Genomic DNA, 118749 nt, shown 5'->3' on the forward strand with positions numbered 1-118749 from the left:
TGATTTGAGCGCCCCTGTAATATGACCAATGAAAAAGCAACTATTTTATTGTCGCTGCTGAACAAATTAATCCTAGGATAAAACATACGGAACACATATTATGAACTAAACTCTACCTGCTTGATGAATCTAGGGGGAGGGGGGGGGGTAAATGTGTTTTTCAACTGGTATCGGGAGGGAGGCTTTATTTCAGCTCTTTCTTTCTTTCCATTGGTAAAGAACATTCACTAGGACTGCTAATTTAATTCAATCCATAACCAATCGCTCCGGTATCATCTGGATTGGGTAGCAGCAACTCATTTCTTGTGGGTTTTTTTATATTCTTTTTCTCTCTGCTGTTCTTTTTTCCGTTTTTATTTTCTTTAGTTCTTGAATTTCTTATTTTCTTCTTTAAAACATGAAATAGTCCTATATTTTTTTCTTTTTTTTTGCTAAGTCTTTTATTTAGAAAAGACATCACGATTAATTTTCTTCTCTTCTTTGAATCAAAAGTCGCATCTCTTTTTTTCCTTAGTTTCTCTAGGCTAATTAGGTTTCATTCGGTTTATTATATCCCTCAATCTTTAACTGTCATTATCTAATGGGATCCTATCTAATGTGATACGTACTGAAACCAAAAATATTTTCATTTCAGACCCTATAAACCTTGATTTAAAAGTGTTGGATATTCCAGTCAACGCGGCAGCTACAGCTTTGAAAGATTTTTTTAAACGTTTTCCCCTGATTCTCACCCCAGAATTAATGACGGAACTGGAAGACGTTGCCCTGAAATCTGATAGGAGCTGCAGACTTGTAGCGATACGAAGTTTACTCCAAAAATTCTCTCCTATCACATTTGGAGTTCTCAAATTCATCTTCCAGCATTTAGTTAGGTAAGTCAAAAGAATTTCACCCTAATAACTTGTACATTTAACAATTTAGTCGTTAAGTCACTAATATACAGTAAGTATATAATAACTAGCACATTTATCAATTTAGTCGCTAACTCACTAGTACACGGTACTAGTACATATTCCAGTCTCGAAGGGATTTACAAGTTTTGTCAAAAGATAAGTAATTGAAAGAACATTTCACTCCCTTAAGAGGTATTCAATCCAGACCAGATGGCATGAACGTTCATTGACAAGCCTACTTATTCCAAACTCAGAAACTGGCCCCACATCCATCGACGGCAAGCAACTCGGAACACGACACGATCTAAAATCAGAGAAGGAGAGGAACTTACTTAAGAACAAGTCGTTCCAACAGCTGCAAAACAGCGGTAAATGCTTTGTGAATGACATGTTCGCACTCAAGGCCGTATGCAAGAGAGGGTTAAGGGGACTTGACCCCCTCCGTCGAAAAAAAATCCTTTTTTAAATTTCCTTCGCCCAGAAAAAAGTGTTGGATGCGACCCTGTTCACGATAATCAGCATTGCCTCCAAACTCTAAACTTGGATGAATACAAAAAGGTGGAGACAAAGGCTAAATACGGAATTGATCACTTGCCAAGTTTTTCCGAGTATCCTTTTAACATTTGAAAAAAAAATTGAAGGGATTTAGCCTTCTGAACCAAAGGATTTTTAAATACTTGTCTCGATTTTGAAACACTAAAGACGAGCAGCAGCTTCATGACTTGACCATGACTTGATACCCACTTAATTGGACTATCTGTCTTGGCTTTTCCTACAATTAGCCAAGACTTGACTTGCCCACGACTATTCCACTTTTAATTCAAAAATCAACTAGTTTTTTATTTAAAATTTTAACTCTTTTTTTTCATTTTAGGGTGGCTGAAAACTCGCGTGTAAATAATATGGACTCAAAAAACATTGCCATTTGTTGGTGGCCGACACTGTTGCCATTTGAATTCAGTGATATGACTCGGTTTGAGTGCATGCGACCGCATATGGAAGAAATTGTTCAAGCAATGATTGATCAATATCCGTTCCTATTCCTTAATAAAGACGAGGTGCTTATGGTGTAAAGTGGAAAATTTAATGTCGCTTGTGCTCAGGCACGTACGCGGGATTCTTCGGAGTGGGGGGGAGGGGTGTATTTTTGTTTGTTTTTTTAAACAAAAGTCCTAAATGCATCAAAAATTTGTTCATATGCATTTTTGTTACGTTTTTACGAGGCGGGCAATTTTTTTTTGGGGGGGGAGGAGGGCAAACCTTGTAACTCCCCCTTGATATGGGCATGGGGGTGTGGTAGAAGAAGAGCAGTAAAAGGAAAAAAAGTTTATTTGACATCCTGAATAACAACTGTCCAGAAAATTTGGGAAAACAAAGTATTTTGGGGGGCGGATGTCAGGCCACATACTCCTCCCACCCTGCTGAAGTCCCTGCTTTGGTTCTAACTCTATTTATTAAGTGATTTTTTAACTTGTTTCATACCTCCGCAAGCCTGTTGTGAAGTATTGTGTTTATGCTTTAGACTAAATTGTTTACTCTTTAGTTTATTTCGCCTGTCCTTTGCCAAAACTTAGTATCCGCTTTTTTCCTAATTTTCTGAAAAAACTTTAAATGATTATTCGTTTTAACGCAGAAACGGATAAGTTTTTGCCGACATTAATTGATGACAGAATTTTGTCGTTAGGTTTTTTTTTTTGTTTTTTTTGTTCCAGCCAGTAGTTTCTGGTAATTCTAGTATATCAGTAATAAGGCGAGGCTGTCGAATGCCGGTGATTCCTCTTTTTACCCATTTAGATGCTAGGTTGTACCCTAGAAATTAGTACAAATAGAAAAATTCTAACTATGCCCTTGAACTTGCCGTGTTGAGATTAGATCCATCGTCCATCGTTAAGTGAAAATCTTTTTTTTTTTTTTTTTTTTTTTTTTTTTTTTTTTTTTTTTTTTTTTTTTTTTTTTTTTTTTTTTTTTGTAGATGCTAGGTTTTGCTAAAAGACAGTTGAATTCTCATCCGTTATTATTTTTATGTTGCTTTACACGGAGTGACAGAATTAAATCCATCCAGTTTCAGCACTACAATGGCTTTAAGAGCTAAAGTACTCTTTTTAGAATGAGGGGATAGCAAATAATTAATTCTGATTAATAAAGGTATTAAAAAGTATTTGTAAAAAACTGACTAATCGTGTATGCCTTCACTTAATTATTTAATTAGTTAAAACTTTGTTTATTTAGGAAATATATTTACCAAATCATGGGAGTGAATTGTTAAGAATATTAAGTTTGTGTTGGCCTCAGGTGGCTTGGTGCTGCGGTGAGTTATTATAAGCAGTAGTAATTGGAATTTAAAAACACGAGATGCATTGGGTGTGCACAAAGCACCCAACCTGGATTAAAACATGGAAAAATTCATAGCAAAACCTTTCTCTCTAAGCCGATTTTACGTCGTCAAAATGTATTGCGTGGAAGGGTTTGATGACTTTTAAACAAAAATGGTGAAATATCTAAAATTGCTTGAAAAAATTCAAGTGCTGAGTTTAGAACCCCCTTAGTCCTCGCCTTCTCCCTATATGCTTATGTCAAACCTCTCGTCTACCCTGTTAATACCTTAATATAATTTTGAATTAAAATAAATAAAATATGTTAATAATGCCTTAAAAATAATTTTTGTAAAAACTTAGTTAATTGATTTTATCAAGTGTTATTCAAATTTGCATGGTAAGCTTAGTACAAAAACTTGTATGACCACTGAAGGGGTGAAACCTGAAAAAGACGGAACTTGTCTATATACTCAATCTCGTGTCTTGGTAATCAAAACTAAACAAAGCAATCGGTTGTCTCACTTAATCATGTTTGTCTTGTCACCAACTTAAAATCATTCTCAGGTTAATCATTCAGGTTATCATCAAGTAATCAGGTAGTTTCAGGTAATCAGGTAGTTTCAGATAATCAGGTAGTTATCATCAGGTAATCAGGTAATTCAGGTAATCATTCATTCAGGTTAATCATTAAGCAACTTAATCCTTCTCAGGCAGCTTAAAATCATTCTCAGGTGGGGTCTAGCTTTAATAAAGTAATAAGGTTGATTAGGCTATATTTGGAAGAAAAGGAAGAAGAAAAACCGAACGTTTCACCTGGATGAGAAGAAGGCCTCAAAGCTGAAAAGGGAAAGAATTTCAAACGCGAAAAGGAAAGAACCTAAAATAAAATAAAGAATCAAACCGATCTATCCAGTAACTTTTCCACGTAAAAATCTGGGAAGTGGAATGTGGAATTAAAAATTTTATACCTATTAATACGGCCGGGATGTTCCCTCTTGGAGGAGGACAGTTGGAATGCAAGGAGGAAACCATGCTACTAGAGTATGAGTTTTCAAATTATTTTCTTCGACCTCTGTCAAAGACATTGACTTTAATCTGTCAATCTAGCCTGTATTCATTAATACGCTCGTGTAAAGGAATAAGAAAAAGAAAATCCCCGCTCCTCCAAGACCGTATTAATGTTTTTGCGTGGACTGAAATTAGAGACCCTTGCACACAAACACTTGAGAAAACTCTCCAGAGTGGAATTATCCGTGGAGAAAGGGTTTCAGAAAGAGGAGAAAAAATTTTCTTGAGGGAGAATTGTGCCCAGGGAGCTTTTTCAAATTTAGGGGTCGGGGGTAAGATGGGTTCATGTTTGGATAGTCAAGCGGTATGGGCTGTATAATATTTTTTTCAAATTATTGGGGGGCAACTACCTCCCCCCCCCCAAACGACGCCCCTATATATATATATATATATATATATATATATATATATATATATATATATATATATATATATATATATATATATATATATATATATATATATATATATATATATATATTTATATATATATATATATGTATACATATATATATATATATATATATGTATACACATATATATATATATATATATATATATATATATATATATATATATATATATATACATATATATATATATATATATATATATATATATATATATATATATATATATATATATATATATATATATATATATATATATATATATATATATATATATATATGTGTGTGTGTGTGTGTGTGTGTATGTATCTATATATATAATGCTGTGGACTGGTAGGGGATCAGCCTTTAGCTAACCGTATATATATATATATATATATATATATATATATATATATATATATATATATATATATATATATATATATATATATACATATATATATATATATATATATATATATATATATATATATATATATATATATATATATATATATATATATGTGTGTGTGTGTGTATATGTATCTATATATATAATGCTGTGGACTGGTAGGGGATCAGCCTTTAGCTAACCGTTCTTAGGATTTACTTCATTGTTTAAGTTAGACCCGCTACAGTATTGGAAACCTTCCAGTACTTCGACCTGAGCTATACTCCCCACTGAATGGGCTAAACATGGATACGTTTTAAAGATAAGCTGATTTCAAGAAACTAGCTTGTGGTTATTAGATTTTTAGTAAAGAAATATACACTAGTCCCTAAAATTTAACGCGAAAATACAGAAAAATAAACGTTAATACGTTAAAAAGTAAACGTCATCCAAGTAAACTTTCTTTTCTACGCTACAAAAATTCAAAATAACTCAAAACGATACACCTATGAAATATTGAAATATGATTTGAAAAGTCAAAATGTAAATTCAAAAGTAATTATCAAATTGGTTAGGTCACTGATATTAATTTCGGTAGTAAGAAATGTAGATTTTTGTAAAGCTTATATTTTCAACTATTGTAATCTTTTAATGATTGTTAAATAATTATTTATTTTGAAACTGTTATTGTTATTTAATTATCTTTTAATTATTGTAATCTCTTTTGGCATACCTCATCTCTTTTTCAATAACTAATTGTGACCATTGAAAAATGATATAATTCGACACTTTGGTCAACTGACCTTGAAACTTTTTTTTACGACGTTTGTTGCCATGGAAAACATTAAATTAAAAATCAGAAGCCAGACAAAAATGTTTAATAAAAAACTAATGAAACGGAGGATGTGTATGAAAAATATCTTGTGTTTTTATGTTTGCGTGTTATATTTGCTTACTATTGATATTATGAATTGATAAAATTGTATAATATTGTATAATGTAACAAAGTAAGTTAATCGATTGAAACCTCAGTAATTGAAGCCTAAGAAAGGATAGGGCAGATGGGTAAATGGAGAAAACAGACCTAGTAGATTATAGTGGCTATGGAACGCACAGGAAATGTATAGGACAGCGAAATGAAAAGCAAAAAATTCCGATGATATGTAATGTTTGTAATTATTGTATAATACTGATACTATGTAAATCAAAAATGGCCTTCTATCAAGGCTAAACCAAGAATGGGGTTTAGAGGTTTAAACGAATCCTTAAGAAATGTTTGTCTGACTCGTAAGAACATAACAAACGTACATATAAGCAAATTTTTAATGCGTTTTTTTTAGTATGTAGGCCACAATTTTTATGTCAAGAGAAAGGGCTTAATTGAATATCACATGTACACGGCCAAATTCACTTTACTAAAAGTTACGACTGGATCATTTGCTACCTTCTTTTGAAACTTAATATCCATATCTGTTACTCACAAATATCAGATATTAATTTTAATACTATATTAATTTTAATTTGATATTAATACTACATTGTTGTAGTATTAACACTTTTCGTTCCTAGGTTACAAGTGAAATGGTGTACCTTGTTTAAACTGGAAGAATATTAATGATAATATAACAATGGTGTTAATAATAATAATGTAATAGTAATGAATTTCAATATGCGTGATTGATAGTGAAAAGTTGTCTAAGAACACTAACCAAGTAGTATCATAATTCTGGCTCGGTGAGTCAACAGATCTGAAACTAATGAATCCAAGTATATGAGTGTCTTTGTTCTATCGTTGGGTGGTATTGTTTCAACCTAAGACGGCAATTTTGCTCCCATTGGTTCTCCGATGTTTGGTTTTAATAATGTGCTGAATTTATTTTCTAATTTTTTCTTGTTTTTTTTTTATTACTATTGAAGAATAGGTTGAAAAGTTTCAGAAACTCGAAAAATTGGGATTTTTTTTGTTTTTAAACAATCTTAGATCATTCTCTAAAAAGATTTTTAACTTATTTTAACCTTGGCTGAAACTAATAAAGGCAGTGATAGAAGTATCTTTTCCTTTTGATGCTAACCATAGCTGCAGACTTGATACATAATTTGTTTTTCATATGGAAAATAAATAAAAAATCCTTAAAAAACATTTTATGATCTGAAATCAGTTCTATGATCTGAAATTAATGAAGACGATGATGTAAGTGTCAGGTTTCTTTTACGGTTCAACTTATGGCCGTAAGGCTCTACCAAAGTCGCATTATTGACTGAAATGTAACATATGTTAATAAACATGAATTATATATAAACGTTACTTATGTAAACACATAACATATAAACATAAATCTTGACATATCTTTAATTTTTTCAGTGATAATAATACTACTGTTTTTATTATAAAACTAAAGATATTAATATTAAATTACATAATTAAACTTTAAATATCAAATTATATAAGACTATATAATGATATTAAATTATTATATTATATGAGTATTATATTATTAAACTATAAAATATTATTAAATTATATTAATATTAAGTATATAAAATTAAAGGTTTTAATACAATGATCACAAAGCAATATTAAAAATTCTATCTTTATAAAATAAAATTGTGTTTGGGAAATTCCCCATGGTTGTCATAGTTTTGTTTTATTATTATTGATGCACAGATCGAAATTTTTATAGCCAAATGATGATTGACTATTGTATAATCTCTGACTTCATATAAAATTCGGTATTTTCCTGCTTTATAAACCCGAAGAAATAGTTGACCCACTTTTTAAAAGATGTAACTATTTTTCTCTCTTGAAGGAATAACGGGTTTGGATTGAGAAACTATGTCATATAAATAAATAAAATAAAAGCGCACTTTTTGACACTGAAATATAAGACATGATTCTCTCTCTTTTTCTCTTAGGCGCTACAGCACATATTATTAATTATTAATAATATCGTTATTACGAAGTTTAATTATTGATAAAGTTATCAATAAATTGTTGTTATTAATGTTATTTTGAGAATGTTCTATAGCAGTGTCCAAGATTTATTTTACTAACTTGGAGAAAGCGATATACTATTTCAAGACTAGTAGGGGTCCACGTCCCTAGGGGAAACCAGACCCATAAGGTAGGAGAATAACAATAAATATATCTTGGGGTGCGGAGTCTAAACAATTTCACTAAAGAGTTAAATTATCATATTTTTATTGGCTCTTTTTGTCCCAATATTTCAGGGGTATCCTCAACTTAGCTTAATGTATGTGTTATATCTTAGTTCTGGGGTGAGGTAAGTTCTGTAACTAATTTAGATAAAAAAAACAAGTTTTTTGAAATGAAAGTAAGGAGCGACATTAAACTTTAAAATGAACAGAAATTACTCCTTATATGAAAGGGGCTTTTCCTCCTCGACACCCCGCTCTTTACGCTAATGTTTTTTAACGTTTTAAAAAGTAGAGTTGCGAGAAAGAGTCAAACTTTAGCGCAAGGAGCGGGGTGTCGAGGAGGAAAAGCCCCTTTCATATAAGGAGTAATTTCTGTTCGTTTTAAAGTTTAATGTCGCTCCTTACTTTCATTTCAAAAAACTTGTTTTTTTTATTTAATTTCTGAAAGTTTTGAATTAATGCATGTCTGATTTTGGCTCTCCGTACATAAATTATTAAAATGAAATTTGCTATTAATTCTTTTTTGGCTAAATGGCTTTCTCTTAGTTTTGATCAGACGATTTTAAGAAATAAGGGGTGGGGAAGGAGGCCTAGTTGCCCTCCAATTTTTTCGGTTACTTATAAAGGCAACTAGAACTTTTAATTTTTAACGAACGTTTTCATTAGTAAAAAATATACGTAACTTAAGAATTAACTTACGTAACAAACTTTTATATTCTTATATTTTTGATTATATATATGAGGGAGTATGTCCCCTCGTTAATACCTCGCTCTCCACACTAAATCTTAAGTTTTGTCCCAATTCTTTAAGAATGACCCCTGAATCAGAAAGGCCGTAGAATAAATAGTTGAAATTACTAAAAAAAAATTAGCATAAAGAGCGAAGTATTTATCTCCTTCTAAATACCTGCTCTTTATGCTAATGTATTTTTAGAACCCCTCATATGCTTAATAATCTCTGTTCGTTTTAAGTTTTAATGTTTCTCCTTACTTTCAATTGTAAAACTTTTTCATGTTTATATTTTCATTGTTTTTTTTTAATAGTAATGCTAGAAAATCCTTCGCCCTTTTCATTGAATTTCTCTTCCCCCATGAAATATTCCTCCAAGGACAGATCCTCCCATATAGCCCCCTCCCCTGAACCCCACACCCAAACAAAAAAATCTCCCTGAAAACGTCGGTACACTTCCCAATAACCATTACTGTATGTAAACATTGGTCAAAGTTAGTAACTTGCAGCCCCCCCTCCAGGGACTGTGGGGGGTAAGTCATCCCCATTGACACAGTTATTATGGCTTTCGACTATGCGGAACAAAATGGCTATCTCAAAATTTTGATCCGTTGACTTTGGGAAAAAATGAGCATGGGAGGGGGCCTAGGTACCCTCCAATTTTTTCGGTCACTTAAAAAGGGCACTAGAACTTTTCATTTCCGTTAGAATGAGCCCTCTTGCAACACTCTAGGACCACTTGGTCGATACGATGACCCCTGGGGAAAAGAAAAAAAAACAAACAAATAAACACGCACCCGTGATTAGTCTTCTGGCAAAAAATACGAAATCCCACATTTTTGTAGATTGGACCTTGAAATTTTTTCTATAGGGTTCTCTGATACGCTGAATGCGATGGTGGGGTTTTATTACGATCCTATGACTTTTAGGGGGTGTTTCCCCCTATTTTTCAAAATAAGGCAAATTTTCTTCGGCAAATTTTCTGATGACAAAGACTAAATTTGATAAAACTTATATATTTGAAATCAGCATAAAAATCCGAGTCTTTTGGTATATCTTTTAGCATCGAAATTCCGTTTTTTAGAATTTCGTTTACTATTGAGCCGGGTCGCTCCTTACTACAGTTCGTTACCACGAACTGTTTGATTTGTATTATGGGAGAAGAATGGATTTTTTTCTTCACTTGCAGAATTTTTTCATTTGAAAAAACTTGGATTTTTCAGTTTTCTAGCTAAAAATTCGTCTTTAATCCTATGGATTTATTATATAAGTCATGAATAGTAGTAATGAAAATGGATGATTTATTGGAAATAATAGGTATTGGTAGGAAATAATTGCCGCGCTGTTAGAAAAATCTGATTATTCTCTGATCATGGAGGGGATTTTTTCTTCTTAAAAGAGGTGCTTGTAAAGCTTGTCAAGTATGAAAATAATTATTAATATTTTATTAAAACAAATGCTCGCAAACTAATGCTTTGGAGATTTTTTTCCTGTTTTTATCTCAAGTCAACTATATAATGTCCCATGAGATATAAAAAGAAATGAATTGAGAAATAGTTGTGTTTGGCGTTTCTTATAAATAGCTTATATGCTGTTTTGTGATTAGTGTTGATTTATCAGAAGTTTCTTTCTTGTTTTGTAAGCTATTTGATAGAATTTAATTTAGCTTTTAATTTTAATTGTGTGACATTGAATGCATAGGCAATTTTTTGATTGTGTATTATATTTATCTTGTATATCCATCTTGCTTTAGTTGATATTTTAGTAATGTGGCGATTTCGTTTTGTCACAAATAAAATCATTCGCTCAATTTATTCATTTATTTCTATTTCATGAAGATACCTAGTACAACCACTGAAGCTTGCGTGAAGTTAATTTTAAAACACCAAAGACCTCCTAATAGAAATATTTTTATTCCCTGGATCATCTTATATTTATTTCATAATAGCACACCATATAGTAAAACCATTGAACCTTGCGTGAAGTTAGTTTTAAAACACCAAAAACGTCAAAATACAAAATTTTATTCCTTGGGTCATCTTATAGTTATTCCATTATAGTACACTATATGATGTACTATAGTACAACATTGAAGCTTGTGTGAAGTTAATTTTAAAACACGAAAGACAAAAAATAAAATATTTTTATTCCCTGGATCATCTTATATTTATTTCATAATAGCACACCATATAGTACAACCATTGAACCTTGCGTGAAGTTAGTTTTAAAACACCAAAAACGTCAAAATACAAAATTTTATTCCTTGGGTCATCTTATAGTTATTCCATTATAGTACACTATATGATGTACTATAGTACAACATTGAAGCTTGTGTGAAGTTAATTTTAAAACACGAAAGACAAAAAATAAAATATTTTTATTCCCTGGATCATCTTATATTTATTTCATAATAGCACACCATATAGTACAACCATTGAACCTTGCGTGAAGTTAGTTTTAAAACACCAAAAACGTCAAAATAAAAAAATTTTATTCGTTGGGTCATCTTATAGTTATTCCATAATAGTACACTATATGATGTACTATAGTACAACATTGAAGCTTGTGTGAAGTTAATTTTAAAACACGAAAGACAAAAAATAAAATATTTTTATTCCCTGGATCATCTTATATTTATTTCATAATAGCACACCATATAGTACAACCATTGAACCTTGTGTGAAGTTAGTTTTAAAACACGAAAGACAAAAAATAAAATATTTTTATTCCCTGGATCATCTTTTATTTATTTCATAATAGCACACCATATAGTAAAACCATTGAACCTTGCGTGAAGTTAGTTTTAAAACACCAAAAACGTCAAAATACAAAATTTTATTCCTTGGGTCATCTTATAGTTATTCCATTATAGTACACTATATGATGTACTATAGTACAACATTGAAGCTTGTGTTAAGTTAATTTTAAAACACGAAAGACAAAAAAAAAAATATTTTTATTCCCTGGATCATCTTATATTTATTTCATAATAGCACACCATATAGTAAAACCATTGAACCTTGCGTGAAGTTAGTTTTAAAACACCAAAAACGTCAAAATACAAAATTTTATTCCTTGGGTCATCTTATATTTATTCCATAATAGTACACTATATGATGTACTATAGTACAACATTGAAGCTTGTGTGAAGTTAATTTTAAAACACGAAAGACAAAAAATAAAATATTTTTATTCCCTGGATCATCTTATATTTATTTCATAATAGCACACCATATAGTAAAACCATTGAACCTTGCGTGAAGTTAGTTTTAAAACACCAAAAACGTCAAAATACAAAATTTTATTCCTTGGGTCATCTTATAGTTATTCCATAATAGTACACTATATGATGTACTATAGTACAACATTGAAGCTTGTGTGAAGTTAATTTTAAAACACGAAAGACAAAAAATAAAATATTTTTATTCCCTGGATCATCTTATATTTATTTCATAATAGCACACCATATAGTAAAACCATTGAACCTTGCGTGAAGTTAGTTTTAAAACACCAAAAACGTCAAAATACAAAATTTTATTCGTTGGGTCATCTTATAGTTATTCCATAATAGTACACTATATGATGTACTATAGTACAACATTGAAGCTTGTGTGAAGTTAATTTTAAAACACGAAAGACAAAAAATAAAATATTTTTATTCCCTGGATCATCTTATATTTATTTCATAATAGCACACCATATAGTAAAACCATTGAACCTTGCGTGAAGTTAGTTTTAAAACACCAAAAACGTCAAAATACAAAATTTTATTCCTTGGGTCATCTTATAGTTATTCCATAATAGTACACTATATGATGTACTATAGTACAACATTGAAGCTTGTGTGAAGTTAATTTTAAAACACGAAAGACAAAAAAAAAATATTTTTATTCCCTGGATCATCTTATATTTATTTCATAATAGCACACCATATAGTACAACCATTGAACCTTGTGTGAAGTTAGTTTTAAAACACCAAAAACGTCAAAATACAAAATTTTATTCCTTGGGTCATCTTATAGTTATTCCATTATAGTACACTATATGATGTACTATAGTACAACATTGAAGCTTGTGTGAAGTTAATTTTAAAACACGAAAGACAAAAAAAAAATATTTTTATTCCCTGGATCATCTTATATTTATTTCATAATAGCACACCATATAGTACAACCATTGAACCTTGTGTGAAGTTAGTTTTAAAACACCAAAAACGTCAAAATACAAAATTTTATTCCTTGGGTCATCTTATAGTTATTCCATTATAGTACACTATATGATGTACTATAGTACAACCATTGAAGCTTGTGTGAAGTTAATTTTAAAACACGAAAGACAAAAAATAAAATATTTTTATTCCCTGGATCATCTTATATTTATTTCATAATAGCACACCATATAGTACAACCATTGAACCTTGTGTGAAGTTAGTTTTAAAACACCAAAAACGTCAAAATACAAAATTTTATTCCTTGGGTCATCTTATAGTTATTCCATTATAGTACACTATATGATGTACTATAGTACAACCATTGAAGCTTGTGTGAAGTTAATTTTAAAACACGAAAGACAAAAAATAAAATATTTTTATTCCCTGGATCATCTTATATTTATTTCATAATAGCACACCATATAGTACAACCATTGAACCTTGTGTGAAGTTAGTTTTAAAACACCAAAAACGTCAAAATACAAAATTTTATTCCTTGGGTCATCTTATAGTTATTCCATTATAGTACACTATATGATGTACTATAGTACAACCATTGAAGCTTGTGTGAAGTTAATTTTAAAACACGAAAGACAAAAAATAAAATATTTTTATTCCCTGGATCATCTTATATTTATTTCATAATAGCACACCATATAGTACAACCATTGAACCTTGTGTGAAGTTAGTTTTAAAACACCAAAAACGTCAAAATACAAAATTTTATTCCTTGGGTCATCTTATAGTTATTCCATTATAGTACACTATATGATGTACTATAGTACAACATTGAAGCTTGTGTGAAGTTAATTTTAAAACACGAAAGACAAAAAATAAAATATTTTTATTCCCTGGATCATCTTATATTTATTTCATAATAGCACACCATATAGTACAACCATTGAACCTTGCGTGAAGTTAGTTTTAAAACACCAAAAACGTCAAAATAAAAAAATTTTATTCGTTGGGTCATCTTATAGTTATTCCATAATAGTACACTATATGATGTACTATAGTACAACATTGAAGCTTGTGTGAAGTTAATTTTAAAACACGAAAGACAAAAAATAAAATATTTTTATTCCCTGGATCATCTTATATTTATTTCATAATAGCACACCATATAGTACAACCATTGAACCTTGTGTGAAGTTAGTTTTAAAACACGAAAGACAAAAAATAAAATATTTTTATTCCCTGGATCATCTTTTATTTATTTCATAATAGCACACCATATAGTAAAACCATTGAACCTTGCGTGAAGTTAGTTTTAAAACACCAAAAACGTCAAAATACAAAATTTTATTCCTTGGGTCATCTTATAGTTATTCCATTATAGTACACTATATGATGTACTATAGTACAACATTGAAGCTTGTGTTAAGTTAATTTTAAAACACGAAAGACAAAAAAAAAAATATTTTTATTCCCTGGATCATCTTATATTTATTTCATAATAGCACACCATATAGTAAAACCATTGAACCTTGCGTGAAGTTAGTTTTAAAACACCAAAAACGTCAAAATACAAAATTTTATTCCTTGGGTCATCTTATATTTATTCCATAATAGTACACTATATGATGTACTATAGTACAACATTGAAGCTTGTGTGAAGTTAATTTTAAAACACGAAAGACAAAAAATAAAATATTTTTATTCCCTGGATCATCTTATATTTATTTCATAATAGCACACCATATAGTAAAACCATTGAACCTTGCGTGAAGTTAGTTTTAAAACACTAAAAACGTCAAAATACAAAATTTTATTCCTTGGGTCATCTTATAGTTATTCCATAATAGTACACTATATGATGTACTATAGTACAACATTGAAGCTTGTGTGAAGTTAATTTTAAAACACGAAAGACAAAAAATAAAATATTTTTATTCCCTGGATCATCTTATATTTATTTCATAATAGCACACCATATAGTACAACCATTGAACCTTGTGTGAAGTTAGTTTTAAAACACGAAAGACAAAAAATAAAATATTTTTATTCCCTGGATCATCTTTTATTTATTTCATAATAGCACACCATATAGTAAAACCATTGAACCTTGCGTGAAGTTAGTTTTAAAACACCAAAAACGTCAAAATACAAAATTTTATTCCTTGGGTCATCTTATAGTTATTCCATTATAGTACACTATATGATGTACTATAGTACAACATTGAAGCTTGTGTTAAGTTAATTTTAAAACACGAAAGACAAAAAAAAAAATATTTTTATTCCCTGGATCATCTTATATTTATTTCATAATAGCACACCATATAGTAAAACCATTGAACCTTGCGTGAAGTTAGTTTTAAAACACCAAAAACGTCAAAATACAAAATTTTATTCCTTGGGTCATCTTATATTTATTCCATAATAGTACACTATATGATGTACTATAGTACAACATTGAAGCTTGTGTGAAGTTAATTTTAAAACACGAAAGACAAAAAATAAAATATTTTTATTCCCTGGATCATCTTATATTTATTTCATAATAGCACACCATATAGTAAAACCATTGAACCTTGCGTGAAGTTAGTTTTAAAACACCAAAAACGTCAAAATACAAAATTTTATTCCTTGGGTCATCTTATAGTTATTCCATAATAGTACACTATATGATGTACTATAGTACAACATTGAAGCTTGTGTGAAGTTAATTTTAAAACACGAAAGACAAAAAATAAAATATTTTTATTCCCTGGATCATCTTATATTTATTTCATAATAGCACACCATATAGTAAAACCATTGAACCTTGCGTGAAGTTAGTTTTAAAACACCAAAAACGTCAAAATACAAAATTTTATTCGTTGGGTCATCTTATAGTTATTCCATAATAGTACACTATATGATGTACTATAGTACAACATTGAAGCTTGTGTGAAGTTAATTTTAAAACACGAAAGACAAAAAATAAAATATTTTTATTCCCTGGATCATCTTATATTTATTTCATAATAGCACACCATATAGTAAAACCATTGAACCTTGCGTGAAGTTAGTTTTAAAACACCAAAAACGTCAAAATACAAAATTTTATTCCTTGGGTCATCTTATAGTTATTCCATAATAGTACACTATATGATGTACTATAGTACAACATTTAAGCTTGTGTGAAGTTAATTTTAAAACACGAAAGACAAAAAATAAAATATTTTTATTCCCTGGATCATCTTATATTTATTTCATAATATCACACCATATAGTACAACCATTGAACCTTGTGTGAAGTTAGTTTTAAAACACCAAAAACGTCAAAATACAAAATTTTATTCCTTGGGTCATCTTATAGTTATTCCATTATAGTACACTATATGATGTACTATAGTACAACATTGAAGCTTGTGTGAAGTTAATTTTAAAACACGAAAGACAAAAAATAAAATATTTTTATTCCCTGGATCATCTTATATTTATTTCATAATAGCACACCATATAGTACAACCATTGAACCTTGTGTGAAGTTAGTTTTAAAACACCAAAAACGTCAAAATACAAAATTTTATTCCTTGGGTCATCTTATAGTTATTCCATTATGGTACACTATATGATGTACTATAGTACAACATTGAAGCTTGTGTGAAGTTAATTTTAAAACACGAAAGACAAAAAATAAAATATTTTTATTCCCTGGATCATCTTATATTTATTTCATAATAGCACACCATATAGTACAACCATTGAACCTTGTGTGAAGTTAGTTTTAAAACACCAAAAACGTCAAAATACAAAATTTTATTCCTTGGGTCATCTTATAGTTATTCCATTATAGTACACTATATGATGTACTATAGTACAACATTGAAGCTTGTGTGAAGTTAATTTTAAAACACGAAAGACAAAAAATAAAATATTTTTATTCCCTGGATCATCTTATATTTATTTCATAATAGCACACCATATAGTACAACCATTGAACCTTGCGTGAAGTTAGTTTTAAAACACCAAAAACGTCAAAATACAAAATTTTATTCCTTGGGTCATCTTATAGTTATTCCATAATAGTACACTATATGATGTACTATAGTACAACATTGAAGCTTGTGTGAAGTTAATTTTAAAACACGAAAGACAAAAAATAAAATATTTTTATTCCCTGGATCATCTTATATTTATTTCATAATAGCACACCATATAGTACAACCATTGAACCTTGTGTGAAGTTAGTTTTAAAACACCAAAAACGTCAAAATACAAAATTTTATTCCTTGGGTCATCTTATAGTTATTCCATTATAGTACACTATATGATGTACTATAGTACAACATTGAAGCTTGTGTGAAGTTAATTTTAAAACACGAAAGACAAAAAATAAAATATTTTTATTCCCTGGATCATCTTATATTTATTTCATAATAGCACACCATATAGTACAACCATTGAACCTTGTGTGAAGTTAGTTTTAAAACACCAAAAACGTCAAAATACAAAATTTTATTCCTTGGGTCATCTTATAGTTATTCCATTATAGTACACTATATGATGTACTATAGTACAACATTGAAGCTTGTGTGAAGTTAATTTTAAAACACGAAAGACAAAAAAAAAATATTTTTATTCCCTGGATCATCTTATATTTATTTCATAATAGCACACCATATAGTACAACCATTGAACCTTGTGTGAAGTTAGTTTTAAAACACCAAAAACGTCAAAATACAAAATTTTATTCCTTGGGTCATCTTATAGTTATTCCATTATAGTACACTATATGATGTACTATAGTACAACCATTGAAGCTTGTGTGAAGTTAATTTTAAAACACGAAAGACAAAAAATAAAATATTTTTATTCCCTGGATCATCTTATATTTATTTCATAATAGCACACCATATAGTACAACCATTGAACCTTGTGTGAAGTTAGTTTTAAAACACGAAAGACAAAAAATAAAATATTTTTATTCCCTGGATCATCTTATATTTATTTCATAATAGCACACCATATAGTACAACCATTGAACCTTGTGTGAAGTTAGTTTTAAAACACGAAAGACAAAAAATAAAATATTTTTATTCCCTGGATCATCTTATATTTATTTCATAATAGCACACCATATAGTAAAACCATTGAACCTTGCGTTAGTTTTAAAACACCAAAAACGTCAAAATACAAAATTTTATTCCTTGGGTCATCTTATATTTATTCCATTATAGTACACTATATGATGTACTATAGTACAACCATTGAAGCTTGTGTGAAGTTAATTTTAAAACACGAAAGACAAAAAATAAAATATTTTTATTCCCTGGATCATCTTATATTTATTTCATAATAGCACACCATATAGTACAACCATTGAACCTTGTGTGAAGTTAGTTTTAAAACACGAAAGACAAAAAATAAAATATTTTTATTCCCTGGATCATCTTATATTTATTTCATAATAGCACACCATATAGTACAACCATTGAACCTTGTGTGAAGTTAGTTTTAAAACACCAAAAACGTCAAAATACAAAATTTTATTCCTTGGGTCATCTTATAGTTATTCCATTATAGTACACTATATGATGTACTATAGTACAACATTGAAGCTTGTGTGAAGTTAATTTTAAAACACGAAAGACAAAAAATAAAATATTTTTATTCCCTGGATCATCTTATATTTATTTCATAATAGCACACCATATAGTACAACCATTGAACCTTGTGTGAAGTTAGTTTTAAAACACCAAAAACGTCAAAATACAAAATTTTATTCCTTGGGTCATCTTATAGTTATTCCATTATAGTACACTATATGATGTACTATAGTACAACATTGAAGCTTGTGTGAAGTTAATTTTAAAACACGAAAGACAAAAAATAAAATATTTTTATTCCCTGGATCATCTTATATTTATTTCATAATAGCACACCATATAGTACAACCATTGAACCTTGTGTGAAGTTAGTTTTAAAACACCAAAAACGTCAAAATACAAAATTTTATTCCTTGGGTAATCTTATAGTTATTCCATTATAGTACACTATATGATGTACTATAGTACAACATTGAAGCTTGTGTGAAGTTAATTTTAAAACACGAAAGACAAAAAATAAAATATTTTTATTCCCTGGATCATCTTATATTTATTTCATAATAGCACACCATATAGTACAACCATTGAACCTTGCGTGAAGTTAGTTTTAAAACACCAAAAACGTCAAAATAAAAAAAATTTATTCGTTGGGTCATCTTATAGTTATTCCATTATAGTACACTATATGATGTACTATAGTACAACATTGAAGCTTGTGTGAAGTTAATTTTAAAACACGAAAGACAAAAAATAAAATATTTTTATTCCCTGGATCATCTTATATTTATTTCATAATAGCACACCATATAGTACAACCATTGAACCTTGCGTGAAGTTAGTTTTAAAACACCAAAAACGTCAAAATACAAAATTTTATTCCTTGGGTCATCTTATAGTTATTCCATAATAGTACACTATATGATGTACTATAGTACAACATTGAAGCTTGTGTGAAGTTAATTTTAAAACACGAAAGACAAAAAATAAAATATTTTTATTCCCTGGATCATCTTATATTTATTTCATAATAGCACACCATATAGTACAACCATTGAACCTTGTGTGAAGTTAGTTTTAAAACACCAAAAACGTCAAAATACAAAATTTTATTCCTTGGGTCATCTTATAGTTATTCCATTATAGTACACTATATGATGTACTATAGTACAACATTGAAGCTTGTGTGAAGTTAATTTTAAAACACGAAAGACAAAAAATAAAATATTTTTATTCCCTGGATCATCTTATATTTATTTCATAATAGCACACCATATAGTACAACCATTGAACCTTGTGTGAAGTTAGTTTTAAAACACCAAAAACGTCAAAATACAAAATTTTATTCCTTGGGTCATCTTATAGTTATTCCATTATAGTACACTATATGATGTACTATAGTACAACATTGAAGCTTGTGTGAAGTTAATTTTAAAACACGAAAGACAAAAAATAAAATATTTTTATTCCCTGGATCATCTTATATTTATTTCATAATAGCACACCATATAGTACAACCATTGAACCTTGCGTGAAGTTAGTTTTAAAACACCAAAAACGTCAAAATAAAAAAATTTTATTCGTTGGGTCATCTTATAGTTATTCCATTATAGTACACTATATGATGTACTATAGTACAACATTGAAGCTTGTGTGAAGTTAATTTTAAAACACGAAAGACAAAAAATAAAATATTTGTATTCCCTGGATCATCTTATATTTATTTCATAATAGCACACCATATAGTACAACCATTGAACCTTGCGTGAAGTTAGTTTTAAAACACCAAAAACGTCAAAATACAAAATTTTATTCCTTGGGTCATCTTATAGTTATTCCATAATAGTACACTATATGATGTTCTATAGTACAACATTGAAGCTCGTGTGAAGTTAATTTTAAAACACGAAAGACAAAAAATTAAATATTTTTATTCCCTGGATCATCTTATATTTATTTCATAATAGCACACCATATAGTACAACCATTGAACCTTGTGTGAAGTTAGTTTTAAAACACGAAAGACAAAAAATAAAATATTTTTATTCCCTGGATCATCTTATATTTATTTCATAATAGCACACCATATAGTACAACCATTGAACCTTGTGTGAAGTTAGTTTTAAAACACGAAAGACAAAAAATAAAATATATTTATTCCCTGGATCATCTTATATTTATTTCATAATAGCACACCATATAGTAAAACCATTGAACCTTGCGTGAAGTTAGTTTTAAAACACCAAAAACGTCAAAATACAAAATTTTATTCCTTGGGTCATCTTATATTTATTCCATTATAGTACACTATATGATGTACTATAGTACAACCATTGAAGCTTGTGTGAAGTTAATTTTAAAACACGAAAGACAAAAAATAAAATATTTTTATTCCCTGGATCATCTTATATTTATTTCATAATAGCACACCATATAGTACAACCATTGAACCTTGTGTGAAGTTAGTTTTAAAACACGAAAGACAAAAAATAAAATATTTTTATTCCCTGGATCATCTTATATTTATTTCATAATAGCACACCATATAGTACAACCATTGAACCTTGTGTGAAGTTAGTTTTAAAACACGAAAGACAAAAAATAAAATATTTTTATTCCCTGGATCATCTTATATTTATTTCATAATAGCACACCATATAGTAAAACCATTGAACCTTGTGTGAAGTTAGTTTTAAAACACGAAAGACAAAAAATAAAATATTTTTATTCCCTGGATCATCTTATATTTATTTCATAATAGCACACCATATAGTACAACCATTGAACCTTGTGTGAAGTTAGTTTTAAAACACGAAAGACAAAAAATAAAATATTTTTATTCCCTGGATCATCTTATATTTATTTCATAATAGCACACCATATAGTACAACCATTGAACCTTGTGTGAAGTTAGTTTTAAAACACGAAAGACAAAAAATAAAATATTTTTATTCCCTGGATCATCTTATATTTATTTCATAATAGCACACCATATAGTAAAACCATTGAACCTTGCGTGAAGTTAGTTTTAAAACACCAAAAACGTCAAAATACAAAATTTTATTCCTTGGGTCATCTTATAGTTATTCCATAATAGTACACTATATGATGTTCTATAGTACAACATTGAAGCTCGTGTGAAGTTAATTTTAAAACACGAAAGACAAAAAATAAAATATTTTTATTCCCTGGATCATCTTATATTTATTTCATAATAGCACACCATATAGTACAACCATTGAACCTTGTGTGAAGTTAGTTTTAAAACACGAAAGACAAAAAATAAAATATTTTTATTCCCTGGATCATCTTATATTTATTTCATAATATAAAATAAATTTATTTTTCCTAATAAAAATAAATTTATTCCCTGAATCATAATATATTTATGCATACCCGAAAACCGCGATTTTGTAATATTTTTGTTAGTGTTGCCACATTGAACCGTGAAATAAATAAAAAAAAAAACAATTTGTTAAATTCGACAGCACTTTTCGTCCGTTAAATTTAAGCATTAACCATCTATTGACTTTCTAAGACAGATACATTTAAAATCATGAAAAGAAAAGCTATATCTTCTTAAGCTGTTTGATACCGTATGTTTTTAGCTTATTTTTTGCAATTTTTCATCATTTTCTCTTTTTTTTTAATCAATGTCCGTTAACACCAAAAACTGCATTACTGCACATGGCGGTCTTTTTTATTCTTGTTTAATGATTTTAAATGTTTAAATGATTTTAAATGATTTTATGTTTAATGATTATGTTTAATGATGTATTATATGTTATATAATATATATGTATTATATGATGTATAATATGTTATGTTTAATGATTTTAAATTAATTTTTTCATATGATTTTAATGATTTAATGGTTTAATGATTTTTTTTAGACCATTGTCTTAAGACCATACAAAATTGTTTTTTAAGATTTTTTTTTGTATGGTTTTGTCAGTTTCCTCTTCACCAGTTCAAACAATAAGTTTTAATTGTCACCGTGCTTGGTATTTTAGGCAAGTTTTATAGGCTTAATCGGTTATCCTAAACCGTAACACTTGATCTGTATAGTCACTGTTTTGGAGTCAGATGGATCATGATGTTTCCAACCCTCTTTGTCAGTTGATGACGTTTGAAAAATTAAAGGACTTCCTTAATTTTTCCCTGCTTTAAAATAGAAGATGTTCCATGCGTTTTATGCAGTTTTCCAACGGGTCTTCCAACGCAGTTTTCCGTATCGTATAAATAACAGCTTACTAGGGAAAACCTTTTTATTTGACAGCGAACCATAAAAATATCTTTGGGTATCCCGGTCACATACACAGTGACCCTCCTCAGCGATGACCAATATAGTACAGCTAGAATATCGACATTTATACACAATTTTGTTTCTATATTGTTTAATGCTCTTATTTTCTCCAAAGCATTTACAATCACAAATGTTTTTGATTTCCTAGTTTCCAGGCCATTGTCTTGATTCTTACGACTTATTTATGCAGTCCATTTTAAATGCCCTGGATTTTTGTTACTCAGCCTTGGATCATAAGGCAAAGTATCAATAACATACTTCTGGCAAAAATCAAACATCAGTTGCACAACGAAACTGCGGATCTTCAACGCTCTAGTCGGCTCTGTGATGCTTCACGGAGCTGAGACATGGCAAGCACCAGCTGCAACCCTCAAGAAAATTGACGTAATTCATGCGAAGAGCCTGAGGAGGATTGAGGGCCTACGATGGTCCGACTTCTTCAGCAATGAGAAGCTTCTGCAGCTCACAAAGTAGTATTAGTTTTCGACTCAAGCAGCCGAGCGAACCTTACGGTGGTTCGGGCATCTGCTTTGAATGCCACCACATCTACCCGCAAAGATGATCTACGACTTCGACCCTATCGAGGTTGTTTGGAATAGACCTCGCGGCGGACCGAAGAAACGTTGGTCCGTCAGCCTGTCCGAGTTCTTGACAAGGGCAAACATCAGACAGGGCGAAGAGCAAATACTCGCCATGGACCAAAGTGGATGGAGGAGGCAGATGTCACTCTCTACGGTTAGAAGTGCCCGGCTGGAGACTTAAATCAAGTAAGTCAAGTCCCCAGTTATGTCTAAGAATTCCTTAGAAATATCCTGAAACTTTTTTCTTCTTGAAATAGTCACGGCAACCAGATTCTCTATCGTCAGGAAAATCTTGACTAATCAGCAACGGATAGGACGACGTAGGATCAGCATTGATGTTAGTATAATTCTCAAAATTCTCCATCGTCAGAAAAATTTTGACAAATCGACAACGGATAGGTTGATGAAGGATCAGCATCGATGCTTGTATAATTTTCCAAATTCTCCATCGTCAGGAAAATTTTGACGAACCGACAACTTATAGTGTGACAAAGGATCAGCATCGATGTTAGTATAATTCTCCAAATACTCCATCATCAGGAAAATTTTGACAAATCGAAAACGGATAGGACGATGAAGGATCAGCATAGATGTTAGTACAATTCTGTAATTTCTCCATCGTCAGGAAAATTTTGACGAACTGACAACAGATAGGCTGACGAAGAATCAGAATCTATGTTAGTATAATTTTCCAAATTCTACATTGTCAGGAGAATTTTTGACGAATCGGCGAAGGATCAGTATCGATGTTAGTATAATTCTCCAAATTCTCCATCGTCAGGAAAATTACGACGAGTTGACAACGGATAGGACGATGAAGGATCAGCATTTATGTTAGTTAATTCTCCAAATTCTCCATCATGGTCCTCCAAATTCTCCATCGCCAGAAAAATTTTGACGAATTGACAACAAATAGGACAACGGAGGCATCAGCGTCGATATTACTATAATTCTCTAAATTCTCCATCGTTAGGAAAATTCTGACGAAACAACAACGGATAGGACGACGCAAGATCAACACAATAATTTTAACGGATCGACAACGGACACACGACGGAGGATCAGCATCGATGTTAGTATAATTCTCTTTCGTCAGGAAAATTTTTGACGAATAGGCGAAGGATCAGTATCGATGTTAGTGTAATTCTCCAAATTCTCCATCGTCAGGAAAATTTTGACTTGTTGACAACGGATAGGACGATGAAGGATCAGCATTTATGTTAGTTAATTCTCCAAATTCTCCATCGTAGCTCTCCAAATTCTCCATCGCCAGAAAAATTTTGACGAATTGACAACAAATAGGACAACGGAGGCATCAGCGTCGATATTACTATAATTCTCTAAATTCTCCATCTTTAGGAAAATTCTGACGATACAACAACGGATAGCACGACGCAAGATCAACACAATAATTTAACGGATCGACAACGGACACACGACGGAGGATCAGCATCGATGTTAGTATAATTCTCTTTCGTCAGGAAAATTTTAAAGAATCGACAACGGATAGGACGACAAAGGATCAGCATCGATGTTAGTACAATTCTCCAAAATCTCCATCGTCAGTAGAATTGCAAACGGATAGGACGGCGAAGGATCAGCATTGATGTTAGTATAATTCTCCAAATTCTCTGTTGCCAGAAAAATTTTGACGAATCTTTAACGGATAGGACGACGGAGGATCAGCGTCGATGTTACTATAATTCGCTAAATTCTCCATAATCAGGAAAATTCTGACGAATTGACAACAGGTAGGGCGACGCAAGATCAACATCGATGTTAGTATAATTTCCAAATTCTTCATCGTCACGAAAATTTTAACAGATCGACAAAGGACAGGACGACGGAGGATCAGCATCGATGTTAGTATGATTCTCTATCATTAGGAAAATTTGAACGAATCGACAACGGATAGGACGACGGAGGATCAGCATCGATGTTAGTATGATTCTCTATCATTAAGAAAATTGTAACGAATCGACAACGGATAGGACGACGAAGGATCTGTATCGATTTTAGTATAATTCTCTAGTTTCTCCATCGTCAGGAAAATTTTGACGAACTGACAACGAATAGGCTGACGAAGAATCAGGATTGATCTTAGTATAATTCTCCAAATTCTCCATCGTCAGGAAAATTTTTGACTGATCGGCAACAGATAGGACGGCAAAGGATCAGTATCGACGTTAGCATCATTCTCCAAATTCTCCGTCGTCAGGAAAATTTTGACGAATCAACAACGGATAAGACGATGAAGGATCAGCATTGATGTTAGTATAATTCTCGAAATTCTCCATCGTAATACTCCAAATTCTCTATTGCCAGTAAAATTTTTACGAATATATAACGGATAGGACGATGGAAGATCAGCGTCGGTGTTATAATAATTCTCCAAATTCTCTATCGTCAGGACAATGTTGACAAATAGACAACGGATAGAACGACGCAAGATCAAAATTGATGTTATTATAATTTTCCAAGTTCTCCATCTTCAGCACCATCCGACGACGGAGGATCAACATCGATGTTACTATAATTCCTTATCGTCAGGAAAATTTTAACGAATCGACAACGGATAGGACGATGAAGAATCAGCATCGATGTTAGTATAATTCACTAAATATTCCAACGTCAGGAAAATTTTGACAAATCGAAAACGGAAAGGACGACGAAGGATCATTATCGACTTTAGGATAATTCTCCAATTTCTCCATCTTCAGGAAGATTTTAACGCATCAACGACGGATAGGACGACGAAGGGTCAGCATCGATGTTAGTGTATTTCTTCAAATTTTCCATTGTCAGGAAAATTTTGACGAATCGACGACGGATAGGACGACGAAGGATCGTTATCGATGTTAGCATAATTCTCCAAATCCTTGCTTAATTTTTATTTTTTGAAAAAGGGATATATAAATTGTATACTCAATAAAACTTGTCATTTTTTACTGAGTTATTTTATTTAATAAACAATCTATTATTATTTATTTTACTTCAACCTTCCTTTAATTCTCTTTTTGAATGCTTCATCTAGATCTTTTTCAAGTATATTTATTCTATTATTTTTGAGATTGTCTAAACTTTCAGATAACTAAAGAAATCTTCGAGTATACCAATAATGTTGAAAAATTAACCGCATCTGCACCATTTTTTGGGATTTGCAATATTTCTAACTCTTATATTTTCTGCATTATTATCTTCTTTTGTTATTTTAAAGTATTTTTAACTAATATTCCTTTGCCATCAACTCTAGTCAATATGTTGTGAGGTGATTGACAAATTGTAGTATACCTGTTAATATCTTCACTTAATTTTAGGTTTTTTATGGTTAGATCTTTACTAGTTTCTTGTTTGAAATCGCTTAACGTCGAAAAATTAACTGTATCTGCAATATTTTCTGGGTTTGTAACTTTTTCAATTCTTATATTTTCAACATTTGTATCTTATTTTGTTATTTCTAAATTTTTTGTTAACGAATAATCTTTCACCATCGATTCTAGTCAATATGTTATCAGGTGACTGATAAATTTCAGTTAATCTATTAATATCTTCACTTAGATACTGATTTGTAAGAACTTGTTGGTTAGCAACTTCACCCTTGAAATCGTTTAAAATAATTTTCACATTTTATAAAGTAACAGCATCGTTTTCTGATTTTCGCAAGACAGTTGGAAAATAATTAGAATGAATATTTCGGCCCTAAGTCCAAGGACCGTCCTTAGCAAAACGTAAATATATAAGAAGAAAACTTGTGTTAACATTACACAAGTAATATTGATCACAAATAATATTGATTACGTCTTTTCTAACTTTTCTATCCCCTCACCTGACATGTGGATTCAGAGCATACCTCAAGAGATCATCTTGGACTTATGTTTAATGTTCCTTTTAGTCGCGATGTGAAATCAAAAAGGCCCGATTATACAGAGAGACGCCAGTGGAAAAAGATTAACCACAGTTTGTACCAAACGACGTGTGACGAAATTTTGGACAAAATAAAAGTCTCGTTCCACCTTCTTGTCCGTGGGTGTGATGACAAGATTGCACTCAATACATACTGCGCTGAAATTACTCCCGCGCTAAAACTTACTGAGTCTCCAGCCGTGCCTATTGCAGTTATTAGGAAAGGTAGAAGGAAAAGAGAATGGAGTGACCATCCTTACGTGAAATTAAATAAAAAAAAACTAGTTTTTTTTAACTGAAAGTAAGGAGCGACATTAAAACTTAAAATGAACAGAAATTACTTCGTATATGAAAAGGGCTGCTTCCTCATCAACGCCCCGCTCTTTACGCTAAAGTTTGACTCTTTCTCTCAACTCTACTTCTTAAAACAGTAAAAGACTTTAGCGTAAAGAGCGGAGCGTTGATGAGGAAGCAGCCCCTTTCATATATGAAGTAATTTCTAGTTTCTCAGGCTCGTAGCTTTTGATGGGTAAGACTAAACTTGATGGAACTTATATATACAAAATCAGTATTAAAATGTGATTCTTTTGATGTGCGATTGTATTGGTATCAAAATTCCATTTATTAGAGTTTTGGTTACTATTGAGCCGGGTCGCTCCTTACTACAGTTTGTTACCACGAACTGCTTGACATGTCAAATGGAGGTCTATGATATGGTGTTCTGTGTGGCGCGACTTCGGCAAGCCGTGGACCGGTACTCTCTTAAACCTCTTTCGTAAAACAAAAGAGAATATAAGCATGTGTGGATGAGCTGAAAATGAAGGAGACAGAAACTGCTTCAGAAGAGGCTATCCGTGACCTGCAAAATGTATGGAAGAAGTTCAAAAGTAGTAAAGTGCAGTCCAAGCCATGTGTCATGATACCTGAGGAACAGTGGTTAAAACATTCCATGAAGGTCTGCGGGTAAAAAGCTACTCCCTTGGAAAAGGAATATGATGAATCGCTTAAATCGCCTCTTGATTCACTGTTGAAAAAGAGAAATTATTTTTTGATATCTGCGAATAGTGTTTTGAGGGCTGTTTGCCAGTTAAAGGTTAACAAGGCTCTAGGTGTTGATAGTGCAAGTGGTGATCAGTTGCGCAATGGTTCACCGATTTTGCTCCAAGAAAGGCAACTACTTTTTCAGATCTGTATAGATAGTGCCCCCGTCCCCAAATCGTTTTGTTCCGGGAGTCGTTACAAAGATCCTGAAGAAATGAAAAACGTGAATGAGTGTGGAGGCTACCGACCGATTACTGTCTCAAGTACGTTGAGCAAGGTGCTGGAAAAATTAGTCCTTCGCGATGTTATATCGAAGTGTGTGATATACTACAGGCAGTTTGGGTTCCGGAAACATCTCAGCTGTGCTTTCGCCCATAGACTTCTAAAGCGCATTCTTGCCGAGGCTGATTCACTTGGGTTATCCGTACAAATATGTAGTATTGATATTTCCATTGCATTTGATTCAGTAATCCAGTCTGCTGCATTCCATGTCTTGCTAGATGCCTGTGCAAACGCTCATATAGTAGATATGTTATTATTTTGGTACTTTAATAAGTGAACTGTTTGGTACTTTAATAAGTGGGTACTTTAAAAGTGAAACTTGGCATTGAAAACTTAGTGAGCCAGTTAAACTAAGGAGAGGAATTCGACAAGGTTTCATCTTAAGTCTTTAATTATTTAACACGTTGACTCCTAAGGTTACAAAACAGATTTCTGGCAGGCTAAGCTTTGATACTTGTGATTTGAGTCTAATGAGCTATGCTGATGATTTACTTATGTTGAGTTTCTCATTGAGTGTACTGTAGGATGATTTAGATAAGCTTGTATCTGGTTATTGGTTTTATAAGCGTTATTGGTCTGCAAGTTAATGGCCAGAAAACTGAATTTCTGGTTTTTAGCTCTGCAAAACGAGAGGCACCAGCACCAACTTTATTCGTAGATGGCGCTGTTATTGCACCGTCTTCTTCGCTCAAATATTTAGGTCTTTTGTTCGGCCAAGATAAGAAAACTACAAGAACTCTTTGCCTCTATACCCTTGTGTCTAATCTGTGAGTGAGCTATGCTAAACTAGCCCCACTGAAGTATTCTTACAATCGGAAAGTTCTGGAGAGACTGCACAGAGAAGTAACATTACCTCATGTCCTTTTCCTTTCCCCGCTTTGGGAATGGTTCACAGAAACAGAGAGGCTGAAAGTTAAGTCCGCGTTATGTAGATATTTGGAGTTTTTGATACGCATATTGTTTTTCGATAAAAACTCATTTCTTTTGAATAATTATCAAATTCCAGATCCTATGAAGCTCTGGCAGAACTGGAAATAAATGCTAGAAAAGGTACCCTTCAGCAACTTTATGATTTAATGCCATTGCACGTCATATACGAGCCATTAAAGTATACAATGAATGTAATCTAATCGTTTAATCTTAAAGTATTGTTTTTCGTCTTTTTCCTTTTTCTTTTTTTTTCGTTATACTCAGCCATGTTGTTGTTTAGATAATGGGCTAAAATATACTATCTATCTATCTATATATCTATTTTACGACAAGATATAACCGATATAACTAAAATGAAATTTTTTTTTAAGAAAAGAGTCCTAACATCCTTTCTTCAGCGAAGTTCAACCAGGATTGACAAATAAATTGTGAAGAAAAGAGGCATTGAAAAGAGGCTCTTTTATTTCAATTTTCATTGAAATAAAAGAGAATGTTTAAAACGTTCTGAGTGCTAATCTTGATTTTTTAGCTGCTGATCTCATTGGTCTATTTGTGAGAGGTTCTGTCTGAATATCTGTTGGTTTTTATAGTATTTTGTATGATCGTTTTTAATTAAATTTGTGCATAGAGCATTTAGTGAAATTCGCCCAAGTCCCTATTTAAGGAAAACTTAGTATTTATCTTAAGTCTGATTTCAATTACTTCTTTAACTACTTGCTTTATGCCTAGGTCTTTACTAATACGGGTGGAGTTTTTAAAAAGTATTTTGTGGCTAGGATTTCTTGAAAACTTGGCTGCTTAGAGCAGAATCAAAAGAAACAGAAATACTTAATTAACTGGAATTTAATTTACTTAGTAACTAAGTAAGTTTAGGGTACGATCGACGAGAGATTACGACAGCTCTTTTAACTTGTGGGGGTTGGTTTGATTTAAAATGTAGATACTATTGTTTTGCGTTGTTTTCTGTAAATAGTAAAATTGAGTTTATCTGAGGTACAAATAATAGTCACATCTAGGAATTTCTAAGTCAGATATATGAGAAATATATAAAAAAAAGTATAAATGCAAGTCTAAAACATGTGAAATCAAATGGTTATAAATGCTGCTCCAAGTCTATAATGTTTAACCACATCATTAAACCCCTCTTACTTTCCGCACTACATTCTCCAAAACTTTCAAAATACAAACCATCTTTTTTTTAGAATTCCAAGGCACCATTTAACCAAATAACGTGTCTCTACTCAAATTGTTTCTGACGCGTCTTTCGTTTTTTTCTTTGGATTTTGTCTTCGGTTTCACTAGGGAAATTTTGGTGAAGAAAGCCAAAGGTTATTAAAGGATTAAAAATTATTTCGCATTCACGAAATTTGTTCAATAAAATTATTTACTAATTATTTGCTAATCGAACATTCCCTGTGTCCCCGTCGTCATTTATATTCCCAGTATCCCGGTCATGATTTGTGTCCCAGTGTCCCAGTTCGTAATTTCTCTTTGAGCGTCCCAGTCGTCATTTATATTCCCTGTGTCCCGGTGTCCCGGTCGTCATTTGTGTCCCGGTGTCCCGGTCTGTAATTTACCTTTGAGTGTCCCAGTCGTCATTTATATCTCCCGGTCGTTATTTGTGCCCCAGTGTCCCAGTCTGTAATTTCTCTTTGAGTGTACTGGTCGTCATTTATGTTCCCTGTGTCCCGGTTTTTAGTTTTCTTTTTCTCCTTTATTTTTCAGTTTTTTTCCTTTTTTTAGTTTCCTTTTCCTTTTCAGTTTTTAGTTTTTTAGTTTTTTTATTAGTTTTTTTCTTTTTTGTTTTTTTTTGTAGTTTTTACCTTTTTTTAGTTTTTTTTAGTTTTTTCTTTTTTAGTTTTTAGTTTTTTACCTTTTTTTTAGTTTTTTTAGTTTTTTAGCTTTTTTAGTTTTTTTAGTATTTTCTTTTTAGTTTTTTTTGTAGTTTTTACCTTTTTTAGGTTTTTTCTTCTTTTTTATTGATGCTAAAGCCAAGGTTCGAACCTGGAACCTCTCGGACCTGGAACCTGGAACATAACGCTTTACCAACTCAGCTACTTCGGCACGCTTTCTTTTCTTACTTTCTCTATCAGCCGCAAGTTTTTGGCATAGACTCTTTGAGCAGCTTCCTCGGCTGTTGCCACTGTGGTTCTTCAGTCATTTTACAATTAAACGTTTTTCTGTCCACGATCTTCTTACAATTAAAAATTTGTCTTTGAACGATTTTCTTAAATACCTTTAATGACGTCATCGTCATAACAAACATGACGACAACTAACTTCATGACGACATGACGACATAATGACATGACGTCACTCGACAGACATAACCCACAAACAACTTATTTTATATATATATATATATATATATATATATATATATATATATATATATATATATATATATATATATATATATATATATATATATATATATATATATATATATATATATAAAAATATAATATAATAAAACTCCCATTTCACAAATTCATCAAACTCTTATTTCACAATACCTGTTTTGATCATGAAGCTAATAGTGGGAAATTGAAAATATGTTGTAAATTCAATTGAAAATGGGGTAAATTGAAAGGGTGATCAAGGTGGGGCCTACAACCCGTGTTTACATTGTGAAAAAGTATAAAAATGAGACCAAACTTTGATTTCCATGGACTTGTTTTCAGGTTGAATGTTGGGATGGAAATGTTCAAAATCTTTAACATTTGATGTTAAAATGACGTAAATGGACTAAAAATGATGTCAATTTATTGGGTAATCTAGGTGATCCAGAATCGGCATTTACTATACAAATAATATTAGAGTGAATATATTTAAAAAAATATTTGACAGACTTTGTATGAAATACATAGTCTGACTTGCAACTAGAATTTGAACATAAAAAAACGAAAAATCTGGTTACATGTATGATTATTTCCTATACAGTCACAAAATGGAATGTCAAAGCCTGACGCTGACTTAAATAAAAATTACTATGAATCGAAATTTAGGTACATAGTATTTCGTTTTTTATCTTCATTTCCTCTTCATTTTTTGAATGGCTTTAAATTGTCTCCTTTTCTGCTCTCCTACATAATCGTTTATGGTTATTCCCCAACAATTCTCTATTATAATTTCAGTGCGCTGAAACAATCTACACAAAATACACAATCCCATTCTAAACACAAATTAGTCTGATTACATCACTCCAGTAAGAACCTGATTATTATCCAGCACAGCTGGACAAACTAAATACTGTTTCTCGTTACATAACGACCTAAAGTAATTCACCGAAGTTTCATATTTAACGGAAAGTTGAATTGAATGTTATCCCTTTTCCTGTCCTTTCTCTCATGCTTCTATTAAACTTGTCCTTTTAAAAAAAGTTCTTCCATGCGATACTTTTCATTCTGATTTCTTCTTGCGCTTTCTACTGTTTTTTTTATATTCCTTATTATATTATTCCTCCTTTTTCTCTTTGCTTTTACTTCTGCTGTCATTTACGAAGAACCACACTCTGGCTAAACACCCTTTTCTTTGCTCATTTTGTTGTTTTAGTTTCTTCTTCCTTTATATAAATCTTTTTCATCCTTTCCTTTTTGCCCACAGCCATTAAAGCATTCTCATTTTTTTTCTCTGGACGAGAGGACTTCTTTTTTGGAATTTCATTTGGTCTTCTTTTTTTCAGGGTTTTTTATTCAAATTATTTAGTTCTCTTTTTTTTATCCGTCTTGAGACTTTAAAGGAGAATTTTGAAATAATTCCTCAAAAATATTTATTACGATTCAAATAGTTTGTAATTTGTTAAAATTGTAGTTTAGCCGCAAAATCTGTCGCCGTCACTTTCCCCTAAGTTTTCTGAAAGTTTTCAGCGCACTGGTATACAATATTCCTTTAGAAGAAAGAGAAGAAAATTAAATCAATTTAAAAATGGTAGCTAGGCTATGTTAATTATATTTTTATTTAGCCTAATGCTAAGGCTTAGATTATTAGAGAATGTGCTATTCTATATTTCTTTTGGTTTAATGTGTAATTTTGTTGCTTTGCAGCATAGTTTCCAGTTTAGAGCACTTAGAAATGCTAATTCTAGAAGAACATCCATTTCTAGTTGACCCTCCTCCTCCATGGGACAAACTGAAAACGTGTAAAGTGGGCAGAGTTTTGAAGCCAAGGGAAAATTTGGGGTTGTACAATATAAATGAAATTATACTTTAAATACTAATTTGAGTCATCACTGGTAATTTTTGTATAGCAGGAAGTCAAAAGATAATGAAAAAACTCATGCTTCCATTAATGCTAATATCCAAGATGGCTCACTTCCTCTTTTGAGTTTGAAATAGTCAGCTGTTTTGAAGAATTGCAATAGCCTGCTAGCTATTGTAACATTGGCCTGTGACAAAATTTGAACCCACAAATCAGATCAATTAGTTAAATATTACAAAAGGTGGACAGTACAATGTCTGATTTGGCTTACAGGTAACATTGCCTATAGAGCAAAGAGTATTAGTCCATGAGCCCTGCAGGCAGCAGAGTGAGGTCTAAATTCTACAATTATTAAATAAATATAGAATACAGACCTTGCCCCACTGCCCATAGGGCTCATGGACTAATACACTTCACTCTATAGGTAATGATACCTGTAAGCAAGCCCACTATGTGTTTTTAGTTTGCCCCATGGACAAGGAGGATCAACTAAAAATGGATATACTTATATAATTAGCATTTCCAAGTGCTATAGTATGCTTTGCATTGTATAACTATGCTTTGCAGCATAGTTTCCAGTTTGGACAGCTTGTTATAAAAATAAACAGTTATGGCCTTTTGCCAGTAAAGAAAACTTTCAGGAATGAACCCATTCTTTGTAATAGCCTTTAGGCTACCACGGGAAAGTAGAAATTGATGAATATTTAAGCTTAAATTTTGGATTTCATTGGTTCAAGTCTTGGTAAAATTATACTTTAGCTACTTTTGGCTATCTTAGAAAGAGGCTAGGTTATAAAAATTAAGCTTTCAGGGATGGGTCACAGACTAAAGTATGTCCTGAGAAAATATTTTGAAGTAACTACTTCTACTCCTTTCCCCTCTGGAGCATCCTGACCTTTGATGACCTGTAAAAATCATTGTGTTATAAAAGTATAGCCTAAATAAATCATCTGCTTAAATACAGTTAAAAAACAAACAAACTGTTTTCAGCTTCACAACTATTCTCAAACCATGATGTCTGATTTTTCATGTTTCAAAGATCTGCAAGTACATTTTTGTTTTATTAAATATACAAATACTTTAAACTTGCAACTACCAGGTGTTCTTGATACATTTCTGAAGTGTCTTCTTGTCAACACAATGCATCTTGATTTAGTTTAAACTATAATTACCTTAATTAATTACTTCAATTTGAACTTCTGAGCAATAAGGTCCAATGGACCTGTGTTGCTCCATGAGTTATGATGGCTAGTGCCTATTACTGACCTGGACCATGCCAGCAGTATTTCCAGTTCCTGCATGACCACTCATTATCCAGTGACTTCTTGAAAGTTGTTGACTTTCAAGTCAGCAGTTGGTGAAGTTGCTGATATTGTTGACTCAGAGAGGGGATTCCAGTCATTGACAACTCTTTCACAGAAGAAGTTTTGATGCATTCTTCTGTTCATGTGGCATTTAGAAAGTTTCTTTAAATGTCCTCTTGTATTGGATTGGTAGGATTTATTCAGGTTAAGGAGACTAGATGTGTCATTGGAGAGTTTGTGGGTAAGCAGCATGTCACCTTGTCTGCAGTGGTATGCCAGTGTAGACAGTTTGAGTTTTTTTTTAGTCTTTTGTTGTTGGGGAGGTCTTTCAGCCCATTTATAATCTTGGTGGCATGCTTCTGCACACCCTCAAGGAGTTTTGTGTTGCCTTTGAATTGGGGAGCAGCTATGCAGTTTCCAAAGTAAAGTTTGGGTCTTATGATGGCCTTATAAAGTTTAAGAAAGGCTTTGGGGGATCTGCTATAATATATCTCTTGAGTAGGCCAAGTCCTGTGTTAGATTTGGAAACCTTATTGCTTGTGTGGGAATGATACTTGAGCTGATTATCAACAAGTACACCTAAGTCCCTTTCTTCATTATGGGTTTGAAGATCAATCCTTGTTTGCTTGTCAGGATCCCACATTGAGTACACTACATTTTCATTCTTTGGTCTAAAGTGCAAGATGCAGCATTTGCTGATGTTGAATGACAGTAGCCACTCATCAGCCAACTCATTGATATGGTTGAGATTGGCTTGGAGGCTTGTGCTGTGTGCTGCACCAAAGCTTAGAATCATCAACATATAGTGTGGTATTGTTGCTGACCCTGGTGACTAAGTCATTGATGTAAATCAAGAAGATGGTTGGGCTAAGGATTGTACCTTGTGGGACACCAATGATGAATTCACAAGGTTTGGAGTATATCTTCTGACCACCTGATCCAAACAGTCTGACTGTTTGTGTACATTTAGTGAGAAAACACATGAGCCAATTGACTGGAGCCTACAGGCCTGCACAGAGAAGCTTTATGAAGAGCCTTCTGTGGGGGACCTTATCAAATGCTTTGGCTAGATCAAGGAGAATCAGGTCAATAGGTATACCAGTGTTGAGGAGCTTGGTGATGATGTTATGAGTTTCAAGTAGATTGGTTTCCACCAACTTGTTGCAATGGAATCCATGTTGGTTATTGGAAACTATCATGTGGGTTGTTAGATGGTTGTGGATTGCATCATTCACAATCCTCTCAAGAAGCTTGGCAACAGCAGATGTTAGGCTGATTGGTCTGTAGTTCCCTGCTCTGGATTTATCCCCTTTCTTGAAAATGGGAGCCACATGTGTCTCTTTCCAATCAGATGGGATAGTGCTGGAGTCAAGCAAAGACTGGAAGATGTTTGTAAGGGGTGCAGCAATGATGCTTGCAACTTATTTCAGTGACCTTGGATGGATGTTGTCTGGTCCAGCAGATTTGTTGGCATCAAGGTTTGAAAGTGGCTTTAGTATGGCAGCTTTGTTTATGATAATTTCGGTCAATTGACTGGTGGTGTTGGATAGAGGTGCTGGTGGTAGTTGGCCATTGGATTGGATATAAAGATGGAGGCAAACTGTTGGATGAGCAGCTCTGCAATTTCTCTTAGATTGATTGCTTCACTATTGTCTTGCCTTGCCATACATTTGATGTTGCAGCAGTTATGATCTTTGCTTGAGATGTAGTTCCAGAGTTTTTTGGGGTTATTTTTGCAGTCGTCTGTGAGTTTGGACTCAAATTCCAGGTGCAATTGCTTAGTCAGTTGGCACGGTTTGTTACATGCAGTAGCAAACTTAGCATCGTTAGCTTTGTCCCCCTACCTTTTGTACTTCTTCCAATAGTGGTGTTTTTGGTTCCTCTCTTTCCTGATTTCCCTGGTCATGTATGGTTGGGTTTTAGGTTTTGGGATTGTCTCAACTGATGTGTGCTGTTTCTCTGCATTGAAAAGAAAGGTTTTGAAGATGTTATAAAAATAAAAGGGAAATAGAACCTATTGCCCTTGCCTTTGCCTTGCTTTATGACCCTTGCCTTGAATGCTAGGGGAGGTTGTCATCCTCAAATACATAATTTCTGGACCTTTCAACTATGTTGAACAAAATTGCTATCTCAAAATTTCAATTGGATGTGTTTTGGGGAATGGTGGGTGTGGGAGGGGGTAAGTTGCCCTCCAATCACTTTCAACTATTTAAAAGGGCACTAGCCATTTCAATTTCCAATTGAATGAGCCCTTTTCAGAGTTTCTAAAACAAGTCCTTTGATTCAAAGTGCCCTGGTCTAAAAAAAAAAACAAAACATTGTGTCACATGTTGCTGTTCACTTAGGCAGCTCTATTGTGCTGCCTATGATAGACAAAACTGAGTTTTAGGGTTTGAGAGACTCTACCCTTAAGTATAGGATTAAGGATTAAAGTCAGTTATGTATTAAAGCTTGGGGTGGATACACTACTATAGACAATTAGGATATGTGTATTACTGACTCACTATGCATTTGTTCCCAAGTCCAACAAATGAACAATAAAATTGTGAAACTTCTGTTAGAGAATCAAGAGCTATGAAATTGATATCTGATTGTTTGAATTAGTGGACCATATAATTAGTATAATTAATTTTTCTACATAAATCAAACATACAAATCAACATTATAAAACAACATATAAACATAATATAAATTTATAAATTTATTAATTTATAGTTAATTTATGAAAATTTATAAATATAAAAATTTATAAATATAAAAATTATAAACATACAAAAATAAACAATACAAAACAACAAGTAAAACACTAATCATTTAATGGTGTAATTGGTTAACCATATAGTAAAATAATTAGTGAACTGTTTGAATTTTAAAGCCATATAGTTCTTAGAAAATTAAGAACTCTGCTTTACTGTTTTTGGTGGTAGCAGGTACCAAACTAAGAAAAGAAATGTTTGTAAACAGTCAGCAAAAATAAGCTGAAAACATCTGGCACCAAACAGCTTTAAAAGATGTAGGTGCCCTTTTAAGGTGTTGTTGTATTTTGGAATCAACTGATTGTTGTATTTGATTTTTTCTTGTTGGCCAAAGGTTTTTTGGTAAATTGAACTACTGTAATTAGATTTTTTTTTTTTATATATTTTCACATATCAATATGAAAATATTGACAAAAATGCAATACTATACTAAAAACTTCATAATTTAAAAAAACAAAAATATCAAAGAAAATTAGTTCCCAGGTATGAATCAGCCTAAGATGGATTATGTTGGAATCAACTGATTGTTGCATTTGAATTTTTTATCGGCAAAAGGTTTTTAGGCAAATTGAACTACTGTAATTAGATTTGTTTGTTTGTTTTCACATATCCATATGACAACGCTTACAAAAATGCAATACTATACTAACAACTTCATAATTTTGAAAAACCAAAAATATCAAAGAAAATTAGTTCCCAGGTATTAATCAACCTAAGATGGGTCCAGTGAACCTAAAAATGTTTCTGTTTTGATGTCCATGGCAGTTTAAGCGTTGCTTGAAATTATTTAAAAATTATTGAAATTATTTAATAAATTATTTATAGTGATATTTCATAAAAAGAGTAGAATTATAGTGAAAAGTTTCAAATAACTACTACTGCTACTAACAACTCTCTGCAGCACCAAGACGCCTGAGACCAACACAGCTACGCACGCTCCTTTTCCACACCAATATATTCAAAGCTTTCTTCTTCACACCCTACCACATAGTTTCCACTTCCCATAATCTTTTCTTACAACATCCCCCGCACCCAATATGGGGATGATCTGCTTTTCGTTTCATACTAAATGATTGGCTGACAAGGAAAATCTTTGGCAATTTGTCATCCTTCATCTGAAGAACATGTCATAGCCATCTGGACCCTTCTCTCATTATAGCCCTAGAAAGCAGGATTGAAGCACTTTTTTTTTTTTTACAGCTCACTGTTTGAGATACAGTCAGTCAGGTACCCAAAGGGATATGTTGGCAATTTCTCTGGAAAATCATTTATCAAATCCTCCTGTTTCTATTTCCTCCACGCTTTAAAACCATACTTAATCATCATCATCATTATGGCTTCCAACATTCTAATCTTGGTTTCTTCCAAAGTTTTTTCCACTTTAAAAAACACCCTGGGCGTTGGCTTTTCTATCTTTAACATTTTCACTTGCCCTACCGTCTTTACTAATAATACTACCTAGCTAAGTGAAACTGTCCATTTGATTGGTCTTCTTATTATTCAACATAACATCTTCACCATCACTTGTTTGTAGCCTTAACGACTAAGTCTTCTTAATATTAATTTTTAAACCTGTCCTTCTGTTCTAACTCTAAGAACTCTAAAAATTCATTCATTTTGCTAAGTTTTCATACAAGATTCTTAAATCATCAGCATATTCTGAGTCAATGAGAGTTTTAATTCCCCATTTGATTCCGTTTTCTCCCATTGCCTTTGATGTGCTCCTTAGGATTTTTTTTTGTATTTAAAAATATTTTGCAAAAAAAAATAGGCTACCATTTAAAAAATTAATGGTAAAAACTATTTGTACAGACTATTAAAATGAATGTCTTTAACCCATGCCTATATTTTTTTATCCTTGTCTGACTTTATTATCCTTTGTATCCATGTAATACATAATATATATATATGTATATATAAAAATAAGCATATGAACAAATAAATATCTAATGCTCATTTCTTTCTGTGTCGCAATAGACTGGTATTCAATTAAATCAAATGGATGATAAATAAGGTATTCTCTGAGCCCTACTAATGTTTATTATTTATATATTAGTCAGTTAAATTTGATATTCTACCTGAGCGCCAGTCCAAGATAGACACAATGATGAAACAAGAAGAGCATGGACTAGAAGAACAACTATATTGCATCTGCAGATCAAGTGATATTTCGAAGTTTATGATGTAAGTCATGTAGTTATTCTTTTTTTCAGTTCGTTTTCCAAACAGAAGTTTTTTATAGATATTTATAGAGGCACATTAAACCTAAGATGAGAAGATATCAAGCCATATGGTAATTTGAACTTCGTTTTTCAAAAAAGGAGTTTTTAGAGATGTGTATAGAGCCATATTAAAACCTAAGATGAGCAGAAGTCAAGATGTAGGATAATTTGTAATTAAACGAACGAAATCATAAAGAATATTCACGGCAAATGTCAAAACTACATACACTGCTACAGATGAATCCTGAAGTATTGATTGAGTAGTATATCAATTTTTGTAGAATATTTTTCTATGCTTTCATTACACCAAAATAAGAGCAAAACAAACCAAAAACAAAATTAGACTCAAATATGAAAAGCATATTTATGATATGTTTATAATATGATATCATAGATATGAAAAATGTATTATTTGTTCAAAGTGATAATCCAATCATATTGCTCTAGTATTGCTAGTCTATTGCTAGTCTGTTGCGCTACTATTGCTCAGTTACCTTTTCACCGTTACTGAGAAAGGGTCATCATATTTTAGTTTTATGTTTTGTTTTAAGGTTTGTTTAATTATATATTTTTTTCAGTTTATTCTGCACTGAGGACGGTCAAGCGGAGGTCTCCACCGAAATATTTGCATAATTTTCAATTTTTTTCACCGGGCCGTTTATTGTCCTTGTTCTTCTTTTCTTTGCAATTTTTTTTTCATGATTAGCCAGTGTGGTGTCAGAAATAATATATATATATATATATATATATATATATATATATATATATATATATATATATATATATATGGAAATATAATTAAATTGACGTGATTGATTATAATTATACTTAATATAATTAACTTAATATAATAAGGGTTAAAATGATGATAATTAATTATCTTTTTTTCTACAAGAAGTTCAATGGCTTCTTAACTTACTACTACTGCTGCTACCATCAGCTCACTGCAGCACAAATCCGCCTGAGTCCACTACAGCTGTACTAGCTCCTTATCCATCCTAATTTATTCAAAGCTTCACTCTTTCTTTCCTTCCAATTTCTTTAAAATGTTTTCAATAAGAACCTTATATGCCTCCCAGGGCATAACTTACAACCCTTGCCCTAAGGACTTTGAGGACATCTCTAGAATTTCCTCCACTCTATTTTGACTTGAACTATTTTTTGTTTGGCCCCAGATGGATCCAGGTTGCTGTGGTAGCTAGCAACCCTGTAAGAGAGATCACGGCTTGTAGTAAAAATAATATAGCTCATAACTCCTAAAACTAGAGTCAGATCAAAAAAGGGAGTACACTATTAGAACCGCTTTGTAACGAAAAAGAACAGTTTTGGCAATCTGCCATCCTTCATTGGCAAGACGGGTTGTACTCAGCTAAACCTTTCTCTCATTATAGCTAAAGGAAGTGGGCTATGATGTAAAAAGTAGTAAGTAAGACTGTACTAGACCCTTAAGGTCCAAACCAGTGGTGCTGATCTCTGTTTCGTGGCCCTTCAGCCAGAAAGTGCAATGGGGGGCTGGGGGCCAACCATCCTGTGCTTTCACACACCCTTCCTGCTTGATGTAGGCTATACCACATTTTGTCGTGGAGCTTGTTGCTTGATATGATTAGTCAAAACGGTACCCAAAACTATGTGTAGACAATTCCTCTGAAAAAAATTATTCTAAGCTTCACTCTTTCCTCTCTCAGAAGAAGTTTAGATTTTCTTTAAGTCCTACCTTAACACACCCCCCGTTCCATTTGGAGACGAACTACTTTTCGTTTGGCAACAGATGCATGGCCAAAAAGAACAGTCTTTGGCAATTGGTGATCCTTCCTCTACAAGACGCGTCGTAGCTATGTCAGCCTTCCTCTCATTGTAGCCTGAGAAAGGGGGATAAAACCACATTTTTTTCTTCGACTTGTTGTTTGACCTTTGGTCAGTCAAATAGATGTGTAGGAAACTCCTTTAACAAAAAGCATTCAACAAATTTTTCTTCTGTTCTTCTGAAGGGCTCACGTTTAAAAACCATACTTGACCACTGTGATCACCACAGCTTCCAGTATTCCAGTCTTGGTTTGCAGACTTCTCTTGATATTCTTCCAAACTATTTTCAACTGTGAAAAAAACCAGGTTCTCGGCTATTTCTTGTTACATCTTCTCTGCTTCCACCATCTTTACTAATATTACTACCCAGGTAAGGAAAGCTATCCATTTGATAGATGTTTTCGTTACGTAGCATCGCCTTTTTACCATTATTTAATCCTTGTGTAAGTAACTTAGTCTTCCTCTTAAACCTATTCTTACTTCCTGAACTCTGAGAACCTTTAAAATTTAGTTCGTTTTACTAATATTTTACCTAGCAGACTCACTTGCTCTTTACGCTAAAGTTTTTTAAAACTCTAAAAAAAGCTTCTTATTGTTCTAATTAAACGAGCATAGTATTTTAGGAGTCGTTCTTAAAGAATTGGGACATAATTCAAACTTTAGCGTAAAGAGCGAGATGTTTTGAAGGAGTAACCCTCCTTGTATACTTAATAATTTCTGTTCGCTTTAAGTTGTAATGTTGCTCCTTACTTTCAGTTGAAAAAACTTGTTTTTTAAATTTAATTTCTGATGGTTTTTTAGATAATTCCAGTAAATCTGGTAATATACTCCAGAGTCTGGTAGAAATCAGGAAATATGGTAATATTTTTAAAGTACGCTCAATCGTACTGATCTTTGCTAGGTAAAATTTTGTGGACTGACTTTGAATTTACATTTTCTTGTTCAATATTCTATAATAAGAGGTTATAATCTGCTTTCAAATTAGACTACTATAAAAGGGATTTAATTTGTAATCCCAATCATTCATGTTTATATTTTTACCCTTATCGGTAATTTTTTTCTATTTCTATGATTTTAAATCTTATGATTAAACACTCTATAAAGTTCAATGAAGCTGTCAAATATTTTGTTTGATTAAATTTGTGATGTGAGAAATCATTAAATAATCTACAACATTTGGATATTCCTCACAACTCTACTATAGCTGAGTTGATTGTAAATCACCTTTTATTTTTATACCCAAGGGGTATAATTATTATTATTATATTATGAGATAGAGACAGGTGAGAGCAACTCTACAACAGTTGAGTCTCTGGAACAGTTAAATCTACACATTTCTCCAGCAGCTTACCTGAATATGAATCACCTTTTATTTTTATACCCAAGGGGTATAATTATTATTATTATATTATGAGATAGAGACAGGTGAGAGCAACTCTACAACATCTACAACATCTACAACTCTACAACAGTTGAGTCTCTGGAACAGTTAAATCTACACATTTCTCCAGCAGCTTACCTGAATATGAATCACCTTTTATTTTTATACCCAAAGGGGTATAATTATTATTATTATATTATGAGATAGAGACAGGTGAGAGCAACTCTACAACATCTACAACATCTACAACTCTACAACAGTTGAGTCTCTGGAACAGTTAAATCTACACATTTCTCCAGCAGCTTACCTGAATATGAATCACCTTTTATTTTACATTCTAGGTGGGTTATATTCTGACATGAAGAGATATTTGATTTTCCGCAACTCCCATCATCTGAGTTGAATATAACTCAACTTATCCTTACTAGTTACAGGGAATTTATTGTGGTTTGTAGATAGCTGAGATGAATATAATTCTGCTGCAGCTGAACTGAATTTAATTCAACTTTTATTCTTAATCTCTTGGGGAATTGCCCCTCCCCCCTTAGGTTTTGAAAAACACCTTTTTTGGTTTTTCCATTGAAAAAAATCAAAGAGAAAAAATGCCCCTCCCATAGATTTTGAAAAAAATCCTTTCTTTTTGTATCTTTTTCCTCATAAATTTTGAAAAGTCCTTTATTTTGTAACTTTACAAAAAAAATCCTCCTCCTCATTTTTGTTTATTAGTGCCCTCTTTGGCAATTGTATTTCTTTCATGAGTAAAGGCAACTATTGACCAGATCATTTAGTTCTTTTTGATGAGGCAACTTTAATCAAACAGTTCGTGGTAATGAACTGTAGTAAGGAGCGACCCGGCTCAATAGTAACCAAAACTCTAAAAAACGCAATTTTGATACCAATAGTTACATCAAAAGAATTTGGAATTTTTTATTTTTTTGCCAGCAGACAAATCACGGATGCGTGTTTATTTGTTTGTTTGTTTGTTTTTTCTTTTTCCCAGGGGTGATTGTATCGACCCAGTGGTCCTAGAACTTTGCGAGAGAGCTCATTCGAACGGAAATGAAAAGTTCTAGTGTCCTTTTTAAGTGACTAAAAAATAGGAGGGCACCTAGGCCCCCTCCCACACTCATTTTTTCCCAAAGTAGTCGGATCAAAATTCTGATATAGCCATTTTATTCAGCAAAGTCGAAAAACCTTATAACTGTGTCTTTGGGGACGACTTACTCCCCCACAGTCCCCGTGGGAGGGGCTGCAAGTTGCAAATTTTGACCAATGTTTGCATAATTATTAATGATTATTGGGGAATGTAGAGACGTTTTCAGGGGTATTTTTTGGTTGGGAGGGGGGGGGGGTTGAGAAGAGGGGGCTATGTGGGGGAAATTCCATGGAGGAATTTGTCATGAGGGAAGAAGATTTCCATAAAGAGGGCGCAGCATTTTCTAGAATTATTTAAAAAAAACAATGAGAAAATAAATATGAAATTTTTTCAACTGGAAGTTTGGAGTAGCATTAAAAGTTAAAACGAACAGAAAATATTACGCATATAAGGGGTTCACCTCCTCCTAATACCTCACTCTTTACGCTAAAGGATTTTTAGTAATTCCAACTATTTATTCTACCGCCTATGTGATTCAGGGGACAAAATTTAAGCTTTAATGCAAAGAGTTATTGACGAGGTATTGACGAGTGGGCGAACCTTCTCATATACATAATAAAAACATACGAACATAGAAGTTTGTTACGTAAGCTAATTCGTAAGTTACGTATATCTTTTACTAATGAAAACGTTCGTAAAAACTAAAAGTTCTAGGTGCCTTTTTAAGTATCCAAAAAATTGGAGAGCAACTGGGCCTCCTTCCCCTCCTTTTTTCGCAAAATCATACGATCAAAACTATGGGAAAGCCATTTAGCCAAATAAATAAATAGGCAAATTTCGCTTTAATTATTCATCTGCGGAGAGCCGAAATCAAAACATGGATTAACTAGAAAACGTTCAGAAATTAAATAAAAAAAACATTCAGAAATTAAATTTAATAAAAACAAGTGTTTTTTTAACTGAAAGTAAGGAGCGACATTAAAACTTAAAACGAACAGAAATTACTCCGTATATGAAAGGGGCTTTTCCTCCTCGACACCCCGCTCTTTACGCTAAAGTTTTTATTGTTTTAAAAAGTAGTGTTGCGAGAAAGAATCAAACTTTAGCGCAAGGAGTGGGGTGTCGAGGAGGAAAAGTCCCTTTCATATAAGGAGTAATTTCTGTTCGTTTTAAGTTTTAATGTCGCTCCTTACTTTCAGTTAAAAAAACTTGTTTTTTTTATTTAATAATATCTAAAGCAAATGGCTTACCACAATCTTTTAGGGAGACAAATGAAATAAAAAAAAAATACACAAATAGAGACTATGCTTTAAATAGAGATATAAACACAGTTTTGAATAACTTAATACTAAAAGATTCAAATTACATTGACCCTACATTGGGTCAGTAGGCAAGCTAAGTCAATTGCTAAGCAGCTAAGTCAATTCTTACCCAATTTAATTGGTGAATGGTCTTTTATTTATTCTGGCTTGTTATTTTTTGATTTATTTAATTCGGTGTTTCCTCTGCTCTGTTCGAATGTACTTGAAAAATTTAGTTTTTCTTTTATTTTCCGAGCACTGAAGATGGCTTGGTGGAGGCCCTTACCGCTTCTTCTATTTTTCTATTCTTTCCGTCTCACTGACTTAAATAACCCTTGTTTTTCTCAGTTATTTAAGTATATTATTCATTTATTGTTTTTTATGGCACTTGGTATTAACCAAGTGACATATAGCAATCGCAAATTCTGTCGGTCGGTCTGTTGGTCCCGGTTTTGCTACTTTAGGCACTTCCAGGTAAGCTAGGACGATGAAATTTGGCATGCGTATCAGGGACCGGACCAGATTAAATTAGAAATAGTCGTTTTCCTGATTTGACCATCTGGGGGTGGAGTGGGGGGCCGGTTCACTCGGACAAAATAGAAAAAATGAAGTATTTTTTTAACTTACGAACAGTTGATCAGATCTTAATGAAGTTTGATGTTTGGAAGGATATCGTGTCTCAGAGCTGTTATTTTAAATCCTGATCGGTTCTGGTGACATCAGGGGGAGTTGGAAGGGGGAACCTAAAATCTTGAAAAACACTTAGAGTGGAGAGATCGGGATGAAACTTTTTGGGAAAAATAAGCACAAGTCCCAGATACATGATTGACATAACCGGAACGGATCCGCTCTCTTTGAGGTAGTTGGGGGGCGGGGGTTAACTGAAAAATTAGAAAAATGAGGTATTTTTAACTTACGAACGGGTGATCGGATTTCAATGAAATTTGATATTTAGAAGGATATCGTGTTTCAAAGCCCTTATTTTAAATCCCTACCGGATCTGGTGACATTTGGGGGAGTTTGGGGGGGGGAACCTAAAATCATGGAAAAATTAGAAAATTTGAGGTATTTTTTAACTTAAGAACGGGTGACCGGATCTTAATAAAATTTGATATTTAGAAGGAATTCATGTCTCAGAGCTCTTTTATCAAATCCCGACCAGAACTGTTGACATTGGGAGGAGTTGGAGGGGGAAATCTTGGAAAACGCTTGTAGTGGAGGAATCGGGATGACGCTTGATGGATAGAATAAGAAAATGTCCTTCATAAGTGATTGAGAACCGTCATGGATTCGCTCTCTTTGGGGGAGTTGGGGGGAGGGGCTCAGTGATTTGGTGAGTTTGGTGCTTCTGGACGTGCTAGGACGATGAAAATTGGTAGGCGTGTCAGGGAGCTGCACAAATTGACTTGATAAAGTCCCAGATTCGACCATCTGGGGGGCTAAAGGGAGAGGAAAAATTAGAAAAAATGAGGTATTTATAACTTACGAGTGGGTGATCGGATCTTAATGAATTTTGATACTTAGAAGGACATCGTGACTCAGAGCTCTTATTTTAAATCCTGAAGCATTAAGCCTCAGATTTTTCTTTTAAATCAATCTATTGATTCTCAGAATTTGTTAGAGCTCATACCATATGAGCTCTTGGCTCTTAGCTCTTCTTGCCTCATTACAAGTGTTAATGAGCTCTTAGCTCTTGTTCTTCTTTGTCATATGTGTTATTTTCCACACAATTTATTGTGTAGAAGGGTGAGGGGACAAATTTGACAAAGCTACTAAAATTATTTTTAGAATGTTGCAAGGAAAATCTTCAAATTTTAAGCGAGTCTGAAGCACCCCCTTCCCAATCCTACCTACCTCCCTGCATGAGAGACATGTTAATTTTTGGCATCGTTTCAGAGGATGCGATCGTTGCGAAGAATGGTATCATGGCGACTGCATTGACATTGGAGAAGAAGAATCAAGATACATTAAGAAATTCTACTGTCCAGTAAGTTATTTATCTATTATTTATTTCTTATATATTATATATTGTTATTTATTTATTTTATTATGTTTATATATCTATGTATAGTTTTTTAATTTAGTTCAGTAAGTATACTTAATGCATTGTTTTTATCAATAAATGTTTCGTGAAGGAGGGGGGGGGGTGTAAAAACTCGTAAAAGTATATTTAAAGATTGATTCGTTCTTTGGGGTTGGGAGGGGGCGTTTGTGCTTTAATAAAAGTGGAATCCATTCTCTCCATCTCTGCTGGTAAGGTGGGAATGTGTGCAAGTGATCATCTTTTTTTCTCGATAAAGGAAAAACACGTTCCAACTAAAGGGGAACTAAGAACCCAAGTCCCTCCTATTCAGCTGGAATACTACCTTTGTGCTAAACGTGTAAATACTTATCAGAGCCTAATATTTCCAGTTTTTCATTCCCAATCCTTTAACCTTTGTGCGGTTATATTAGGTCTATATAGTCGCTCACCGGTTCTGGCTATTAGGGTAGACGGGTCATTTCTTCTGTTAGGAGTTAAAGTGGGAAACTTTTTGTCTCCTGTTTTTAATTAAATAAAAAAAACAAGCTTTTTAAATGAAAGTAATGAGCGACATTAAAACTTAAATCGAACATAAATTACTCCGTATATGAAAGGGGCTTTTCCTTCTCAACGCCCCGCTCTTTACGCTAAAGTTTCACTCTTTCTCTTAACTCTACATTTTAAAACAGTAAAAAAAGTGTGTGATTCTATGACTTTTAGGGGGTGTTTCCCTCTATTTTCGAAAATAACGCAAATTTTCTCAGGCTCGTAGCTTTTGATGGCTAAAACTAAACTTGATGAAACTTATATATTTAAAATCAGCTTTAAAATGCGATTCTTTTAATGTAGCTATTGGTACCAAAATTCCAGTTTTTAGACTTTTGGTTACTATTGAGCCGGGTCGCTCCTTACTACAATTCGTTACCACGAACTGTTTGATTTCTCCAGATGAAATACTAGAATATTTTGCCTGTTTTATCGAGCTGGCGTTCTCAGCGCACATTAAAAGAAAGAAGAGAATTATAGCAGAATGAAACTAAAAACAACGCGAATTAAAAATGGTAAAACAAATGAAAAAAGATGTAAACAGAAAATGAAAAGAAAAATTAAAATCAAGTCTAAAAAAACACATATACAGTAGATTTCTTTTCTGTTTAATAATGGAATTAACTTCAAATAAGCAAACATCAATGTAGAATTGAGTTACTCCTGTCAAATCCATAACGAAGCATAGTTTTTCTTATGTCGATATAGGCGCGTAGGCTTCGGAGGAATTTTGTTTTCGGTGGAGGTGGGGGTGGCAATCATAAAATAAAACAAATTTTGGTTCATCATTTCATTAAGAAGTGACCAGAAACTTCGGAAATTTAGGATATAAGCTGGAGGGGGGGGGGGGGAGGATCAGACAAAATCAGACAAAAAATATATTTTTTTATATTTTTGTCTCTTTTTTTGATGTTTTGATCAAACACTAAAAAAATACCCACAGCTTTCCATTCTAATTTATTTTTTGAAATTTAATATTCTATTAGATATTTGAATCGAAAGCTAAAAAAGAAAATCTAAAACTTCACAATCAGATTTTTTAAAATTTAATCTTTTCTTTTAATATTTTAGTCAAAAGCTATAAAACATAAGTTTACTTTTTATGCTATTTTATTATTTTTGAATATTTTTTTCAGCCATGTCAGAGGCGAGACCCTAGTCTTGAAATCAGGTATAAGCAATCTAAACTGGACAAAGTAGAAGCCGCCAAAGAAAAGGACAAAAGAAAGAGAATAGATGAAGATAGGTCAAAGCGAGTGAAGGAAAAGGAAAGGGAAAGAGAGAGACATAGGGAGAAAGAAAAACAAAGAGAGCGCGAAAAGCAAAGAGACCGTGAAAGACGGAGGGAAGAGGAGAGACGGCAAGAAAGAGAACGTCAAAAGGAAAAAGAGCGGCAAAAAGAAAGAGAAAGACAGAGAGAAAAAGAAAAGGGTTTGTAATTTTCAATTATAGAAAAAAAACTAATCAGTTGATATAGAAAGCTACATCATAACGTGAAAATATTTTTGAGCCAAGAAAAGACAGAAATAAGGTAGCTTCACCCTTTCAATCTAATCACCATAAAATGTGATTCTTCAATGTCAAAGAAATCACTGGAGATTAAATTTTTTCTTTTATGCTAATCGCCCTAAGGGAAAGACAATACTATGTCTTTTAAATGAGAACCCCCCCCCACCCTTCAGGGTCATTTTTTTTATCCTAAGCATTAATAATGACGAAGACCACACTGCCTTTCCATAATACAACCACAGAAGAGAGAATAATGAGGGTTTCTTTCCCAAGACAGTGAACCAACAAAACCTATTTGAATATTTCGGCCCTATGTCTAAGGGCCGTCTTCAGCAAAGAAAATAATAAACAATAAATCACTTACAATAAAAGCTCTCGGCTAAAAATCCATTTTTCTTTAAAAATAGCCTTGACATCATTACTTCTTAACGAAAAGCTGAGTCTTGGCTGAACTTTTCGTTAAGAAGTAATGATGCCATGGCTATTTAAAAAAAAATGGATTTTTAGCCGAGAGCTTTTATTGTAAGTGTTTTATTGTTTATTATTCTCTCTTCTGTGGTTGTATCCTAAGCATTAGTTAAGACAATTTAAGATTTATTAAAATCGAAAGCACGTCAGTACGATTACATACTAGCCTAAACTCATAAGTATCTCCCACTAAAATAACTTCGCGTTTTCTAATTTATTCACCACGAAGTGTGGACTTTCATAAAGTCTTTTTCGTTTATGTTCATCTGTCCTAAGCGAAAGACAAGGACGGTGATACCCCCCCCCCTTTCAAGACTGGGAGATGGCCTGACCAGATTTGTTATCGTCAGCGATTGGTAAAAATACTTCAAAATTTAGTGAAATAGAAAGTAAGTCGGTAAAACACCTACTTGCCTAAAACTGCAGGTAACAGTTACTAAGACAACTTTACGCTTTCCAATACGCTTCACCGTGAAGTATAACCCATTAAAACGTTGTTTTTTCGATGTTCACCTACCCAAAGGGAAAGACAATGACATATGTTTTAAGTAGTGGGGCAGACGTCCCCCTTCACGAGTAAAGGTAAAGGGTACGGCACTAGACCCTTGAAGTCCCAACTGGAGGTGCGGATCTTCGTTTTGAGGCCCTTCAGTCAGGAAGTGCAATGGGGGGCTGGGAGCCAGCCATCCTGTACTTTCGTATTCTGTACCTATACCCTTCTTGCTTACCTTTTCCAGATTCTCCAGGTATCCATTAAGAACTGGGTCGACTCTGGCTGAGCTTACAGATTCGCCCCACTGATCCTCGTCCTAAATTAGATAACGGGTCACACCCGAAATCGAACCCCCAACCCTCGGACAAGGGATTCCAAACCCAGCGTGCCAACCACTCGGCTAAAACAGCGGCCCTTCACGAGTCACTGGGGATGACCGAGGTGGCATTTGTCCAGGAAGTGTTAAAAACATGGAGTCTGCGTAGAAAAAATTCAGTCTTTTCGTGAAAACTTCCTCGTCCTCAATTAAATAACGGGTCACACCCAAAATCGAACCCCCAACGTGAAAACTTCCGGGGAAATCTTTAAGGCGCACTGAAATTGGACATTTGCTGTCTCACTTGCGCTTTATGTGCTACGTTTTCACGCGTAAAGGGTAAAAATCACCCACTATCCTAAAACCACAAGTAGCATCTGCTAAATGTAAACTTAAAAGACACAATGGTATTAGATAAGATAAGATAATATTTATTTTCAAAAGACTATCACAAGCTCTATAGAGCCGAATTCGCTTTAAAAAAAAAGTCAAATCAGTACATTAAGTCAAACACTTAAAATTAAAAAGAAATTAAAAAGCAAAATCATCAAAGATAAAGGGCAAATCAGTATACTTAACAATTAAATTACAAAAACATTGCAGTAAATCAAAAATAAAAACGGCAATAGAGGAAAAGGGGAATTTGGCAAGTACATAATCACGAATTATTAAGGTGTTCCAGAATAAAGGGGATAAAACTTTTACGAAACCTCTCTGTAACAGCATGGATCGGAGAGTCAGTCGGGATTGGTAAGGAGGCTGACCGGGGGAGTCGGAGTCTAATGGTATTGTGTAATGGGATCTAATGGGGTATTCAGTCAAAGGTGTTTTCTAGACGCGTTTGGGGCATCTATCTGATGATGACAAAGAGACATCTGTGGCCATCACGGTGCTATTTGGCCAAATAACAACCCTATGAACTATGACCTGTCTGAAATCTGCAAAGACTTAAGTTTTGTCTGATAAAGGTTTTTGGAAAATTTTGCTAAGCTCAGTTTCGGTTTAGATGACAGAAAAAGTGTAGATGGCAATCATCCCTCAAATGGTAATTGACGAGAAGCCATAGTAATATAATAATATATTTCAACCCTCTGAAGAAAACATGAATGCATACAAATGTGTGTTTTTGCAAAACACGAATTTACTTAGAGGAGTGTAAAAAAAAAAAATATGAAAGCACTCACAAAAAGATCTTGAAAAATAGAAAGTCAACTACCTAGACGCTATTAAACGACACAGTTCGGCGGTTGCTGTCGACAGTTTTGTTACGCTTTCGGAGTCTGTCCACAACCAGGATGTGGAAATATCAGATGTTGCCAATGTTGGCACAGCCAATGTCGTGCCAATATTGATTTTTACCTTAGGCTGCTGAGATGAACCCTAAACAAGAAACCCGGTTGTCGAAGAGAAGACTTAGGGGACGATCTCATCAAGATCGTATCTTAGACTCTTAAATCCTTCTGTGCCTTCGGAGGGGTTTAGGACATCCAAGAAGAGTCGTGATTCATCTCTCATTGCTGTTGCTGCCCAGACATCTTCCCAATCGGGTTGGATGGAGGCATTGAGATTTGTGAGGTCAGCCCGGTTGCTGCGTCGTTGGTTGTTTTTGGGGCATCCTCTTCTGGTACCACGTGGCTGCCACTGAAGGACGACCTTTGGTAGCCAAGCATCGGGTACGCGGACCACATCACCGAGGTATCTCGACTTCCTATGTTTGATCATTTCGGTTATCAGGGGCTGAGACGTCTTCTGTCGTACGGTAGTGTCCGTTACTTTTTATGGCACTTGGTATTAACCAAGTGACATATAGCAATCGCAAATTCTGTCGGCCTGTCTGTCGGTCCCGGTTTTGCTACTTTAGGCACTTCCAGATGCCTAATACATGCATGAAATTTGGCAGACGTATCAGGGACTGGACCAGATTAAATTAGAAGTAGTCGTTTTCCCGATTTGACCATCTGGGGGGGGGGGGGGGAGTGGGGGGCCCGTTAATTCGGAAAAAATAGAAAAATTGAAGTATTTTTAACTTACGAATGGTTGATCAGATCTAAATGAAATTTGATGTTTGGAAGGATATCGTGTCTCAGAGCTGTTATTTTAAATTCCGACCGGATCTCTTGACATTGGGGGGGGGGGATTTGGGAGGGGGAAACCTAAGATCTTGGAAAACACTTAGAGTGGTGGGATCGGGATGAAACTTGGCGGGAAAAATAAGCACAAGCTCTAGATACATGATTGACATAACCGGAACGGATCCGCTTTCTTTGGGGTAGTTTGGGGGGGGGGGAGTTAATTCTGAAAAATTAGAAAAAAATGAGGCATTTTTAACGTACGAACGGGTCATCGGATCTCAATGAAATTTGATATTTAGAAGGATATCGTGTCTCAGAGCTCTCATTTTAAATCCTGATTGGACCTGGTGACATTGGGGGGGAGTTGGGAGGGGGAAACCTAAAATCTTGGAGAACACTTAGAGTGGAGGGATTGGGATGAAACTTGGTGGGAAAAATAAACACAAGTCCTAGATACATGATTGACATAACCGGAACGGATCCGCTCTCTTTGGGGTTGTTGGGGGGGGGGGGGGGGTTAATTCTGAAAAATTAGAAAAAATAAGGTATTTTTAACTTACGAACGGGTGATCGGATCTCAAATGAAAGTTGATATTTAGAAGGATATCGTGTCTCAGAGCTCTTATTTTAAGTCCCGACCGAATTTGGTGACATTTGGGGGGGGGGGAGTTGGGAGGGAGAACATAAAATCTTGGAAAACACTTAGAGTGGAGAGATAGGGAGGAAACTTGTTGGGAAAAATAAGCACAAGTCCTAGACCGGATCTAGTGACATTGGGGCGGGGGGGGGGGGTGTTGGGAGGAGGAAACCTAAAATCTTGGAAAACACTTACAGCGGTTAGAGGGATCGGGATGAAACTTGGTGGAAAAAATAAGCACAAGTCCTAGATACATGATTGACATAACCGGAACGGATCCGCTCTCTTTGGGGTTGTTGGGGGGGGGGGTTAATTCTGAAAAATTAGAAAAAATAAGGTATTTTTAACTTACGAACGGGTGATCGGATCTCAAATGAAAGTTGATATTTAGAAGGATATCGTGTCTCAGAGCTCTTATTTTAAGTCCCGACCGGATTTGGTGACATTTGGGGGGGGGGAGTTGGGAGGGAGAACCTAAAATCTTGGAAAACACTTAGAGTGGAGAGATAGGGATGAAACTTGTTGGGAAAAATAAGCACAAGTCCTAGACCGGATCTAGTGACATTGGGGCGGGGGGGGGGGGGTGTTGGGAGGAGGAAACCTAAAATCTTGGAAAACACTTACAGTGGTTAGAGGGATCGGGATGAAACTTGGTGGAAAAAATAAGCACAAGTCCTAGATACATGATTGACATAACCGGAACGGATCCGCTCTCTTTGGGGTAGTTGGGGGGTGGGTTAATTCTGAAAAGTTAGAAAAAATGAGGTACTTTTAAATTATGAACGGGTGATCGGATCTCAATGAAATTTGATATTTAGAAGGATATCGTGTCTCAAAGATCTTGTTTTTAATCCCGACCCCATCTGGTGACATTGGGGGGAGTTTGGGGTGGGGGAACCTAAAATCATGGAAAACGCTTTGATTGGAGGGATCGGGATGAAACTTGGTGGGAAAAATAAGAAGAAGTCTTAGATACGTGATTTACATAATTGGAACGGATCTGCTCTAGTGGGGTGGGAGGTTAATTATGAAAAATTAGAAAGAATGACGTATTTTTAACTTACGAAGGAGTGATCGGATCTTCATGAAACTTCATATTTAGAAGGACCTCGTAACTCAGATCTCTTATTTTAAATCTCAACTGGATCCAGTGTCATTGAGGGGGGCAGTTGGGGGGGGGGCAGAAATCTTAGAAAATACTTAAAGCGGTGAGATCAGGATGAAACTGGATGGGAAGAATAAAAACCTGTCTAAGATACGTGACTGACATAACTGGACCGGATCTGCTCTCTCTGGTGGAGTTGGGGGGGGGGATTTGGAAAAATGAGGTATTTGTAACTTACGAAAGGGTGACCAGATCTTAATGAAATTCGATATTTAAAAGAATCTTGTGCTTTAAAGCTTTAATTTTAAATTCCGACCAGATTCTGTGACATTGGGGGAAGTTGGAGGGGGAAACTGGAATTCTTGAAAAACGTGAAAATTGGGGTATTTTTATCTTACGAATAGGTGATCGGATCTTAATGAAATTTGATATTTAGAAGGAATTCATGTGGGCACTGGGGGAGTTGGAGGGGGAAATCTTGGAAAACACTTGGAGTAGAGGAATTGGGATGAAGCTTGGTGGATAGAATAAGCAAATGTCCTTGATACGTAATTGACGTAATGGTACTGGATTCGCTCTTTTTGGGGGAGTGGGGGGGGGGGGTTCAGTGATTTGGCAAGTTTGGTGCTACTGAACGTGCTAGGACGATGAAAATTGGTAGGCGTGTCAGGGAACTGCACAAATTGACTTAATAAAGTCGTTTTCCCAGATCCGACCATCTCGTGGGCTAAAGGGAGTGGAAAAATTAGAAAAAAATGAGGTATTTATAACTTACGAGTGGGTGATCGGATCTTAATGAATTTTGATATTTAGAAGGATATCGTGACTCAGAGCTCTTATTTTAAATCCTGACCGGCATTAAGCCTCTGATTTTCCTTTTAAATCAATCTATTCATTCTTAGAATTTTGTTAGAGCTTATACCATATGAGCTCTTGGCTCTTAGATCTTCTTGCCTCGTCACAAGTGCCATATGAGCTCTTAGCTCTTGTTCATGTTTTGAACACGAGGGGTTTCTTTTCAAGCTGTTGATCTAGGTGCCATGTTTCAGAACCATAGCCAAGTGTTGAGAGGACGTTGCTGTTGAATACCATGACAAAGGACAAGAGGACATTGCTCTTCGAGAACAGAGCAATGTATATCAGCTGCATTTTTGAGAGCTTAAGTATCGTCTGATATCAGAAGAATGTCGTCTACGTAGCAGCAGTGGCTAGTGTCAACATGGGGCTCATTCACATACGTTGGGTTATTTTTAGTGACGGTTCAGATAACATAATGAAAAGAGCCTTGAGCTTTCCGATGATTAGCCACAGAGCCTTGTTTCACACCTTTTCGAATAGCGGCGATATTGCTCAGCTCGTCGTCTAGTTGTACCCTTATGGCCGCATTGCCACATAAATTGCGTAGGAGACCAAAAAGAATAGGATTTGTTCCCCTTTTAATCTGGGAATGGGGATTAATCTGGGAATCTTTAATCTGGGAATGCGTGCGACCGCATCTGGAGTCAGACGCTTTTAGAATGTTGATCACACACATACAGATTCATTTTCAGTATCTGATGGCCCAAAAGTTCGCGGAATCTGCATCGTTTTGAAAGTCGTATTAAAGTAGGATTAGTGGCACAAAAAGTTTAACAAACACATTGTTATACAGAGTATTTATCTGATGGGGAAGGGGGCATAAATCTGGTAAAAGGGTAGAAATGGGAGAACTAAATAGATATGTTTTATAGAATACATTTTAAAGGATAAATCTAACAGATTTCAATATATGTATTTCTTGTTTTTTCTTTGGGGGGGGGGAGGGGGTATGGTCACGAAGGCCTCCTCCCTATTTTCAAAAGCTGCCGAACTTTAAAATCATCATTTATTGTTGACAAGATTAAAACCTTGTCGTTAACATTTCCAACCTCCGAAGCCTTGATATTATCATATAGCTTTGAACCCTAAGTATACTGTTGATCAGGAATAGGAGAATTTTGGGAAGAGGGTTTCAAAGTTGTTATTATTTTTTTTTTTTTTTACTTGAAGAATTTTTATTTTATTTCGGATAGTGCTATTAAGAAAGTAAATTAGGAAGAAATTGAGTAAACATAACTATAGTTTACTATTGATCCCTTTCAATTTGCTATAATTACGATTAAACTATTACTTTTATCTAGCTTTAATAAGTTTATGATTAAGAAGCAGTTCAGATTATTTACTGTAATTGTGCTTGTTAAAAAGATAATTGAAGAAGTGTCAATATTTCAGTAGAAGCTAGAAGGTTTTCAAAACATGAAGAATCAATTTCGGTACTACAAGAGGCTAATTATTCTGATGATGATGTTTGGGAGCCACCTGAGAAGCAAAGCAGACCTCCGAAAGTTAAGAAAAAGGTACCACCTCTTTCTCTCTTCACCACCCTTTCATCTTTCAATAAGTGCTCTTTCCCTCCCTATCTTTGTTTTTTCTTCTATACTTTTTTTTTTAACGAGAAGTTCCACTTGGAATGATACATATTTGCACATTGGGAGGAGGGAGGGGGAAGATGAAACCTGGAGTTAATGACTAATGTTATTCTAACTCATTATTTTTTAAAGTTATTAATTAATATAAACTGAAAATTTTTAATATTGCTTAAAATGCTCCAGAGAAATAGTTTATCCAAAATTGTAAACAAAAACCTATTCAGTAGTATTGTTAACAATGTAACAAGGATTCTTATATTTTGACTAGTTTTTTATTTTGAGCTAGGTAATTTTCGTAATCAAAACAAATTTATGGCTCTCTTGTGAATTTTTCTCAAGGCTAATTTTTGTGATGTTTATCCAATATTATACTTCCTAAGCCAAGATATCATAAGTACCAGCCATGATTTTAGCGATTTAGATGTGGAATAATTTCCGAGTGAAAATGAGACAAAAGATGGAAGACATGGAGAGAAGAAAGAAGAGAGAATAGAGAAGAGAGAGGAGAGAGGAGAGAGGAGAGAGGAGAGAGGAGAGAGGAGGGAGGAGGGAGGAGAGAGGAGAGAGGAGGGAGGAGAGAGGAGAGAGAGAGAGAGGGGGGGAAGAAGGGAGGGGGGGTGGTTCTGTTACGATTTCTTTCTCTTATACCTTCATCTTACCCCATTTTATTCTCCAAAAATCAAGTGATCCATCTGTTTTTTTTTGTTTTTTCTCTAATTATCCATAATCTAGTAAAAAAAGAGAGACAAATTGTGCTTGTTCCATTCTAATCATCATAATTTTTATCCATCAAACTTCAATCTAGAGAAAAAAAATTCAGCGTCAATCTAGTGAAAAGAGACAAAAAAAGAGAGAAAAATTATGCCTACTTCCCGCTAACCATCCTAATTTTTATTCAATGCTATTATTCAACTGCCAAAATGTTTTGAATACAAGCCATGATTTATTGGTTTTGAGCTGGATTTTATTCTGATAATTTCTAAATGAAAAGAGGATAAAACATAGGTCTCACTTTTTTTTTCATTTTTTCTTGTACTTTGGATAAAAGACAAGTCAAGTCATTTGAGTTTGTTGAAAAAAAGACGACATACATGGAAATGAGTAGTATGATAGTTTATATATATATATATATATATATATATATATATATATATATATATATATATATATATATCTATATATATATATATATATATATATATATATATATATATATATATATATATATATATATATATATATGTCTATATATATATATATATATAGATATATATATATATATATATATATATATATATATATATATAAATATATAATAGTATATATATATATATATATATATATAAATAGTATAAAATAGTATATATATATAATATAAATATATATATATATAATATATATATATATATATATATATATATATATATATATATATATATATATATATATATATATATATATATATATATTTATATATATATATATATATATATATATATATATATATATATATATATATATATATATATATATATATATAGTACCAAACGAGGGACATTTTGAGCCGAATCGAAAATTTCTGCTTTTTTGTGCTCTAGGCGAGTCCCATATGAAAATAATTGATAACTTGGTTTAAATAGATTTAGAAAAAACCAGAGTTTACTTAGGTAAAAATCATACGTTATTTTAATCACAAAAAAAAAATCATTTTACCTTAAATCATTCGTCATGACATATCATGATGCGTCGTGACATATCATGATTTGTCGTGAAATATCATGATTTGTCGTGACAAATCATATTTCACTCATATGACAGTCAGCTGTTGTACGAAAAATGTGGCCCGAATCTTTGCTGTAGTAAATCAAGGCTGTTTGAGGATGTTTTAGGGATGAAGCACGACAGATTACCAAACAATAGGCTTTTTGGCCATCTATCAGGTGTCAAGCGGAAATCTGGTACTCCCTGAATGTGGGGAAAAGGCTATAATAAAGAATTTAGAGGAATTTTGAATCTTTACAAACTAGATATTGTGTTTACCAATATTGTTGTTAGGTTATATAGTTTCAATTTACATCCCACATTAAGATAATTTTATATAAAATGTTTTTCTGTTTAGTGATATTACAAATCTTTGCACACGAATAGACTTTTAACATCTAAAACACATATATTTGCAGTATACGAGCAGAAACGAGGAGTATTTGTAATTACCATATAATATATGGTACTTACCAGTAATATATGGTAATATTAAAAGAAATAATTCTTTTAGTGTGAAAGCTCCTATCTGTGGGTTTTACATACTTACCTGGAGTAAATAAAAATAATAAAATTGTTATTTGAGTCAAGTGTACATTTGAATAGAGGAGAAAAAGAATATTCCATACCAGAGGTGAAACACAACTGAAAAGTGGCTTATCTCCAGGAAACCAATTCGAACTTTGGGGGGGGGGGGGGGGTAAAGCTTTGAAAAGTAGTGTGTTTAGCTCTTTTGGTTTTAGTAGGCTTGGTGCTTTAATGTTGCTAGTAATACCTGTAGTTGCAGAAATGTATTTGATTTTACTTTAGGTAAATTTAAGAAAAAGTGAAAAAACAAACAACGGGGAAGTATTTTAGCCAATGAAAATCAGAAGATAATGCAAACATTCTTGTCGAGAGCTTTGATGGGTGGACCGCAGTTTAAGATCGATTAACCGATCTGGAACTCAGAAGTAGGCTAAAATAGTTGAACTACAATCTAAATCATACATTGGGGAAGAATTTTCCCCATAACATTGTCAATTGTGCGCCTACAAGACGCGGCTGTCATACATCGACCAAACTTAAGTGGTAGTGAAAGCATTCGTTCCTGTTGTACATTCCGGTTTTATGGACATAGCTCAATCTCAATTTTTCAATTCACTGGATTTCTGTTTGAATCTTCTTTATGCTTTTTTAATTTTATTTTTTATATTTAAGGAGGTAAATATACGGACATGCTAGTTTTTTGGATATAGTTCAATCTCAATTTTTCAATTCTTATGATTTCTGGTTGAATCTTCTTTATGATTTTTTATTTTTATTTTTTATATTTAAGGAGGTAAATATACGGACATGCAGGTTTTTTGGATATAGTTCAATCTCAATTTTACAATTCACATGATTTCTGTTTGAATCTTCTTCAAGATTTTCTAGTTTAATTTTTTATATTTAAGAAGGTAAATATGTGGACATAGAGGTTTTTTGGACATAGTTTAATCTCAATTTTTTGATTCACAGGCTTTCTGTTTGAATCTTCTTTATGATTTTTTATTTTTATTTTTTACATTTAAGAAGGTAAATATATGGACATAGAGGTTTTTTGGACATAGTTCAATCTTAATTTGTTGATTCACATGATTTCTGTTTGAATCTTCTTTATGATTTTTTAGTTTTATTTTTTACATTTAAGAAGGTAAATATATGGACATAGTTTAATCTCAATTTTTCAATCCATCATGATTTCTGTTTGAATCTTCCTTATGATTTTTTATTTTTATTTTTTATATTTAAGGAGGTAAATATACGGACATGCAGGTTTTTCGGATATAGTTCAATCTCAATTTTTCAATTCGTATAATTTCTGTTTGAATCTTCTTTATGATTTTTAGTTTTATTTTTTACATTTAAGAAGGTAAATATATGGACATAGAGGTTTTTTGGACATAGTTTAATCTCAATTTTTCGATTCACAGGATTTCTGTTTGAATCTTCTTTATGATTTTTTAATTTTATTTTTTACATTTAAGAAGGTAAGTATATAGACATAGATGTTTTTTAGATATAGTTCAATCTCAATTTTTCGATTCTCAGGATTTCTGTTTGAATCTTCATTATGATTTTTTATTTTATATTTAAGGAGGTGATGAAGGAGCACCGAAGAAAGAAGAGGGAGTCTGTGTCTGAAGAGGAACAGGGAGATGATGAAGTGCGTCAGTGTTATGGACCTGGCTGTACCAAACCTTCTAAATTCAAATCCAAATATTGCAGTGATAATTGTGGACTGAACCTTGCAACTGCTAGAATATATCAGGTAATTTCTTTAGATATTGGACGAAAACCCCATCGTTTATGTATTTGAAAATCACAATGACTTTCATTAAAGGAGGGGCTTTGAATAAGATAATATCTATTTCTAAAAAGATGGGTTGTCCTAAGCCCAAATGATTTTATATTTCGGTGTCAAACTTTTAAACGAAAAAAAGATCATGGTATGATTGGTTAGAAAAACTATCAGTATGTCAGAGAGATTAAAAAAAATAATTAAAACTAGCAAAATTTAAAAAGGAATTGAACTTGTTAATAAATACAGAGAGGCAATATAGTATTTAATTTTTTCCACAAGAAACACAGTCATGAAAGCTATAACAATAAAACTAGAACTGCTGCACAGAAAGTGTTCAAACAGAGCTTGTGTTCACATTTCTCCGCGTACTGCCTTATTAGATTCATTCAGTTGTGAGTGTTTTTTCTTTTGCCTTCTTTTATGCTTGTGTTTATTTTGTTTGTGTTTATTGTTTGTGTATTTATGTTTCCTTTTTACTCCACATATTATCCTATTTAAAGTGCGGGTGAAAAATAAATAACAAAATAACTTAGTGAAAAAGACTCTAAAAAATAGACTCAAAACTCTACGCAATGAGTGGCAAAAAAGTTATGAAGGTCGGGGGGATTCGCATATTTAACATGTCAGTTATGTAGGGCAAAAGCTAGTCTATATATCTATGTGGAAAATTTTGTCAGGTCGAAAATGGAGATTTTTGCTGAAGCAGAACGAGGGAAGTGAAGTCTAAGGGTGACAATCGACTATGGAAAAGTGAATTTACTCAGGCGTAATGGAGAGTAGTATTTGCGAAACGGAAGGGAATCTTGTTCTCATCTCCTTGATGAGGGGTCAAATTGGCTGAAGAAGGGAAATATAAGGGACTTGACCCTCATTGAAGATAATTCCTAGATACCCTTTTTAAACCGTCTCTATTCTTTTCTTCAATTTTTAGATGTGTTCTAGGAGGCAAAACAGAGCAGGTGTACTCAAGGATTGGACGTGGAAATGGGAGTAAAATTATTAAATAATGCAATATACGCCAAAACTTTTTTAGAGTTTAAGGAAGGAAAAGGTGGTATTTTTCATCTATTGGACTACTTTTAATATGGTAATCCAATTGTAAATTGCTGTTGAAACATCCAGTAGTTTCGTAGAATTAACCGCCATTTCAGGGGGGGGGGGTAGGGACAATGAAAGAAGAAGGGGTCTTTTTTTTAAATTTTGTTGACTTTAAAGGATTGATGTTCATATCAGACCTGGTAGATGAAGAATCATGGCCAAGCCCTTATTAAGGTGGCTCAGCTCCCCATCAAAGAACTGAAAATTTGGATTTCCTGCTAAAAAAAAACAATTAATAAAAATACAGTTAAAAGTTGATTCAGTAATCTTTACATACCATTCTAAAAAGTTTATATATATATATATATATATATATATATATATATATATACATATATATATATATATATATGTGTGTGTATATATATATATATATATGCAACTATATATAGTGCAACTCCCCTTCACTGTAATAACTTCACTATCCCTCTTGTTGATTGTATTCATTGGCTTGGTATCTCTATTACTAACAATCTTTCGAGCTTACGTCAGCGTACTGTTTGTGATATAAGCAAAAAGATTCAGATTGGTTATACAAAAATTGTTGCAAACAGAGGGAAGTATAATAGACGTGCGCTGACCAAATTTTGTTCTACTTTTTGTGATCATTCTGTCCTTTATGCTTCAGGTCTTATTCCCCTTCTTAATAATGGTAATTTAAAAAGAATTCGCATAAATTATTTCAAATTTTGCAAATTTCTTCTGTATCTTCCACCTTGGACAAAAAACCGGACTCTTAGAAAATTTGCAGTTCCTGATATATCTTTAAAGTTAGAGATTCTTCTCAGAAAACTCTCCAGTACAGCTTCTGCGCGCCTATCCCCTCACCACCGTCTCCGTTTTTTTTTTTCGTTGATTTTGTGTGTGTATTTGTTTTTTCTTTGTGTTGTTTTTTATATTTATTCTTACTCCACCATATTTACTTTATGTGTCGTGTGGGTGAAAAAAAAAATATATATATATATATATATATATATATATATATATATATATATATATATATATATATATATATATATATATATATATATATATATATATATATATATATATATATATATATATATATATATATATATATATATATATATATATATATATATATATATATATATATATATATATAACATATAATCTCCTATCTACAAATTTTGGAATTTTGTATTTTTTGCCAGAAGAAAGGTCACAAATGTCTTTTTTTTGTTTTCCAGTTGTGATTGCATTCAACCAATTGTCCAAGAAGATAAGGAGAGGGCTCATTGAAACGGAAATCAAAATTCCGCGTGCCCACTTTAAGTGACCAAAAAGATTGGAGGGCAACTAGTGCCCATCCCAAATGCCTTTTCCCCCCAAGACATCTGATCAAAAATTTGGGAAAGCAATTTTATTCAGAATGTTTGAGAGACCCAATAACCATGCATTTGCGGATGATAAGACCCCCTCCCCCTCTCACATAGCCCTTGGGCAAAGGGCTGTAAATAACGCAGCTTCTGCATTATGTCCTTATAATATTTGTTACCAGGAAATTCTTGGATATTTTTTGAGGTGGTGTATTATCTGAGGCGTGGATATTCCAGGGAAAATTTTTCCGTGGAGAAGGAAAGTTTACAGGGGGGACACGGTGAAGGTGAGAAGGGGAATTCTTGGCATGAATTTAAACACGGTTAAAAATCAGTTAAAAAACAGGTTCTTTCAGCTGAAACTTCTGCTGTTCTTTCAGCTGAAGTTTGACATTTTGTCATAATTATTTAGAAATATTGCTCAAACACAATTGCCGTTGAATCTGAATGCGAAGTATTTATAAAAGACTTTAGACTTTAACGTAAAGAGCGAGGTTTGAGGAAGGGATAGACCCCCAATATACGGAACAATTTCTGTTGTTTTTCCCATTTTAACCTCAATCAACTACAATTAAAAAAACGAAAAGAAAATACATAAGCACGTATTTGTGCAAGACCTTGTGTCGAACCGTCCTCATGATTTTTTTTTCAGCACTGAGGAGTGCTTGATGACTGAGGACTGCTTGATGACTGAGGTCCTTGATGACTTAGGACTGCTTGATGACTGAGGTCCTTCATGACTGAGGCCCTTGATGACTGAGGACTGCTTGATGGCCGAGGTCCTTTATGATTTAGGACTGCTTGATGACTGAGGACTGCTTGATGACTGAAATCCTTGCCGAAATACCTGCTTCTCTCTTTTCGCTTCTTTCTTCCTACTGACTGAAAATCGCTCTGGGTTCCTTGATTATTTTTTATAGTTATGTTTTGTTTTATGTTCTCTTTTTTCGTCCAATTGTGAGTATTTGTCTACAGTCATGAAAAAAGTGTTCACACACAAATTGTCACTTTTACGCATAAAGGTCGCAACCGGCGTATTCAAACTTGTGAAATAACTGTTAGCAATTGTTTGCCGAATCGGAGCATGATTGCAGCGATCCCTATCACCTTGTAGAAGACGATATTTAGCCTGTAGTAACCGAAAGTTTCAAAATGGTTTTTAAAAAGAAAACTGTCAAGTCCGAAAAAATTGACGTTAGAAGCAACTATGATTTTGATTAATCTTAACGGTAAAAGTCTATTGCGAAAACAAATCCTTGGGAATTTCGAACGATAGCCTGAAAATCCTCAAAATAGTTTCGGATTGAAATTAAAACTACACCATTTTCCATAGCCTTTTACAGAAAAATTACACCCCCCACCTTGAACAATAAGGGAAGTGCTTGAGTAGCTCTCATGTCCTCTTTTTTTTGGTGCAAGCGGGGCACTGAAATATCATAGAGAGCTCTTTAAGGGTTCATTTGAAAGAAAATTTACATAAAGGTTTTGTTATTGTAGTTCATTCTGCACTTGCAGCAAAAGAAATTGCTTAGTGGGTCGAGATAGTTCATCCACAGATAAAACCTCTTGTGTAAAAGTTTGTGACTCAATAACTTTTTAAAATTTCATACAAGAAAACCAATTAGAAGAAACTTAGAATTAGTTACTTTTTCCTGGCTCACACAGCAGAACAAAACACATTTTATACCACAGATTTATAGGAAAGTAATCCCTCCTTTTTTATCTTTGGATTCTATACTTTATTCTAAAAATTACTTTTGTGACGCATGTTTAATGTTACGGAAGGACCAGCAATCCCCCTGATGTACCTTATCCTGATCATCCTCTCTTTGAGATTGGCTTTTGGCAATTACTTCAGACGTATGAAAATGTAAGATTTGAGTTACACGCGTAACAGCGACGATATACCGAAACATCAGTTTTTGTTGACGTGAGTGGTAAAACAAAATACTGACAATTGAATGGAAATTCACTGGTAAAAGGTGATTTATGGTGATTCTTAAGGTGATTTTTATTTTTGTAGATACTTCCTAGCCGAATACAAGAATGGAATTCATCGCAGTGTACTGCAGAGGAGAAAAATAGGAAAAGCTTGGAGCAAATCAGAAAGCAACAGATGACAGCCAAGTCAGCACTGGAAGAACTTGATAGAAGGCATAAGGTAAGTCCACAGAGAAAGACGGTTTGCTTGTAAAAAAGCCTTGAAAATGTAAAAAAAATTCATTCCTTTTACTGGCTTAAACTTTCCACACAAAAGAGACAGTCAAGAGGAGGTATTTAACTATTCTGGTTTTTATAACGATGGGTATTTTTGTCTCTCCAGAAATCAGACCCAACTGACTTAATGCTCCTACTGATTATCCAGCCTAGAAAGACACATGACTTTTTGTCTTCAGTTGGGACGGACAATGTTGTGCAGCGTGACCGCTTCTTGTAGATCAGTACCAGTCATTGAGTGAGACTGGGTAAAGCTGAACCTCCATCTGAAGCAGGGCCTTCCATGGGAGTGGCTCTAGCCATGTGCAGATGGATCAGAATTGAATAGTGTGCTGGTGGATGTTTCTGCTGACATGCAGACCAAGTGAACACCGTAGAGTTCTTGCTGCGAGCTGACGATGGTTGGGGGTCTGATCTTCTAGTACTAGCAGTAGGGTGTTCGAGACGAAGTCGTACCAGCTGATCCTTTCAATAGGTATCAGGAACTCTGTTTGGGCCTTGTTTATGGCATCACGAACAGAAGCAGCAGCCAATCAGATCTCAGCACCGTGACAGTGACGGTGATGGTCTTGACGATCTTGAGTGACGGTGGTGTTGCAGATCTGCACTTATGTTTTTCTGCTGATATTGAGCTCTGACCGTATCGCACTGCATAGTCGTACCATAACTGATGCGGCTTTACCGATGCGTAACTGAACTTCAGTTTCGACTAAGTCGTTATCCATGATGATAGACCTGAGGTAGGTAAATGACTTGACGACTTGACAGTGCGCCCTGATATGTTGAAATCTGGAGAGCTCGCCGTGCTACCTTTTGGGTCTACGATCACTATTTTTGTCTTCTGCCTGCTAATATGTAGTCCCACTTTTAGGGCATCGGCCGACAGTTTGTTGAGGGCATTTTCAAGTTCAGCTGCAGAAGTGCATATCAGGGCAATATCATCAGTGAAGTTGGAATCAGCTAAAATTCTGTCGCTACATTTCCGTCTGAAGGGGAGTTGACCTATGGTTTGACCCATCACATAACCAATCATCGTGTTGAACAGTTCATGAAAAGCAGCACAGCCTTGCCATATATCAGTATTTATATTTAACATTGAACGGAGCTTTTTGTACTAATCTAGAGCGGCTTGAACAGGCGACGGTATTTGTCCAGGAGACTTATTCGATCTGGTATCACCCAGAGAGACTCACGGTCAACTGAGTCAAAGGCTGCATTAAAGCCAACAAAGATGATGGATGCTGTACGTTGCAACTCACGAGCTTTCTCAATGACTTGATCTACAGTGAAGATTTGCTTGATATGTCTTCGGCCTACATGTCTTCGGCCTGTCTTCGGCCTGTATACATGTCTTCGGCCTAAAACATGCTTGCTGAATATGGGCACCTCTATCGGATTAACTGGTTTACGGACGAACTGGGCACTTCTGTTGATCAACTTCATGGCAAATAGTTTGTTGGGAACCAACAGGGGGGAGCATTCACTTCAGCCACCTTTGCGCTTCCACGGAGGGGGTATTATCCCTTCCTTTTATTCTTGCGGAATCAGTTCATTTGTCCAAACGAGGGAAAATAGCATGTAGAGCCATAGTAGCATTGAATGCGAATGTTATCTGCTCCACGGTGACCCTGTAGGCTCCTAGCGTTTTATGTTTTTTCGTCCTCCTCAGAGCACTCTTTGGGCTCGGATTGAGGTGACACTTCTCGCGTTCAGCCGAACTAGGATGACTCTGCGTATTCCAGAAACAAGGAATGCTGGGAATTTACGATTGCAACAATTGGGAGGACATTCCCCATATTGGGAAAGGATGAGCTGAACCGCAAATTCTTCCGTCATTATCAAGGTTAAAATCATGTGGGCAGGAACAGATTTGGGAGCATTATGACCTTCATGTCTCCACTCATGAGATTTGGGCGTAAAACCTCCTGTAAAAGACAAATAACTATTGTGAATAATGGCAAATTTTAGTCAAACATTCTTTGAAATAATTCCTATCGCAATTTGTATTGGCTATAGTACAAGCGACTTCGTAGGAATATTAATTTTTTTTAAGTTTGTTGAACGTTAGTAGACAACTAAGATATAATTTTCTATGGGGAGGAGGGGAGAATTATTCAGTGAAAATTATACGTGGGGGGATGGGGTGGACGGGTACTGCAAGTTACACAATTTGCTCATTGTATACATATTTCATATAAAGGTTGGATTATATGTCTCCAGAAACAAGGAATAAAGTGATTGGTTTGGAAGAATACGTCACAGACGAACACCAATGAAGCCAAAGCACACTTTTTACCACTGATGGGTCGGAAAGGGGTGTTTCTTTTCTCTTTGATACGATAATGAGTGACTTTAGCTTAGACCCAATCAGGTGGAATTTAAAATTTCAGATAAGAAGTTTTTACAACCAATCAAGTATTTAAAAGGCTGAATTGTTTGTCTCTCCAGAAATGAGGATTGCTGTGAATTATTGACGAGAATACATAACAGGTAGAAACCAATGAGCTCAAAGCACAATTTTTACCACTGATCTGTTGGAAAAGGGTCTCTCTTTTTCTCTTTGGCATAACAATGAATGGCTTTAGTTCAGACTTAATTAGGTGTAGTCTATCATTTCACACAGCACTGATCTGGACATCACTAATTTGCTAACTAACACAAAACTAATTTGCAACTAATCTGGTTTTAAAAAGGTGTATATTTTTCCACTCCAGAATTAATTCATAGTAGTCCAAGACTTTTAGGGTTTGACCCGGACAAAATTGCAATATAAACGAAAATGGTACCAAAATGATCAGAAAACAATTCTGTACAACATACTAAAAGTCCCCATAAATCCGAGGGGGGCGAGTACCCGAAAAACAGGGGAAAAGGGGGAAATGCGGGGGAAAATGGGAAAAATGCCGAACATGCCCAGAAAATAGTTTAAAGTGAGTTTTCTGGGGTTTTCACATACGCTGATTACGAAATTGACATCTAAAATTCAGTATAGAAAAAGAGTACTACGGAAAACGGGGGAACAGGGAAAGAGGGGAGAAAAGAGAAGAATACAGGGTAGGGGTAGAAAGCGGTTTGAAAGATATTTTCTGGGGTATTCCTATCTGGTGATAACGAAATTGAGAAATGAAATTATATAAAAAAAATCGATTAACATAAAACGGGGAAATGGGGGAGGGGGAGGGGAAAAGGGAAATATATACAGGGTAGGGGTAGAAAGCATGTGGAAATGTGTTTTCTGGGGTTTTTCTATCTGCTGATCACGAAACTGACCCCTAAAATGAAGGAAAGAAAACGAGAACCATGAAAACCGAACAAAACTGGAGGAAACAACGGAAAAGGGGAAGGGAGGCCTGACTCCTGAGCCAGCTGCTAATGGCTAATAAGTAGGCCAATGGACAAAATAACTCGCTTAAGTATCAAACTTGTACTTTCTTGAATCACAGACATTTCTCACAACCATTTGAATTACTAAACATAAAGAAAACAACCGCTTGGCAGTTATATATATAAAATGGCTATTATATGTAAAATTTGCACTTTCGAAGGCAGTATAGTTGACTTGAAAAACACAGCATTGATATCACTAGTCGAGCTCCTCGTCTTCGACAATCTCGTTGTCCCTGTTCAAACAGTTGATACCCTGACATTCTCCGCACCCGAACGTACACGCTAATCCATTTTTCTTGCAGCTGCATCGCGAGTTCTCGCAGCCTGTCTTACAGTTGCATCTCATGACACTCAAAAGAGTCTGAGGTGCGGGCAACAAATGGGTCATCACAGGTGAGTATTTATGGTCTCTGAGGACCCAACCCCAGTCAGCCGGGTCGAGGTCAGCTGGTTCCCCTTTCCAACGGGATACCTGGAGGCGCACTCGCTGGGAGTGGAATGAAGCTGCAGCTTCGTTGGCGGAAGCCTTTCAGCTTAACAAACGCCGTAGTATAGACGAAGAAACTTTTTCCAAGAAAATTCGATGTCGCAGCTTAGTGAGATCTTCGTTTGGTCGTGCTTTATACAAGCTGAGGAGAAGATATTCACCCGCTTTCACAATTTCATCTTTGGACGATGATTCATCCAGAAACACTTTGCATTTTTTTCTGAACACTTCGCTCTTCTTCAAAAGAGGTAGCACAGCTTGCTTTCCAAGTCCGAAAACTCGTGAGGTCGTGTCACATCCCAAGAGTGCGTGCCCTACCAGAAACAGCCTGGATACTTCTCCCATTTTTTTTGCACTTCGTTGAGGCACCAGAACCGTGTTATCGCTTCTTTTGCGTTCGTTGACGATTCGAAGTAAAGTGTTTTTGCATTAGGCGGGAGGTGATACAAGAGTAGAATCAGAAGGTCAGTGTCGTTGCCAAGAACTATTGTTTCAGAGTTTTCTGCTTTCGTTACGGCAGTCTTCACGATTAGATAGTCAGCATCGTCATTCGCATGGACGACTTCAAATCCTTTGGCTCTGAGTTTTTCCCCGATGTAGCTTATAATTCGCTGTTTGTTCTGAGAGTTGCTCAAAAACTCTCCCTTCTTTTTCTGGAGCTTCATCCCTAAACTGAAATCGATCACTTGATGCTGGCTTCCCTTACACCGTCGGTTGTGCGTAGCATCTTTCGTGGTTGGACCAGCGCTGTATCCATCGAAGACAACAGTAGGGGAGGTACAGCGTCGAGTAACGAAACTAACATAGCTGTCACAGATTGAATCATAAGTATCACCAATCTTCCAAGGTACTTGCTGAAGCAGCCAACCTCCGTCAACTACAGTGACACGATCTGACACTGGCAGGTGGTGAATCGAGTCCGTGTTCGCTTCTTTCCATATTGCTTTCGCTAGTGCAGGTTTGTCTGGCTGACGCATTATGCCAGGATTCTCAAACAAAGCGGGCGGATAACTGCACAGTTCGTAACGTAGAGTTTCTGCCATGTCATTTTCAGATGTATGGGCAGCAGTCGAAAGACGTTGAAAAAGCAGTGCAGGATCGATATGCAAAATCTCGCCATCTATCCTAATGTTCCCATCGGATGCCAGTGTAACGACTTTGTCTTTCTTCCTGAATGAAAAAATTTCGACGGATTGGCCATCCATGCGCTGGAGGATCAGCTCACCTACAGCTTTAGCATCCTCTGCATTGACGCCTTTATGGGCAATCAGCCCGGAACCTATACTTCTAAGCTCTGTGGAACTAGTGAAAGGAGAGTTCTCTAGAAGGAATTCAAGAAACGTCAGTAGATCCTTAGTATCTCTCTGTATTCGTGCTGCGGTTGCAGTAACGTGCTGTTCACTAGAACTGTACTCTAGACCCGTCAGTTTCTGCATTAGATCATTCACTGAAGCGAGTACTGGCATAGACATTGTCCATATGTTTCTCTGAAGCTCAGTCATCCCTTTTCCTCTTGTCAGCCCTCCATCTGTTTTTAAGCTCCTCATCAGGACTGTCTCGATGACGAGGTCTGGAGCCAATCCAGCCCAAAAACGATCACTTCGTCGGGCAATAAACTTGCCGCTTGCAAACTGTTCGAAGAGCTGTGGATTCGATGCTTCAAGTTCCTGCATCATCTGAAGAAAAAGACGAACTGACTTGGCATAAAGATTATGTCCCGCAGCTGCGAGGTATGGGAGCATATCAGGATAGGTTTTGTCGTCGGCACTGGAACTCCGCGGTGACTAGTCTACCTTGCTTCTCTTACTGGATGTCGAATTAGAACAGGATTATGTTGACGAACCCACGCGCTTGTCGATAACGGCGAGGAATACGGAATAATGTAATTTCAGTATTTTTCCGTATTTCTTTCTCGAATTTTTTTTTTTACCTTTTCCGAACCTATGGGGTAGCCGAACCTCTATAGATCTCCTGTATTTGTTCTCGAACTTTGTTTTAGATGTCAATTTTATAATCAGCAGATAGAAAAACCCTAGAAAACACATTTCCACATGCTTTCTACCCCTACCCTGTATATTTTCCTTTTTCCCCTCCCTCCCCCCCATTTCCCCGTTTTATGTTAATCGATTTTTGTATATCATTTTATATCTCAATTTCATAATCACCAGATAGGAATACCCCAGAAAATATCTTCCAAACCGCTTTCTACCCCTACCCTGTATTCTTCTCTTTTCTCCCCTCTTTCCCCTGTTCCCCCGTTTTCCGTAGTACTCTTTTTCTATACTGAATTTTAGATGTCAATTTCGTAATCAGCGTATGTGAAAACCCCAGAAAACTCACTTTAAACTATTTTCTGGGCATGTTCGGCATTTTTCCCATTTTCCCCCGCATTTCCCCCTTTTCCCCTGTTTTTCGGGTACTCGCCCCACTCGGATTTATGGGGACTTTTAGTATGTTGTACAGAATTTTTTTCTGATCATTTTGGTACCATTTTCGTTTATATCGCAATTTTGTCCGGGTTTGACCCTTTTTTGAGCTAAAAGTCCTGGACTATAGTTCTTCAAGACCAATGCGTTCTTCAAGTTCAATTGCTTTCTACCTTCGTTAATCCATATGTGAACGGCTAATCTTGCTAATCATTAATACAGTCACTACCACTAATCTAGTGAATTATCGATCTAGTCATTATTCTGGTTAATTACTTTTGATCTCGTTCAGGGAGTGATGGAAAATAATATTTTAATGTAAGTATGGATTTATGGACGAAACCAACGTAAAGTACCAAGGACAGTGAAAATTAAATCAATGTAGGAATTCATCAAGTGGAAACTTACACAATCAGACGAATCTTCAATAGTGAGAAAAATGGGGAATTCTTTAAGGGAAAAAAGGCCTAATTATTAATTAAATTAAATTAATTATTATTAATTAATTTATTATTAATTATTATTATTAATTTGTCTAATTATTAATTAAATTTAATTAATTAATTATGATTAATTAATTTGTCTAATTTATTATTAATTATTAATTATTATTACTAATTTATCTAATTATTAATTAATTAAAAAAATTTCCTTCTTTAAGGGAAAAAGGCCTCCATCTGGTGCTATGCAGTTGTTGATGGTAGGTGTTGCCAAATAAAGAAAAAGAAACGAGAGAAACGTTAAAATATAAGGTGAAAACATATGGCACCAAGCAGCTTAAGACGGTATAAATTTTCTTTGAAAGCTTAGCTGTCTTTTGAAATCTACGGATTGCTATTCTGGACTTATTACGGTCAGAAAGCATTGTCAAATTTAGCTAATTAGTCGTGTTATGTATTTTCATATTTCAACGTGGAAACAATGATGAAAATGTGAAAGTGTATTAGGAACTTCATAATTTTGAAACAAGCAAAAAAAAAGAAAATTATGGTTTTCAGGTTGAATGGACCTAGTTTGTGTCTAGGGGATAAAAAATACTTTCTTTCTTATATCCTTGGCGTATATGTCCGGTCCAAGTTTTAAACGTAAAAAGCTCAAGCGGTGAAGCAATTGGTCCTTTTCTTCATCAGAGTTTGTGAGGCTAGATAAGCGGAAAGTACACGGAATCAAAGTCAGACATTGGAGATAATGCCGTATCCAGGAATTTTTTTTTCGGGTGGGGTACAAAAAACTCTAAAAAAACGCATCAAAATCTGTTTTATTCATTTTTGTTACATTTTTATGAGTCGGACAAATATTTCGGGGAGAAGGGGGGTTAAAGCCCCTGTTCACCCTGGATACGATCTTGCTTGGAGGTTTAGTATGCACAGGTACCTGAGGCCAAGACACTGAGGAATATTTCTCCTTCATCCCATCCTGTTTATAGCTTCTGTTTTATCCACCTCCCAAAATATGTAAAAAGTGGTAGTAACGGATTTGTATTGCAGGCCGACGACCTTAATTTTCTTCTGAAAATTATGATCAATGATCAATAGTTATTAAAAACAATATTAATTATTACTTTCAATAATGATTATTATTAGACTTTGGAATAATAATTAATAATTATTGAAATTCTTACTTAACAGTATTTTCTTTTAGGGATTGGATGCACTCATTTCTCGACTTCGTACGGCCATCCCTATTGATGACGAGGACGATGAGGGAGAGAGTGAAGGAGATGCCTCTACGACATACTGCATTACTTGTGGAATTGAAATACCAATAAAAACTGCTCTGAGACATATGGACAAATGCTTTAACAAGGTGAATAAGTGACGTGACATAACGTCATCATGTTATCATCCCTTTTGAGATTAACCAAAATAATGGTTGCCATTCCTGAATCAGTGTTAGATAGCAATTTTTTCTCATCAAGCAGTTTTCTTCAAAACGCCTCTGCTCTTTACTAGGTTGGAGCTACTGATGCAACCATGACTTTACATCATAAACATAATATATATCACTAAAAAGTGATGACGATGATGATGCGGATGAGGGTGAAGGAGATGCCTCTACGACATACTGTATTACTTGTGGCATTGAAATACGATTAAAAACTGCTCTGAGAAATATGGGCAAATGATTTATCAATGAACCCTGAAAATAAATAAATCAATTTTTAGGCCACGATAGGCGTTTCAATTTGTAAATTAAATGAAATAAGGAATTATATAAGAATAGTCAGAAATACCTAGAAATAGTCAGAACACCTAGTTGGTGTTCCCCCAAGCCCCCCGGCGCGCGTAAGTCGTTATGCGCCATTGTAGTTGTGCCCCTGTGTCCCACCTGTGAATATAGAAAGAGATATATATATATATATATATATATATATATATATATATATATATATATATATATATATATATATATATATATATATATATAATGTTTTTAACTACGTAAAAGTTGCGAATATACAACATTCTTCGATGTCCCATTGTCTGTGCATATAAATAGATTGTCAGGTTTACGGACTCTTGAACATTCAACATAAAATTGTCCATGGGAATAACAATCCGTATTCAGAACTATACCTGATTATTCTAATGATTGCCCTTGAGCTTTGTTTATGGTGATTGCTAATCGAACATTCCCTGTGTCCCCGTCGTCATTTATATATCCCCCTGTGCCCCCGGCATCCCCCTTGTAGTTGTGTCCCTGTGTCTCGCTCGTCATTTATATTCCCAGTATCCCGGTCGTCATTTGTGTCCCAGTGTCCCAGTCTGTAATTTCCCTTTGAGCGTCCCAGTCGTCATTTATATTCCCTGTGTCCCGGTCGTCATTTGTGTCCTGGTGTCCCGTTCTGTAATTTATCTTTGAGTGTCCCGGTCGTCATTTATATCTTCCGGTCGTTATTTGTGTCCCAGTATCCCAGCCTGTAATTTCTCTTTGAGTGTCCCGGTCGTCATTTATAATCCCTGTGTCCCGGTTTTTAGTTTTCTTTTTCTCCTTTATTTTTCAGTTTTTTCCTCTTTTATTTTTCTAGTTTTTTTTCTTTTTCAGTTTTTAGCTTTTTTAGTTTTTTTTATTAGTTTTTGTTTTTTTCTTTTTAGTTTTTTATTGTAGTTTTTACCTTTTTTTAGTTAATATACTAGCTGTAAATATACTAGCTGTTGGGGTGGCACTTCGCGCCACCCCAACACCTAGTTGGTGGGGGCGCTTCGCTCCCCCCAAGCCCACCTGCGCGCGTAAGTCGTTATGCGCCATTTTAGTTACGTGCCATTATGGTTTTGTCCCTGTGTCCCACCTGTGAACATAGAAAGATGTCCCAGTGTCCCAGTCTGTAATTTATCTCTGAGCGTCCCGGTCGTCATTTATATTCCCTGTGTCTTGGCGTCCCGGTCGTCATTTGTGTCCCGGTCTGTAATTTATCTTTGAGAGTCCCGGTCGTCATTTATATCTCCCGGTCGTTATTTGTGTCCAGTGTCCCAGTCTGTGATTTCTCTTTGAGTGTCCCGGTCGTCATTTATATTCACTGTGTCCCCGTCTATAGTTTTCTTTTTCTCCTTTATTTTTCAGTTTTTTTCCTTTTTTTTACTTTTTTTTCTTTTTCAGTTTTTAGTTTTTTAGTTTTTTTATTAGTTTTTAGTTTTTTTGCTTTTAGTTTTTTTTTGTAGTTTTTACCTTTTTTTTTAGTTTTTTAGTATTTTCTTTTTAGTTTTTTTTGCAGTTTTTACCTTTTCTAGCTTTTTTCTTCTTTTGTATTAATGCAACAAACGACGTCATTTGGAAACATGTGTTATATTTTCTGATTTTTGATAAAAAAACGCTTAGATTGTGACGTAGTTCCAGTAAGCAAAGTCTTCAATGGCTCTGGGGGTGCAGCCAGTTGAGGAAGTTTAACTTTTCCTGAGGCGCAACACATCCCCGTTGTTTCACCGTTAAATTTCAAGGCCTTGCAGTAGGGACAAAATTTAGACATAGTTCCGATTTGAACACATCTACTGTAATCATCGACTGGGCTGTACGTGAATGCCATGCGATAATTTTCACGCTGCTCTTGTGATTCCTCGGCACGCTTTCTTTTTTCACTTTCTCTTTTAGCAGCAAGTCTGGTTTCCCGTTGCTCTGGCATTATCTCTTGAAGCCGCAAGCCTGTTTTCACGTTGCTCTTGTGATTCCTCGTCACGCTTTCTGTTCTTACTTTCTCTATCAGCCGCAAGCCTGTTTTCTTGCTGTTCTTGTGATTCCTCGGCACGCTTTCTTTTCTTACTTTCTCTATCAGCAGCAAGTTTTTTGGCATAGACTCTTTGAGCTGCTTCCTCGGCTGTTGCCATTGTAGGTTCTTCAGTCATTTTACAATTAAACATTTTTCCGTGCACGATCTTCTTACAATTGAAATTTTTCTTTGAACGATTTTCTTAAATACCTTTAATGACGTCATCGTCATAACAACCATGACGGCAACTAACTTCATGACAACATGATGACATGACGTCACTCGACAGACATAACCCACAGACAACTTATTTTTATATATATAGACTAGCTGTTGGGGTGGCGCTTCGCGCCCCCCAAGCCTCCCCACGCGTAAGTCGTTACGCGCCATTTTAGTTACGCGCCATTGTAGTTGTGTCCCTGTGTCCCAACTGTGAATATAGATAGATATATATATATTTTTTTAACTACGTAAAACTTGCGAATATACTACATTCTTGGCTTTCCCATTGTCTGTGCATATAAATAGATTATCAGGTTTACCGACTCTTGAACATGCAACATATAATTTTCCATGGGAAAAACATTCTGTATTCAGATCTATACCTCATTATTCTAATGATTGCCCTTGAGCTTTGTTGACGGTGATTGCTAATCGAACATTCCCTGTGTTCCCGTCGTCATTTATATATCCCCCTGTGCCCCCCGGCGTCCCCGTTGTTGTTGTTTCCCCGTGTCCCGGTGTCCCAGTCTGTATTTTCTCTTTGAGTGTCGCGGTCGTCATTTATATTCCCTGTGTCCCGGTCGTCATTTGTGTTCCGTTGTCCCGGTCTGTTATTTCTCTTGAGTGTCCTGGTCGTCATTTATATTCCCTGTGTCCCGGTCGTCATTTGCGTCCCGGTGCTTTGTTGATGGTGATTGCTAGTCGAACATTCCTCGTGTCCCAGTCGCTTTCTCTTTGAATGTCCCGGTCGTCATTTATATTTCCTATTTCTCGGTGTCCCGGTCGTCATTTGTGTCCCGATGTCCCGGTCTGTGATTTCGTCAGTCGACAAATATGACGCCACTCGACACACAGACAACTTATTTTTATATATATACTAGCTGTTGGGGTGGCGCTTCGCGCCACCCCAACACCTAGTTGGTGGGGGCGCGTAAGTCGTTACGCGCCATAATAGTTACGCGCCATTGTAGTTGTGTCCCTATGTCCCACCTGTGAATATAGATATATATATATATATATATATATATATATATATATATATATATATATATATATATATATATATATATATATAATATATATATATATATATATATATATATATATATATATATATATATATATATATATATATATATATATATATATATATATATATCTATATATATATATATATATATATATATATATATATATATATATATATATATATATATATATATATATATATATATATATATATATATATATATATATATAATATATATATATATATATATATATATATATATATATATATATATATATATATATATATATTATATATATATATATATATATATATATATATATATATATATATTATATATATATATATATATATATATATATATATATATATATATATATATATATATATATATATATATATATATATATATATATATATATATATATATATATATATATATATATATATATATATATATATATATATATATATATTATATATATATATATAGGCTATATATATATATATATATATATATATCTATATATATAAAAATAAGTTGTCTGTGGATGGATGTGTGGATGGATGTGTGGATGGATGTGTCAGGTGACGTCACCTGAAAAAACTGGATTAGGTGACGTCAAAACTGAAAAAACTAAAAAAAGGCAAAAACTACAAAAAAAACTAAAAACTAATAAAAAAAATAAAAAAGCTAAAAAACTAAAAAAACTATAAAGGTAAAAACCAATAAAAAACTAAAAAAAAAACTGAAAAAACTAAAAAAAAGGCAAAAACTACAAAAAAAAACTAAAAACTAATAAAAAAAGTAAAAAGCTAAAAAACTAAAAAAACTAAAAAAACTAAAAAAAGGTAAAAAACTAAAAAAAATAAAAAATAAAAAAAAACTAAAAAAAAGGAAAAAACTGAAAAATAAGCTAAAATAAAGGTAAAAACCAATAAAAAACTAAAAAAAAAAAGGAAAAAACTAATAAATGACGACACTCAAAGAGAAAGCGACCAGGACAAAAAACTAAAAAAAAAGGCAAAAACTACAAAAAAACTAAAAACTAATAAAAAAATAAAAAAGCTAAAAAACTAAAAAAACTAAAAAAAGGTAAAAAACTAAAAAAACTAAAAACTAAAAAAAACTAAAAAAGGTAAAAACTAAAAGAACTAAAAAAGAAAAAAATAAATGACGACACTCAAAGAGAAAGCGACCAGGACAAAAGGAATGTTCGATTAGCAATCAACAAAGCACCGGGACACAGGGAGTATAAATGACGACCAGGACACAAGTAAAAAAAAAAATTAACAAAACTAAAAAGAAGGTAAAAACTACAAAAAACTAAAAGAAAAAAAAACTAAAAACTAATAAAAAAACTAAAAAATCTAAAAATCTAAATAAACTAAAAAAGAAAAAAAAAGGAAAAAAATAAAGGAGAAAAACAAAACTAAAAAACGAATGTATATACAGACCGGTACACCGGGATACAAATGACGACCGGGACACAGGGAATATAAATAACGACCGGGACACAGGGACACAACTACAACGGGGACACCGGGGGAAACAGGGGGATATAAATGACGACCGGGACAAAAAAACTAAAAAGAAATAAAAACTAAAAACTAATAAAAAAAACTAAAAAATCTAAAAATCTAAATAAGCTAAAAAAGAAAAAAAAAGGAAAAAAATAAAGGAGAAAAACAAAACTAAAAACGAATGTATATACAGACCGGGACACCGGGATACAAATGATGACCGGGACCCGGGACACAGGGAATATAAATGACGACCGGGACACAGGGACACAACTACAACGGGGACACCGGGGGAAACAGGGGGATAACCTGACAATCTATTTATATGCAAAGACAATGGGACAGCAAAGAATGTTGTATATTCGCAAGTTTTACGTAGTTAAAACCATATATATATATATATATATCTATATTCACAGGTGGGACATAGGGACACAACTACAATGGCGCGTAACTATTATGGCGCGTAACGACTTACGCGCGCGGGGGGGCTTGGGGGGGGCGCGAAGCGCCCCCACCAACTAGGTGTTGGGGTGGCGCGAAGCGCCACCCCAACAGCTAGTATATATATATATATATATATATATATATATATATATAATATATATATATATATATATATATATATATATATATATATATATATATATATATATATATATATATATATATATATATATATATAATATATATATATATATATATATATATATATATATATATATATATATACTATATATATATATATATATATATATATATATATATATATATATCTATATATATATATATATATATATATATATATATATATATATATATATATATATAATAATTAATATATATATATATATATATATATATATATATATATATATATATATATATATATATATATATATATATATATATATATATATATATATATATATATATATATATATATCTATATATATATATATATATATATATATATATATATATATATATATATATATATATATAGCCTATATATATATATATATATATATATATATATATATATATATATATATAGCCTATATATATATATATATATATATATATATATATATATATATATATATATATATATATATATATATATATATATATATATATATATATATATATATATATATATATATATATATATATACATATATATATATATATATATATATATATATATATATATATATATATATATATATATATATATATATATATATATATATATATATATATATATATATATATATATATATATATATATATATATATATATATATATATATATATATATATATATAATATATATATATATATATATATATATAACATATATATATGTAATAAAGTGTCTAAATAATTTATCCAAGAGGAATTTAATCAAACTTTTCTGGATTGTTAAGAATAATACAGCTCTTGAATATAATTTTAAAGTAATATGTGATACAATTTGCATTCTAACTAAAACGAAATTTATTTCAAAAAAGAAAAAGTTTGATAAGATTAGTAATAAGGATAACAGATTATATTTACCTATTAATTTTACTTGTAAGCAGATTGAAGATATTAATTTACCAGAAATTTTAAATCAGCGGCATGTGAAACAGGCCCTTCCTAGTAATTTAAATCATAATGATAGTCCAGTTTTAACTTATAAATTTTCAAAAACTATTGGGCAAATTATTTTTAATTATAATTTAATACTAAAAAAACTAGATAGCGATATAAATTGGAAACCGGTTTGTAATTGTAAGCAACTTGGCCCATTTGTAAATCCTACTTACAAACATGTTATAACAGGGGACTTGTCAATAATAAAGCAAGATGATCTTCAAATTATAATGAATAAAGGGGCTAATTTCCGTCTTTCTCATCATCTGAAACCATCGAGTGTTCTTGATGGCTTGGAAAATGATTTTGATTTATTTATTGATAAGTGGTGTAAGAAAGAGAATAAAAATAAAGAGAGTTTTCAAAGTTGGAAGAATTTAATTATTAGTAGAGTAAGAAATAAAATATATTCTAACTTAAAAAATAGTAACACTAAATCATTATTTTATAATGCGAAGATTAAACAAGCAATTGCTAATCTAAAGAACGAATTTGTAATTGTGCCAGTGGATAAAGCTAATAATAATTTTGCCATAATTTGTCAGAAACTGTATTGTGATATCTTAAAAAGGGAGTTATGCACAACTAATGTTTATGAAAAGGTAAATATAGAGGATGAGAATTTAATTGAAAAGACTGAAGAAATACTTTTTAAAAATTTTAATATTAAAATAAATGACAATGATAAAAAGTTCCCTTTCCTATATTGGACTGTAAAATTTCATAAGAATCCCCCTAAACCACGGTTTATTGCAGGAGCAGCTAAATGTCCAACCCGCATTGCTGCTACTGACCTCTCTTTAATTTTAAAGGAAATTGTAAATAAACTTAAAACCTATTGTTCTGGTATTAAAAAATTTTCGAATTTTAATCCATATTGGAGTGTTAATAATTCACTGCAGGTGATAGATTCTTTAACAATGGTTTCAGCTAAAAGAATTGAGTCTTTCGATTTTGCGACAATGTATACTAATTTATCACTTAATTTAGTGTTTGATAATTTAAAAACTGTTATAAAGAAATCTTTCCTCTTATCTAGTAAAAGGTTCTTAAAAATAGACAGTTATAATAAAAAAGCCATATGGACAAACTGCTTTAATACTACAGTTAACTTGAGATGTTACAGCTTGGATATGATTTTTGAGTTATTGGAATTTGTTTTATATAATACTTATATAAGATTTGGGGGTGATTTGTACAAGCAAATTATGGGAATTCCCATGGGGGGGAATGCCAGCCCATTTATAGCTGACTTGTTTTTAAGTCAACTAGAATATAAATATATGATGGATAAGAATAATCCAATTAATTTAAAACATGCTTTGTCAAATAATAAAAGATATTTAGATGATATTTTGGTCTTAAATTGTAAGGATTTCATTGATATTTCTAAAAATATATATCCATCAGAGCTTATTCTTGAGCCTAGTCATAGCGCTGGTCATGAAGATCATTTCTTAGATTTAAATATTAATATTTGTGATAATAATAAATTAAGTTTTAAAATGTATAATAAAACGGATGATTTTGATTTTGAAGTGATTAGTTTCCCATTCCCTGAAAGTAATATACACTCAAATATCACATATTCAGCGTTTTTCTCACAGTTACTTCGTTATGCAAGGATTTGTAGTAATTATATTGATTTTAAAAATAGATGTAAAATCTTAAGCCAAAAATTGATATCAAGAGGTTTTTCTGCAAATAAATTAACTTGGCAATTTAAAAAATTTAGTTTTCATTATAACGAACTTTTAAATAAATATCAAAAGAATTATCTAGAAATGCTTAAAGAAATTTTTAACTAATTTGGGAGGTTTGAGAAATGTTGTCACAGCGCCATTTATTTTGAATTGCGTTTCTAATTGAGCGTAATTTTTTGAAAAATTAGCCACATGGTAAAGATGAATTCTATAATTGTTTAGTTCATTCAGGTTTTTTGCAATGTGTTAATATTTGTGATTTGGTAAAATTTATAATATTTAGTTTACCTATTGTTGCTAAAGGGAGGGATATATTAACAGGATAAGCTTGTTTTGGTTTTGGTTTTACTTGGTTGTTTTACATTTGCTGTTTTTTTTTTTTCATAGGCATGTAATTTGGGGGTGATACCTGACGCGGGGATGCCATGGATATTCTGTGGTAGCCACAACACTGTGCTGGGTAGAGAATTTAGAGTGGCGAAACCCAATATAGGCCAGTGTATTCTCCTGATGAGCCCTTATGTTGGGTGTTGCCTCTGAATTATTTGTCTATATTATTTTTTCTATTGTTCAGTAAATGACGACTTATACTTATTGACGACATGACTGCCTGTCCATGGATTATTCTTTATGGTTGATTGTGTGTGGCTATGCTGTTTGACCTATGTGATTGTATGGATGAGTAGGGTTGAGGCCTCATTCAAGTGCTGGTCTATATTAATCACTAATTTAGGAAAACAGTCTTCCTTTTCTCCTTCTGTCTCTTTATTTTATTTTATTTTATTTTTTTTTTTTTTTTTTTTTTTATTATTTTTTTTTTTTTTTTTTTTGTGTGTGTTTGTGCTGTAGCATTGGTGATTTCTCTTTTCATGATATATATATATATATATATATATATATATATATATATATATATATATATATATTAAATATATATATATATATATATATATATATATATATATATATATATATATATATATATATATATATATATATATATATATATATATATATATATATATATATATATATATATGGTTTTAACTACGTAAAACTTGCGAATATACAACATTCTTTGCTGTCCCATTGTCTTTGCATATAAATAGATTGTCAGGTTTACCGACTCTTGAACATGCAACATACAATGGTCCATGGGAAAACAATCTGTATTCAGATCTATACCTCATGATTCTAATGATTGCCCTTGAGCTTTGTTGATGGTGATTGCTAATTGACCATTCCCTGTCCCGGTGTCCCGGTCGTCATTTATATCCCCCTGTTTCCCCCGGTGTCCCCGTTGTAGTTGTGTCCCTGTGCCCCGGTCGTCATTTATATTCCCTGTGTCCCGGTCGTCATTTGTATCCCGGTGTCCCGGTCTGTATATACATTCGTTTTTTAGTTTTGTTTTTCTCCTTTTTTTTCCTTTTTTTTTTCTTTTTTAGTTTATTTAGATTTTTAGATTTTTTAGTTTTTTTATTAGTTTTTAGTTTTTTTTCTTTTTAGTTTTTTTGTAGTTTTTACCTTCTTTTTAATTTTGTTAGTTTTTTTTTTTACTTATGTCCTGGCCGTCATTTATACTCCCTGTGTCCCGGTGCTTTGTTGATTGCTAATCGAACATTCCTTTTGTCCTGGTCGCTTTCTCTTTGAGTGTCGTCATTTATTTTTTTCTTTTTTAGTTCTTTTAGTTTTTACCTTTTTTAGTTTTTTTTAGTTTTTTAGATGAAAATTTTTTTTAGTTTTTTCCTTTTTTTCTTTTTAGTTTTTTATTGGTTTTTACCTTTATTTTAGCTTATTTTTCAGTTTTTTCCTTTTTTTTAGTTGTTTTTTATTTTTATTTTTTTTAGTTTTTTACCTTTTTTTAGTTTTTTTAGTTTTTTTAGTTTTTTAGCTTTTTTACTTTTTTTATTAGTTTTTATTTTTTTTTGTAGTTTTTGCCTTTTTTTAGTTTTTCCAGTTTTTTTTTAGTTTTTATTTGTTTTTACCTTTATTTTAGCTTATTTTTCAGTTTTTTCCTTTTTTTTAGTTTTTTTTAGTTTTTAGTTTTTTTAGTTTTTTACCTTTTTTTTAGTTTTTTTAGTTTTTTTAGTTTTTTAGCTTTTTTATTTTTTTTATTAGTTTTTAGTTTTTTTTGTAGTTTTTGCCTTTTTTTAGTTTTTTTAGTTTTTTAGCTTTTTTATTAGTTTTTATTTTTTTTTGTAGTTTTTGCCTTTTTTAGTTTTTTTCTTTTTAGTTTTTTTGTAGTTTTTACCTTCTTTTTAGTTTTGTTAGTTTTTTTTTTTACTTATGTCCTGGTCGTCATTTATACTCCCTGTGTCCCGGTGCTTTGTTGATTGCTAATCGAACATTCCTTTTGTCCTGGTCGCTTTCTCTTTGAGTGTCGTCATTTATTTTTTTCTTTTTTAGTTCTTTTAGTTTTTACCTTTTTTAGTTTTTTTTTAGTTTTTTAGATGAAAATTTTTTTTGTTTTTTCCTTTTTTTCTTTTTAGTTTTTTTATTGGTTTTTACCTTTATTTTAGCTTATTTTTCAGTTTTTTCCTTTTTTTTAGTTGTTTTTTATTTTTATTTTTTTTAGTTTTTTACCTTTTTTTAGTTTTTTTAGTTTTTTTAGTTTTTTAGCTTTTTTACTTTTTTTATTAGTTTTTATTTTTTTTTGTAGTTTTTGCCTTTTTTTAGTTTTTCCAGTTTTTTTTTAGTTTTTTATTGGTTTTTACCTTTATTTTAGCTTATTTTTCAGTTTTTTCCTTTTTTTAGTTTTTTTTAGTTTTTAGTTTTTTTAGTTTTTTACCTTTTTTTAGTTTTTTTAGTTTTTTTAGTTTTTTAGCTTTTTTATTTTTTTTATTAGTTTTTAGTTTTTTTTGTAGTTTTTGCCTTTTTTTAGTTTTTTTAGTTTTTTAGCTTTTTTATTAGTTTTTATTTTTTTTTGTAGTTTTTGCCTTTTTTTAGTTTTTTTCTTTTTAGTTTTTTTGTAGTTTTTACCTTCTTTTTAGTTTTGTTAGTTTTTTTTTTTACTTATGTCCTGGTCGTCATTTATACTCCCTGTGTCCCGGTGCTTTGTTGATTGCTAATCGAACATTCCTTTTGTCCTGGTCGCTTTCTCTTTGAGTGTCGTCATTTATTTTTTTCTTTTTTAGTTCTTTTAGTTTTTACCTTTTTTTTCTTTTTAGTTTTTTATTGGTTTTTACCTTTATTTTAGCTTATTTTTCAGTTTTTTCCTTTTTTTTATTTTTTTTTATTTTTTATTTTTTTTTAGTTTCTTACCATTTTTAGTTTTTTTAGTTTTTTTAGTTTTTTAGCTTTTTTACTTTTTTTATTAGTTTTTAGTTTTTTTTGTAGTTTTTGCCTTTTTTTAGTTTTTTCAGTTTTTTTTTTAGTTTTTTATTGGTTTTTACCTTTATTTTAGCTTATTTTTCAGTTTTTTCCTTTTTTTTAGTTTTTTTAGTTTTTAGTTTTTTTAGTTTTTTACCTTTTTTTAGTTTTTTTAGTTTTTTTAGTTTTTTAGCTTTTTTATTTTTTTATTAGTTTGTTTTTTTTTTTGTAGTTTTTGCCTTTTTTTAGTTTTTTTAGTTTTTTAGCTTTTTTATTAGTTTTTAGTTTTTTTTGTAGTTTTTGCCTTTTTTTAGTTTTTTTAGTTTTTTAGCTTTTTTATTTTTTTTATTAGTTTTTAGTTTTTTTTGTAGTTTTTGCCTTTTTTTAGTTTTTTCAGTTTTCAGTTTTGTCACCTGATCCAGTTTTTTCAGGTGACGTCACCTGATCCACAGATCCACACACAGACAACTTATTTTTATATATATAGATATAGATAGATGTCTCGGTCGTCATTTGTGTCCCGATGTCCCGGTCTGTAATTTCGTCAGTCGACAAACATGACGTCAGTCGACAAACAAACATGACGTCACTCGACACACAGGCACACAGACAACTTATTTTTATATATATATATATATATATATATATATATATATATATATATATATATATATATATATATATATATATATATATATATATTTATATATATATATATATATATATATATATATATATATATATATATATATATATATATATATATATGTATATATATATACATATATATATAAGCTGGCAGGCAACTGTTACGTTAATAAATAAATTAATAATTGAAATTGAAGCTAATGAATAATTAAATTAGTCGAATAATATTTTTGAGCATCAATTAAATTGAAGAAATGAATTGTTAACTGATAACTTTTGTATTTGAAGATAATGTATGTCGGCTTTTTATTGACTTGTCGAGACCTTACGCCTCAGAAGACTCTTGGGCAATCTGCTATCGTCAAACTGATACGATTAAATTGAGATATAATGTAGATGACATTATAGCAGACAGCAGATAGATGTTAGTCCCCTCCTTAACGAAATACTCCATAAAAAGAAGACGCAAATTCGTCTTTCTTTATTATATATTCTGCCCTCTGACAGTCGTATTTGCCCCATTTTTTGCCCTTTGAAGAGTATTCGGCCCTTTGAAGAGTCGTATGAGCAAAACCTGAAAATAAATTAATTATTCCTCATACCACATTAGAGTTCTATTTATAAGTGAAATGAAAACTTAGAAATAAATGTTTAGCAAGGTTTTGAAAATTCAAAAAGTAAGCCTAAAAAACAATCAGGCCCGGAATAAAAGTATCACTTTTATTGAAAAAAAAAAGATACTATTGAAAAAAAAGAACGAAAAAGCTAACCCGAACATTATGAAAAGTGAAATTCCATTAGATATATTTTAGTCTATGAACCAACAAAGAACGTTTATTTAGCTTACTACTATTTGCACTTCTTAGGACGGTGGCCATTACCATTACACACTATCACGCCGGTGGTTGCCACCAATCACAATAGTGGTGTTGGCTCATTAGAATCACATATTTGGGCTAATAGCTATCAAAACAGCTTTATTTAGTTCCTTGTTGCCACTAGATATCATTTGGATGGTGACTATTAGAATCACGTTCTTTCAAACCAGTGATTGCCATCAATTGTAATGGTGGCATTACCTCCCTAGGATCATACATTTGAACTTGAGCCAAAGAAAAGTTTTGTTTAGATCATTGGTGCTATTTGCAGTTCTTTGGACGGAGGCCATTACCATTACATACTATCACACCGGTGATTGCCACCAATCACAATAGTGGCGTTAGCTCATTAGGATCACATATTTGAGCTAATAGCCATCAAAACAGTTTTATTTAGTTCCTTGTTGCCACTAGATGTCATTTGGATGGTAACTATTAGAATCAAATTCTATCAAACCAATGATTGCCATCAATTGTATTGGTGGCATTACCTCCCTAGGATCATACATCTGAACTTGACGCCAACGAGAAGTTTTGTTTAGTTCCTTGGTGCTATTTGCAGTTCTTCGGACGGTGGTCATTACACATCTCTGTCACAGTCCGATTATTGCCACGAATCACATCAGTGGCATTAGCTCATTATTATCATATATTTTAGCTCATGTTTCAACAAAAAAAGCTTTATTGAGCTCTTTGGTGCTATTTTCAGGTACTGGGACGGTGGCCATTACAATCACACTGGCGATCGCCACCAATTACATCGATGGCGTTAGCTAATTAGCTTTAAATATTTTATTCCATTAGCGAACAAAAAGGTAAAACCTAGTTCCTTGGTGCTCTTAGCAGTTTTGAGGATGATGGTCATTAGAATCACATTCTATCACACCAGTGGCGTTCAACCAATGGAATTACATGCTTTAGGGCATGAGCCAATAAAAAAGATGAGTTTTGTTTCTTGGTGCTATTAGCAGTTATTAGGCCGTTGCCCTAGTGCTGGCAATGATTTTTTTTATTTATTTTAAAAGTGGAGGGGGAGCGGGCTAGAGGTCTAGGGGATTTATTCTCTCCTCCCTATTTTACGCCACTGCCATGGTCATTACAATTGAATAATGTTATACCAGTAACTGCCACAATCGAATCAGTAGCATTGGCTTGTTAGAACCACATATTATAGTTCATGAGCCAACAAAAAAGTTTTGGTGTCTTGGTGCTATTAGCAGTTATTAGGCCGTTGCCCTAGTGCCGTCAATGAAACTTTTTTTTACTTTATTTTAAAAGTGGAGGTGGAGGGGGCTAAAATCTAGGGGTTCTATTCTCTCCTCCCAATTTTACGCCACTGCCAGTCATTAGAATTCAATAATGTTACACCAGTAACTGCCAGAATCGAATTAGTAGCATTGGCTTATAGGAACCACATATTTTAGTTCACGAGCCAACAAAAAAGTCTTTGGTGTCTTGGTGCTATTATTACTTCAAATTTTCTTGGTTCTATCATGCTTGCTTTCTATTTTTTACCGTTTATTTTCTTTTTCAGTTTGAAAGCCAGACATCTTTTGGTTCGGTGTATAAAACTCATATTGAAGGAAATAACATGTTTTGCGACTTTTTCAACCCGACTACAGGGATGTATTGCAAACGTCTGCGTGTCCTCTGTCCAGAACATTGTAAGGAGCCAAAGATATCAGAAACTGAGGTATTCAATCCCCCTTTCCCTTAGATTTATCACTTACCTGATTTGTCATGCGTAATTTGCGTATCAGTGCTATTGCCAAAAAAAGCAAACAAATCTACAGAAAAACATTTGTAACTACAATAAAAATCCTTGAAGAATGTTTGATACTTTATAGTGTTTTGTGTAAATGTAAAGGGACTGTATGATCGATCGTTCAAAACAAGTTAAGAAGTGTGTGTCCGGTTTCAGGCCAAAAATAACTTATTTTTGTCATATTATCTTGTCATATTTTTTTAAGTTCATTGTGACAGACACTTGACAAAATTTAAAGATATTTTAGAACCAAAAGCTATTAGGGAAGAATAACAAGGATTTTCTCGCAGAGGACGTTTTGTCTTTAACAGAAACAACCCCTTGCAGTTGGTCCCTTATCAAAAATTATGGTTTTAGATGGTTTTTCAGGAAAAATCACTTTCCATGCACCCTTTATTTTGCAACCGATTCTAGGCCATGCTTCACTTATGAATTTCTAAAATTCTAGAGGCCCCCCTCGGGATATTTTGATTTTGTTGTTCAAAATTTTGTATGTATTCACATGAAGGAAGCTTAAAAAGGTCACTAACTTGGTAGTTTTTCTTCCAGCCCGTCCTCTAAGCATATTTCATATTAAAGAAAAATTCTGTCTTTACGAAACATTTTTATTCTTTAAATGAAAACGAAAAGCAAAAATTTTTACTCTTTAAATGCAAACAAATGTGACATTATTCACATGAAAAGTATTTTTCAAAATTATGGCTCTTAAGTATATTTAGCCAAAGGTTGTAACTCCTACCCATGACCCACCAAAATATTGCCATGCCTTACCCGGGGAGCCTTTCCCCCGCGTTGGGAATCTAGAGATCCAGAGTATGGGATCTAGAGTGTGGGATCCATGGATCTAGAGTATGGCAAGTAGCCAAAGATGCTAGAAACGGAGATGATTCCAGTGTATTAACTTTTTCATCATTAAATCAATTTAATATGCAAAACTACAATAATTTATTGATATAGAATATATATTTTGTAAAATATGAAATATATAATTTGTGTATTTTTTACTTCCTAGTTCAATTTTTCAAAATGCTGTAATCTTATTCAGACTTAATGTCAAGCCTTGAGCTCCTGGACCCAGCCTAAAATATGCAAAATGCAAACGAATGTGACGTCATTCACATGAATTTTTTTCTTTTTTAGACTCCAAGGATAACAAAGCCCACCAAAACCTGGGGGCAAGTGTTGTGAATTATTCCCCTGAGGCATATTAGTTATTTATGAAAGGGATGGTAGTATTAACTTCGGAGGGGGCTCATTCTATTGTAAATAAGAATTTCTAATGTCATTTTTAAGAGTCAAAAGTGATCGTAGGATAACTAGATCCCCCCCCCCCCAAAGACTCCTTTTTCCCTAAATGCATCTGATCAAAATTTTGAGATAGCCATTTCAAAATGGTTTAAAGGTCAAATAACAAAAACTCATCCCCCCATCAATACAACCCCCCAGATTCAGGGAGAAGTGTTGTAAGTTATGCCCCTGGGGCAGATAAGCTTTTATGTAAGAGATGGTCCTATAAAAATAAGAGGCGGATCATTTGATTGGAAAATGGAATTACTATTTACCTTTTTAAGAGCCATCAAAAGTGACCCCCCCCACCCTCTTATACCCAAATGTATCCGATCAAACTTTGAGTAGCCATTTTGTTTGAAACAGTCCAACGATCAGATGACTAAATTTCAGGGTCAACATAATCCCCCTCTCGAAACCCGGGGAAGATTTGTAACTTATGCCCCGTGGGTGTACAAAGTTTCTACGGAAAAGGTCGTATAAACCTCGGAGGGACTCAAATGATTTATGAGATTGTCAGGTTGATTGAAATAGTTTGACGATCAGATAAAGAAAAATTTGGGGTTAACATACCCCCCCCCCCCAGAGTCCGGGGGAAGGGTTGTAACGTATGCCCTGGGGGCATATGTAGTTTTTATGGAAGAAGTGGTCGTATTAACCTCGGAGAGTTCTCAAATGATCGGAAACTAAAAGTTCTGATTCTCTTTCTAAAAATTCAAAGTGATCCGATGGCAACTAGCCCCCCCCCTTGTCAACCTTCTTTCCCCCAAATGTGTCCGATCAAATTTCTTATATAGCCATTTTGTTCAAAATAGACCAAAGATTATTTTTCATAAATACATATAGTTTTCAGTAAAGCGCCAATGATGTAGTAGGTTTTAGACTTATACAGTGAGAGAAATTCAAACCATTGCTTGCACAAATTTTTGCTCGTTTCAAGCTTGATTTGCATATTCAGTTAAAGTTTCGCTCGTTTTAAGATTTATTTACTCATTTATTATTAGTACCTATTATATGTTTCTTTGCATTGATTGTTTATTTAACTTCTGTTCGTTTTGGGTTTCATTTATACTTTAATAGCAAATTATTTTTGATCATTTTAAGCTTGATTTACATATTCAACTTAAGCTTTGCTCGTTTTAAGATTTATTTATTCATTTATGGTTAATACCTGCTCTAATTTTTTTCTATGATTGTTTATTTTATTTCTGTTCGTTTTGGGTTTCATTTATTCTTTAATAGTAATTTCTGGTCTTTTTGAGTTTGAGTCATTGTAGGTTTCTATTTCTTCTGATCTCAAAATTTAATATGGCCTTTACTTTCCTCTAGAAAACTTCGTTTTCGGGAAGTTGTTTTTATAGTTAATAGCTTATAAGAACAGCTTACAATGCTTATATAGCTCCTTTATATAGCAGGTATATTAGCTCCTTGTGTTCAATGTACTGAGTCCCTGTGTCTGCTTCCAGTTCAATACCCTCTGTGAGGTTTTTTTCCACCAGGCTTTTAACTGAGGGTGGTGGCACGTGATGTTGAGGGACTTTATCAAATTATTTTGAAGAGTATACTGAGTGGGTTTTATTATTACATTAAAATAAGCAAGGTTCAGTAGTTATTTTTTTTTTATTGTGGATTATGTAATATACGGATGAGGGGTGAGGCCTGTTGCATAGGAGGCTTAAGAGTTCATAGTTTATTCAATAAAAATTTACAATCAAACAGTTCGTGGTAACGAACTGTAGTAAGGAGCGACCCGGCTCAATAGTAACCAAAACTCTAAAAAATGGAATTTTGATACCAATACTTACATCAAAAGAATCGCATTTTAATGCTGATTTTAAATATATAAGTTTAATCAAGTTTAGTCTTACCCATCAAAAGTTACGAGCCTGAGAAAATTTGCGTTATGTTAGAAAATAAGGGAAACGCCCCCTACAAGTCTTAGAATCTTAACGAAAATCACACCATCAGATTCAGCGTATCAGAGAACCCTACTGTAGAAGTTTCAAGCTCCTATCTACAAAAATGTGGAATTTTGTATTTTTTGCCAGAAGGCAGATCACGGATGCGTGTTTTTTTTTTTTTTTTTTTTTTTTTTTTTTTTTTTTTTTTTTTTTTTTCTTTTTCCCAGGGGTGATCGTATCGACCCAGTTGTCCTAGAATGTTGCAAGAGGGCTCATTCTAACGGGAATGAAAAGTTCTAGTGCCCTTTTTAAGTGACCAAAAAAATTGGAGGGCACCTAGGCCCCCTCCCACGCTAATTATTTTACCAAAGTCAACGGATCAAAATTCTGAGATAGCCATTTTATTCAGCGTAGTCGAAAAACCTTATAACTATGTCTTTGGGGACGACTTACTCCCCCACAGTCCCCATGGGAGGGGCAACAAGTTACAAACTTTGACCAATGCTTACATATAGTAATGGTTATTGGGAAGTGTACAGGCGTTTTCAGGAGGATTTTTTTGGTTGGGGGAGGGGTTGAGAAGAGGGGGATATGCTGGGGGAACTTTCCATCGATAATTTGTCATGGGGGAAGAAAATCTCCATGAAGGGAGCGCAGGATTTAATAGCATTATTTAAAAACACAATGAAAAAATAAATATGAAAAAGTTCTTTCAGCTGGAAGTAAGGAACAGCATTAAGACTTAAAACAAACAGAAACTATTACCCATTTGAGGGGCTCACCTCCTCCTAATACCTCGCTCTTTATGTTAAAGTATTTTTAGTAATTTCAACTATTTATTCTACGGCTTTTGTGATTCTGGGGTCATTCTTAATGAATTGGGACAAAATTTAAGCTTTAGTGTAAAGAACGAGGATCTGACAAGGGGGCGAACCCCCTCATATATGTAATAAAAATATGAGAATACAAAAGTTCTTTACGTAAGCTAATTTATAAGTTACGTAAATCTTTTACTAATAAAAATATTCGTAAAAAATTAAATGTTCTAGTTGCCTTTTTAATTGACCAAAAAATCGGAGGGCAACTAGGCTTCCTCCCCCGCTCTTTTTTTCTCAAAATCATTCGATCAAAATTATGAGAAAGCCATTTAGCAAAAAAAAAAAAAAATTCAAATTTCGTTCTAATTATTCCTCTGTGGAGAGCCAAAATCAAAACATGCATTGATTCAAAAACGTTCAGAAATTAAATAAAAAAAAACAAGTTTTTTTTAACTGAAAATAAGGAGCAACATTAAAACTTAAAACGAACAGAAACTACTTCGTATATGAAAGAGTCTGCTTCCTCATCAACGCCCCGCTCTTTACGCTAAAGTTTTTTACTGTTTTAAAAAGAAGAATTGAGAGACAGAGTCAAACTTTAGCGTAAAGAGCGGGGCGTTGATGAAGAAGCAGCCTCTTTCATATACGAAGTAATTTCTGTTCGTTTTAAGTTTTAATGTCGCTCCTTACTTTCAGTTAAAAAAACTTGTTTTTTTTATTTAATAAAACACTTGAACATAGTCTCTTTCGCAAGGCTCCATGGCTACAAAGAAACAAGGAAGAAACAAAAAAATAAAAATATACAAAAGAAATTATGCCAATTTATAATAGAGTATACAAAAAAAAACGAAATCTCCCATTCCAATTATCCCTAACATCACACGCTAGGCATTGTAGTATCTCATGACTTCAAACCAAACAACCCGTAAAAGTGAAACAGCCTTTTAACTGAATAAAACTAATATAAATTAAATAATGTTCTTCAAAGATACAAACCCAATCCAGAGAGATCCTCCGTGGGAGAAAAAAAACAGTAATTGTTAACTAGTAACTCTTTGACATTCCTTTTGAAGATACTAGAAGAGTGGCAGCACAAAGCTGCCACTCTTCTAGCGTGGTCCATATTCTAGGAGCGTGGTCCATATCATGATCGTGTTACGCACAAAGCGCCACAGGATAAGCGCAAACAGGCTTTGAAAAATAACAGCCTTAGAAGTATTCTTAAGATCACATAAGGCAGCAGAAAGTCACCAACAAGGAAATTCGTCAAAGGACTAGCCAGCCACTTGTCACGGGTATTCCTCGGAGAAAATGCAGGTCCTGTTTTGGAAACGCCCTGCGTATGGACGAAAGTCGTCTCCCTAGCATAGCACACAGCTGGAAGCCCGACGGTAGGCATACAAAAGGTTCTCCGAGGAATACACTGCGCAGAACACTAGATCTGGATCAGAAGAAAGCTGGAACCTCACTGACACCTGAATGGGCGGTATTATCGCAGCGTCAACCACGTGCGATGCATGGAGAAGCGGCACAGATTGCACTGGAGGCACTAAGGTAAGGTGTAACATATTTCATCATGATCATATTAAAAACTGCCAGGGGTTGAAGACAGACTGCAATAATGGAATATGAAGAATCTTGCAGTTGCTGTAAGTTTGAGGATTAACAGACCGCTGATAAAGAATAAAAGATATAATATTACTCAAGGCAGCTGGAAGGTAGCCATGCAATTAAAGAAAGTGAAAAAAGCACACAACAGAAAACAAAGAGATTTCACATCAAGCAAGAGTTTAAATGAAGAGCTGTTATTTTCATAAATAGTAGTCCTAGTTTTATCGTAATGTCTCTACTGTGGCTTCAGTGAGGAGGGAAAGGTTGCCATCCAAATAACAGGAAAATACAAAGCATAAGACTGAACTGAACTATAGAAAAGAACTCTTGGCTATAGGCTTTAGAAAGAGATTCCAAGACTCCTGATGATTTGAATGATGATTTGAGCTTATTATGACAAATTCTGATGGAAAAGGGATAAATTTGGTTGATCATTTGTTGTACGAACATCTGGTAATCTCCTTGGAGAGATGTGGAATGAGTCTCCGACTTGGTTGGTCATTATTCAATCAATGTTTAGTAATTTAAACCAACAATACACAATTGGCTAGGAGTGTATTTGAGGCATGTCTTTATAACCTTAGAAGCAAGCGCATTTGAAAGAAAATAAGAAGTATCTATGCCTAACTTAGATTGTGAGGCTGAATCCAGGAGGTCAAAGCTTGACATTAAGTCTGAATAAAATTATAATATTATGGAAAACAGAACTATGTAGTAGACTATATATAACATATTCCAAGGCGATATTTAATGTATTGATATCATTTAGATGGTACACAAATTATTCAGCAATTTTAAACAAACGGCAATATTATGGGAATATGAAATTAAATATGATTAATATATGACTAAATGTAACTAAATATTTGGGTAAGAAATGGGCTTATGAAAAATCAAATTTTAAAGAGGCATTTATTTAAGGGTGGTTCTTGAAGGGCAGCTGTAAGAAAGAAAAAAAAAGTGAAATTACTATGTACCTTTTTAAGAGTCATCAAAAGTGATCCCCCCCCCCCACTTTTGGGTGCTAAAATTATTTTTGGCGAAAAGTTTGTCCTTTTGCCAAAGATGCATAATTTAGTCCTATTCAAACCTCTTAAAGAAAAGAAAGCTGCAATGGTATATAAATTATTACAGTTTTATAATTATTAAATTTGGAAATTATTAAATAATTTTAATAATTATTTTAATAATTTTTTATTTATTTTAATATTTTTATTTTAATAATTATATTTACAATGATGTTTATAATAATTATTAAAGTTTAATAATTATTAAACAGTTTTCCACCAATGGCAATATTATGGGAATATGAAACTAAATGACTAAAATAACTAAATACTTGATAAGAAATAGGCTTTTGAAATGTTAAATTTTAAAAAGTGGGATTTATTTGAGATTGATTCTTTGACAACAGCCATAACAAAGAAAAAGAAAAGTGACTTAAACTCATTTTTGGAGAAAAGTTTATTCTTTTGCCCTTAGCTTTAGCTAGCTCGCCTTAGCTAGGAGCTACTTAGCTACCTAGAGCTGCTTCTTCTGCAAACAGTTGGAGGTCCATAGACACCCAAATAGGGTTCTTTAATGATCTGGCTGTGACAAATCACAGGTGCACTGGCTGTGACACATCATATGTGCCACTGGCTCTGGCATGAGCCAGTGTCATATATAAGTGGATAAGAAGCATATTAGCTGATATGACAGAACAGTACAATCGTTCATAATAATAAATGACATAAAATGATAGTACGTCCTTTGTGTCTTTTAGGTTTGCGGATGTCCACTTTTGAAGAATGTTTTAGAAGAAAGTAACGAATTTTGTCGTGTTGCTAAAAAGAAGTGTGTGCGCCATCTAGGATGGGAGAAGTTACGCCGAGCTGAAATTGATATGGAAAGAGTTAGGCAGGTTAGTTTTAGCGTTATTTTTCTTCCATTTTTGGATTTTTTTCTGTTTGACTTGTATTCTGAGGATAAGCGTAACCATATATTCCTTCTTTATTTAAATTAACTAACAGACGACAGACGTAAAAAAGGAAAATGCCACACGGAAAATGCCACACGGAAAATATCACTCGGATAATGTCACACATAAGAAAGGTCCCACAAATGTTTTACTTTATAAAAAAAAATTGTTTACTTACAGAAAAGGAGACTATCAACTATAGAGGATTGGAGCAAAATGTTGCCCCAAGAGAAAATTCGAAGTCTTCTGCCCCCCTCCCAAAAAAGGAACTTCCCTGGAAAGTTTCAGCTCGATCTCCAAGCCGTGACACAAATGAGGTGGGCTTACCAACACTATGTTCAAGTTCCATTTATTTCTATAAAATAACAATAACAAAACAGTATTCCAAAGGGCTCAATAGCCCGTTATTTGGGAAACGACATAGAATAAGTAAAGAATTTAAGAATTTATGTATGTTTAAGCAAAAATTAATTTTATTATAAAAATAAAAATATCAACTTTTCATATAAACCCACTGAAATTTAAATCATAATTTTAATGCTGCTTACTGTATAATAAGCAAATACATTTTTAATAGACAATGAATTTGTTTTAAGTTTTGATATTAATATAACCTCCTGTATAATGAGACAATATAATGCTCGCTTGGGAGAAAATAGCTTCAAATCTCCAGCATATGTCACACAGTTAGGGTAGAGCAGGGTAGAGTTTATATGCTTAGCGAATTACTGTATAGTACTGTATATAACCTGTTAAGATGTCAAATCCTTTCAATCCGTTTTTTTTTATCTTTCCGTGTCAAGGTACTTCATTCTTCCTTTATTTTTTGCTTTTTTTTGCCCAGAAAGCTACGAAAAATGCAAAGTAGGGGCTAGGAGTAAAAAAAGAATAAGAATTTTTTTACGAGCTAATTTGGAATATTTCTAAACATTCTGCTGTTTTTTTTTTGTTTTTTTTATATTATTTTAAAGAACAATTATTTTCATTTCGGTAGTTCAAAAGGCGGTATGTTACTCAACATGGTTTGAATAAGGGGAAAAAAGTATGTTTTCAACTTTTTTAACGAACAGTTATTCTTATAAAATATTTGGGTTTGCCTCGATAATAGAATCGGCCGAGGATCGGCCAGGCTAATCCAACTTTCAGGAAACTGTCTCAAATTTGGCGCAGTCAGAAGTACTCTCTCCAACTCAAGCTGAGGCTGTTCAGCAGCAACGTCCTCTCAACGCTTTGCTATGGTTCTGAAACTTGGCACATAGATCAAATACTGGAAAAGAAACTCCTCGCGTTCGAAAACATTTAAAGCGCATTCTAAATATCCACTGGTCCCTAAAAGTAACAAACGCTACAATACCACAGAAGACACCTCGGTCACTGATAATCAAAGTGATCAAATATAGGAAGTAGAGACACCTTGGTCATGTGATCCGCATGCCCTAAACCCAACTACCGAAGGTCGTCCTTCACTGGTAGCCACATGGTATCAGAAGCAGAGGACGCCTCAGAAAACACCTTACGACGCAGCTACTGGGCTGACCTCCTAAACCTTAATGCCTAAATTCAACCTGAATGGGAAGATTTCTGGGCGGCTGCAGCGATGAGAGAGGACTGGCGACTCTTCTTGGTTGCCCTAAGCGCCTCTGGAGGCACAGGAGGATCTAAGGTCTAAAGTAAGGTCTCAATGATAGGACAAAATTTATTCCAATATTAGAAGATCTGAATTCGGGTAGTTTCTGCGTTTTTTGGTCGTTTTTAACAAACAGTTATTTGTATTGCTTTAGTTCAAAAGGTGAAATGCTGCGCACAATATGGATTGGAATTAAAAATCAAAAATATAATATTTTTCTTTTTAATAGAACACAATACAAACAACTGATAGTTGAATATATTTGAAAAACAAGTATTTAGTGACTTTTTCTTTGTATTGCGTTTCCTCAAATGCAGAAATTATTAGAATTTGGGCCTTTTGATTTCAAGATTAGGTTTTAGGCCATCTTCGAAAACTTACTCCTGCCTCCCTTTGTCCCTCTTAAATCCCTACTCCCAATAGAGCGACTATGGATGTCCCAATGCTGACACTCCTGGTGGTTTACTCCAGGTTACAGGGATATTCTCGAAGCTTTGTGCCGAGTTTTTTCTTCTTTTAAAAATTCCTAGGTTGTGCGTTTTGACTTGTGTGCTGGCTATTTCTGTACTCATTGATAAGTGTTTCTTGTGGGGAGAGTATTCTAATTATAATTATTATATTTAATTTTATAACTAATTGATTGAATAAAAGATACTATGTTTGGGCAATGCCTACCCAAGTGTAACTTGCTTACAATAAATAGTTTGATTCTGTGTTATTGGCAAGGCAAAACAAAAGTCTTTTTCATACGAAATAACTACGTAAGAAACAATTGAAAAACACTTATGTTTTTCACTCATAACATAGGGTCAAAAAAGGAGTTTACTAATTTGATAAATATAATATTTCCAATTAAGTATTTTAAAAGAGTCCCGTTAATTGAAACTCTTTTAATCTATAAATCTATTTTGGTATTTGCATTCAAAGAAAATGCGTAGATAATCACAAAAACATAAAAAACATAATAGTTGGAGCCAAAATAATACAGTCAAGAGTGACTAATATGAACTGATTATATAAACACTAAACACCCAAGCACACTAAAAACACTAAAACACCCAAATTCGACATTGAAAGGTCCAAATTCTAATAATATCTGCATCTGATAGAAGGAGATATGATGTGCTTTAGAAGAACTAAAAAATTGAGCAAGGCCCGTAATCAGGGGGTGGTTACGGGGTTTGAACCCCCCCCCCCCTCCGATTTTTTTTTTATTCTAAAAACATGACAAAATGCATATAAGTAAATTTTTGATGAGTTTTTGAATGCTATTTGTTGTTAAATCCCCCTGAACAAAAATCCTTGATGTACCCTTGATCTTGAGAAACAGTAACGATAAAAGAAACGATAAAGGACATCATTTTGAGAAAAAGTGTCACATAACGCTTCTTGAATGACTGCTGCTGAAATTGTCTAGTTCACAAATGGTATATACCAACTCAATTTGCCAAATTGGTATAACGGCAAAATTGACATAATTTTATGGGAAAAAGGGCAAAGCCAAAGTGCCAGGAGACCACAAATTTCAAAGTGCTTAATGTTTTCTTTTTTATTTATCTGCAAACCTCTACTGTACTAACTGGAAACGGGGCTTAGGATGATAGACTATCATAAAGAAGTAAAATTAATCATTTTTAATGTAACTTTGAAAAAGCTATGCCAGCTTTGCCTATCACAGAGACAATCTGTCTTGGTTTTACTCTGATTAGGCATTCAAGTCTTTTATCACTGACCAGTTTGTGATTTTGACCGGACTGGCTTCGGTAGCTTTTTATGATATAAACAATTCTTAAAGTGATCAGTTAGTCTAATAAAGTTAAGGTGGAGAGGACATATAATTTTTAGTTTTTTAAATAAATTTGATCCGATAACCTAGAACGGGAATTATTTTGCCTTTAGATTTCTTGTTTTCTTTTTATATCTGTTGTTTTTCCCCTTGCTTTTTCGTTTAATTACTTTATTCATTATTATTCTTTACTATATTTTCGTTAGTTAGTATCAGCTTATTATTTCTTACCTCTTTTTGAAATAAATTAAAAAATAGCAATAATACTTTGAAGAAAACTAAACCGATTTTTTTTTTTATCACCTGAAAAAATTGAATTTCTTAAATCTTAAAAAAAAAATTAATTACAATTAACGAAAGATGCTAATATGAAAATATGCTAAGAATTAAAAATTTAATTAATTTTTTTTGTCTCTTTTAGTGGTTAAAAATTGATGATCTGTTTGAAAAAGAGAGACAGGTGAGACAAGCAATGGCTTCACGTGCTGGAGTACTTTCCTTGCTCCTACACTCCACCTACAACCACGCCCTCATGGACCCTCAACCCGAACCGGAGAAAGTCCAACAAGCGGTTCCCCACTCAGATCATGATTACTTCTAGCCTATTAGCCGCTAATGTACTGTTGTATAGCCTTTAATGTGCTGTTGTGAGGTTGTATAGGATCTACTCTGCTCTTGTGAAATGTAGTGTACCGTTGTGAGGAAGAAAAGAAAAGTGTAAAACTGCATACTCCAGCATATTCATCATCGAAAGGAGAGAATTTCTTTGGTACTCCAAATAAATTTTATCTCTCACTTTTATGACAACGCAAGTATATGTTTCCAATTGTGTCACCATTAGTGCTTGTTTCGAAACAATTTATGTATATTTGTCGATCCATCATTTTTCGTAATGTTGGGGCTATCAATGTTCTGGTGAAAAAAATAATGGTCTTCGGCCCTACTATGGTTCTAGGGCCCCATATAGAATATAACTTTCAGATCTGAGAGTGTGGTTTGCGTACTGGTTTATTTTATAATAAGTACGTGGTTGTTTAAATTTGAGTGTACCGCAGCCCCCTTGACTGAAGGAGGTTCAGAAAGGCTGTGTGACGTTTTTAGACTAATAAATTATTTAGCAATGCAGTAAAAATAATTGAATGAGTTTCATTTTTATATAAATTTAAAGAAATTAAATAGATATAATAGATAAATTATTTATTATGATCTAAACGAAATTAATTTTATTGATAATAAATACAATTATAAGTTAAGATATTAAAATTATTCAACTAGTTGATAATTTAAGAAAAAATAGTGTATTAATTTTAATTATTAAACAAATTTAAAGATATTGAATAATTTAATAATTAGGCAATTTTGAATGATTTAATCAAAATTAGTATTATTAAATGTAAAAATTAATTAAATTATCAATTAATAAATTAAAAATTGTCAAAAATAAATTCTAAAGGGTTATGTAACATTTTTATATTAATAAATGCGTTGAAAATTTAATAAAAAAAGGTGTTAAATAAATTTCTTATTCAATGAATTTAAAGAAATCAGATACTTTACTAACAAATTATTTTGAATTATTTAAATAAGATTAATTTTATTGCAGTAGAGCCACGGTTATCCTTGGTAATGTGGACCAAGAGCACCTTGGATAAATGAAAACTCAGATAACACGGATTCTATGAACAGTCAAGAAAGAAACATATGGTAAAATGAATAAAACTCGGTTACTTTTGGATTATAAATGAAAAATGTTCAACTGTAGCACCAATAAAAGTGTTCTCGCACTGGGCAGTGCCTTAGACAAAGTAAAAAATTAATTAAGTTATCAGTTAATAAATTGAAAATTGTCAAAAATAAGTTCTAAAGGATTATGTAACATTTTTATATTAATAAATGTGTTGAAGATTTAATAAAAAAAAGTGTTAGATAAATTTGGTTATTCAATAAATTTAAAGAAATTAAATTTTTTACAAACATAATTATTTTAGTTTATTTAAATAAGATTAATCTTATTGCAGTAGAGCCACGGTTATCCTTGGTAATGTGGACCAAGAGCACCTTAGATAAACAAAAACTCGGATAACACGGATTCTATGAACAGTCAAGAAAGAAGCACATGGTAAAATGAATAAAACTCGTTTACTTTTGGATTATAAATGAAAAATGATAAACTGTAGCACCAATACTAGCGACCTGGTAAAATGAATATGCTGAAATGGTAAAAAATTGGGTAAAATGAATAAAACTCGTTTACTTTTTGGATTATAAATAAAAAATGATAAACTGTAGCACCAATACTAGCGACCTGGTAAAATGAATATGCTGAAATGGTAAAAAATTGGGTAAAATGAATAAAACTCGTTTACTTTTGGATTATAAATGAAAAATGTTAAACTGTAGCATCAATAATAGCGACCTGGTAAAATGAATATGGTAAAATGGTAAAATATGGTAAAATGAATAAAAATCGCTTACTTTTGGATTATAAATGAAAAATGTTCAACTGTAGCACCAATAATAGCGACCTGGTAAAATGAATATGGTAAAATGGTAAAATGAATAAAACTCGTTTACTTTTGGATTACAAATGAAAAATGTTCAACATAAAGCCCCAACATAAAGCAAAGTAAGATATGATTAAATTAATACTATAATGTTTGCATTTAGGTTTTCTTGATTGATTTTACTGGGTATATGTTAGATTCACTTGGATTTTTCTCTCTCAGAGACGAAAAGAGTTACCTTTTGCATCAGTTTTTTATGCTGTTGGGGTGGAATGTCCCAGATTAAAATGATATAAGGAGTCAAAAGTTTAAAGTAAAGAAAAAAACGTTCATCGGTTGGAGTCGAACCCACAAAGCCTTCGGTAATTAATCGAACCTGCTATTGCAAACTAAGACAGCCACCAGGACCCTTATTCATTGCATTTAAATCCCGACTTTACTCTTCAACGAATTAATAAAATTTGCACATGCAATACTTGTTAGGTGTATTATAATATATTTTTATAGAAAAAACTAACATAATAGCAAATTCTTGATATTGCCTTTTTCCCGTGAGAGGTATTGACAGTGTCATTAGCAAAAATTGGTTAAAAGTTTTTGAGAGGTAGTGAAGAGAAGGGAGGTTTGGGAGGTTTTAAAGAGAAGAGGTGCATTCGTCAGTGCATCAACCTCGCAGGATCCCATGCTGTGACAAGTCTGTAGTAATAGTTGGCTATTTTTATGAATAGCAAACTTTTTTTTATTTTTCAAGTAAAAAAAATGATATAATCAAAAATTCGCTTTCAGAGATAGGGAATAGGGAAAAGTACGCGTTTTGGGAGAAAATCCTGGCAAGTTTTGTAACTTGCTATAAGGAGCAATTTTTTGCTCGCTATCTATAAAAAATTCTGGATTTTTACCCAATACTAAGCTTTTTTCTCTTAAAATTTTTCGATAATTGCACTGCAAGTACACAATTCGTGCAAGCTTCTCTTAAGAAAGTGAAAAAAGAATAAATAAAGGTTCTTTAAGTACAGGAGGGAGGCTTCAATTCCTCCGCTCCCAATTCTCCTCCGGGGTAGAGTGCCCGGAAGTTAAGCGCAATTATTTGTTTGAATCACAATTCCTGAAGTGATTGAGTTTGTTTCAGGTTTTGAGGTTTATTTAGGGGTTTTATTTGAGGTTTTCAGGTTTGTTTGCATTATTTAGGCACAGTCATTAAGTAAAATGGCACGTTTTTTGTGCATTTGTTTTTGTAAAAAAAGAAATATTTTGTATAAACTTTGGAAAATAATCAGTGCTGTGTTTTATATATTGATTGTAATATGTTTATGGTGCTTGTTTTGACCTGTTTTACAAATAATAAATTGAATACGGTATTGAAACAGTTTCAAAAATAAATTTAAAAAGGTCAAAAAGTTTATTTGTTAGAATTTTATTATAAAAGTTTAAAAGTAAGATAAAGGGCTTTCAGGAAAACGAAAAAGTGCCATCGCCTTTTAGTTGACAATTGAAGTACCAAATAAGGTGGAATGGAAATCTGGTTGTTTGAATGGGCTAATACAGTAGCGGTATGAGGCCTCATATTCTGGGGGGGGGGTATAAAATATACTAATGAAGTGTAACATTATAAAATGAAAGGCATTTAATGTCAGAGAAAATGGAGGGCGGCAACTGCCCCTTGCCCAGGGCTAGAACTGCTACTGTGCTAATGGGTTGTTGAATGGGCTTCTAAGAATCTCTGGAAAAGTGCCATCGGCTTTTTGTTTCCTTTAAAGTGCCACAGATGGTGAAAATAAAATCTGGGTGTTCGAATGGGCTAATGGGTTGTCCGAACGGGCTAATACAGTAGCGGTATTAGGCCTCATATTCTGGGAAGGGGGGATAAAGTATGCTAAAGAAGTGTAACATTGTAAAATGAAAGGAATTTAATGTCAGATATCAGAAAAACTGCCCCCCCTCTGCCCCGGCATAGGACTGCCACTCAGCTAATGGGTGTTTGAATGGGCTTGTAGGGATACACAGAAAAATGCCATGGTCTTTTTGTTTATTGTTCAAGTGCCAAGGACAATGAAAATAAAATCTGTTTGTTGAAAAGGGAATTTACGTAACTCAAATTTACGACAATTCAGTTTCAATGACACCAATTTTTGTATGCTGTTTTGGTTGTAGCGGGCTCCAAATTTGAGACAAGAAACTTAGGGGAAAATTTACTAAAGTCAAACTAAAAACATTTTGCATCAAGTGCTTTAAGTAGGTGTAGCTTACCTTTTGAGGTGTGTTGGGAATCAATAGATTGTTAAAGTTTGAATTTTTGATAGACGAAAAGCGTTCTCAAGCTCAACTAAATATTTTTCTTTTTAATTTTTATCATTCAGCGTGGCAACACAAATGCAAATTGGTACCGTCCTGAAACTTCATAACTTTGAAGCAATCGAGGTAAATATCCGTTTTTGGGTAAAAGTAAGCCTGGTTTAGGCTAAGGGACACCAAATTTATTTATTTTGATGTCCTTGGTTCTTTAAAAGAACTCAAACCTGCTTTGTTTTCTTAGAGGGCTGAAACTTTCGGCCAAACCGTCAAAGTTGTTTATTTTCTCTTGCTTTCAGTCACTCATAACGATAGTCCCAAAGAATTGTTGTTCGATTTCCAGTCTAATATGCACTTAAGTTTTGTATGTCCAGTGCAATTTTGGGTTGTTTTTCTACATCTCTGCAGTTTCAGCTTTGAACATTAATGCTGACCCCAGGATAAACCCTTGTGGGGCACCATATTTAAACTTCTTTAAACACAATGTGTCGCCACCAACACTCACACACAAAGGATGATTAAATGACATAGAAGTCATGACAGGACATGGCATGACACATAAAGTCATGACCTCCACCAAATCCGTATTTGTAAGACCACCTTTTTTGAAAAACGGTCTGACTGGTTTTCAGCCCCAGAGAAGTAAGTTTTAAGCCAGTTGGAATAGAGGAGCATGTGTATTTGTGTTGGCCTCTGCAGTGAGTGGTTAGTAGTAGTTGTACTGTACCAGAAATAAATCGTTTTATCTGATATTTGTAGCTCTAATCATTAGGAATCTATAAGTTACAAGTAGTTTCATCGTTCCTCATTTTCTGCTGTCTCACCCGCTCATGGGGCCCTATACCATGGAGACAATAGCCCTAAACTACCATGGGAGTGCATTTAAACAAGTAATAGCTGATTCACAAAGAGGACAATTCCTCGCGAAATGAACAATTTAGAACTTTACTTAGCGAAAAAACTGAAAAAGGAAGAATTTACTCAGTAAACAAAGGAAAAGAGTGAGAATTTACTTAGTGAAAAATTAAAGTAAAAATTTGTACAGGGCCATGGAGGCATAAAAAAGTCCCCATCTTCGTAGAAGAGCACAATAAGAGTTAAGTTATTTTAGGTTTATTATGTGGAATGCTTGTTAATAAAAGGAAGAAGAAGAAGAAAAAAAAAAACGGCAATTGGGTGTATTTTGACAAGTCTTAGCAGATTCACAAAGAACGTACCTCTCGATGTTTAATCAGCACTGAATGAAAAATTGAGAACTCTTCATCAGTGAAAAAATAAAAAACGAAGAATCTACTCAACAAAAAAAAGTAAAAACTTGCCCTTGGTTATGGAGGTTCAAAAAAATCTCTTTTGCCAGAAAAGCATTAAATTTTTTTTTGAACATAACAAAAATCTACACTTTGTCGTCTGCTGGTGGATGGACTGAAGCTTTACCCCTTTCTTCAGTGGGCATCCTTGCTCAGTGGTGTGAAGTGGAGGTTGGCTCTACGTCCCCCTAGACAACTACTAACAACTCATAGAAGCATCAACCCGCCTGAGGCCAACTCAGCTGCGCACGCTCCTCCATCCCATTCTATTCAAAGCGTGTCTCTTTACACCTTTCCAGAAAGTTCCCATTCCCCTTAAATGTTTTCTTACTTCCTCTCACCCCAACTGAAGACGAACTGCTTTCTGTTTAGCCCTAGACGGCTGATCAAAAAGGACAATCCTTGGCAATCTGTCAATTTTCATCTGGAGAACGGGCCCTAGCCACTTCAACCTGTCTCTCATTATCATAAGCAGCACACTAGCGCCGCCTAAGTAAAGTGGGTACAATGTATTAACTATTTTGTTTTTAGACCAGGGCACTTCGTATAGAAGGAGTTGTAGAAAGTTCGGAAAGGGCTCATTTTGTTGGAAATCGAAAGTTCTAGAGCCTTTAATAATAGTTGAAAATAATTGGAGGGCAACCAGTCCCTCTCCCCATGCCCATCGTTTCCCTAAACACATCCACTAAAAATTTTGAGATAGCTATTTTGTTTGGCACAGTTGAAATAGCCAGTGATTATGTCTTTGAGGATGTCTGGCCCTTCCCACAGCACTCAAGGCAAGGATTGTAAGTAATGTCCTGGGGCATATAAGGTTTTATGGAAAGGGTGGTCGTATAAACTCTAGAGAGGGCTCATTGGATGGAAAATCAGAAGTTTTAGTGCCCTTTCTAAGAGTCGGAGTGATCGGAGGGCAACCAGCTCCTGCCCCTCACGTCCCATTTTCCCCAAATGTATCTGATAGGTATTTTAAAATAACGATTGTTTAAAAAAAATAGTCCAAAGATTACATAACAAGGCTTTCGGAGTTGACACGAACCTCCAGAGTCTGGAGGTAAAGGTTGTAAATTGTGCCCCGTGGGTATACAAGGTTTGTATGAATGTGGTGGTCGTGTCAACTCTAGAGCAGTCTCATTTTTATTGGAAATGAAAGTTCTAGATCCTTTTTAAGAGTCAAAATTGATGGAAGGTGACTAGCCCCTTACCTCCCTGACACCCTCTTTTCCTTAAACGTATCCGATTGAAATTTTGATATAGTCATTTTGTTCATAATAGTCCAAAGGACATAAAAGAATGCGTTCAGGTGAACACAATCCTCCAGAGACCGGAGGCAAGGATTGTAAATAAGGTCTTGACTTTGATGGCACGGGGAATTATGTCTTTTGGGATGTCAACCTCCCCACGATTCTCAGGGCATGGGCTGTAACTTAGGCAATTTGTTCATTGTTTACATATAGTACATGTTATTGAGAAATGTATGCATATTTGAACTTTAATTTAAAAGACAAAGGACATTCAGGCAAGTCTTTCAGAGAATGTTTCGGCAAGTGTTGAGCTAAATCAAAACATTATGTGTATACGGAATGTCACAAGGGCGTAACTCTGGGATGACTGAGTACATTAATTTGGAACTTCCAGGAAATCATAAGGGAGATGATCGAACAGGTAATATTTGTAGGATACCACTACACACTACAACTATCACCACTGCTAATGCTACCACCTTTACTGCTACTACCACACTACTCCATTTACAATATTAAGGGGAAATTTGAACTAAATTAAAAGACTGTGTGTATGTACATTGCCAAAACAGTGTATCTGAAGAATTAATTTCGGTATCAAGTTGAACCTTTCAGAAAATGCTTGAAGGGAAGATCATATAACCAAATGGCAATATTCGCATGCTACTATTAATACTACTATCTCATACTCATACTATCTAATACTGCTACATTTACTACTATTACCACTTCTACTGCAGCTACTTTTAAGGCTAATAGCATTGAGATGAAAATGAGAGGGATATTCAACTGACCCAAAGGCATTACATTGATACTGCTACTAGCATTACCACTCTTACTATTAATGCTACTACTAGTAATATCAGTACTACTACTGTGACTACAATTAAAACTAAGCTTAAGAGTATGAAGGTAATTCCCAAATATAAAAATCAATTGAACTCTTTCTTGCATTTTTAATTTCTCGCCCATATCGATAAAAGTCTGAAACAAAAATAAATAAATATATATATAAATATAATATAACATAATATGAAATATATATTATACTATATATATATATATATATATATATATATATATATATATATATATATATATATATATATATATATATATATATATATATATATATATATATATATATATATATATATATATATATATACATAAATATACATTTATATAATAAAATATATAAAAATACAAATATATGGTGCACGAATTCTGGGACACACACACACACATATATATATATATATATATCTATATATAAAAATAAGTTGTCTGTGTGTGTGTGTGTGTCGAGTGACGTCATGTTTGTGTATCGACTGACGTCATATTTTCGACTGACGAAATTACAGACCGGGACATCGGGACACAAATGACGACCGGCACATAGGGAATATAAATGACGACCGGGACGCTCAAAGAGAAAGCGACCGGGACGCAAGGAATTTTCGATTAGCAATCACCATCAACAAAGCACCGGGACACAAATGACGACACCGGGACACAATGATGACAGTGTCCCACAGGGAGTATAAATGACGACCAGGACATAAGTAAAAAAAAAACTAAAAAAAAGGTAAAAACTACAAAAAAACTAAAAATAAAAAAAACTAAAAACTAATAAAAAAACTAAAAAAGCTAAAAAACTAAAAAAACAAAAAAACTAAAAAAGATAAAAAAAGGAAAAAAATGAAAAATAAAGGAGAAAAACAAAAACTAAAAAAAATAAAAATAAAAAAAACTAAAAAGAAAAAAAACTAAAAAAACTAAAAAAAAGGTAAAAACCAAAAAAAAAAAAAAATAAAAAGAAAAAAAGGGGAAAATACAAAAATTTATTTCATCATATACCATTTCAAAAACGAATGTATATACAGACCGGGACACCGGGATACAAATGACGACCAGGACACAGGGAATATAAATGACGACCGGGACACAGGGACACAACTACAACGGCGGTGCCGGGGGGCACAGGGGGATATATAAATGACGATGGGGACACAGGGAATGTTCGATTAGCAATCACCATCAACAAAGCTCAAGGGCAATCATTAGAATCATGAGGTATAACTAAAAAAACTAAAAAAAAGGTAAAAAACTAAAAAAAAAGACCATTTCAAAAACGAATGTATATACAGACCGGGACACCGGGACACAAATGACGACCGGGACACAAGGAATATAAATGACGCCCGAGACACTCAAAGAGAAATCACAAACTGGGACACCGGGATACAAATGACGACCGGAACACAGGGAATATAAATGACGACAAGGACACAGGGACACAACGGAGACGCCGGGGGGCACAAGGGGATATATAAATGACTACGGCGACAGAGGGAATGGTCGATTAGCAATCACCATCAACAAAGCTCAAGGGCAATCATTAGAATCATGAGGTATAGATCTGAATACGGATTGTTTTCCCATGGACCATTATATGTTGCATGTTCAAGAGTCGGTAAACCTGACAATCTATTTATATGCACAGACAATGGGACAGCGAAGAATGTTGTATATTCGCAAGTTTTACGTAGTTAAAAACATGTATATATATATATATATATATATATATATATATATATATATATATATATATATATATATATATATATATATATATATAGGAGAAGAGAATTTCCATGAAGGGGGTAGAGAAATAAATTTCATACAAAATAAACGGTTATTATAGACCAGTACTACTAACGGTTATGAAACACTGCGTTTAATGACAAATCTTAAGGGGGGTTGTCAGTGGATCTTTCTTTGGGAGGAAAGGGCTGCCTATAGCCCCAGAAAGTACGTTTTCTCCCGAAATTTGGTTAAAGGATTTCTCCATGAGTGGCACTTCAGACCAATATAAAAATGGCGAATGAAGATTCCTTTTTTGGAAATTTTGATGTCTTTTTAGGAAAATCGTAGTTCATGTTCTAAAGCAAATACACATAAATGAATCTTTATCCTCAATTATGATTGCACAAAAGTTTAACTTTATCGCAGATAGTGGATGATATTTAAGATCAAAACTGTATCAAATGGAAGTTTTGGAAACATAATATAAATGAATAAAATATCCATTTTATGCTAGTTCCGCCTACATAAAATTTTTGTTTTAATGGTGCTCGTGTAAGTTATTAACCTAAGTAAATTTACATAATTTACTTAAGATTGTGTGACTTTTAGGGGGGGTTTCCTAATTTTCTAAAATGAGGCAAATTTTCTCAGGCTCGAAACTTTTGATGGGCATAACTGATCTTAATGAAACTTATATATTTAATAATATGAAAAAAAATTCGTTTTCTTAAAGAGTTAAAGAGGCTGCGTCCCAAAGTCGAACCTTAAAACGTACAGGAATTAGAAGAGGCAGTTGGGGGGCTGCCGCCCCCCAAACCCCCAGCTTTTAAAGACTCTTTTGTACAGGTTTTTTTTTGTGGGGGGACTTCATTGTTACTAATTACTAGTTTCGGCACAATGGTTCTCCTGTCCTCTTGTGTTTAACATTTTTCGAAGTTATTCCATTATTCATTCATTTCAATTTTTTGTTAATTAAAAGAGAGCCTTTCGGAAGCCAAGAGCGGGGGGTTAGCAAAAAAACAAAAACCTATACAAAAGAGTCTTTAAAAGCTGGGGGTTTGGGGGGCGGCAGCCCCCCAACTGCCTCCTCTAATTCCTGTACGTTTTAAGGTTCGACTTTGGGACGCAGCCTCTTTAACTCTTTAAGAAAACGAAGTTTTTTTCATATTATTTCTGTACGTTTTTCTACAATCCATGGTGGATGTAATTTAATAATTCCTGTACTCCTCGTACAGGAATTAGGAGAGGAACTTGGGTGGCTGCCGCCCCCCCCGCTTTTAAATCATTGTATAAAATAGAAAAAAAATAGATAGAATGACCGAAATGTTTCTTTTGCTCATAAGAAGCTAATATTCTGTTATCTCTCAAATGATAAGCTGCCCAGGTGCTATCAAATTTTTTTTGATGTTGTGAAAAAAACCGCCCGTAAGGGACTTGAACCCTTGACCCGAGGATTAAAAGTCTCACGCTCTACCGACTGAGCTAATCACTTGCATGTGTGTAAATATAACTTCTAAATAACTTTTAAAAATTTCAAATTAACATGGGCTCTTCTCTTATGGAGAGAAATGCGTTAATTAAGTAGCTAATGCGTGGTTTCTGGAAAACAGGGAAGGAGTTATTGGATCGAGCTGAAATTTCGCGGATAAGCTCCTGGGCCTTAGGGGACCTTAACTTGTGAATTTCAGCCCGATCAGACAACGTTAAAAGGGGGGGGGGGGGTGGGGTTGGAGGGTCGAAACTTTCGGGGGGTTAAGATTTTCCTACGAAACTTTCCAGGAAAATTACTCGGAGAATTCCGCATCGAATGAGTCTTCGTACACCCAGATCCGATGACGGCTGTGACCTGTAGGCGTCTAGGAAAAAAAAGAAAATGAATTTTAAGTGGCTATGCGTGGTTTCTGGAAAACAGGGAAGGAGTTATCGGATCGAGCTGAAATTTCGCGGATAAGCTCCTGAGCCCTAGGGGACCTTAACTTGTGAATTTCAGCCCGATCGGACAACGTTAAAGGGGGGCTGGGGTTGACGGGTCGAAACTTTCGGCCAGATTTTCCCCATGAAGGAAAAGTTGGAGGGGGATGAAATTTGGCAGGTTTCTTAGTTGGAGCTCGGGCTACGAAATGCATCCCTCCCCATCCCTCTGCGACGACTGGAACCGAAGATCGCTTAACATTGTCGTGTGTCGCCTCTTTATAGAGGCACGAGTGTGCCTCCTTGAAATCAGCATTAAAATTCAATTCTTTATCCTCAATTATGAGGATGTGACATAATTGAGGATAAAGATTCATTTATGTGTATTTGCTTTAGAACATGAACTACGATTTTCCTAAAAAGACATTACAGATGAATGGTTTCTTTCCTCCTAAATACCTCGCTCGTTCCGCTAAAGTACTTTTAGTAATTTCAAAACATTTAATTTTAAGAAATAAAAATTAAATAATATAACAAGTTTTTTTTAACTGAATGTAAGGAGCAACATTAAAACTTAAAACGAGCAAAATTATCACATATATGAGGGGTTTTGTACCGTATATGACAGGGTTAGTTTAATACCCTAACCGTTCCTTAGATGACCAGATCAAACTGGACTGATTAGTTAGAATAGCTCGATCTAGCAAGTTAATATTGATCTAATTTGATCTCCTGAAGTTACTTGAGATGAAATATTATAGATGCTGACTTTAATATCTTATTGACTGTGGAGTACACAAACTTCGGCACGTAGGAAGTAAAATAACCAAACAAGTATACTAACATTTCTTTGGAGTGAGGAATAAAACTTCCAAGGCGAGAGGGAAATGGAAAATGACACCAATCAAACAGTTCGTGGTAACGAACTGTAGTAAGGAGCAACCCGGCCCAATAGTAACCGAAACTCTAAAAAATGGAATTTTGGTACCAATAGCTACATCAAAAGAATTGCGTTTTAATGCTGATTTTAAATATATAAGTTTCATTAAGATCAGTTACACCCATCAAAAGTTTCGAGCCTGAGAAAATTTGCCTCATTTTAGAAAATAGGGAGAAAACCCCCCTAAAAGTCACACAATCTTAACTAAAAATAACACCATTTGATTCAGCGTATTAGAGAACCTTATTGTAGAAGTTTCAAGCTCCTATCTACAAAAATGTGGAATTTCGCATTTTTTGCCAGAAGACAGATCACGGATGCGTGTTTATTTGCTTTTTGTTTTTTTTTTCCAGGAGTGATCGAATCGACTGATTGGTCTTAGAATGTCGCAAGAGGGCTCATTCTAACAGAAATTTAAAGTTCTAGTGCCCTTTTTAAGTGACCAAAAAAACTGGGGCCCCCTACCACGCTCATTTTTCCCCAAGGTCACCGGATCAAAATTCTGAGATAGCCATTTTATTCACCATAGTCGAAAAACCTAATAACCATGTCTTTAGGGACGACTTATTCCCCCGAAGTCCCCATGGGAGGGGCTGCAAGTTACGAACTTTGACCTGTGTTTACATATAGTAATGGTTACTGGGAAGTGTACAGACGTTTTCAGGGGGATTTTTTTGGTTTAGGGGGGAGAGTCGAGGGGGTTACGTGGGAGGATACTTCCATGGAGGAACTTCTCATGGGGGAAGAAAAATGGCTAATATTTAGGGCACGATCGACCTAAACATTTGTTCTGATCCCTACATCACAGCTGAACTAGACTTTATCAGGGACATACTTTTTGGAAATGGGATCCTCTTTTATTTATTAATAATACTATCAACCGCAGAGTGAAAATACACTCCCATAAAATCAACGATAATTTACCATGTGAGAATCTTGATAAGCCCCAAAACATAATTTACCTCCCATGTATCCCAAAAATCACTGGAAATCTAAAAAAAGGATGCACACGAAATAATCTGTATGTTGTATTTACCAATAATTTGAAAATCATCAATCTCCTAAATTATGGTAAAGATACGACTCCAGTTACTCGCCAAAGAGGTGTCTATCAAATACCATGTGACTGTGGCAAATTCTATGTAGGGAGAACCCATCAGAATTTCGAGAAACGCCTACAACAACATAAAGATGATATCACCAAAGCTCTGAGTTCTAATATTACTTTTGTTTCTTTTGATTCTGCTTTAAGCAGCCATGTTTTCGAAAATCCTAGCCACAAAATACTTTTTGAAGAATCCGCCATTATTAGCAATGATCTAGGCATAAAGCAAGTAGTTCGAGAAGCAATTTAAATCAGATTTAAGATTAATAATAATATTTCCTTAAATAGTGATTTAAGAGAATATTCACTGAATGCTCAACAAATTTAATTAAAAATGACCTTACGAAATATTAAAAAAACCAATAGATATTAACAAAGAACCTGTCACAAATATACCTATAAGATCAGCAGCGAAAAAAGCTAGGCTGGCATTAAAAACATGTTTTTAAATCATTTTCTTTCATTTCAATGAATTGCTTCGTTTCATAACAATTTATTTATCAGTCCTGGTTGAACTTCGCTGATATAAGGATGCTGGGACTGTTTTGAAAAACCGCTCATTTTAGTTTTATTGATTTTATCCTCTTGTAAGTTGCTTTTTTCTTATTTGTATTGCCAAGGACGGCCCTTGGACATAGAGCCGAAATATTCATTCTAATTTGTTTCCCACTGTCTTAAAAAATTCCTATTGTTCTTCTTGTTTTTGGTGTTTGTGATGGAAAGGTAGTGTGGTCTGAGCTACTTTGAAGGATCTTTACGTGGAGGAATTTGTCATGGGGGAAGAGAAATTCCATGAATGGGGTGCGAATTTTCTAGCATTTTATAAAAAAAAACGAAAAAATCAATATGAAAAGGTTTTTCTACTGAGGAGCATTAAAACTTAAAACGAAAAGAAATTGTTTCGCATATGAATGGTTTTTTTCCTCCTAAATACCTCGCTCGTTCCGCTAAAGTACTTTTAGTAATTTCAACTATTTATTCTACGGCCTTCTTGATTCTGGAGTCATTTTTAAAGAATTGGGACAACATTTAAGCTTTAGTGCAAAGAGTGAAGTTTTGACGAAGGGGCAAACCCCCTTGTCAATACATAAAAAAAACTCTTTTTCCAAACAGTTCGTGGTAACGAACCGTAGTAAGGAGCGACCCGGCTTAATAGTAACCGAAACTCTAAAAAATGTAATTTTGATACCAATAGTTACATCAAAAGAATCCTATTTCAATGTTGATTTTATGCTAAAGTTTGACGCTAAAGTTTCTTACTGTTTTAAAAATAGAGTTAAAAGAAAGAGTCAAACTTTAGCGTAAAGAGCGGGGCGTTGAGGAGGAAAAGCACCTTTCATACACAGAGTAATTTCTTTTCGTTTAATTTTTAATGTTGCTCCTTACTTTAATTTTAAAAAAAACCTTGTTTTTTTTTTATTTTGAAAGACAAATTTTTGTATTTTGTATTTTCAAAGACAGACTATCTTTAAACAGTAAGAAACCTTAGCGTAAACAGCGGGGCGCTGAGGAGGAAAAGCTCCTTTCATATACGGAGTAATTTCTGTTCGTTTCAAGTTTTAATGTTGCTCCTTCCTTTCATTTAGAAAAACTTGTTTTTTTATTTCATTTCTGGACGTTTCTGAATTAATGCATGTTTTGATCTTGGCTCTCCGCACATAAATAATCAAAACGAAATTTACATATTAATTACTTGCAATTAATTGGAAGATTTTGAGAAATAATGAGCGAGGGAGGAGGCGTAGTTGCCCTCCTATTTTTGATTACTAAAAAAGCAACTAGAACTTTAAATTTTTTACGAACTTTTCATTGGTAAAATATATACGTAACTTACGAGTTAATTTACGTAACGAACTTCTATATTCGTATGTTTTTATTGCATGTATGAGGGGGTTCAAACCTCGTCGATACCTCGCTCTTTACACTAAAGCATAAATTTTGTCCCAATTCCTTAAGAATGACCTCTGAATCCCAAAGGTTGTAGAATAAATAGTTGAAATTACCAAAAACACTTTAGCGTAAAGAGTGAGGTATAACGAGGAGGTCAACCCCTCATATGCGTTATAATTTTTGTTTGTTTTATGTTTTAATGCTGCTCCTTACTTTCAGTAGAAAAAACTTTTCATATTTATTTTTTCATTGTTTTTTCTTTCAAATAATGTTAGAAAATCTTACGCCCCCTTCATTGAAATTCTCTTCCCCCATGACAAGTTTCTCCATTGATATATCCTCCCATGTAACCCCCCCCCCCCTCAAATCTCCCCCTAAACAAAAAAAATCCCCCTGAAAACGTCTGTGCACTTCCCAGTAGCCATTACTATATGTAAACACAGGTCAAAGTTTGTAACTTGCAGCCCCTCCCACGGAGACTGCAGGGGAGTAAGTCGCTCCTAAAGACATAGTTATTAGGTTTTGTCGACTATGGTGAATAAAATGGCTATCTCAGAATTTTGATCCGGTGACTTTTGGGAAAAAAGAGCGCGGGAGGGGGCCTAGGTGCCCTCCAAGTTTTTTGGTCACTTAAAAAGGGCACTAGAACTTTAAAATTTCCGTTAAAAGGAGCCATTTCGCGACATTCTAGGACCACTCAGTGGATACGATCACCCCCTGGGAAAAACAAAAAGAAAACAACAAAGAAACACGCATCCGTGATCTGTCTTCTGGCAAAAAATGCGAAATTCCACATTTTTGTAGATAGGACCTTGAAACTTCTACAATAAGGTTTTCTGATACGCTGAATCTGATGATGTGATTGTATGATTTTTGACTTTGGTGTGATTGAAAGATTGTATGACTATAGGGGGTGTTTCCCCCTATTTTCTGGAATGAGGCAAATTTTCTCAGGCTCGTAACTTTTAATGGGTATACCTGATCTTGATGAAACTTATATATTTAAAATCAGCACTAAAATGCGATTCTTTTGATGTAACTATTGGTATCAAAGTTTCATTTTTTTAGAGTTTCGGTCACTATTGAGCCAGGTCGCTCCTTACTACAGTTCGTTACCACGAACTGTTTGATCAACTTCACGGCAATCTTCCAAAATCTCTTCGAAAAAATCCTATGTTTATTTCTGAGTCAGCTCCATATAGTCTTTGTTCTTCAAATAATATCTACATTCCGCCTACCCCTACTATTCGATCAGATTTCAATCCCCACATTGCTTGTCAACAGGTCTTGAATTAACTACCTTCTTCAGTGCAAAAATACCATTCGTTTGGGACTTTTTAAAGGATTCATAAAGATCATTTAATAAAGAATCAAATAGAACTATTTCCTCTGAGGAGTTGATGTCCCCTGTGTTCTGTTCGTGGTGTGTGGTTGTCTTCTCTGCGCTTGACTCCCAGGCCTCAGGTATGTTCTCTATGTTTTTTTTCTCCTTCTAGTTGTTGCTTATATTGTATCCCGCATAATCATATTGCCTATGTTGAATTTATTGCTTGTATATTATTTTTTTGTTCTACAAGGGATATCCCCTTGTATCCCTGGCCATGGAGCCTTTCGAGGGGAATTAAGTGTATTGTAATTTGATTTTGAATTGTATTTTGTATTGTCTTCTATTTAATATTAATAAACTAATAAACTAAAAAAAAAATTGCAAAAAGGTTAAAACAAAAGCAAACGAAGTAGTGCATTAAAATCAGAACTAGAAAAAGCTGGCAAAAGCCATTTTTTTTTAAGTGCTTCAACGTGCGATTGTACTATAATTCGGTGTAAAAATGTATATTATAATAATACCGCAATGAAATACAGAAATTAAATTTTGATTTCCTCAATAGAAGCTTCAGTTTCTCTTTACCTTACTAGCACATGCTTATTTTTTTAGTTTTAGCATATTTTGGACAATCATTTAAGCTAAAAAGGTACTCAAGTCCGTTAAACACTAAATGTACCCAGATATGACTAATTTTGTTTTGAAAGTAGAAGCTTCGGCAATTTTCCTGCATAATAGCCACGAATTCTAAAATTCGTCATATTTGACGTCATATTTTGAAATATAAAATGTATGAAAGTTTTTCAGTTTTTTTTTTATGTTTTATTACCACAAATTCAATACTATCATCATTTGCGGTAAAATGAACAATAATAATAATAATAAAAAAAACTAGTAAACATAGGTTTGTGACAATTCTTTTAAAAGAAAAAAAATCTTATTTTTGATTCTAGTGAATCTAGATCTTGACTTTAAAGACTCCCAGTCATTCAGAATTTGATGATCTATTTTTTTAAGTTTTTATTTTGTTTTGTGGTTCAAGCTAAAACCTATTCAAGACTATAGCCATATTTCGCCAATATCTTAGATTCTTCTTCAGTTGTCGGCAGTAAGTCTATATTACACCTTTCTTTTCATTTTATTCTGTTTATGCTATTTATTTTCATTACGAATAAAGTTGTCAAAACTAGGAAGTTTTATACCAAAATTGAAGCCTCTTTCACATTTCAAATAAAACCAGCCTTTTTCTAAGGTGACTTTGTTAGTGATTTATTCAAAGTCACAGT

General features: G+C 33.5%; 2 protein-coding genes across 3 annotated transcripts; both read left to right on the top strand.

Annotated features, from left to right (window-relative positions):
• Positions 1–634: 634 nt before the first annotated feature.
• LOC136040800 (rho GTPase-activating protein 190-like) lies at positions 635–4646 on the top strand (the record flags this gene model as incomplete). The annotated part of the gene is given in 2 exon segments (XM_065725129.1): positions 635–872; positions 1768–4646. Coding segments are annotated over 2 exon segments (330 nt in total). The 3' UTR covers positions 1967–4646.
• A 28955-nt stretch (positions 4647–33601) lies between these two features.
• Positions 33602–104228, top strand: LOC136040802 (CXXC-type zinc finger protein 1-like). 2 transcript variants are annotated; one of them, XM_065725131.1, is made up of 11 exons: positions 33602–33658; positions 40045–40172; positions 47688–47778; positions 49497–49791; positions 57211–57335; positions 61288–61461; positions 65956–66093; positions 74091–74255; positions 89140–89298; positions 96753–96890; positions 100782–104228. In XM_065725131.1, the coding sequence occupies exons 1-11, from the start codon at positions 33656–33658 to the stop codon at positions 100959–100961; spliced, it is 1596 nt and encodes a 531-aa protein (XP_065581203.1). In that variant the 5' UTR covers positions 33602–33655; the 3' UTR covers positions 100962–104228. The 2 variants fall into 2 exon arrangements, with proteins under 2 accessions (XP_065581203.1, XP_065581204.1); XM_065725132.1 differs by having other exon boundaries at positions 57214–57335.
• The last annotated feature ends 14521 nt before the right edge of the window (positions 104229–118749 follow it).

Source organism: Artemia franciscana, chromosome 21, assembly GCF_032884065.1.
Source record: "Artemia franciscana chromosome 21, ASM3288406v1, whole genome shotgun sequence".
Lineage (NCBI taxonomy): Eukaryota > Metazoa > Arthropoda > Branchiopoda > Anostraca > Artemiidae > Artemia > Artemia franciscana.

Bases quoted from the DNA above. Each gene is read 5' to 3' on its own strand.
- LOC136040802 (XM_065725131.1), top strand. The intron at 40,173-47,687 runs GTAAGTCATGTA...GCATCGTTTCAG, and splicing joins GATATTTCGAAGTTTATGAT to AGGATGCGATCGTTGCGAAG. The intron at 74,256-89,139 runs GTGAATAAGTGA...TTTCTTTTTCAG, and splicing joins TGGACAAATGCTTTAACAAG to TTTGAAAGCCAGACATCTTT.